Source organism: Ornithorhynchus anatinus, chromosome 14 (assembly GCF_004115215.2).
Source record: "Ornithorhynchus anatinus isolate Pmale09 chromosome 14, mOrnAna1.pri.v4, whole genome shotgun sequence".
Taxonomy (NCBI): domain Eukaryota; kingdom Metazoa; phylum Chordata; class Mammalia; order Monotremata; family Ornithorhynchidae; genus Ornithorhynchus; species Ornithorhynchus anatinus.
In genome coordinates this window covers 38075853-38220031 of record NC_041741.1, presented here as the reverse complement: position 1 = coordinate 38220031, position 144179 = coordinate 38075853, and the positions used below count along the sequence as shown (strand labels likewise).

The 144179-nt window shown below is 41.1% G+C and overlaps 3 protein-coding genes across 3 annotated transcripts in view; 1 reads left to right on the top strand and 2 right to left on the bottom strand.

Annotated features, from left to right (window-relative positions):
• Nucleotides 1-6163, bottom strand: part of SPIC (Spi-C transcription factor) — an 8589-nt gene extending 2426 nt beyond the window's left edge. The window contains exons 1-5 of the mRNA XM_001506652.3: nucleotides 6103-6163; nucleotides 4940-4966; nucleotides 4125-4218; nucleotides 2038-2150; nucleotides 962-1067 (exon numbers count right to left, since the gene is read on the bottom strand). Coding sequence (XP_001506702.2) covers nucleotides 962-1067; nucleotides 2038-2150; nucleotides 4125-4218; nucleotides 4940-4942 — 316 coding nt within the window. The 5' untranslated portion in view covers nucleotides 4943-4966; nucleotides 6103-6163. The remainder of the gene's footprint in view (nucleotides 1-961; nucleotides 1068-2037; nucleotides 2151-4124; nucleotides 4219-4939; nucleotides 4967-6102) is intronic.
• Nucleotides 6164-37650: 31487 nt separating this feature from the next.
• Nucleotides 37651-51206, top strand: ARL1 (ADP ribosylation factor like GTPase 1). Its single transcript, XM_029079428.1, has 6 exons — nucleotides 37651-37788; nucleotides 44786-44923; nucleotides 47168-47249; nucleotides 49216-49327; nucleotides 50536-50714; nucleotides 50848-51206. Exons 1-6 carry the CDS (start codon nucleotides 37785-37787, stop codon nucleotides 50876-50878), a joined length of 546 nt encoding a protein of 181 aa, XP_028935261.1. The 5' UTR covers nucleotides 37651-37784; the 3' UTR covers nucleotides 50879-51206.
• A 2057-nt stretch (nucleotides 51207-53263) lies between these two features.
• UTP20 (UTP20 small subunit processome component) lies at nucleotides 53264-128664 on the bottom strand. Its single transcript, XM_029078981.2, has 62 exons — nucleotides 128519-128664; nucleotides 125210-125290; nucleotides 123689-123755; nucleotides 123390-123522; nucleotides 122133-122321; nucleotides 121739-121820; nucleotides 120197-120334; nucleotides 117577-117732; nucleotides 117097-117243; nucleotides 116878-117012; nucleotides 115469-115546; nucleotides 114050-114228; nucleotides 111766-111921; nucleotides 111523-111611; nucleotides 110129-110234; nucleotides 108567-108717; nucleotides 108238-108300; nucleotides 107476-107634; nucleotides 104680-104756; nucleotides 103257-103336; nucleotides 101657-101894; nucleotides 99659-99853; nucleotides 96433-96523; nucleotides 95631-95716; nucleotides 94922-95047; nucleotides 93955-94121; nucleotides 92741-92949; nucleotides 88504-88647; nucleotides 86420-86499; nucleotides 85859-86085; nucleotides 84518-84662; nucleotides 82655-82742; nucleotides 81648-81791; nucleotides 81429-81479; nucleotides 81181-81333; nucleotides 79200-79355; nucleotides 78560-78700; nucleotides 77797-77934; nucleotides 76930-77069; nucleotides 76647-76729; nucleotides 74883-75196; nucleotides 73637-73776; nucleotides 73167-73323; nucleotides 71025-71123; nucleotides 70338-70505; nucleotides 69441-69607; nucleotides 68305-68446; nucleotides 67540-67656; nucleotides 66916-67086; nucleotides 66418-66549; nucleotides 65732-65842; nucleotides 65403-65482; nucleotides 63864-63933; nucleotides 63536-63718; nucleotides 63052-63183; nucleotides 60576-60708; nucleotides 59494-59681; nucleotides 57727-57798; nucleotides 55893-56189; nucleotides 55068-55194; nucleotides 53719-53864; nucleotides 53264-53632 (listed from the first exon to the last, which is right to left on the bottom strand). The coding sequence occupies exons 1-62, from the start codon at nucleotides 128561-128563 to the stop codon at nucleotides 53477-53479; spliced, it is 8415 nt and encodes a 2804-aa protein (XP_028934814.1). The 5' UTR covers nucleotides 128564-128664; the 3' UTR covers nucleotides 53264-53476.
• Nucleotides 128665-144179: the final 15515 nt, after the last annotated feature.

Sequence of the window (144179 nt, the reverse complement as noted above, 5' to 3'; positions counted from 1 at the left end):
AGTCCCATTTTTAAGAACTCTTACAGAACTGAACATAGCATGTCTAGGTTTGATTTGGGCTGTCAACTACATTCTTGCTTGAAAGGAAGGCCCTCTTGCAAAATTGGGTTGAAGTCAGTAAGGCTGTTTTGGGCAGCAAAGGAGCCAATATTTTAAACTGTCCTTTGTCTTAAAAGGTAACCAGTCTCCTTTGAATTCAGAGAATTATTCTACTGTTTAGTTCTTCAGGCAGAAGATTCTTCTGTGCTTGTTTACTGTTCCCAACAGCTATTGATGCCTGTCTACTTGTTTTGTTTTGTTGTGTCTCCCCCGTTTAGACTGTGAGCCCGTTGTTGGGCAGCGATTGTCTCTATCTGTTGCCAATTGTACATTTCAAGTGCTTAGTACAGTGCTCTGCACATAGTAAGTGATCAATAAAGACGATTGAATGAAAAAGACAAGATCGGGGCACAGAGAGTAGTTTGGCATTAGAGGAGCAAAGCCTGGGGATTGGATTCTAGTACGAAATCAGCAGAAGTAGGGTAGGAGGAGGAGAGCTGATTGAGTACCCTAAAGCCAATGGTAAGGAGTTTCTGTTTGACATGGAGATGGATGAGTAGCCACTGTAGATTTTGGGGGAGTGAGGCAATGTGGAATGAGCAGCTGTTCTAGTGAACAAATTGTCTCTGGGAAAGAATATACACTCTTGTATGATTCACCATTCAATTCAAGAATCCCCAAAGAACTTCTCAACATCATTTGTTAAATGCTATTATCCTCAAGAGAAACATACTTTGCCGATTTAGATAGAAGACCAGGATTTGGAGTTGTGTATTGGGAGAGGGAAACAATAAGAAGTTAATCCATAAACAGGAAAGAATATATGAAAATCTCTTAGAAAACATAATGAACAATCTCATCAAGGAGAGCTCTGAGAAAATCTAATGAACTATTCAGGTCATATAGTGGTACATTAACTTACCTCTTCCTCCCTTTTGCTGGGAGACAGGATGTATTACCTGGTTTTCTGAAATGTTTTGTGGACTATGATGGAAGTTTCCCTCAAAATAGAAGTCTGTAGCACTATTCTAAAGGAATTTAAGAAAAAATTGTATGTAATACGTAAATTGATCTTAACCAGTTATTTAACACAGATAATTGGGAGGGATATTTTCTTACTCAGTTTGCAGCCAGGATATGAACAAATTGGCTTCTGGCGCACAAGTTCCGCAGTTTGGTGTACCTGATTCTCCCATACCAGCCAGTTGTACCAACAGTTTCACAGTAGATAAAATACAGAGTCACTGGCTTTTTTAGTGGCAGAATTGTTTTCCAATGTGCTTGCTGATTTCTCCCCACTCCACACAACCAAACTAACCTTTTAGGGCTCAGCCCCAAGGCAGCTCAGATCAACAATACTACATAGGATTGCTCACTTCCATGCCAGTGGTGGAAGGGAAGGGACACCAGTCTCCCTTGCCCTCAGGGAGATGGATACTGGAATCTTAAAAGTATTTCTGGGAGACTTTACAACAACACTTAAGGAAAGGGAAACCCTGTTTTGTTAAACAAAACAATTCTCCCAGCAACTCTGCTCTTTTCCATCATGAAATTAACAGAAGCAGAAGCTTTAACTCCTATCAAAAACATGCACTTTCCCTAGAGATGCTAAGTAGACTGTAGTCTAGTCCAGTTTTCTAGACTGTGAACCCGTTGCTGAATTGTACTTCCGAAGCTCTTAGTACAGTGCTTTGCACATAGTAAGCGCTCAATAAATACGACTGAATAGTGTATTCAGCTCTTAGAACAGTGCTTGGCCCAAAGTAAGTGTTACTTGTCTACATTGTCTACTAACTCTGTTATATTGCACTCTCCCAATGCTTAATACAGTGCTCTGCACACAGTAAGCACTCAATATACACAATTGATTGACTGATTGATGTAAATTGCCAACATTCAACAAACTGGCAAGCTGTCACAAATACTAAAATTCGGACACCAATAGAAATCTTGCCTGGTAAATGGCTGAGGGATGAGGACAAGATAAATTCTACTTACTATTATGGTTCTCCAATTATATCCTGGTTCTTCTGCAAGTGGGGTTCCAAAGCAGTTGGGATTTGCTCTGACATGAGGATAATGGTTGATGAAAGTCAAGTAACTTTTATAATCTAATTGACAAATGAAAAAAATCATGCACAAAATGAACTTGAAAATTTTCTGTTAAATGTAAACAGAATTCTTTGAGGAAGTGTGAAGGGTGAAACAAATAGCCAAGCAAATTATTAGTACAGGACTTGCATCCACTTAATAGTGATGACAAAGGAGACAATCACCAAAAAAAAGAAATTTTTCACTGCAAGCAATGGAAGAGATTTCCAATATAACTAAAACGGCCTGTTCTGAAGTCAAAATTTTGGTAAGAAATCAGAAAATAAAAGCATAATTCTAAATATTGACATCTCAATTGAAAGTATCTCCAGAGTATAATTTAGAAATTTTCTAGTTGAAGCAAATCATAGGAAAAACTCTTAGAAGTTCATTAATAATAGAATATTAAAATGAACATGTAGAGATTATACAAATAAAATATATACAACAGAGAGAGATAATATGCACAGAAATGAATCCTTAAATGTAAAGCATATATATGCAACCAAAAATACAAACAAATATGGCCAGAATTAGAACCCAGGTACTCTGACTCCTAGGCCCATGCTCTTTCCACTAGGCCATGCTGCTCCTTTTCCAGTGGCTAAGATTTAAGCTGTCTAGATACTCTTTTCTAGATTAACTGGCAGCCTCTCTTCTGTATCTAAGAATATGGCTAAGATATGACTAAGGCAACCTGGTGTCCAGTTTCATACTAGACAGCCAGATTTTTAACTGCTCTGCCCCCTGCCTGGTATGAATAATTCCAGATGTGGATATGTTCGCGGTGTTTTATTTTAAGCATTCAGCTCAGCCTGCCTCGATTCCTGTGGCCAGGTTTCGTGGTTCAGAAATGGTGCCTATGTTATCTGGGTGGGAATCAGACCGACTCTGGCACAAGAAAGGGATCAAGGATGCTCCTGGTGAAATACTGCAGGTTTGAGAAGACTTGGGAAGACTTCCACAAAACGTTCCACGTGATTTTCTTACCAAAATCACATAGTAATATACCCCACAGTTCTCAGTCAAAAATGCCCCTTTCTTGTCCACTTAAAGGTAGCTACATTTGATCAAGGAATCAGTGTTTTGGTTTTTTTTACTACAGAGCATACACCAAAACAGTCAGCTTCCAGGTCAAAGAATTGAGGCAGTTGATCAGGAGGAATGAAAGAAGGAGGTGAATTTCATTGCTCAATTATGTTGGCCTGGAGAAATAGCTAGACTGTAAGCTCCTTGTGGGCAGGGAACATGACTACCGACTCTCTTTTTCTGTACTCTACCAAGCACTTAGTACTGTGCTCTGCATGCAGTAAGTGCTCGATAAATAGAGTTGATTGATTGAAATCTAAAATCCTGAATGATGTAGGCAGGATAAACACAGACTGTTGTTCACTAAATGCCCCAAGACCAGGAAATACCCACTGAAATTTAAATGTGGTAAACATAAGAAAAAATGTATTTATGCCATGGATGATAAGTATATGGAATTCCATTATCATAGGAAGTTGTGCAAGCAAACTTACCAGGAGGTTCAAGAAGGATTTGAAAAAATAATAGATGATAAGTCCAAGATGGGTTGTTAAAAGCAAAGTTAGGGATGTTAAGTGGCTCTTCTTAACCAGGAAGAACAAACCACTGTACTGTTCCCCTAAGCATCCTGTTGTCGCTGTTATGGACAATATACTGGGCCATAAGTAGAAGCCATAAGTCTGAGCCATGATGATATGGCTTAAGGTCTTATTTTGCTCCATATTGTTATGTAATAGTGGCAAAGATGGCTTTGCAAAAATGCTCTTGCTTCTTTTTTTTTCTAGTTTAGGTGAGTGCTCTCCTACTTTAGTTTGCTGACAGTGATTGAGCATCTACCATTCATTTTTCAGTCCTACATTAGCAGAGGTATTGGAACTCAGTTCTCCTATTTTCCCACAGAAGAGAACTGTGACCAGAACCATTTGAAATACCAAAGTGCTAAGTATAGGTTTCCTTATTTTTACCTGCAGAATACTGAAGCCCACCATCTGAATGTTGCTGCATTACCTCAAAAGCATCTTCAAAAGCCTGGCCCAGCATGTCTTGTTGAAGGCAACTCTGAAAGAACGACAGACCACTTGGATTGTTAAACCAATGATCGACACATTTTTTCCAGCTTCCAGTGTTGCATTAGAAAATTCCAAATGGATGGAACAAAGGTTTCTGGCCTTCTGGGAGTCTCCTTAGTACACTTAGAAATTATTTAGATGCTTGATGCCCTGGAAACAGCTTTTATAACCTCTTTGGGTTTTGAGACACCACAAAAATTAATGGAGATTTTGCATTTTGGGAAGTCAAAGAATGTATCTATAATGTTTTGGATGGTGTCCACCCTGATCATCTTATATCTAAGTACACTGCTTAATAGAGTGCCTGGCACGTCATAAGCACTTGACAAATACCATAATAAAATTTTTTTCTATCATTCTATGAGTTTTAGCTAAATTGAAAGACGTTTTTTGTCCCCAAATTTGCAGGAATAGGATCTTTTGTGAATCAATTAAAAATCTATATAAAGAATATGGAATATCTTTTAAACATTCTGAAATCATTTTTCAACAACTGATTACTATTTTTAAATTTTAAAGAGCAGACTTCAGTAAATGCTTTTATAGTGCTTGGGCAAGTCATTTGCTTACAGCATAGATACAAATCGAACAAGATCCATTTCTGCCTCTAAATAGTGCAGTTACTTAAGGGATTTCAAGCACTGAGGTACATTTCACTGGAGCAAAGGACAAGGAAGAGGGAAATAAAATTTTAAAAATGCATAACTTACCATTCCTTCATTAACAAAGCCGTAATCCTGAAAAAAGTTCATTTTTAATTGAATATGTAAGAAAAGTATATGTAATATTTAACTTCACGAATTAAGAGGCTTTGATTAAAAACATTTGTATTTGGCAAGCATGACATTAAAATAGTAATGCTCATAAAATAAAGATTATTTAAAAATTCAAAATGATTCCTTCCAAAGGTTTTATGAACACCTGTTATTTCAATGCTTTCTAAATTTTTTTAAAAATCAGTATAGCACTGTAGTGCTGAAATGAAACAGAAGTGCTGCAGTCATTAAATACCTGCACTACTTAATTTCTGAAAGAAACTGTGGCAATAATTCAGTATTAAAGTCATGTATATTTTCAGGTGTCACTGAAACATCAAAAGCCTCTATATTCTAACACAGCTCAACATATATAACTCTGCACTGTAACCGTCCGCCCCTTTAAGCAAATGAGATGGCTTTATAAACAATAGGTCATGGTTGATTTTACCTAAGACAGCCCATCAGTGTGACTATGCAGAAATCCCATATAAATTTTTAGTCTAGCACATAGTTTGGGCTCAATAAATCTAGTATTAGTGATAGAGAGGGATCTTGTATTGAGCTCCAGCATCCTTCTTTTTCTCTTGATAAACACAGCAAACATGTTTACATTGATTCTTGTCACATACCAAATCAAGGAGCTTATTCCTAGGTACTTTTTTAAAGTACTACAAAAGATTGTGTTTCAGCCTTCCATAATCTTCATTTTAAATACCAATAGTAAATAAATAATATACCAATTTTAGCTAAGGCACTGATAAATGCTATCAGTTAACATAATTACTTCAAAATTTTGAATGCAGATATGCCATTTAATAGTGCTGTCAAAGTATAACAGCTTCTTCATATCACTGAATTAAATATTATGTTTATTGCACTTTAAATAATGGCAGATAACTGTTTGCCCTTTGAATTAAACTTCTAAAAGTATATTTAGGTTTCTTGACTAAAAAGAGATCTAGCTTCAAAATGGATATCGAGTAGACTAGGACATCACTGATGGGTCGACTTGCTTAGCATTTTCAACCATCGGATAAATTAAATAATGGTTATTAAGATGGGGGAGAAAATAAAAATATGAATTGAACTTTGCCAAAAGTAAGCTGAGCACTTACCAAGAAGGAAGCTTCTCCCCCACACAAAGAACATAAAGGACTGAATTGTTAAAGTGCACCCTGGCAGAGCTGCATTAAATAGCTGATTTTGGGGAAGTTCACCAATTGGGGATTTTTGAAAAGATTCAATGTCTTCACAACTTGTATCTCTGATACAAATAACAGACACCCAGCTGAACTTTGCAGTAAAAACCATTCATGATTGGAGATCTCTGAACCTCACCTAGGCCCAGGAGAAGATTTAATTGCAGGTGCTCCCCATCTTTGAACAAAAATATGATGGAATTAAGTTCTTCCTCCTATATAAAGCTTTCCTGGGGGGCGGGGAGGGGGAGACCTATTTAGTCACCTCTAGGCAATCTGAAATTTGAATGTAAGCCTTTCCCCCTTTTTTGCAATCCCCATGGTTGGTTAACTGGCTCTACTATACTTCATTCAATCGAATTTATTGAGTGCTTACTACGTGCAAAGCACTGTACTAAGCAGTTGGAGGAGTGTAATACAACCACAGAGAGACATATTCCTTTCCCACAATAAGCTCACAGTCCCTTCATTTTGAAAGGGAAATGAAATCAAATGGAATTCTGGCCGACTGAGCAGAGAGGCATTTAATTTTATTTTATAAGGCTACTGAAGACATCTTAGTGGTAAACAAGAAGGTAGAGTATTGAGTGGCCCTCTCCCATGTCAGGTGATGCTAAATTCCAGTCCATTCTCCTTTTGACCAGGACTTGATCAGTGCGGGGTTTTAGTGGGGCTGCAGCCAAGGACTGAGGGGGGATGTCAGATAGCTTCCAGAGACATGAGACTTGAGAAGCCGCCACTTTGGACAGTAATTACAAGTATCCCGACCTGACCGACTTTGCCAATGCTTGGACAATTGCTAAGATGGTTCCCTAACCAGTCTTTCCAAAATGGCCATCACACACGCTTGATGTTAGGGCAGGACAGCCTACTGTCCCCAACACCTGGCCCTTTCCCTTGCTATGCATTCATGCCAGTCATCTTTAATTTCTCCACTCTGTGAAGGAGAGGGTGGCTGATGAAGGAATGGGTGCGAGAGACAATATGGACTTGAGCACATAAAGCTCAGCTCCAACCCCAGGAGCAGCCTGGGTGGGTGGAGAATGGAGCTGGAGCTAAATTTTCATTTAGTTTCTTATGCTGAGTATTAAATCTTGCTCTTTGGACACTTGTTCACCCTACCTCACTCTTCCTCCTGCCTCAAATCTGATACTAAGGTCAGAGTGGGGGTCCTCACAGCAGGGTGCACAAGCCAAATAGTGATTGGATTGGATTTGGCTGCTTTCTGAGACCTGGCCCATTCCTGACTGAAAAATGCCCCCTCCCATTTGCTGATGGGGACTGGAGTTCGGCAGAGACAAAAAGGGAGCGCGTTCTGGAGCTTTGGAGAGAGGAAAAGGGCACTGAAGCATCTCTGACTGTGGCTTCAGGTCAACAGGGAGGAGGGACATGACATGATGACTTCAAGAGCCGTGGAGAGGTGCTCCAAAACTGAGTAGCCTTGGGACCCACGGGTATCTTAATTTGGCTCTACCTGTAACTATCTATCAAAAAGGACAGAAATGAGAAAAAACCCCAATAAAAACAACAACCCACAACTTGCCCAAACCAAGATATGGCTCTAAAATATCCTAGGCAATCGTGACGATAAGCTCGCTGTGGGCAGGGAATGTGTTCATTTATTGCCATATCATACTCACCCAAGAGCTTAGTACAGTGCTGTGCACAGAGTAAACACTCAATAAAAATGATTGAATGAATGAATCTTATGAAGCTGGGGATTATTAAGTGAGAAAATGTTCTTTCCCCACAGTTCACCATGGTGCCCTGAGGCTGGGCCGTGGGATCCTCCACCTGAAACTGGGCACCGGATGATTTAGAAACTAGGACATTTGTTGCTTCAGATTTTCCAGAATAGTCTCAGTTGCATGTAAGGGCAATGAACTTCTGCAAAATAATATGAATCTGCATCAGTGCAGCCTCTTGGAGTTCTTGGAGCTTCATGTAGCAGCCTTCATGAGCTGGAGAGAAGAGTGTTTGATCTGTTGATGAATAATCCATTGAAGAAAAAACAAAGGAAATATAAGGTAACAAAGGTAACAAAGAAAATATAAGGCCAAGCTGGTTAGACCCATGACAGTGACAATCTCAAACTGATTCAAGGTTCTATGGGTAAATTCTCCAATTTCCTGGTTTTGAACAGAGTATTATTCCTTAAGTTAGGGGCCGGTCTGTACCAGCACATTTAAACTCAGCCTGGATTACTTATTTATATTAATGTTTGTCTCTCCCCGGCTAGGCTGTAAGCTCATTGTAGGTGGGAAATGTATCTGCTAACACTGTTGTTTCGGGCTCTCTGAAATGTTCAGTACAGTCCTCTGCACATAGAACTCAATAAATACCACTGATTGACTGATACGGTCCTCACCCTGTTCTGTTCTTAGCACCGTCTTTCCCACTAGACTGTAAGCTCCTTCCGGGCAGTGATGTTTCTACTGGCTCTATCGTATTGGTCCCTCCCAAGTCTTTGGTACAGTGCTCTGCACATAGTAAGCACTCAGTAAATACCATTAATCGACTGATTGTCTCCTAGTACTGCCCCCCCAGCTGGTGACGTATACTCAAAATCAAAGGGCAACATCTGCTGGGCACCAGCCTGATGAATTTTATATCAGGGTGGGGGGTGAACACCCACCACCTTGCCCAAATATCCCTTCTCCCCTCCTGCCGCTGATGAACATGAGTGGCTGCCCCCCTTTACCCTCACAAAGCCATGGCAAGTGTTGTCCTACTTTTGATGTGGCTCCAGAACCTGCCATCAACCATGAATGCTAGCCACCTTGAAGGTTCTGGGAATATCCTTAGGATTCATGCAAATACTTCCACTGTTTATTTGCCTTGCCAGGTGTGGTAATGATTTACACGTCTGTCTCCCCCACTTAAGTATAAGCTCCTTAAGGGCAGGGAACATGTCAATTTCATTCATTCATTCAATAGTATTTATTGAGCGCTTACTATGTGCAGAGCACTGTACTAAGCGCTTGGAATGAACAAGTCGGCAACAGATAGAGACAGTCCCTGCCGTTTGACGGGCTTACGGTCTAATCAGGGGAGACGGACAGACAAGAACAATGGCAATAAATAGAGTCAAGGGGAAGAACATCTCGTAAAAACAATGGCAACTAAATAGAATCAAGGTGATGTACATTTCATTCACAAAATAAATAGGGTAATAAATATATACAGTTGAGCAGACGAGTACACAGTGCTGAGGGGATGAGAAGGGAGAGGAGGAGGAGCAGAGGGAAATGGGGGGAAAAGAGGGTTAAGCTGCGGAGAGGTGAAGGGGGGGTGGTAGAGGAAGTAGAGGGAGAAGAGTGTTCTTCTGTACTTCCCAAGCACCTACTACAGTCCACTACACCAAGTGGGAGCTCAATAAATGTTATTACTAGTACTATTGGTATTTACAAAACACCTACTGAGGGGTATGCACTGTCTAAGCATTTGGGAAGTGCAAAGGAAGCAAAAGATACATTCCCTGCTCAGATGAGCTGAGATGTCTGTCAAACGATTGAGGTTCCAGACTCTTTTCACTCCACCAGTCACGGGACAGAGCACTGGGACATAGGGATCCTGTTTGAGAAGTCGGTTTCTGTAAATTGACCTACTACATTTTGTTAACATCAGCAATTCCCAGCAGATGAACAAGGAGGTGGTATGCTATTCATTCAATCATATTTATCGAGCACTTACTGTGTGCAAAGCACTGAAATAATAATAATAATAATAATTGTAGTATTTGTTAAGCCCTTACTATTTGCCAAGGGCTCTTCTAAGCGCTGGGATAGATACAAGGTAATCAGGTTGTCCCACGTGGGGCTCACAGTCTTAATCCTCATTTTACAGATGAGGTAACTGAGGCACATAGAGGTTAAATAGCTTGCCCAAGGTCCCACAGCAGACATGTGGCTGAGCAGTTTTAGAACCCGCATTCTCTGACTCCCAAGCCCATGCTTTTTCCACTAAGCCACGCTGCTTCTCTACTAAGCCACGGAGAGTACATTAAAATAATAAACGGACACATTCCCTAGGTCATTCCTGGTTAGCGCTCTGGTCTATGATCATGCCTTCATCACTGTCGCCTGTATCATTTCTAGGCCTGCCATGGAGATGCCCAGGCTCTAACACTTTCATTTCTTCTCTAGAGTCTAAACTGCTTGAGGGCCTCAGAGGACCCAGAAAGCGGAGTGGATCTTGGGAGTTTCAGCCCCAGCAGTTCAAATGTGGAAGTGGCCGCAGAAACAAGAGTGATCCCTGTAGGGACTTGACACTCTGTTCCCCAGTTCCCCACCCCCGGTTCCAATTCCTGCTTTACACTGGATGCGCTCCCATCCTACCTCAACCTCATATATCTCACTGCTGACTCCTTGCCCATACCCTGCCTCTAGCCTGGTAATCCCTCCCCTCTCCATATCCAACAGACCACTGCTCTCCCCAACTTTAAAGCCTTATTAAAACCCCATCTCCTTCACTTGATTCTATTTATCGTGATTATGTTGTCTTGTTTTTGTCCGTCTGTCTCCCCCGATTAGACTGTAAGCCCATCATTTGGCAGGAATTGTCTCTATCTGTTGCTGAATTGTACATTCCAAACGGTTAGTACAGTGCTCTGCACATAGTAAGTGCTCAATAAACACTATTGAATGAAGAGGCCTTCCCGGATTAAGCCGTCATTTCCCCTAATCCCTCCCACTCTGTGAAACCCTTGCACTGAGATTTGTACCATTTATTTGTACACTCTCAGCCCCACAGCACTCATGCACATTTCCATAATTTATTTTAATGTCTCTCTCCCCTAAGAATAATAATAATAATAATGGCACTTGTTAATCACTTAAATTGAGCCAGGCACTGTACTAAGCACTGAGGGCAGAGAACATGTCTACCAACTCTGTTATATTGTACTGTCCCAAGGAGAACAGTGCTCTCTTTCAGTAAGAGCTCAATAAATATGACTAATGGATTGATTACATTCTCAACAACAGCATCCCCAACTGCCAAACCTGTCACTCAGAAGTGGACTGTAATCCAAGTTATTATTGAATTTGAAGTACACAGTCTCTCTACTATACTGATTAAGGATTCTCTACTTCTGGACTATATCAGCTAATAGAAACCAAAAGTCAATTTAAACATTAAGCTAAATGACTTAGGCAGTATATAAAATTAGGAGAGATCTTTTCAATATGAGTTTTATGGTGCTCACGATGATGAAAAAATGTCACGTGCAGTAGTCTTTTTCTACCTAATTTCCAATTTGAGGTCCCTCAGCAGTTCTCGTCTTTTTAGTGACCATCATTGGCAAATTAAAAAAAATCTTTTTTTAACTATGTAATATTTATTTCATCTGAGTACAAGATATTTGAGTTTAGACTTAGTTATTTCAATTTTACTAAGTGAGATTTTTCTTTACTGGGGGAAAAGTCAGAAACAGCCACACAAGCTGTTCTTACAGTTGTCTTACATGCTTCATGATTCAGCAAGGGACTGGAGACCAAAGCTGATGAAGCAATTAGCTTCCTGTTTCTTTCCACATCAAGAATTCAAATAGTTTTTTGCTCTGTAAAATTTGCAAACAAAGGAAGAATCTACAGTTATGGGATCTGAGAGCAAGAATTAACAGTGGGCCATTTTTGGTTTTCTACCCAAAGGAACAAAAGCAGAATAATAATGATGGTTATAATATGCAACTACTCAACCAATTGATGGATATTCTGCCTAGAGGGATCATTATTATTATTATAATTATTATTAATATTTGTAGCCATAAGCTAAAACTAGGAAAATGGGCACTAATTCAAATGCAGTCCCCAATTTACAAGAGGAGAGAGGAAAAAGAGAGTGGGAATCGACAAGACACAATTCAGCAATAACAAAAAATAACTACTAGGAAGAGACAGTTGTCCTGTCCCCACCGCTAACAGAAAGGTCGTCCTCAGGACAAACAGCCATAACCTTCCCAGTATTCTAAGAGTAAGGGTGGTAACTTCTGATTGTCCTGCTCCTCCTCAAGGATGGTAGCCAGTAAAGATCTGTATGGATACACCCTGAGCCATATCATTCCTCCCACTAACTCTAGGATTATTTTTTTTAATAGTATTAAGGACTTATGGATGGAGGCAATGGTAAACCACTTCCGTATTTTTACAAAGAAAACTTTATGGATCCACTACCAGAACGATGGCAGATGGAGCGGGGGCGTTCTGGGAGAGATGTGTCCATGGTGTCGCTATGGGTCAGGGACGACTGGACAGGAAAAGACAAAAAGGCTTACTATGTACGGGGTACTGTACTAAGCACTGGGGTAGATAAGAGCTAATTCATTCATTCAATAGTATTTATTGAGCGCTTACTATGTGCAGAGCACTGTATTAAGCAATTGGAGTGTACAATTCAGCAACAGATAGAGACAATCAAGTGGGACACAGTCCTTGTCGCACACGGGGCTCACAGTTTTAATCCCCATTTTACAGATGAGGTTACTGAGGCAGAGAGAAATTAAGTGATTTACCCAAGGTCACCCAGATGAAAAGTGACAGAACTGGGATTAGAACCCAGGCACTTCTGACTCCCAGGCTTGTGCTCTATCAACTAGAACATGCTACTTCTCTATACATACGTATATTTATATTTATATACTTATGTCCACTCTTCTTGGTTCTCATTTATACATGACAATGAAATTTAGACTGTGAGCCCCATGTGGGACAGGCACTGTGTTTAGCCTACTTAACAAGTATCTACCTCAGCTCTCAGAAAAGTGGTTATTATGTAGTAAGCACTTAACAAACACCATAATAATAATAGCATCATTATTATTATTATGTATTTTGACTACTCTAGTTACAAATATTTTCATGTTTGTCTCCCCCATTAAACTCCTTACGGGCAGAGAATTGCCACTGATTCTGCAGTTCCCAAGTCCCTAGTACAGCGCTCCGCACTAAGTGGGTGCTCAATAAATGCTACTTCGACAACCACTACTGTACTTTGAACCCAAACCCAAATGGCTCTCCCAGACTATCCACTGGTCTATTTATCTGACCACAGCAATTAAGAAACAGTGTAGTCTAGTGGATATAACATGGGCCTGGGAGTCAAAATGACCTGGATTCTCATCCCGGCTACACCACTTGTCTGCTGTGTAATCTGGAGCAAATTATTTAACTTCTCTGTGCCTCCGTTACCTTATCTCTAAAATGGGGAAAAAGACTGTGAGGTCCATGTGGGACATGAACTACATCCAATCTGATTAGCTTGTATCTGCCTCAGCGCTTAGTACAATATCTGGTAAACAGTAAGTGCTTAACGAATACATAAAAATAAAAGAGGATTCCCGTGAGGCGATGCTAATACTCAGTCCGAAACTGAGCCTCTTGAATTTTAAAGTTTTTACCTGAGAGATATAGATCAGCACTCCATGTCCTTTCACTCAGTAAAAGAGGAATGGGGTTTGATGGCAGACATTTAGCAAGAAACTGTCGTTAGTTCCTTACTCGTATCCACAAGAGATATTAATTACATGTTAATATTAACTATAATTAATTATAATTACCCATAACTTTGCTGCAGTCACCCAAAGGTCGGGTTAGGGATAATCAAGGTTTTGGGGAGAAGCAGGGAGGTCTTCAAGTGCCTCCCATTATAACTAATTAGGCATTAGTCCATGCCTAATGACTGGGGTGCTCTGAGCCAGGTAATAGCTGTTCAGATTTTGTGTTCTAGTTAGGTGATTTATCGGCCCCTTTAATCAGGTCAATAAAGTAGTTTTGTCCTGAAGAAATCTCAAGAAATAGCCCATTTCATACTGGAGAGAGAACAGAGTAGTTCCAAATTTAATGTCTAGGCAGAGCCAGGAGTTTACTGGAAAATTAAGAGGGATCAAGGGATCCCAACCCTTGGGATAAGCAACTTAGGTAATTCCCAGGAAAGAGCCTGGGCTTGGGAGTCATAGGTCATGGGTTTGAATCCCGGCTCCGCCGCTTGTCAGCTGTGTGACTGTGGGCAAGTCACTTAACTTCTCTGTGCCTCCGTTACCTCATCTGTAAAATGGGGATTAAGACTGTAAGCCTCGTGTGGGACAACCTGATTACCCTGTATCTACCCCAGCGCTTAGAACAGTGCTCTGCACATAGTAAACGCTTAACAAATACCAATATTATTATTATTATTACACTAAGTGGGAACTATTTGGGAATAAGATATGGCTCCCATTTAAACTCTAGGCCTTGTCAGGGCCTCAGGAGATCCAGATAAACAACTCTGGAGAAGCAGTGTGGCTTAACCTGAGTACAGGCCTGGCAGTCAAGAGACTTGGGTTCTACACCTAGCTCTGCCATTTGCCTGCTGGGTGACTTTGGGTAAGTCACTTAACTTCTCTGTACCTCAGTTTCCTTAAAGGTAAAATGGAGATTCAAGATCGGTTCTCTTTACCTGCTAAACTGTAAGCCACGTGTGGAATGAAGATCTGATCTGATTAGAACTGAGTATTGTATTGTATTGACCCCAGCACTTAGCACAGTGTTGGTGCATAGTACGTATTTAACAAATGCCACAATTTTTTTATTATTATTAAGTTTACGCTACTTTGAATATCCATAGAGAAAAGGTGGAAGCATACACATCTGCCCCTTCTAAACTTGGCAGAACATCGTTACCCCTGACTCATTTTGTGTATACGGGAACAACAGCTCTGTTAGTTTTCCTTTTGAATACAAACTGTGAATTCCCAGAATGTTTCTGAGAAAAAAGTTTGAAAGAAAGAACTCTATTCAAATTTTAATGCCTCCAGTGACTAATGATCCTGCTACACTGACTCAAGATTTGAATGTCGATGTGTCCATAGGCATAATAAGCTAATGATTGCTTATTTCTTTAGTATTTTAAAACAGGCACCAGACAAAAGATCATTGTTTGACCTTATGACATGCTTGATTAGAATTTTTTTCTCCCCCTAGGATTCATTTCAAGCGTCATCTGAAGCTTGGCTCCTTATTTACTATACTGAATCAGTAAAGAACATATCACATTTAGCTTCAGTAGTGTACTTAAATATTCCAGAAGTCTATGAGGTAATTATTGCTTAACCATTAAATAAAATATGAAATTCTGGATATTTAAAATCAAACAGCAGTCTATCAAATTTTATCTGAAAAAAGATGGGGGGAAATTGGACTATTGAGCTGAAACTCACTCTTTCTTCCTTGGATTGGATTACTTTCCATGGATCATAACGTTTTCACTCTTTCAGATGATTCCCTTGTACATCCCCGGTGTTAGGAAAAGACAGTGACTACCCAAACAAAGGCTGGAACAAAGTGCAGTAAAAACAGCCTTATCTAGAGCTGATGGAAAACTCTGCTATATTTGGGAGTTCTCTGTGAAGATTTCTGTAAATAGTTTATTAAATTATAGAGTGGGTTGATAGGAATAATAAAAATATGGATTCTTTTTTTGTAATAAAGACTTTTTTAATGAAGATGCATTTTTGCAGTTTGATAGCCCAGATATGAAATGAGTAAATGTTGTGATAAAAAATGATTTTAACACTTTGGTAAATATGAGCTGTAAACAGTAAAAATGGATTATAGTAATAAAGTACCTTCAAGGCCCTATCAGTGTGACAATTTGAGGAAAAAATGGTTCAATCACTGGCAAAAGCCTGTATTATATTACACAAAAAACATTAAAAGGGATAAAAATGATAAACCATGGTGAGAATAAAATGTTAACTTAAGGACATATATATATATATATACCCAATTACATTTTTTCTAGCTTAAATGAAATGATTTTCCATGAAATGAAGCTGAATCATCACATCCAACTATACATTTTGTGCTGCTGTAGCACATATCTACATTAAGCATTTTGGGTAGAATGTTGTTAGGGAATTAGAGAATGTTTGGATATAACGTGCCAAACAAAGTATGGGAGAAAACTGCTTGGTCTCAAGTGTAATGTTGGAATGCGTGAGTCCTGGAGAGTGAATATTCCTTAACAAGGGGGTTTGCAAGATTGTAATAGTACTTCTACCACTACTACTACTAATAACTATAATTATATTTTAAAGCACTTACTTTGTGCCAAGAATTGTAGTAGATACAAAGACATCAGGTTGAACACAATCCCTATCTCACAAGGGACTTACAGTCCAAGCAGAAAGTCGAACAGGTATTAAATCCTCATTTTACAGATGAGATAACTGAGGCACAGAGAAGTTAAGTGACTTGCCCAAAGTCACACAGCAGACAAGTGGAAAAGCTGGAATTAGAACTTAGTTCCTCTGATTCCCGGGCCAGTGCTCTTCCCACGAGGCAACTCTGCTTCGTTATAGGAGAATTTTGTACGTGCATTTTATGAAAGGGCCAAGTTAGTAGAAATTGGGTAGGGTTGGCAGGCAGGTAATGTTGGAATTATATTTCATGACTCTCCCACCAAAGTTGATATTCATATTTGGCACTGAAATGGAGAAGCTCTGTGTGTGTGTGTCTTTAACAAAAAGTCAGTGTTTTTAAATACTAATAAATTATTGGCTTGCTAAGAGTGACATATGCCATGGAGGGTAGGGAAAGCAGTGTGGACAGGAATGGGGAGGGGTAGGAACTAGCCCAGAAATGGCAGTGTGAAGTGACCACCAGGTCTGCTTACCCCTAAATCTAGGCCTCCTAAATGATAGTCTAATTTTCTTTTGGAACTGTTTCTTAAACCTTCATAAAATTTTGTAAAAAATAGCCTGTTTAAGATTTGTAAATATATAGTTCCCACACTGTCAAGGAAACGTTGAGGAAGCACTTTACATTTGGAGTTCTTAACGATTGGTTTAAAAGTGATTTCATTGTATTTTCTCAGAAACACTTCAGTCAGGATTCTGTCATTTGGGGTCACATGCTTAAGCTAAGCTTGTCCCTCCAAATTTAATGAATGAACAAATCACCAAAAGTATAATTGTCTCTGGGGAGAAATAAAACAGCACACCTTTTTTTTTGGTACTAGTTCATTCATTCAACCATGTTTATTGAGCACTCAGTGTGTGCAGAGCACTGTACTAAGCACTTGTGAAAGTACAATACAATGATAAACATTCCCTGCCCACAAGAGCTTAAATGCTTATTATGTGCCAAGCACTGTACTAAGTGCTGGAGTAGATATAAGATAATCAGGGCGGAAACAGGGTGGAAATGCATGGCAAGCTAGGCGGGAGTAGAATTTAATCCCCATTTTACAGATGAGGAAACTGAGACCCAGAGAAGTTAAATTACTTGCCCAAGGTCACCCAGCAGGCAAGTGGCAAAATTAGTAGTAGAACCCCAGTCCTCTGACTCCCAGGACCGTACTCTTTCCATTAAGACATGCTGCTGCTTTGAGCATTTATTTCTGTGGTATTTGTTAAGCACTTACTATATGTCAGGCACTATACTAAACTCTGGGATATATACGAGCTAATCGGGTTGGACACAGTCCCTGTCCCATGTTGGGCTCACAGTCTTAATCCCCATTTTATGGATGCGGTAACTGAGGCAGAGAGAAGTGAAGTGACTTGCCCAAGGTCACACGGCAGACACGTGACGGAATCAGGATTAGAACCCAGTCCTTTTGACCCACAGCCCTGTGCTCTATCCTATAGACCACAGTGCAGTGCATGTAAACTATTTCCCCTTTGTCCTCGGGTCTCCAAAACCCTGGTTGGACTCAAAAGGAATCTAACCTGGTTTGTCGAAAAGAAATTTCAATATGCTCTCCCCCTTATCCTAGTCCCTCTGGATAACTCAAGAGCACAGGTCTGAGAATCAGGAGACTTGGATTCTAGCTTTGGTTCTTCCTGTAGCTGGGTAATGTGGATGAAGACTGCACATCCGCTTAGCAATGTGCTACAACCCCTTCCACCTACCTCGCTTATTACACTCTGAGCCCCGGGGAAACATAATATGAAGGGTGAGGGAGTATGAGAAACACTGCCCAGACCACTAGCCCTATTATCCATTGCTTGGCACACTTTCCTGATCCTGAATTTGCAAGGCTCATTTGCTGTCCCTGAGGGGGGACTCCCATCATTATCTAGGATGGGTTTGTGGGAATTAATATGGTGTGGGGGTGGGAGACCCAGGAGACATTGGATGTATTTACTGCAGGCAGATTCTTGGGCTCTCAGTCAAGTGACATGAGGAGCAGGAGGAGGTGGCTAGAAGGGGGGAAAAGATGGCTGTAATAAATCTGGGCTGAGTCGATGCAAACTGTGCAAGCCAAACAGAATGGCTGCTGGACTAAAGCCCTATAAATCCTTTTTTCTACATTGTTTTAACTAGTTACGGAACTGGAAAAATAGTACAGGGCTAGCAAGTTTGAACTGGGAAGTTTCCAGACAAGTTTAATTAACAGGGTTGAACCCTTGTGAAAAGCAGCATGGTGTAGTGGATAGAGCATGGGCCTGGAGGTCAGAAGGACTTGGGTTCGAATCCTGGCTCTGCCACTTCTCTGCTTTGTGATCTTGGGCTAAGTCACTTGACGTCTCTGTGCTACACTTGCTTCATCTGAAAAATGAGTATTAAAAGTGTGAGCCCCATGAGAGACTAGGACTGTGTCCAATCTGATTGACTTGTATCTACCTACCCCAGTGCTTAGAACAGTGCTTGGCACATAGTAAGTGCTTAACAAGTACCATAATGATTATTATTATCTTTGCCTGCTGGTGCTGTCAGAGATAATGTAAATCCACCCTGCCGCAGTCACCTGTTGCCCAGGAAAGCTTATATATATATATATATATTTAAATTTACCTAACCCTAACCCTACCTTCCCTTCCTCCTCCATCTTCCCCCTCCAGTCACCGTGTCCTTTAACCTTTGTCCTTGCAGTTCCTTTGCAGCCCCTCACCCCCATACCACCCACCTGCTATGCTGACTCCCCATACATCTCCCATCCCCCCATATTCCACACCTGCCCCACTCCCTTTTCTAAAACTCATCCCTTGGCTACCACTGTCCCTTCCCAGCTCCGGGGGTTCCTTCCAGCCATTGCTTCCTGGACTCCCTAAAGCATCAGTAAGAAGAAGGGGCAGGGGGTGAGGCCAGTTTGGACAGGGAGACCAGAGAGAGAAACCACCATGTCACTCCATCCCCACCCTGCAGCTTCAGGGGTCCTGGGCTGCAATGGGTCCATGCTTCAGGGAACGGAGAGGGGTGGCCACAGTGGGAGTTACAAAAGGTAGCTGAGAGGGACAACCAGGCTTTTGGGGTGTGGGCCTGGCCCAGCCTGGGATGTGCCCCATCCGGCTGGTGAGTTGGCAGGTGCAGAGGTGCACAGAGCACTGAACTTGCAAGGTAGAAAATCCCCAATTCCCAACCTGTTCCCTGGCCCAAGGCTAAGAGGAACTCCTCCCCTTTTGACTTGCTTGCCAAGAACTCCAAGGGGAGGAAGGGTGACAGACCGGCTCTATTCAGCTCTGTTCTCCCTTCTGCTTGTGGAGCTTAAGGCGTGGCCACACTGGGGCCCATCTGCTCCCCTTGCCGGCTGCTGCTGTCTCAGCACCCGGCTCCCCTGAGGGTGCTCTGAGGGTGCTCAGAGAAGATGGTTGAGGCAGGGCCAGTTTAACTCTCTTGGGGTATATGACCCCCTCAGCCCAAAGCTCTGGGCTGTAGCCCTTATAGTCCCTGTGTTTATCCACCCTAGGTCACTGGGCCCTCCATATTAGAATAAGCCGTCACATTTTCCCCTCCGACACAAGTGGGTCAGCAAGAAGAAAAAAACGGGTAGCAGTTTCCCCACATCTTGGAAAAGTTTTAATAGGTAAATAAGCATCAAACAAGGTGTGGTGGGGCCTCTGGGCAGACAGACAAGGTGGCTCCCTTGTCACTGTGCTACTGTTGTTTGTCACCTTTTCCCACTGCTGCTGCTGAGCTCTGTGTTAAGCACGTCTGTGGGTGGGGATGTATATTTGGTCTTTGTCTTTGTGGAAATGGTGCATTTTTTATATTTGTATTTAAGTGCTTACTATGTGCCAGGTACTGTGAGAAGCACTGGGACAGATACAAGCTAATTAGATTGGACATAGTGTCTTTCCCACATAGGGTTTACAGCCTTAATCCCCATTTTACAGATAATTGAGGCACACAGAAATTAGTGATTTGCCCAAGGTCACATAACAGACAAGTGGCAGAGTTGGAACTGAAACTCAGGTCTTCTGGCTCTTATGCCGATGATCTTTCCACCAGGCCCCATTGCTTCTCATATGCTTGTGTGAGCTTGTGTGTATCCGTATGACCACGTTTGGGTGAGTATATGATTTCCTGAGTTTCTCGGTGTCTCTCCTTGTTTGCCTGTGCTTGTGTCTGTGTGACTCATATCTATCTCTCCTGCTTTCACTTGTGTATGTGTGTTTTGCTACTCAGTCTTTCTATTCTTCTACCTCCTCTGAATATTTTCTGAGGCACTTTGGCAAATTGTTCACAAGATAAACAAAATCCACTGTAACTGACTGGATTTAAAGTATTCCGTCAGCTCTCTCCCTCTTACTTATCTACTTTCATTCATTCAATCTATCTATATACTTATCTATTAATCTACTCTCTCATCTCATTACATTCCATCTCACATTCTTAGGTCCTCTCAAGCGAACTTATGATTCCTAGTAGTTATATACAAATCTTATGTATTTAATTAACTGTCCCATCAGTAATTTAAGTATCTGTCTTCTCCACTAGAATGAATACTCCTTGAGCGTAGGGATCATGTCTTCCAACTCTTTGGTTCTTTTCCAAGTGCTTAATATAGTGCTCTGCACACAATAGGCATTCATATTATTGATTGATTGATTGATTGATTGATCGAGTTGGTTGGGGTCCAAGTTAAGACCTCTCAATAACTTCTTGACACAAAAGATCATTCAAAAACTATATTCTTGTCTTCTTCCTGCCTCTGTCTCATTTCCCTGCCTTTTCCACACCTATATTTCCTTGGACCTTTGGTCTTGTCCTAGAAAATTATTTAATCCTGGGCCCCAAAAGATCTGGTTGCTGTACAGTACTCTAAAGTGAAAGTGGACATGTAGATAAAGAAGTGACACAGGCATCAGAAAGTCTTCTAAATACATGTGCCACTGAAACCTCTCATCTATGCTTTTTTTTAAGGTGGACATGGTTGAGGCATTTCAAAGTGGGTTGGGGGTGGGGGTGTCTCCTGTTGGCAGGGCTAAAAAGACAGTGAAAGAGGAGAGATGGGCAGAGATATATATGAGGGGGAAAGAGAAAAAGGTGGAAAACAGAGGGAAGGGAGGAGAAAGAGTAGGGTAGGAATGAGGGACACATCAATTGGCGGTATTTACTGAGCACTTATTGCTCACTGAACTAAATGCTTGAGAAAGTACAGTACAATAGAGTTAGTAGACCCAATCCCTGCCCACAAGGAATTTAGAGTTTAGGAGGTTTACAGGTGGCAATGCAGAATCCCAAATTCATAGCCACCCTACTTCATTCCCATCAATGGTCTTAGTGGAGAAGCAGCATGGCATAGAGGATAGACCATGGGCCTGGAAGTCAGAAGGTCAAGAGTTCTAATCCCAGCTTTGCCACTTGTCTGCTCTGCGACCTCGGGCAAGTCACTTCACTTCTCTGTGCCTTGGTTACTTCATCTGTAAAATGGGGATTGAGACTGTGAGCCCCATGTGGGACAAGGACTGAGTCCAACCCGATTTGCTTGTATCCACCCCATTGCTTCATACAGTGCCTGGTGCATAGTAAATGCTTAACAAATAACATTTTTATTATCATCATCATTATATTTCTGATCCATTTTCTGCTTTGGATCACTATCACAAAGTATTTATTATAGCCTAGCTCTGATCTTGGGTTGTGAGGGGCTTTCTGCTAACTTTGCTTCCCAAGTTAGAAAAGTAGGGCTGGAAAGACACTTAACCACCTTCCTGTCTTTGGACTCCATCTCCTACACCATACCAGAAGATGGGTGTCTCTTCTAGAAACCACAACCTCTCCTGGAAACTTGATCTGGTTTTAAAAAAACTTTTTTATAGTATTTGTTAAGTGTTTACCATGGGCCAGGCACTCTGCTAAGTGATGGGGTAGATATAAGGTAATCAGGTTGGACACAGTCCCTATCCCACACAGGGCTCACAATCTTAATCCCCATTTTACAGATGAGATAACTGAGGCACAGAGAGGTTAAGTGACTTGCCCAAGGTCTCAGAGCAGAGAAGTGGCAGAGCAGGGATCAGAACCCAGTTCCTTCTGACTCCCAGGCCCACGTTCTATCCATTAGGCCATTCTGCTTTTCAATGTTTCAATGTTAGAAGAGAGATAACTTATTTTTTTTTTGATCTGTCAGTCCTTGAAAGGTTCTGCTTTCAATCGCAGCCATATTGATTGGTAATAAGGATTATTAAAAATTTTACAAAGTTTCTTGGAGGGTATGCACAGAATCAATCTGGCAAATGAAACAAGGGACTTAATAGTTCTTGCCTTGCTCTGGATGCATAACCAAGCTATCAACAGATTCAAAAGACCACAATTCGCACATGTTTAAACAGTAACTCCTCAATCCAACATTTTTAAACTTTTTAGGTAAGCATTTAAATGGCTAAAGGAGTTTGGGATTGTTGCACAAACACATTCTTATGCAAGAAGAAGCTTTTCTGGAAATAAAACTAGATCTACCTGAAGTGTGTTTGGCTACCATCTGCCATTTCCCAGGGGAAACACCTATAGTATTTGCTAATTAATTTACAGGAATTTTGAGAAGATCAGAATTGAATTGAGCTCCTTAGAAGAAATGTAGCATATTTGAAAGACTCACGATTAATGTCCACTTAATGAAAAACAAACAGCCTTATCTGCATGGAGGAAAGCCAGAAAAATACAGACAGAGGTGTTTTTCATCCCAAATGTCCTCAGCTATATTTTCACACAAATCAAAAGGTGGTTGGGGAAAGGGTACATGCTCCAACAATTTAAGCTTTACCTGGAACTCATACCAGAATTTTTGGTTTGACCTAAGCAGATGTGGATTTTCCTACCACCTGCTTGGGTGCCTTTAAATGTGTCTCCCAGTTGACTTATGACTAGAAACAACCGACAGCTGCGGCTTCCTGACAAACTACCTCCTGTGTGACTGCCCTTTACAAGACAGCTGACCCTCCCTGCCATGCTTCGGGATTTAAAGCACACCACTCATCACATACTGGACGAGTTTGGAACCAGAGAACAGTGTGTACAGAAAGCGATGACTGTCACATGCATAGACCAGACCCGACTGGTAGAGCTCACGTGTTGGGTCACCACACAGACTTCCTTTGGGAACAAAAGCAGAAAAGGGAAAGTGGACGATAACAACTGGGATGATACTTTTTGCTTAGTACCTTTTCATAAGGGAAGGCTGCAAAGATGACATAGGAAATGGAGGTCGAGCCAACAGAAAGCAGCAGAGGAAATGAGTATTTTTGTGGATCAAAAATACATTCTTAACCCTAGAAGCAAACAAGTTGTTTAATAAGACATGCAGTGACTAGCTTGATTTTAAGTGAAGATTCACAATCCCAAGACTGTAAATGTTTCTTCAGTCTGGATGAATTTTGTACAGGAGTTTGACTTGTTCCTGAGAACAAATGGACTAAATCTAAGAGAAGATCCTCAAAAGGTTACAATAGACTCAAATGTGTCAGAGAAAGAAGCTGGCTTATTATTATTTTTAATGGCATTTGTTAGGTACTTACTGTGTGCCAGGCACTGTGTTAAGTAGCTGGGGTAGATACAAGCTAATCATTCGTTCATTCAACTGTATTTATTAAGTGCTTAGTCTGTGCAGAGCACTGTACTAGGCACTTGGGAAAGTACAATATGACAATAAACAGTGACAATCCCTGCCCACTATGAGCTTAAGGACAGGGAAGTGTTTATTAGCTTTAACCTACCAGAGCCTAAACAAGACTCACTACAGTTAGGACTCTGGAGATTTCATCACTAAAACAAATCTCAGAACAATGATACAGTTCAAAGATTGAAATTTTATAAAGATAGGCAAAAGAGGAGACTTCTGCAATCTAGCAGAGCTGTAAAATGTAGGGCAAAAATGCAATGAGGCAACTCTAACTGATTCTTTAAATCAGTGATCACAGAGTGATTGGGTAAAGCCAGCTGCATGCATATTTAGGGCTCTGACCATGGCAGACATTATGCTCAAATAGAGAGGGCCTCTAGCAAGTGCTTTTGCATATATATATATAAATCATTGTCCGTTCCTTTTGTATGGAAGGAAGAGTTTTGGGCTCACCTGGTGGATTTGATCAGGACAAGTAGAGGGCACCTACCAGTGACCCTGCAAGGCCTCCTCCTGGACTGGACGTTGGTACCGGGAGACATTTTCCTTTAGCTTGTTTGGTAGGATGGCTGGAAGGAAGGAGGCCTGCTGAGAGCATCTTCTCCAGGATGAATCTGTTTCTCCTTCTTAAGTGTGGTACCCATGACACAGGTGGGTAGCTGGCTTAGAGAGGGACCCCCTCCTTAAACACCCCTTTGTCTGCTCCAGTGTAAAAAAAATTCCTTTGTAAAGTCTTTTCTTAATGAAAAGTTTCATACAACCTGTGAAATAAATATCTCTCTTTAAACACCCCTTTGGTCTGCTCCAATGTGAAATAAATACCTTTGTAAAATCATTTCTTAATGAAAGTTTCATTCCATCTGTGTAACTAAATGAAAATGTGAACATTTAAAGGAATGGAATTCCCACGGGTTGATCAATGAAAAGACAAGGACAAAGCTGAAAACTATTTAAATAAAAATGGCATGACTAGGCAAAATGTTTATTAATAAACAAGTTCTTCTTTTTCTAAAGGACTTGAAACTTGCTAACCTAATAGTAACATTTTCTCATGCCAAAGCACTATTTTCACATCCCACATTTTTTACCAGCTTGGCACTTCCTTCCTATTTCTTAAATTGTTAAACACTTTGAAAAGGGGAAAAAGTCAATAGAAAATGCTTCTGAACTATTCTTTAAAAAATGTACACACACATATACACCACACTTAAATTAATTTTTAAAGAACAATGTAGAAGTGTTCCATATGTCCTCGGGGGTTACATCTGGTATTTTTAAGATAAAATTACCTTTGTTACTGTAATAGTTATAATAATAATAAGGTGCACCAGTCTTTCTACTTATTTTTCATTTGACACCTTAATAGTATTTTACTTAACTCTTGTGTTTTCTCAGACACATCAATTCCATTCATCAGATGTGCACACTTCAAGGAGAAAAACAAATATTCTTAGAAAAGTAGAATTTTCTTCATAAAAAGAAAAAGTAGATTATGGAAAATACAAATATTTTAGAAATGCATTTTCTATATAAGTAGTGTTTTTATAAATTTTGCAGGTAAATATTTTTATTTCACCTGGAATGCCAGTTTCATTTTCTTTAAGCAATTTATTTTTGAGGGTCTTGCAATCATTAATTAGTCAGTTCCCAACATAATTAAGTTTGGTAAATCATCATTCTCCTCCTCCTGAACTAAATGAGAAGCTTCAGTAAAATAGTGCATTTTATAAAACTTGTGAAGATGTTGAACTGTAGGATCTGACCCTCAGACTGTAATAATGGATATTTTTTCCCTCAAATCCATTCTGGACAACAGACTTGAACACTCTCACTGAATTTCCTTTGTTATGATTGCAAAATGGAACAATTTTAGGTACAGGGTCTTTTCCTTCTAAAAGATGGGACTCAACAGCTTAAACTGGATGCAGAATTAACCAGAAATCTGATCAGAAGAGTACTGTTTTTTAACATCAGTCACACATTCAGTCACTCATTCATTCATTCTTCTTGCTCTCTAGGCGACAGTTTTTGGACTCAGATTCCTGTAGTCAACTGAGAGAGTTTACTCTGGTTGGTTCTATAGTCACGGAGTAAATGAGAAAGTTAACAAACATTCAGTTAAATTATAGCAAATGTGTTTGAATAATTCAAAGTCAATTTGGCTTGAACTACTGGGTTGGGCTGCATACATGCAGGCCTGGATTAACTCAGCAGTTTTAAGGTTTGTAGTGCGAGGGGCTGGTCCCCCATACCACCCACAATAAGCCTTCCAGTTGCGGAAGCTGCCATTTCCGCTGCAGCCATAAACCTGCCCCTGTCGGAAGCTACCTGCAAGAGCGATGGGATGAAGCAGGCTCTCCCACCACGGGAGAGCTCTCTTGTCTCATCCAAGGCAGCCCCGTGGCTAGGCCTGGGCCTCTTTCTCTTGGTGCCTCACCTGCCTCTGCAAGGTCTCACAGTTGCCACTGTGGGATCCAAACAGAGATGAGATGGGGGAAGAGAGGCTTGTATGGCCAGGCAGGAGGATGGAAAACCAAGACTGCAGTCTCCCTAGATCCCTGGGGGAGTCGTGCCTCTGCTAAGGCGCTCCAGAGCGGGATGGAGGGGAGATGGAGGGCCCTGGGATGGAATGTGTCTGTGTCACCGCAGCCCCAGAGTGGGGTCAGAGAGAGGAGGTGAAGGAAGGCTCCATGAAAGGTCATATCTGTTTCACTGTTGCCATCTCTGAGGGACAGAGAGGAAGCAGAGGAGAATTCTGGGGTGGGAGTCGTACCCGTGATGTCGTTGCCACTGCCCCAGAGGAAGACAGAGTGGAGGTAGAGGGGCATTCCAAGAGGGGCTCTGTGTCAGTGAAGGAGGACAGAGAGGATGCTGAGGGAGCGGTAGAAGTCAGCTTTACTGGAACATCCCACCCTCCCTCTTTCCCCATTCCACCCCCTCTTCACTAGGCTGATGACTTACAAAGTGTAATCCACTTAGAAAATGGATGAGGCCACAAGAGACTGCGGCAGTTTATCCGATTCTGGGGGAGGACTTCGCCAAATAACAGGGTCATTGTTCAAAATTATGGTGATCCTTTGGGGAATCGATCAGTCCTGGATCAACCCTGCCATGTATACAGGGATCAAGACTGTGTTGATGTTAATTGAAACATGCTTTTTCTGTCATTTTGATGTACTTACCAAACTTTTGCATGTACACTTCACTATTTTAACATCACTTTTTAATGTCTTTAGTTTTTTCATTAAAAAACAAATTTCCATATCATCAAACTTTGGGATGACTGCTAAAATGAAATGGCTAATGTCCATGTGCAGAGTTGCACAAAATGAGAATTTGTTCCCCAATTCTTTGAAACCTTTGCTTAAAAGAGTATGAGTAGCAATATTTTAGCTTTTAGCTACAGTTTAAATTTTCACAAAGTCTTGGATGGCAAATACAGAAATTAGCTAGTTACCATATTTATTGAGGGCTTACTATGTGCTGAGCATTCTGTCAAGTGCTGGAATGAATGAAACCTATGCAATTCAGACAGGGTCCCTACCCCATAAAGGAACTATACACTAAGTATGAGAGGATAATCAAAGAGAAAAGAGAGATGAACTCTAGGCAACAAATTTCAGGCCGTGGGAACATTTGAGATAATAGAATCAATAATTGAATAATAGAAGTCAATATTTATTGAATGTTTACCCTTGTGCAGTTCACTGTACTAAGCACGTAGACAGGAAGAAAAACAGATAAACGGTCTTTGGAAAAGCAGGCCTGAGGCTCCTCCCAGCTCAGGCCAAACAAAGTCTTTGGTCCAAGGAACGCAGCTTCTCTACTGTGATTTGCATATTTATTAATATTATTATCATTCTTAATGTATTTGACAAGCACTTTCTCTGTCAAACACTATTCTAAGCATTGGGGTGGATGCAAGTTATGGGGCTCATAGGAGGGACAACAGGTATTGATTCCCCATTTTACAGTTGAGGAAACTGAGGCACAGAGAAGTTAAGTGATTAGCAGCAGACAACCAGCACGTAAGTGGCAAAGTCAGGATTAGAACCCAGGTCCTCTGACTTCCAGCCCCATGTTCTTTCCACCAAGACACAGTGTTTCTCTCTCAAGGCTTTTGCTAATCCAGGACTCATGGCACTACCAAAATGGCTGAAAGCAAAGAAAGACAACTGGGACCTGGTGTTTAACAGGGCTCATTGCCTCTGGCTTCCAAATTTCCTTAGATCCTGGGGGCATGGACCGGTTCTCAGTGCCACCATTTGCAAAAATATGATAATCATTTGAGATCACAATAATGCTAAAATGACGGATAAACTCTAAGGCTCTCTTTATCACAGTAATGAGAAACATAAAGGAAAGACTATTTTTGAACAAAGACTCCCAAATAATGCTTGCACTTTTTGTAATTCTATACGCTGAACTTCCGAAAAGGGCACTCATTTTTATCTGAATGAAAATTAGTGAATGATTTGGACATTAAATGTTCCTGTGACCTGAAATTTACTACTGTGCCTTGGGAAAAGAACAGTGTGGAAAGACTCGTCTCTCTCATTCAATCAGCATATTTAGTCAGTCACCAAGTCCTGTTAATTCTACTACCTTCACAACATTTCTTTAAAATGGTATTTGCTAAATGCTTACTCTGTGCCAGGCACATTACTGAGCACTGGGGTAGATACAAGTTAATCAGGTTGGGCCCAGTCCATTCCCATATGGGGCTCACAGTCTTAATCCCCATTTTACAGATGAGGTAACTGAGGCAGAGAGGAGTTAAGTGCCTTGCCCAAGGTCACACAGCAGACAAGTGGCAGAGTTGGGATTAAAGCCCAGATACTCCGACTAACAGGCTCCATGTTCTTTCCATTGAGCTACACTACTTCTCTAATATCTGCTACTTCCACTCCATCCCAAACTGCCATCTTGATGGTCCAAGCATTTGGTATATCCCTTTTCAACTACTCCAATTGACCTCCCCTCCGACCTTTCTCCTTTCAGCCTTTTCTCTCTCCAGTCCAAGCTTCACTCTGCTGCCTGGTTCATTTTTCAAAAAATTCATTCTGCCTGTACCTTCCCACTCCTCGAAAGCTTCCAATGGTTGCACATCCCTCTGTCCAACGAGCAGAAACTCCTCCTCGTTGGTTTTAAGGCACTCAACCAGCTCTCTCCCTCCTCCCTAACCTCACTTTTCTGCCGCTACATCCCAGCCTGCATACTTCACACCTCTAATACCAACCCAATTACTGTGCCTTACAGTGCCTCGACCCCTTGCTCATACCTTTTTTATGGTATTTGCTAAGCGCTTACTATGTGTCACACACTGTTCTTAGTACTGGGGTAGGTACAAGTTAATTAGGTCAGACACAGTCCCCATCCCACATGGGGCTCACAGTTTAAGTAGCAGGGAGAACAGTAGGAAGCACTCCCTCCTGCCTGGAACTCCCTCTCCCTTCATATCTGGGAGACTATCACTTTCCCCATCTTCAAAGCCCAACTAAAATCACATCTCCTCCAGGAAGCCTTCTCTGACTAACCCCTCATCTTCCCTCCCTATTCACCCTCTCTTCTGAACTGCCTATGTACTTAACTGGCACACTCCCAAGCACTTTGATACTCACCCCACTCCCACCTTCAGCACACTTACTTAAATATCCTATACTCTGTCGCTTCCTCTATATGTAATTTATTTGTCTGTCCCCCTCCTACTAGAGTGTAAGCTCCTTTGTTGGGCTTTTGGGCAGGGATCGTCTCTACTAACTTTATTGTACTCTCCCAAGTGCTTAGAACAGTGTTTTGCATAAAGTAAGCCCTCAGTGAATACCGTTTTTTGTCATGTGCATTTCATCAGATCTGAGCAAATAGGATCCAATGATCTTTCATAAAATCCCCTGTGAAATTATAATTGTATTAAATACAACTTTTACATGAATCATACTCCTTTTTCAATATTTTCATGAATTTTATATGCTTCAGAAGTACTCAATCTGGGTAGATGCCAAATACCCAAACCTCAAGAAAAATATGTGTCTAACAGAAACATTTCAAGAGATCCATAACTTCAAAATACAAAACTTATGCTTCTCAGTGACAATTAGAGCTACACTCTCCAGTTGCAACATTCTTCTGTTTACTTAATAAAACGAAGAGCACACTTGCCAAGTTTCTATTCAAATTAATGTGAAGGTTGTATTCTGAACTGTTTCTAAATTTCTCCCCCAACTTGAAATTATGTAGTATTAAAAGAACTTCCGTATTTTACATTTGAAATCTAAAACTGCTTCTCCATATCAATCACAAAGACCTTTTGTTTGCTCCAGGTTGGGAATTCTTATTGTTTTACATAATGTTAACACATCTCTGGTATAGAGCTATGCTTGAAAGTGGATCATCTCACCTGACTATTGAGAATCACAGCGTATTACTTCGAATATCAATAATAGGATATGCCGTTTACAGGCTGTCCTTGGATTTAGTGCACCAATTGGTTCCTAAAAATTACATCTTAAATTTAAACGTCGAAAGCCAGACCTAAGTTTCTCCTGCTATAAATACCATGCCATAACCACTATTATAAAGAGGGGACTGATTCATGAACAAAGGTCAGACAATCTATTTCTACCAGAACTGTGTCTGGTCAATTAATTAATTTATATTAAGTTAGAGAAGTTGAAGAGAGGGTGGCTGACTTTCACTTCACTGGAAATAAAATGGATTTTGGGATCCTCCCAAGTCGCTCAGCCTGAAAATCAGGTAATTTCCTTCCCTACCCGACCCCCGCAGCCTTTTCTCACTCCTCCTACCTTACCCCATTTAGTTAATATTGGAAAGAGGAAAGGAGTTGAATTTAGGTCCCTTCCTAGAGCAATAGTCTAAAACAGTTCCAAGAGGGCAACACTTGAAATACTTTCAGGGCCACTATAGACAATCAGAGGTGAAATTCAACGGATTAGTTCAATGTAGGCAGCACAAAGAAGAAAAGTTCGAGCATCACTGTCAGGGAAGATCTACAATAGATCCAATTACTTCTGTGACTGGCCAGGTAACCAAGCAAGCTCCAAACCTACGGGTCTGCCGAAGGTTGCTTTTGCCACATGAGGAGATAATCAAGAAGCAAGAACCCTCACCCCTGAATCCAGAGCAGAAGGCTCCCAGCTCCAACCTCCCTAGTTCTCTGCCTCTACCAGTGTTCTACAACCCTGTGGGAGCATGAACTGGGGAATGAGGACAGGAGCCTGAAGCTAGGGATTTCCAGATTCTTCCCTCACCTCATCCCAAGCCTTAACCACCCTTGACTCATTCCTTCCCCTCCAGGGCAGGAAGCATGGATTCAGGGAAGAGAATAGGACCCTGCAAGATCTGGATTCCCAGGGTGGAGGGAGGGTTTTAGAGACCCACCGTCCAGGAGCCTCGGAGAAGTTAGGTAGTTTGGTTCATCTCCCAGTCTCCAGGGCTCTCTCAACCTTTTCCTCTCAAATGGGTCAGGGATTGAGGGAAAATACCTGACCCGTGTCTGTTATATTCTTCTGTTATACTCCCCCAAGCGCTTAGTACAGTGCCCTGCACACAGTAAGTGCTCAATAAATAGGGCTGATTGATTGATGGACCTCATACCTGCCCCAGAACCCTAGTCCCCAAGACTCCAACCACATACCTCCCTACCCCAGTTCCATTCCCTCAAATATAATGAAACCGACTGGCATTGTTATGAGAAGTATATTTGCTGGTTTGAAAGCCATTAAAAATGTTAAGGAGCCTGATAATACATAGAGAGAGAGAGAGAGAGAAACCTTAAACCAAAAGGTAGATTAGGGGATCAACTAATCCCTCTTTTAAGTGGTATGTTTAGTGTCAAAACCAGCCTGAAACAGTAAAGAGTAAGGTCTGAAATGCTTTTTGCAATCAGACTGCATGCAAATAACGACTCTCAAAACCAATACCGTACTGTGTCCTTGGACCCTAACTTTGACTTTACTTGGGTATACGTGGTAGTCCCTGAACGCGAGACACAAGAGTAACCACTGCAAAACCTAACCAAAGATTTGTTTTGATGAGCGTTAACAAAGACAACGGCACCCCCTTCTGGCTTTTCTCCAATATGGCCTCTCCCTTTGAAACCTAGTAGTAATAATAGTTTCCGTATTTGTTAAGCACTCTCTATGTGCCAAACACTGTTCTAAGCACTGAAGCAGATACAAGGTAATCAGTTTGTCCCACATGAGGCTCACAATCTTAATCTCCATTTTGCAGATGAGGTAACCACTCACCTTACCCTATTGGTTGAGTGAACCCTAGATGAGATTTAATAAGCTTCCCCATCCTGCACACAGTAAGTGTTCAATAAATAGGGCTGATTGATTGATGGACCTCATACCTGCCCCAGAACCCTAGTCCCCAAGACTCTAACCACATACCTCCCTACCCCAGTTCCATTCCCTCAAATATAATGAAACTGACTGGCATTGCTATGAGAAGTATATGAACACTACTAACAGAGGAGTGTTGCTGGGACAGCAGTAGCGCAGTAGTTTAGTAAAGAAGAACATGTATTCCCAAATGTAATATGGCTTTCTTTAAACAGTAGGGCACCCAGTGGACAGACATACTCTTTATTGTAAATCAAATAGAGAGCAGTGCAGGTAACAGTGATTACACACTCCTTGCATTACACTAAGATTTCCAGCCACTGGCATCAAGGCCTCCCACCAGCTGACTCTGTTTTCTTCTCTTGCTGCACCTTGTCTTTCATCCTATGTGCCTCTAAAACTAGCTGTCTAACTGATCCTATCCTCAACAGTTCTTATACGAAAACGAGGGCTAGTGCTCCATTTGGTGGGTTCTTAATAGTGTGACACATTTGCCATCCCGGCAAAACCAGGTGGTAGTGGTTGGCTTCCGCCAGTGGGGCTTGCTGGCCCTATCCTGTCTCCCTTTGCCTTTAAGGATCTCAGGCAGAAGGGCTGTTGTCTGGATAATTTTCTTGAAATGTCCTTCGGCTTCTGTTTTTCCACTTAAAAACCTCCAATGGCTATTCCCTCCCTCCCGTGTCAAGCAGAAACATTCCTTACGATTGTTTTTAAGATTCTCTGCCAGCTCTTCCGTTTTATATATTGGCTCTGATTAGTTCTCACCTTATACTCAGTTGCTCCTCCCAGCTCACCTTCTAATGGTAACCTCCCAGGCAATTCTCCTACCTCTGACCCCTTGCTCAGGCTTTTCCTCCACTTTGGAATTCCCTCCGACTATAGCTCTCTCCATCTTCAAAGTCCTCCTAAATTCCCATCTATTCCAGAAAGCCATCATTTCCTGATTAGTTCCAAACACTCTAATCTGCATCAACCCAGCTGCCACTCTTCACGTTTATATTTTATAATCATCCTTGTGGATAAAGCAAAGGCAGCAGAGGAGCTAGGTTCTAATTCCTGCTCCACCACTTACCTGGTTGACCTTTGGCAAGCTACTTAACTTCTCTGTGCCTGTTTCCTCAAATGCAAGGTGGAGATTTAATTTCTCTTCACCTACCTGTTTAGGCTCTGAGCCTCATGTGGGACAGGGACTGCATTTAGTCTGATTAATTTTTATCTACCACAGCACTGAGAACAGGTCTTGACACATAATAAGCATTAAACAAATATCATTAAAAATTTAAATGAACACACAATTGTGTTTATCCAACTACTAATTGATAATTCCTGTTCTTTCTACTGTTGCCACTATTTGTAAATAAGTTAGCTGGCTCCCACCTTGGATCTAAGATATTTGAAGACAGGAAATTTGGTTAGTTCAGTTTTAATGTCTGCCTTCCTGTCTAGACTGTTAGCTCCTTGTGGGCAAGGGTCATGTCATTCAACTCTGTTATACTGTACCCTCCCAAGTGTTTAGTAGAGCTCTCTGCACACAGTAAGCATTCGATAAATACCATTGATTGATTCTGTTGTACTCTCCCAGGTGCTTAGTACAGTGGTCTGCACATAGTAGATACCATTGCCTATATGAATAAAATTGATTGAATAATTTAGCAAATGCTCACTCTACAAGAGGCCTTCCCTAACTAAGCCCTCATTTCTTCCTCTGCCACTCCTTACTGTGTTGCCCTTGAACCAGGATTTGTACCCTTTGGTCAACCCTCACTCAGTCCCATAACACTTCTGAACATATCTGTAGTTTAATTATTTATATTAATGTTTGTCTCCCCCTTGTGTGCTGGAAACATGACTACCAAGTCTGTTATACTGTACTCTCCCGAGTACTTAATAATAATGTTGGTATTTGTTAAGCGCTTACTATATGCAGAGCACTGTTCTAAGCGCTGGGGTAGACACAGGCTAATCAGATTGCCCCACGTGAGGCTCACAGTCTTCATCCCCATTTTACAGATGAGGGACCTGAGGCCCAGAGAAGTGAAGTGACTTGCCCACAGTCACACAGCTGACAAGTGGCAGAGCCGGGATTCAAACCCATGACCTCTGACTCCCAAGCCCGGGCTCTTTCCACTGAGCCACAGTGCTCTGCACACAATAAAACTGGATATGATTGATTCTATCCAAATTGATCTAAATCTTCCTGACATAGACATGGTCTTAATATCCTTGGTTTTCACGGGGGCAAATGTTGACAACAATAATGATGGTATTGATTAAGCGCTTACTCTGTGCTAAGCACTGTTCAAAGAGGCAGGACCATTGTAAGGTCAACTCAGGTGGGGGGAGCAGGATGCCATTATATCATTCCAAGATAAAAACACATAGTTTACATATATTTTAGAACATAATTATAGTACATGAAGTGCTTGAAAGTTAATTTTGGTAAACGGTCAAAAAGCTGGAGCTTCTTCTTCAGCTAGAAGACAAAAACGGCAAAGTCAAACTAAGTCTTTGGATTAAAGGCATGGGGTTTGATCTTCACAATTCCTCAGAAAGCAGACGTCTCTCTTTTACTGTACTTCCTGATAGAGTGGAGCATAGCCGTATATTCATTCGTTTATTCATTCAATCGTATTTATTGAGCCCTTACTGTGTATAGAGCACTGTACTAAGCGCTTGGAAAGTACAACTCAGCAGTAAAGAGAGACAGAGATAGAGAAGCAGCATGGCTCAGTGGAAAGAACATAGGCTTAGGAGTCAGAGGTTATGGGTTTCAATCCCTACTCTGCCACCTGTCAGCTGTGTGACTTTGGGCAAGTCACTTCACTTCTCTGGGCCTCAGTTACTTCATCTGTAAAATGTGGATTAAGACTGTGAGCCTCACGTGGGACAACCTGATTACCCTGCATCTACTCCAGGGCTTAGAACAGTGCTTGGCACATGGTAAGCACTTAATAATAATAATAACAATGTTGGTATTTGTTAAGAGCTTACTATGTGCAGAGCACTGTTCTAAGCGCTGGGGTAGACACAGGGGAATCAGGTTGTCCCACGTGGGGCTCACAATCTTAATCCCCATTTTACAGATGAGGTAACTGAGGCACAGAGAAGTTAAGTGACTTGCCCACAGTCACACAGCTTACAAGTGGCTGAGCCGGGATTCGAACCCATGACCTCTGACTCCAAAGCCCGTGCTCCTTCCACTGATCCACGCTGCTTCTCTAACACCAACATTATTATTATTAATCCCTGCCCACAACGGGTTTACAGTCTAGAAGGGGAGAATATAGGGAGGCAGCGAGGCCTTAGGCAAGGCTACAGGTCTGGGATTCAGAAGGACCTGCAGTGTGGCTTAGTGGAAAGAGCCCGGGGTCAAGGGTTCTAATCCCGGGTCCGCCACTTCTCAGCTGTGTGACTTTGGGCAAGTCACTTAACTTCTCTGTGCCTCAGTTCCCTCCTCTGTAAAACTGGGATGAAGACTGTGAGCCCCACGTGGGACACCCTGATGACCTTGTAACCTCCCCAGCGCTTCGAACAATGCTTGGCACATAGTAAGCGCTTAACAAATACCAATATTATTATTGTTTCTCCGCCGATTGTCTGATGTGTGTGACCTTGGGTAAGTCACTCCCCTGGCCTTCAGTTCCCTCCTCTGTAAAAGGGGGGTCAAGACGGTGAGGACCGTGTGGGGGACAGGACTGGGACCAAATTCATTCATTCATTCAATCGTATTTATTGAGCGCTTACTATGTGCAGAGCACTGTACTGAGCGTCTGGAATGGCCAATTCAGCAACAGATAGAGATCATCCCTGCTCATTGATGGCCTCACAGTCTAATCAGGGGAGACAGACGGACAAAAACAATAGCCATAAGTAGAATCAAGGGGATGTACATCTCATTAACAAAACAAATAGGATAATCTATTTACTAAGCAAATCGATTAGCTTCTATCCAGCCCTGTGCTTAGTAGGGTGTCTGCTCTAGCGTATAGGCTTTAAAAACTACCCAAAATAAGAGAGCATCGTCCATGGGGAAGCAGCGTGGCTCAGTGGAAGGAGCCCGGGCTTGGGAGTCACAGGTCATGGGTTCAAATTTCCGCTCTGCCACTTGTCAGCTGGGGGACTGTGGGCAAGTCACTTCACTGTCTTTTCCCCCCATTTCCTTCTGCTCCTCCCCCTCTCCCTTCCCATCCCCTCAGCACTGTACTCGTCTGCTCAACTGTATATATTTTCATTACCCTATTTATTTTGTTAATGAATTGTACATCGCCTCGATGCTATTTAGTTGCCATAGTTTTTACGAGATGTTCTTCCCCTCCACTCTATTTATTGCCATTGTTCTTGCCTGTCCGTCTCCCCCGATTAGACTGTAAGCCCGTCAAACGGCAGACACTGTCTCTATCTGTTGCCGACTTGTTCATTCCAAGCGCTTAGTCCAGAGCTCTGCACATAGTAAGCGCTCAATAAATACTATTGCACTTCACTGGGCCTCAGTGACCTCCTCTGTCAAATAGGGATGAAGACTGGGAGCCAGAAGCAGCGTGGCTCAGTGGAAAGAGCACGGGCTTTGGAGTCAGGGCTCATGAGTTCGAATCCCAGCTCTGCCACTTGTCGGCTGTGTGACTGTGGGCAAGTCACTTCACTTCTCTGTGCCTCAGTTCCCTCATCTGTAAAATGGGGATGAAAACTGTGAGCCCCACGTGGGACAACCTGATTCCCCTATGTCTACCCCAGCGCTTAGAACAGTGCTCGGCACATAGTAAGCGCTTAACAAATACCAACATAAACATAAACATAACCTGAGGACCCCCGTCTCCCCCCCCAGCGCTTAGAACAGTGCTCTGCACAGAGTAAGCGCTTAACAAACAGCAACATTATTATTAACAAGGGCCAACACCGCATAACGGTGTCCACGAGCAAAGTCTTTGCTTTGGAGCAGCCACGAGGCCCCGCCCGCGGTGACCGACGCAGGTCCCGGCTGCGCGTCCGCGATCCGCAGATTCGCCATTCTCAAAATCCCGAAATACAGAGCCTCGATGACGGGGGCGAGGTGAAAGATTTCCGTGGATGCGAAGCAAGGGGGCCGCTGCCCGGGCCCTGTCTTTCTGCCGGCCGCCCCCGGGGGGGTCCCGGAGGGGCGGCCGTGTTCGGGCCCTGGTGTCGAAAGCGGCTTCGGGGTTCGGGGCCCCGCTTTACGTGGCGCCGTGTCCGCGCCCGCCGGGGCCGCCGACGTGGAAGCGGACGAGGGAGAGAGAGAGAGAGAGAGAGAGAGCGGCGGAGGAGGAGAGAGAGAGAGAGAGAGCGGCGCTTCCGGGCCCGGGCCTCAGGCCGACGACTGCCGTCGGGGCCTTGCCACCGCCCGCGGCGCACTCTTCCCCCTGAAAAGCCGCCCGTCTGGGACAGCGGCACAACATGGGTAAGCGGCCGCATCCCTCCCCACCCGCCATCGCCCAGCGGGCGGCTGAGGGGCCGGGGTCCCTGCTCACACACATCTTCACCCTCCTCCTCACCCCTACTCTCTTCCTCAACCTCTTCCTCCTCCTCACACTCTCTACCTCATCCTCCTCACACTCTCCTCCTTATCCTCTTCCTCCTCCTCACACTCTCCTCATCCCCTTCCTCCTCCTCACCCTCTTCTCCTCCTCCTCACACTCTCCTCCTCGTCCTCTTCCTCCTCCTCCTCACACTCTCCTCCTCGTCCTCTTCCTCCTCCTCCTCACACTCTCCTCCTCGTCCTCTTCCTCCTCCTCCTCACACTCTCCTCCTCGTCCTCTTCCTCCTCCTCCTCACACTCTCCTCCTCGTCCTCTTCCTCCTCCTCCTCCTCACACTCTCCTCCTCGTCCTCTTCCTCCTCCTCCTCACACTCTCCTCCTCGTTCTCTTCCTCCTCCTCCTCACACTCTCCTCCTCGTCCTCTTCCTCCTCCTCACACTCTCCTCCTCGTCCTCTTCCTCCTCCTCACACTCTCCTCCTCGTCCTCTTCCTCACACTCTCCTCCTCGTCCTCTTCCTCCTCCTCACACTCTCCTCCTCGTTCTCTTCCTCCTCCTCCTCACACTCTCCTCCTCGTCCTCTTCCTCCTCACACTCTCCTCCTCGTCCTCTTCCTCCTCCTCACACTCTCCTCCTCGTCCTCTTCCTCCTCCTCACACTCTCTTCCTCCCCCTCTTCCTCCCCCACACTCGCCTCCTCATCCTCACGCACACTCTCCTCGTTCTCATCCCCCTTCCTCACCCACACTCCCCTCCTCACCCGCTTCCTCATCCTCACTCTCACCTTCCTTCTGGTTTAGGAATCAAAGGTCATGGGTTCCAGTCCCGGCTCTGCCACCTGTCAGCTGGGTGATTTGGGGCAAGTCACTTAACTTCTCGGGGCCTCAGTTCCCTCATCTGTACAATGGGGATTAAAACTGTGAGCCCCACGAGGGACAACCTGATGACCCTGTATCTCCCCAGCGCTTAGAACAGTGCTCGGCATATAGTAAGCACTTAACAAATACCAACGTCATCATCATCCTCACCCACACTGTCCTCACCCTCTTCCTCATGCTCCTCTTCACCCTGACCCCAGCCATTCCTCTTTTTCAGGTGGTGGCCGGGCCTGCTGGCCCCCTCTCCCCATCCCCACTCATTTTGTCATCTCGCCCGCTCCCAAGCGCTTAGTACAGTGGTCAGCCCATTGTAAAGCACGCCCCTCTAGACTGTGAGCCTGTTGGGGGCAGGAACTGTCTCTTTTTATTGCCGCAGTGTTACTTTCCAGGTGTTTAGTGCAGCATTCTGCACTCGGGAAGCGCCCAGTAAATACGATGGAATGAATTAAATACCCCTGGGAGGGAGAGATCGACTCGCTCCTCCAGACCATTGGCTCCTTGTAAGTGGGGAACATGTCTGCCAAATCCTTTGAGCTGTACTCTCCCAAGCGTTTAGAACAGGGCCCAGCACACAGTAAGCGCTCACTAAATTCCACTGATTGATTCCGAAATGCCTCCTGCTCCGAGGTAGGTGCCCTACCCTCTTCCCCTCTTTTACTCTTCCCTCCGCTTGGCTCTTTGATTCCTTCCACGCTTCCCCTTTTCAGGTCTCCTAGAACTGGATTCTGGTTTTCCCTTTGCTAGGACCATGAACAGGAGACGTGTCTATCAACTGTGTGCGTTCATTCAGTCGTATTTATTGAGCGCTTTCTGTTTGCAGAGCACTGTACCAAGAGCTTGGGAGAGTACAATTCAACAATAAACAGACACATTCCCTGCCCACAGTGAGCTTACAGGCCAGAGACCACCCAATAAATACCATCAATGGATTGCAAAGAGGAAACACATCAAAAAATCCATCTGTCAGCAGTCTTTATTGAGCGCTTACTATGAGCAGAATACCACTAAACCTCCCTTTCAGTCACGTCGGCACTGAGGCTTGAGGAAGAGGTGAATGCCATTTCCCCCACCACAGTTTATGTGCCCTACCAAGGCTCAATGAGACAGTGATTTTAAAAAATCCATTTTTTTTTCCCTGTGTGGGGTGGTCAGGCCTAATCATAATTGACCAGATCAGTACTGGGTCAGGGAATTCTGTGTGACTAAAAAGCTTGTGTACAGTAGGTGATGTCATTCCCGTTATTTTGCAGTTCTGCTCACGAATGTTAATCTTGGTTCAGTAGTATCTGTGGTGCATTTGCCTCTCAGTGCTTTCAGAGTTCTTAGTTTGCAGTTACTAATTAAAGAATAATAGAGTTAAAATGGGGAAGCAGCATGGCCTAATGGAAAGACCACGGGCCTGGGAGAAGAGGACCTGGGTTTTAGTCCCCTGTTCTGTCGCTTGTCGCTTGTGACCTTGGGCAAGACAGTTAACTTCTCTGTGCTTCAGTTACCTCATCTGTAAAATGGGAGTTAAATTTTACTGGTTGGACAGTTGTATTTACTGAGCGCTTACTATTGCAGAGCACTGTACTAAGCACTCGGGACCGCCTTCTTAGACTGTGAATCCCATGTGAAAGAGGGACTGTCCAGCCAGATTCTTTTATCTACCCCAGTGTTTAATACGGTGCTTGGTACAGAGTACCATCTTTTAAAAATGAGTTATCCCTTCTTAATGGCTCAATACTGTGATGTGGCAGTGCAAGAAGGTAGCCTTCTTTTAAGCAAAATATGATACTAGACCTTCTGTGTATTTTCAAAGTTAGGTTGAACGTGGGATATAATTAGATAATTCTATTTTAAATATTTATGTCTGGCTAACATAGATAAACACAGTAAAATGACCCAAGCGTCAGGTAGCTTGAATAGATGGCACATATTCTGGGTAGAATTTGTGTCTGAGGTTTTAGCGTGGAGGGAAAGGAGAGATGTTTCAGTTAATGACTGGGTTTGGCATTTCATAAGTGGGTTAAATCAGCAGATTTGCTTGGAAAGAGAGAAGGAAAAGTACACCTTGAGGTATAGTGGGGGAGAGGTCAGTCAGGTAGGTAAGGATGGGCCAATTGGTGGAGTCTTGACACTGTTTGATGCAGCACAAGGGAGCACTAGAAGCTTTTGTTGACTTAAGTGACCTGATCAGAACATTGCTTGAGAGATGATTCTTTCTGCAGCTTTTAGTTTAGACTCGAGTGAGGAGAGGCAAGAGACATTATTAGCAAGAAGGTTGTTGCAATAATCATTCATTCAATAGTATTTATTGAGCGCTTACTATGTGCAGAGCACTGTACTAAGCGCTTGGGATGAACAAGTCGACATAGAGTTTTTGTACTGGAGTTAATCCCTGTTCTCCCTCCTACTTAGACTCTGAACCCTATGTGGGACAGATACTTGGTCTAGCCTGATTAACCTGAATCTACTCCAGTGCTTAGAACAGTGCTCGATACATAGTAAGCGCTTAACAAATGCCATAGTAATAACCATAATAATACTGTCGTGGTTATGGCAGGGGCACGGCAGGGATCTGCGAAACATTACTAAGGAAAAATCAGCAAGACGTGGTGGTGAATCGATTGTGGGTGCAGTGAGATAAGCGTTAAAAAGACATATGAAGTTTTAAGTATTGAAGATTCCAGGTCACCAAAGTATCTCAGCCCAGCCCTGTCCAGTTTTGGGACTCTAGGAAAAAGAAATGAGGTGAACCAGAGCTGGGATTGAGCAAGATGTAGCCCAACTCTAGCAACTGCTAACCCCTCCAGACATTTAATAGAGCAAACCGTCACTGTTCTCTCCCCTTCCCCTTTTTCCGTCACCTGCTGATCTTAGTAGCCCCCTCTAATATTCAAGTTTTAAGTTGTCAAAAAATCTTTCATTGGACTTTAGCTCAATAAATTTTGTTATAATTTGTGTTCAGAAATTTAATGGCTCAGATGTAAGACCAAATGGTTCCCGAGCAGATGGCTGCATTATGTAAGAATACAATTTTAAGGTGTACAGAGGGAAACTGTTAAATGCTTCCTAGTTTCGAAATACAGCAGTGCTATTCTAGGGTGGGCCAGTTGTCCATTAAATCCAGGAGTGACACCCAAAAACTCCCACCTACCAATTACATCCTGGGTGAACCCATAATCTAGACAGCTGTTGTAAAGTGAACCAACACAGGGAGACCGAAAGCCAGGGGAAAGAGGAGACCTATTAAAGGTGGGTTTTTTTTTTTCTTTTTAAGACAATATGGTTTACTGCTTGGGAGATACCTGTTATAGACCAACTAGGTTGGCATGCTACAATCATTGATGCTATTCAAACAGAACCCTTGAGAGGAACATGAGACTAAGCATTTGGGATAACTTACTTTTATTTGTTAGGCAGAAGATAAGTGTTGGTGGTCACAAGGTGGTATTTGGCTTAGTAAGAGTAGACCTCTGCTCGTGGTGGCCTTATGTTTCTTTTCTCATGTTTAGAATTGGCTACTAACTCAAAGATTGAAATGTCTCATGATAACAATCACTTCATTAGATATTGATACTCGAAAGGCGTGTCTATCTTGCTTCATTTCATCTTATGTGCTCATGTTGCTAAAGTGCTTTTGTTTCAAAAGGGATCATAGTGCTATCAGGTGATCACTTGTGCTTTTATATAGATTTGGATGCCCCTGAGACCTGTTAGCTATCCCCCAACACCTGAAAGCCACTGCTATGCAGAGGAAAGACCTTTCCAGGAGGTGTGGCTGGCATCTGTTTCTCAGTTCTTTAGTTGTGTTTAATAAGAGCCTCCTCTAGTGTGTAAACTCCTTGTGGGTCAGGATAGTTTCTGCCCACTGTATTGTAGTGCACTCTTCCCAAGTGCTTAGCAGCACACAGTAAACACAACGTGCCCTGGTGGAAAGAGCACACAGGTCTGGGAGTCAGGGGACCTGGGTTTTAATGCTGGCCCCACCAGTCGTCTGCTTTGTGACCTTGGACCAGTCGTTTCTCTTTGCCCCAGTTAGTTTATCCATAAAGTGGAGATTAAGTCCTCTTCCCTCCGACAGGCACTGTGTCCCACCTGATTACCTTGTATCCACTCCAGTCTGGCTCATAGCGAGCTCTTAACAAAGACTTTAAAAAATCATACATAGCTTTGAATACTGTTTATCTCACTCTTTGTCTGGTCAGTTCATGGACATTAAGTGCTGCTGGTTTTTGAGTGATGGTTGTTCCCTTCTTTTTAATGGTATTTATTAAACACTATATGCCAGGCACTGTACTAAGCACTGGGGAAGATACAGGCTAACTGCGTTGGACACAATCCAAGTCCCGCATGGGGCTCGCAGAATTAATCTTTGTTTTACAGATGAGGTAACTGAGGCACAGAGAAAGGAAGTGACTTACCCAAGGTCACAGCATACAAATCACAGAGTGGGGATTAGAACCCAGTCCTTGACTCTCAGGCCCATGCTGTACCCATTAGGCCAGGCTGCTTCTCATTTCTTATGATCTAATGTCTGATGATGTGATGTTTGATAGGATTCTGTCTCTCCTAGTGGATTCAGAACTATTTGCCCCTCTGACAGTATTTTTCTATCACTTCCAATTTTTTTCCTTTACACTCCTAACTCTTCCTCTAGTTCTTCATAAAGAACCATTTATTCAAGTCTCTCTTGAACCTACTGATATTTTATGCTGTAATATTTCTATTTCATAGTCTTGTGGCAGTAAATTCCATTTGCTTTTCATTCACTGCGAAAAGCAATCACTAGCATTTGAGGGCTTACTATGTGCCAACACTGTATTAGGCGTTTGGGTGGGAACCATACAGTAGAGTTGGTGTAGTCAGGGTAGGCCTTTTAGAGGAGGTGTGACTGTAGTAGGGCTTTGAAGTTATGGAGAGTAGTGGTCATCGTGGTCTGTGGGATGTGGAAGGGACAGAAGGAAGATGTGGGCAAGGAATTGGCGATGAAACAAATGAGATTAGGGTAGGGTGAGTAGGTTGGCATTAGAGGAGTGAAGTGATACGGTGAGTAAGTTGGCATTAGAGAAGCAAAGTGAGGGGGAGATCAAGAAGTATTTCCTTATATTTGCTCTGAACTTTCTACCACAAAACTTCCATGACACCGTCTTGATCTAGTGTTTGAGACTCACCCTGTCCATACCCTTAATGATTTGTGGTCCAGTCATCTCCCTGATTAGCTTATTCTTTTTCTTCAGGCTGGCGGGTACTGTCCTTTTCATCTAAATCTCTCACGGAAGCCCCTCCGTACCCTCCCATTATAGTTACCCTTTTCTGTACCTCCTCAGCTGTGCTATCCCCTCTCAAGATGGAGTGACCCGAACTGTGAAGAGTATTTTAGGAGAGGACTCACCATGATGTGATTCCACATCAAAACTGTCTCTTGTTCTTTATCTGCTTCCTAATGATACACAGAATTTTTGTTTGAAAGAAAATGAAGTGGCACGTACGTAGTGGCTAATCGATGAATGCAAAATAGTAAGAATATTAGCAGGGTCTTAGTCCGGGCTCCATTGCAACCTAGTCCTGATTAGTTAGTTAGTTGTGCCTCCAAGAAAAGCGGCAGTGAGTTAGGCCATAAAGCCACTTGGGTTTTCAGAATGTGGAACAGCAAACCACATTAATCACTCAAGAGATCTGTGCCTCTTTTGAGCACAAGGAAGATCGAGGCAGGAAGGGAGCACCAATTAAAAAAAGATGAAAAGCAAAAACATCATCAATGGTATTTGTTGGGCGCTTACTGTGTGCAGAGGACTGTACACTAAGCACTTGGGAGAGTACAACACAGATAGCACAAACTTTCCCTGCTCCCAACACGCTTACGCTCTAGAGAAGAAAACAAGAACTTCTTTATCAAACATTGGCAAAGACTGGATACTTTGGCTACTCTCTGTTGTATGAAGGTACATCAGGAAAATATAATTTGGTTGCTTAGATTAAAATATATTATTTTTTTTTAACATCATGTAAAGCTGTTCCCTAATTTAAAATGTGAATTATTTTTTCTTTCTTTTTTTTTAGGTGGGTTTTTCTCTACCATCTTTTCCAGCTTGTTTGGAACCCGGGAGATGCGAATTTTAATTCTGGGATTAGATGGGGCAGGAAAAACTACAATTTTGTACAGGTTACAGGTTGGAGAAGTTGTCACCACCATTCCCAGTAAGTGTTGGCCTGATGCAATTACAGTAAGGATTGATAAAATGTGATCATTTGGGCAGAATAATTTATTGCTTTTAAAGGGCAGGTGTGCATAAAAGAGCTAGTAATTAAAGTAAGCCAGAACTGTTAAGAGTACAATATTCAGTCAATCAGTGGTATTCATTGAGTACTTAGTGTGTCCAGAGCACTGTACTAAGTGCTTGGGAGAGAGTACAGTACAGTAGAGTTGGCAGACATGTTCCTGCCCAGAAAGACTTTACAGTCTTGAGGGGGAGACAGATAGTAACATAAGCAAATTAATTAAATTACCAATAAATGCATAAGAGCTGAGGGAGGGGTGATTATCAAGTGCTTTAAGGGTAAAAATATAAGTGCCAGGGCAACACAGAAGGCAGAGGAAGTAGGGGAAATGGATTAGTCAGGGAAGACCTCTTGATGTGAAACTGGGGAGGGAGTGATGTATGTCAGATACAAAGGGTGAGGGAGATCCAGACCAGAGGGAGGGTGTGGATAAGGGGTTGGTGATGAGATAGATAGGATCAAGATACAGTGAGTAGGTTGGTGCTAGAGGAGCAGGAGGGGAGTGAGATAAAGTAGGCAGGGGTAACCCTAACCCTAATGAATGCTTTAAAGCCGATGGTAAGGAGTTTCCGTTGGATGCGGAAGAGGATGGGCAAACACTGGAGGTTTTTGAGTGGGGATATGTGGACTGAACTTTTTTTTTTATTTTAGAAAAATGATCCAGGCAACAGAGTGAAATATGGACTGAAATGGGGATATCAATATTACAATATTTTTTAATGAGGCTTTCTTTTACTCTGTGAGCTAAATTTGTTAGTATTAATTGGATTTCTGTTCTCTAAGAAGCTTGAACATTTAAGGTCTCAGTGCTTGTAGCCAAGTAACTGACTTCCTTATTAAATGGAAGGAAATTATAGAATGAAAATTAATGCAGACATTTGGCTCCAGTACTGATTCATCCTTCAGTTAGCTATTCTCCATTTTTTGAAACTGGTAAATTCCCATTTCATAATCCGTGTTTTCAACTGGGGCACCAACTTTTCATTCTGAGTGTGGCAGTGAGGGGTTTGAGGTTTTGGGGCATTGTTGGCAGGGCTCTGAAGGTGCAGGGAAGGAAGATTTGGAAGTGTGGGGAGGTGAACACAGGGAATGGAAAAGGAAAGAGAAGGGGAGGAGGAAAAAAAGGAAAGGTACAAAAGGAGGAGAACCTCCCTTCACCACCCACCTCCCCTCTGTGGAGAAGGATTGTGTCTGTTATATTGTACTCTCCCAAGTGCTTAATACAATGTTCTGCACAAAATAAGCTAGGCACTGGGGCAAGACATGAGCACCTTCTTTCATCCCTGCCCAGGAAAGCCTGACTTCTTGCCTCGCCCTGCCCTCTAGTCTACCCCCTAAGCTCTGTTGCCATGGCAGCCATGGTGCTGCATGGCCCCAGCATTTGGGGATCCCTGTCTCTTCTTTGTTGTCCTTCTCCCCATCTGCCCTCACTCAAAGTGCAGAGACCCCACAGCAATCCCAAGGGCTCCCGCCCTAGCTGGCAAGGGGCACGAGGTGAAGCTGAAGCTGCCTTCTTGGCATCACTGAACCTTTTCCAAGTCCTTGAGCTAATTATTCTACCTTTTCTACCAGGAAATGTGGGGCAGAGCTAGTGAGGTTGCTCACAGGTGCCAAGGTCATTCCTATGTCATGGCCCCCACAGATTGGGTGGCCATTGCCCGATTCTCATTCCCCACAGTACACAAATGCAGAGTTTACATTTCTTTCTTTTCTAGACTTAGAAACCTGTCTTTCCTCCACTTGATTTCCATTCCTGTCTCCCACCCCCTAGCCAATAAATGGAACCCATTATAGTATTATTCCTGAAAGTTCCCAATCCCTGTGCAAATCTGGTCTTTGTAAACAAACACATAAAAATAAAACTAGTCCTCTTTTCTCATTGTCTCCAATCAGAATAACTTTTTAAACTAGCCCTTTAATGGACAAACTGATGTATACAGAGAGGTGAAAGAATGCTGAGGGAATTATTGGTAATGTGACTAAATATTTCATTTATAGCAAATACATTTTTTAAATGCCTTTTACCAGTGGTGTACTTCCAATTCAATGGTTGACTTTTTTTTTAAATGATCAGACCATAAATAGATGTTGTAAGGACAAATGAATAATTTTTGGTTGTTTAGTTTAAGCGTTAATCTTCTGGTGTGCTGATTTTTCTTTCAGCCATTGGTTTCAATGTCGAGACAGTAACATATAAGAACCTTAAATTTCAAGTCTGGGACTTGGGAGGACAAACAAGTATCAGGTAAAAGCCTTATCAGTCAGTATTAATGTCATATGCCTTACAACATTTGCATGCCTGACCTCTTGAGTTTTCTAATAGAAAAAAACCTCTTGACTTTTAATTGGTAAATTGTAGCATTTCAGAAGGGCCCTGAAGATGGAGAGAACCATGCTCTAGCAGATGTGTGAAGGTGTGGGTTTGGGGGGGAATTTCGGCAGGAGAAAGGGTATGAGCAGGGGGTCATAGGAGGTTAGCAGGAGAGGAACAAAGAAGGCCAGCTGGGGGGTGGTAGGAGAAGAGAGCTGTAAATGTTGTAAAATCCAATGATCAGGATACTCTTGCTGGGTGTGGAGAAATAGGTAATCATTGAAGGTTTTTGAAGAGTGGGGAGACATTATGATTATTATTGGATTTAACTGCTTACTCTGGGTCAAGCACTGTTCTAAGCCCTGGGGTAGATGTAAATCAGTCAGGTCAGACACTTCCTCTCTCAGGTGGGGCTCACAGTCTCAAGTAGGAGGGAGAACTGGCAATGAATCCTAATTCATTCGTTCAGTTGTATTATAATAATGTTGGTATTTGTTAAGCGCTTACTATGTGCCGAGCACTGTTCTAAGCGCTGGGGTAGACACAGGGGAATCAGGTTGTCCCACGTGGGGCTCACAGTCTTAATCCCCATTTTACAGATGAGGGAACTGAGGCACCGAGAAGTTAAGTGACTTCCCCAAAGTCACACAGCTGGCAAGTGGCAGAGCCGGGGTTTGAACCCATGACCTCTGACTCCAAAGCCCGTGCTCTTTCCAGTGAGCCACGCTGTATTAGAGCACTTAAGGTGTGCAAAGCTCTGTAATAATAATAATTATGGCATTTAAGTGCTTGGGAGAGTGCAATATAACAATAAACAGACACATTGCCCACAAGGAGTTTAGTCTGGAGGATGAACTTTTTTTTTTTTTTTTTTTTAACAAAAGAGGAAACTGAAGCACAGAGAAGTGACTTCTCAGGGTTACACAGCAGGCAGCTGGCAGGGCCGGAATTAGAACCCAGGTCACCTGACTCCCTCGCCTATGCTCTTTCCACTAGGCCATGCTGCTCCTCTATCATGTACAGAACGTTTTTGGGGTGTATTTTTTAAATGGTATTTAAATGCTTACTGTCCTATATCCCACACTGGACTCAGTCTTCCCATTTTACAGATGAGGTAATTGAGGCACAAAGAAGTTAAGTGAATTGTCCAAGGTCATACAGCAGATAATTGGTGGTCATGATTAGAACCCAGGTCCTTCTGACTCACAGGTCTGTGCTCTATCCACAAGGCCACGATTTTTGGAAAGTCATCTAAATAGTAAACTTAAATAGGCTAAGGCAGTTAGTAAATGTCTATCCTTTCTGTGTCTTAATTGGTCATTTACGTAGTGAAGTCCTCTTGACTTAAATCCCTCTTAATAAAGCAATGATTGAATGTTGTATTATCTTCTTACCTGGAGCTGTATGTGGATCCTTTGAAGAAATTGTTACTGGACTTGAATAAATAAATGTTGTTGCCTTTGCCAGGATGCTTCCATTATTTTGATTCCTCAGTTGTTCAAAACTTGAAACAAACAAAAAAACCATAAGACTTCCCTTTTTTACTTTACAGTCAGGCTCGTTTTAGTAGCAAATGGTATAGCAATCATGTTTATGACTTTAAGAAGGATTTGATACTATTCTAATGAGGGTTTTCTTCAAGGCCCTTTATCCCCTACTTGATTTTATTCCTGTGGAGATGTTTATGGGTTTTTTAGGGGGATAGTTTTTCATTATTTACTTCTATCTTCTTTAAAAAACACAAGTATCGGCTCTGCTCGTCCGTTTCCTTGAATGGCAGAATTAAGCACAAAGTGAGAAAGATTTTAAAGGAAAACTGGTTTGATATAAAAGTACGATTGGATGTTTTTTTAAATATTAAAGCAAGAGCTAACTTAGGGCTACTGCTTTTTTCCTCCAGGCCATACTGGCGTTGTTATTATTCAAATACAGATGCAGTCATTTATGTAGTAGACAGCTGTGACCGAGACAGGATTGGCATTTCCAAATCAGAATTAGTTGCCATGTTGGAGGTAAGAACACCAGATCAAAAATATACAGGTTTGAAACTATGGGATTGAGTGTTGCATGTATATTTTTATACTATTTAAACCAATTTAACCAAATAACTTGAATTGAAATGTTTCTTGCCGTCTTTTTAAATTTTCTGTGGAAGTTACTGTTTCAGAAATATAAAGATGCAGCTATAAAATGGCATTTTACATTTTAATTTTGGAAACATTTAAGTGAGAATCTAGCTGCTGATAAATCAAGCCAAATGAAATAATTGCTAAATTAACTTGTTTAAAGCTGAATTGATGTGAAATTCAAATCTTAAATTATTTTGATTTTATGAGTTACCTCAGTTATATAAAGAACACTTTCCAGACATCATTCACACGTGAGAGGTTTGGGGACCACTTACCTGGGAGTTGCCATAAAAAAGGGCTTTTGTTATCATTTACTATGCGCCAGGCACTGTACTAAGCATGGGGTAGATACAAGATATCAGGTTGTGCACAGTCCATGTCCCACGTGGGGGCTCCGTCTTAATCCCCATTTTACAGGTATGATAACTGGGGCACGGAGAAGTTAAGTGACTTACCTAGGGTCACACAGCAGACAAGTGGCAGAGCTGGGATCAGAACCCATGTCTTCTGATTCACAGGCCCTTGCTTTTCCACTAGGCCACACTGTTTCTAGGGATCAGAGGTGGTCTTTAAAGACTGGGAAAGAGGTACCTTCCATCACTTTCCTTTTATTCTTATCGAGTTGTAGGGATTGTAAATAAAGTATTGCTAGTGTGGTAGTTATTAACATTTATAAAGTCTTACACAAAAATTACATAAAGATAAATTAATGAGGCTCTGGTCCATAAGGTGTTCACAGTCTAGGTGAGGGAATGCAGACCCATTAGAATACAATCTACTCAGCCAAAAAAAACAACAAAAAAATCCTAATTCCAAAATATAGGAAAAGGTCAGCATTAACCATGATAGGGAGGGGGCAGGCCTTGGCCAATTCTCTTCTTGAGGACAAACCAAATTGAGTGGTTCAAAAATTTGAAACAATAAAAAATGTAAACACTTTAATCTCAGGGTAGCACCTGTCTGTCCTTTGCTTCTGTGTTTATATGGAGGGTAGGGAAGCTGTGGGGTTGACTGCAAAGGAAGAAGCGGTGAGAGAATGGGGGTAGCCTTTTAGTATTAACTTGAAATGTTTTGAAATTTTTTGGTCTTAGGAGGAGGAGCTGAGGAAAGCCATTTTAGTGGTTTTTGCTAACAAACAGGATATGGAACAGGCCATGACTCCCACAGAGATGGCAAATTCACTTGGGCTACCAGCAATGAAGGACCGGAAATGGCAAATTTTCAAAACATCAGCAACCAAAGGCACTGGGCTTGATGAAGCAATGGAATGGCAAGTACCGTTTAAGACTAGTCTCATTGAGGCTATTTATTAAAACTCATGTGCTTTGACATTAGTTTTCACACATTAAAAAAATGCCCTTAAAATTGCACTCATTTTCTAATTTTTATTCCCTCTTTTACAGGCTAGTGGAAACCTTAAAGAGCAGACAGTAATGCAACAACTCCTCCTTTGAAGCAGTCAAGTGAGATACACACTACTAGATGCTATCACACATAACTGGCGTATAATGGGACTGATCGTAAGCATATTTAGTTGGAGGATGGATACCTATTGATCCAACTGAATATCTACTCTGTATTATATAAAATATATTCCTTTCTAGCTTTCTGTGTTAAGATACAGTCTCTTCATTTTTATGGAATTCTTAATTGAGATAAGACCTTTGGGAGAATGCGCGCTTGGTGGAATAAACTTGGTTTTGAATTCAGTGGCCACAACGAGTTTCTGTAAACACTAATAAATATCTTAATGATCACTTTAGAATGGATGTATTTTTTTTTAAACAAAATATGACTCATTACACAGTAAACTATTTTCGGGAAAGGGGTTAGGGCTGTGAAGCTTACTGCTCTTAGGAAATTGGTAATAGGCCTAGATTTTTAAACTACTACTGGTAATTCCTTTAGTCACTTCACTTAAAGTCCATAACGGTAGACTGCTCTCCTCCCTCCCTTCCTCTACCCCCCCACACCTCCCTGAGAAATAAAGATCTCAGACCCCTCCAGCGTTTCCAAGTGCCACGAATCGCAGGTAAGTGAAATGGACAGTGCAAAGAGCTGTGGCAGTCTTCTTAAAAGACCGTAAATGGAGAGGCGGCCATTTGTTTTCTATTTTACCCAATAAACAGAATAAGCCTTCCCCTACTTTACCTTCTCCTGTTTGGTAGACTCTCCCGAAGTTTGAGTTGATGACTTATGACAGATCTGCTAATCTTCACTTGTAAAATAGCCCGTCATTGGGCAGGGGTCTCTATGGGTTGCCGAATTGTACATTCCAAGCGCTTAGTACAGTGCTCTGCACATAGTAAGTGCTTAATAAATACTATTGAATGAATGAAATAGGTTAACTTACAGGTGTGACTTGCTAGCTGTAAAATGCTGCCTAAACGTTAAACTTTTGTCTTAACCACTGAGTGACCCACACCCTTTGGTACTCTATCTTTCTGGGAGTGGGGCAAGGTGTGCCAGTTCTTGTTTCAAGGAATGTGTACTCCTCCATTTATTAGATGTTCTCTGCCTTCTCTATGTCTGCTAAAGACACTGATGATTACACAAATTCAACTTAGGCACCCACCACAATCAATCCTTTGACTCTTCTATTCCTTTAATTCATTTTGTGCATCTTAAAAGATGGCCTTTTCTAGATATCAGCAAAGGGACTCAGAGTAGAGACCAACATACGTACCGTATTTTCTTTTGCGCCCTACTCCTATCCACAAAGGTCAGTAGACTGCACTTGTGAATTGTCTGACCCAACAGGAGAAATAAAGGGAGCAGATCCAAGTGTGAGGCACAAGGGAGCGGGAGTAGAGGAAGTGGGCCTTCCAAGAGGCCTTCCCAGACTGAGCTTCCCTTTTTCCCTCTGCTCCCTTTCCGCCTTCTGCTCCCTCCCCCTTCCCCTCCCCTCAGCTAAGCCCCCTTTCCCTCTGGCTCCTCCCCCTTTCTTTTCCCCCTCCCCTCAGCACCTTGCTCATTTGTCTATATTTTTGTTACCCTATTTATTTTGTTAATGAGGTGTCCATCCCCTTGATTCTATTTATTGTGATTATGTTGTCTTGTTTTTGTCCGTCTGTCTCCCCCGATTAGACTGTGAGCCCGTCATTGGGCAGGGATTGTCTCTGTTGCTGAATTGTACAATCCAAGCGCTTAGTACAGCGCTCTGCACATAGTAAGCGCTTAAGTACTACTGAATGGAATACATATCGGCGACAAAGACAGAGACCTTTTCTGCTGGACACTCCCAGAGGGACGTGAGACCTATACCAGCACCACTTGGGAATAGGATTCACTGCTGTCGTGACATAGAAATTAAAGTGGAGTAAGCCCTTGCTATCCTAAACCTGCATTTTATCTCCTCTGTGGCACAGAGGTGGAGATGAAGCATGTCGCCGGGCTTATCCCACAATAAGGCAGGTCCAAGATTTCCTGCACATTTTTACTCACTTCCCCTCCTTCTTGCAAAGGGTAATGGCTGCCTCTCTATACCTGCAGCCACAGGTGTTTTATCTGCATCTACCCCCTAAAAACACACAAATACTAATAATTTAACCCAATTTGCATCGTTGCTGCAGTCCCACAGCTGGGTTCTCTACCTTAAGAGTTGAGTGGGGCAGGATTAGCCGACTCGCTCTACTGTATTTTCCAAGTGCTTAGTACAGTGCTCTGCACTCAATAGGCGCTCAGTAAATACAACTGAATTGAAATTCTGACATCTCCCCCCACTCCTCCTGTTCCCAGTGTGGCAGCTTAACTTGATATTCCCTTCCTCTTTAGTGTGCAGGCTAATTCTTCTGTAAATTAAGACAAGGCAACGATACCTTCAGTGAGCACATTTCATTAAGTCGAAAGCATTATCAGTACATTAAACTGTACCATATATAACACGTATATTAAAATTTAATTTAAATATATATGCCAGCAGTACAAAAATGGGATGCTATTGCCCTAGTTAATATCTGCTCAGAGAAAATACCCCTAGGGAAATGCTCAAGTTTCTTATAACCCGAGTTAACGAAACTAAATCATCTGCTCTTATTCCACCATGGCTAGGTCTCTGAGGCCGTGGCTTCTCTGTTTCTTGGCCTTAGGTCCTGGGCGAATGAACTCTATTTTTCTCTTTTTGGCTTCAATTTTGTTTTTGTGTTTCTTGAGTTTTTTCTTGGCAGCAAGCTCGGGATTTGTTACAAACTGGAAAGAAAAGTGAAATTTTATATTACTTTAAGAATAACAGAGCCCAACAAAGGGAACGCAATTGCAGAACAACAGGTTTTTACCTGCAGTGCTCTCTGTTGTTTTCTGAGTGCCCGTTTCTGATGAGCCTGTTTCTGCACTGAAGCAAAGGCTAGGGAGAAGCTCTCTAGGCCAACCAGCTTCTTGAGCAAGTCTATGATTTCTTGTGAGAGGTTCTTCAGGGAAGGATCTAAGCATAAAAACAATTATGTTGTAGACCAGTTCCAGGCCTCAGGGACCACATTTTTACTACATTTTGAGCTAGAAATTCCAAATATGCTAATAGGATTGGGTCATTCATTTCTTCACCCAATGAGAAGCAGCGTGGCTCAGGGGAAAGAGTACGGGGCTTGGGAGTCAGAGGTCATGGGTTCGAGTCCCAGCTCTGTGACTTGTCAGCTGTGTGGCTGTGGGCAAGTCACTTCTCTGTGCCTCCTCTGTAAAATGGGGATTAAAACTGTGAGCTCCACGTGGGACAACCTTATCACCTTGTATCCCCCAGCGCTTAGAACAGTGCTTTGCACATAGTGAGTGCTTAACAATTACCACCATTTTTAAATTTTATTTTATAATACTGGAATACCTAATATGTGGAAAGCACTATCTTTCTTTTTAATAGTATTCAGTGCAAGGTAATCAAGTTGGACGCAGTCCCTGTTCCACGTAGGTCTCACAATCTTAATCCCCATTTTACAGATGAGCTAACTGAGGCACAGAGAAGTGAAGTTACTTGTCCAAAGTCACACAGCAGACAACTGGCAGAGCCAGAAGTAGGAGTCAGGTACCTGACTCCCAAGGCCAGGCTCTACCCATCAGACAAAACTGCTCCTATACTAAACCTGTGGGAGAGTACAAAAGAGTTTGTAGACATGACCAGAATTTAGCAGGAAGTGAATAGGAAGGTGCTAATACCTGTCCACACCTTGCATATCAGCCCTCTTCACCTGCTCTTCACCCAACTTAACCCTGCTCTCAACAATGATCCAAAGCACGCACATATGCACAACCCTTTTTTCTGACATCACATTCTATCCAGACTACTGTGAATTGAACGTCGTCCCTGTCCCACATGGGACTCACAGTCTAAGTGGGAGGGAGTAAGACTTAATCATTTCACAGATGAGGAAATGAAGGCACACAAGTGTTAAATGACTTAATCAAGGCAACTAGCAGAGGTAGAATTGGAACCCAGGTCTCCTGACTCCAAACCTGTGATCTTTCCATTTGGCTTCACTGCCAGTAGTCTAGCCAGATGGCAAAATGAAAATAAGCATTTTGCAAGAATTGTTCCGTGGAAAGCATGGAACATTCATTGCAGGAAGTAGGCGGTCATAATAAAACAATGTATTTACACTCAATACCTCAAAACCAGGGGAAAAAATTATAAAATTACCTTGCTGTGAGTAGGTGCTGTTAAGTTCTCGAAACATTGGAGTTAAGATGGTTGGGAGATAAGGTTTGATCCTTTCCTCGCCAAGATCCACTGCTACGGCTCCAAGAAATTTAAGGATGCATGTTCTCTAAAAATACAGAACATTTTTTCCTTAAATGTATCTCTTTAGTAAGAATCAAAATATTGTTCAGATAAATGAAGTGGAACAAAAAACCTAGTAGAACTTGAGACCGGGGGGGGGGGGGGGGAGGGGAGGGGAATCAGAATTGAAAGACTCTCAGCTCATTTTAAGTTCCAATCTAGTAAAGATGAACAAAATGATTGAGCTTTTTTTTTCTTTTTACCTAGCTCATCTTTTCCCAAAGTATGAGCAGACTTCACTACTCACCTGGTTCACCATCAAACAGTGGATACATGCAAGACTGTCTGATGGTGAGGCGGGAGAGTGCTCTGTGGATGTAATATTTTTTTTCAGTGGCTGAAAAATCTTAATTTTCTGGATACTTAACTACTGCTGAATTAATGCAAGGAATTTCAGGAAGAAAGGAATGTTGAAAATCCAATGGAAGCTGAACCCAGGCAGAAGCTATTTTCTGATTTCTGGATCTATATATCCATAATACCATCATTATTATTATTATTATATGCAGCTCAACTGAAAATGCTCTGATTGGTTTCTCGTGGGTAGCCTGATTTAAGTTGTTTTTCCACATGGGATTAATGAAATGATCGATGCTAATTCAATTTATGACAAACATCCAAGTAACTGTCTAATTCACTTCTTTTTTTTTTTAACCTCCTCTACTCCATGTAGATTTTACTCACCTTTAAGGGGTTTTTAGGTGAATAGGCAGCTTCCCTCTTTGCTATTAGGGATAACTTTTTGATTAACCATAACAATGTGGCTGGTTTGTTCATAGGTTCCTCTATTTCTTCTTTCTCTTCTTTAGCAGAAGCCACGTTTTCATCTCCCGAGCCTTTTTGGCACTCCATTTCCTCCTTGGTTGCTTCACCATCCAAAGTTTCATATTCTTTCATTTCTTCGTTTGCATCTTTATCATCTTCTGGGTCAGGTACCAGAAGATATATGACTTTAGCCACAAACAATAAATTCTTAACCACCTTGAAAAAGGACATATGACAGCTTTTATTTTACGACAAAGCAGAGCCATAGGTCTATAAACAAGCTACAAGTTATTTTACGATCCCTTTCTCCCCTGTAAAGGGAAATGGCTTTTCTAAATCATGTGTTTAACTGCAGGGGCCAGAAGCACAAGACGGGCAATAAAAGAGTTGGTATCACGGAAGCCAAGGGTCAGTTGAGGAGTAATCCCTCTACCCTGCAAAGAGCCAACAGGTCTACCATTAACACCACTTACTCATTTCCGCTAATTGGGTACAAGGAAATGATGGACAAATAAAATCCACAGTTAGATCAAAACCTGATCTTGCCTGGATTTTAGGCAAGATAATTTTCAAACTGATTCTCTACACTGAGTTTCAAATTTTCTGGAAAATCTTCCAGTATGAATAGGAAGAGGACGAATTAGAAGTATTTTCTAGGAAAAAGCGACAATCCTGTTAAACAAATGTATCCTTTTTGTTAAAATGTTGGTTTTCAACAGACTATTTACTATAAAGGGTTCTAGTCTCAGTCAATTTTTCATTGTTGGGACTGACAATACTTGCTTTTGGATTATTCAGGCCCTTTCCTTCTCTTCCTTTCTCCCTTTGCTTCCCTGGCTTCTCACTGCTCATTGTTGAAAATGAAACTCAAACTTGTCAACTTCCTTAATAATCAGCGGCTCACGTAAAAGCTTTATAGTTGGTTTAAATAAGGACGGGGGATTATTAATTGTGGAGATTACTAATTTCAATATCCATGCCATTTTTATCACATTACTATGGTTAGGAAAGAGCTGGAATTTGCTTAAAATAAGAGGAGCTACTTACTGTAGGGAAGCAGCATGGTCTGCTTGACTTCCAGGCCTATGGAAGTCAAGAGGGCCTGAGTTCTAATCACAACTTCACTACAGAGTAAGCCCTTAACATGTACTATTGAAAAAATGATCCACAATAGGAAGAAACTTTCTCCAGCCCCATTTACTTAATGCTTGCTTATATCTTGCTATATCAAACACTTGAAAGTTCAATTATTGGGGGAAATATATGGACGTGCCACTTAACTTCATAAAATGGCCTACTCTGAAAAATACCAAGAAAATTTGATAGCAAATTGAATTTTAAAATAATGTTCCAGTGAGACTTGTTGGTGCATGATAAATTTAATAATTAGCTTGCCTCTCCTATGATGATTATTGTTCAACCACTTAACACTGATCAAATACAGTTTCAGGGTGACAGCAGTCTTTTTGAGTAAAGCATCCGCAATTTGAAATACTTTCCCCTGAATGTATAATTGTTGGAAGTATTTGCATTTCATTCTACTCTCTGGAACAATCAATCAATGGTATTTACTAAACAGCTACTGAGGGCAAAGCCCTGTGCTATGGGATCAGAAGAGTAAAAGAGAAGCAAATACCGACGTTTCCTGCCCTTGAGTTTAAAATCTGTTACAGAAGTATAAAAAATATATATATTCATGACTATGAATCGATGTTATTCTCCTATATTATAGCCGAAAGTGTTCGTTTCATACCTGTTCTCCCAGAGAATGATCCAAAAATTTGGACTTTAATTGGTGGCAAAAGGCTAAAGCAAGGTTTTTCATCTGTGAAAATAAAAAAGGCAGTTTATTTTACATATAACAATTAAAGGCTTGACTTTGGGGAGGTTCTTAGACACCCAAATAACTGAATAATCATATCCAAGTTGCTAATTTTCCTTTTCAATAATACTGCAGGCGAACACGAAGATCATTTCATTTGCACAGTAACAGCCTACTCTTCTAACCCAAAATGTCATCCTGAAATGATAAAATTCTGTATTGCTGATGTACTCAAACTCATATATTCATAACCCCAGCTTCAGAAATCTTACTCAACATCCTTATTGTAAGATGTTTCTATAACAGGAAAAATCTGAACTCTGGAGTGGATGGGGTCCGTAGGACATATGTAATATTGGGGATATGATAAAAACCAGGCTGATGGTCTAATGCTAGTCAAAACCCCTTTGACATGTTCACGGGAACAGGGGAAAGACTTTCCACTTGAGCTCAGTCTAAGTCAGGTTTAGCCCATGGATCGCAAGATCTTGAGACCTAAAGCCATAGTGGCTGGCAGGAGGGCTGGCTCTGGTTGACCCTGATCCCCTCGCAATGCCCTATTTTAGTCAGTGGCCTGCTGGGCTGCTGGACTTAACTGGACACCAGCTGGACAAACCAGCCCGGGCCTGACCACTTCCAGGAACTACCACGCCCATGTCGGAGTCTTACAAATAAATCAAATAACCATGTATTTTGACTGTAGGGCCAAAGACATAACCGTGGCCATACAACATTTCACGTTGGGGAATTCAGGTGACAGTGGCCTAGTGGAAAGCTCATGGATCTAAGACCTGAGTTCTAATCCAGAATCTACCACTTTTTTATGGTATTTGTTAAGCACTTAGTATGTGTCGTGCACTGGGATAAATAATAATAATAATGGTGGTATTTATTAAGCGCTTACTATGTGCAGAGCACTGTTCTAAGTGCTGGGGGGATACAAGGTGATCAGGTTGTCCCACATGGGGCTCACAGTTTTCATCCCCATTTTACAGATGAAGTAACTGAGGCACAGAGAAGTGACTTGCCCACAGGCACACGGCTGACAAGTGGCAGAGCCGGGAGTCGAACCCATGACCTCTGACTCCGAAGCCCAGGCTCTTTCCACTGAGCCACGCTGTTTCCCACTAATCAGGCTGGACACAGTTCATGTCCCACATGGGCTCCGTCTTAATCCCCATTTTACAGAAGAGGTAACAGACACAGAAAAGTGAAGTGACTTGGCCAAGTTCACACAGCAGGCAAGTTGGGGAGCTGGCATCAGGACCCAGGTCCTTCTGATTTCCAGGTCTGTGTTCTACCCCTTAAGGCACACTGCATCTCCTGCCTCCTCATATCGCCTGCTGTGTGATCTGGGGCAAGTCACTTCTCTGTGCCTCAGTTTCCACGTCCGTAAAGAGGTGTTAATTATATATCTGGTCTCCCTCCTACTCTGACTGTAAACCCCACGTGGGGCAGAGATTATGTGACCCATTTCTGCTGTAGCATCCCCAGCACTTAAAACAGTGCTTAGCACATTAAAAAGGGCTTAACAAAAGACGTAATTATCATTATTATTATGAGGTAATCCCTCTGCCCCGCGGAAAGCCAGTAACGGTGGTTGCCCCTGTTTTTTATTCAAACAGTACTTTATACAAGAGATGGGGCTGGGGTGAGATCATAAGGCACAAGGGGAAAGGGTCTCCTGCAACACCTTACCTTTTTGTCTAGTTCGTCTGTGAGGAACATGACTGCCGCAGGTTCTGAGACTCGCTTTTTAGTCTTTCGGACATTCCATTTGCTAACAAGTTCCTCTGGTTTGTAAGCGGCAAACAATAATCCAAAAATTTGGGCTGAAGTTAGCCACACCCAGCTATGAGGGTGGGACAAGTGGCACTGCAGGTGACCTGTGGGAACAAGAAGCTGCTGCTTTTACTGTGTAAATGGCAAAGCCGTTTACGGCCCAGGCCCTGCTCTGCTTCTCTTTCCCAATCTCCTCAGTGACAATCGTTGTTGACCAGCCCAGCTCCAATACAGAAGCCAGAGAGGGCACAGAGGGAGAGAAGCGTGAATGGGAAAAGAGCCAGATGTGTGTTGTTAAAGGATTCACCTGAATGAACTTGACTTGACTTCACGGTTTGAAGGGTGTATAAATTTTGCTCAGGGGATTTCATGGGCCTAGAATATCGGAGGCCATACGCATTACCAGTTCATTCTGGTTTTCTACACCTGTGCCTTTCTGGCTGCATAGAGTGCTCCCAACCACATCAACTCAACCTTATGGGACCCAGTTTTTACCCGATAACTTGTATTAAAGATGCCTGCCGGCGGCTCACAGAATCGGGACTTTGACAGATTTATAATGCCTGCATCATTACTTCCTCATGTGAATCTGTTCATTCAATGGTATTTATTGAGCACTTGCTCTGTGCAGAGCACAGTACTAAGCTCTTAGGAGAGTACAATATAACGGAGTTCACAGACACATTCCCTTCCCACAATGAGCTCTCAGTTGGCCCTGATTCTTTTACTAATGGGAAAGGATGGGGGATACCAAATTTCCGTTTTGAGTACAGGGAGAAGCTATGGGCATGGTTGAGGAAGTGAAGACAAACAGGATCAGGGAGAGAGACACATCTGACTGGAGGGGCAAAAAAAAGCATTTGGGGCTTGGCAAGGAGGGTACTTCCCATTTAAGGCTGGGAAGGCATGGACAGCTCTGTCATTCTCCACTCCAGAATTACTTTAGAAAAAAACTTTAGAAAAATAACTGGAATTTAAACAAGAAATTGAATACTTACACCAGATATTACCCAAAATATCCGAGTATTTGGTAAATAGAATAATATTGCAGTCTTTAATTAGTTTACTTATCAGCGTAAGAAAACTGAAAAGAAGTCTGTCTGCTGCCTTTTCTTCGGTTTCCTTGGTTAACTAAAAATGAAAAATACGACAGTACAATTTTAGTACGTAGATTTCCTACTGCAGAATATCACAGTAAAAGCTGGCTAAAATACATTCAGGAGACCAAGATTAAATTATTTTGGGTAAGGGTTATATAAATCGGGGAATTTGCTTTCCCAGGAGTGTTCAGCAGAGTGCCTCTCTCCAGCTCCTAACATTCAGATTGCTCCCTGAAATAATCAGCTACTTTCAAATCAAATGATTTTTTTCCAGTGCCTCTTCTTTCTTAGCTTTAATTGTTATAATTGGAATCTTACAGCTACTTAAACTTGCCTGGACTATCTACATCAGAGGAATTCTGAAAGACCTATTTAAATCACAGAAGGCTAATGTTTTCACAGTCACAGCCTCCACCTTTGTTTACCCTAGCAGGAGTCATGAAACTATTCCTCAGTTACAGTTTCTTCCTTTTTCAGAGAACAGCTGTTTAGCAGGATTTTTCTCTTCCGCCTTTCTTGTAAGGTAGAGGGTGAAAGGCGTGGAAGGATGTGGACAGAAATACAGATCTCTGAGAAGGAAATTTTTTATTTGTTTTTTCCAACCTCACCTCTCTCTATGAAAGATTAGATTCTTTCCTGGTTGTGAGGAGGTGTGCAATAGAAAAAACTGTAACTTTAATAGAGAATCACATATTTGAAGTGAGATTATGTTGTGGCCCATGGGGATTATAGCTAAACTGGCATCATGAACAGGGTCAATAAAACAGTGATGGCATTTCCAGGCAAGAAGAAAGGACAAGGCTTGGTTGATGTACTTCAGGACTGAGAACTTGCATGAAGAGACTGCTTACAGTAACAGTGGTTTGCAGAATGTCACTTAAAGTTTCTTATCCTTGGAGCCTGGAGTGCAACCAGTGAATGGGCAGGAGTGCAGCACATTGTAAAATGCGTGTTTTTCCTTTGTTTTGTTTTTAAAAATGTTTAGGACCCACTGACAGCCCAAGTGACAGCTGCGTACTGTCAATGCAGCGTGGTCTAGTGGAAATGTCAGGGACCTGGGAGCCAAAGGAACTGGGTTCTAATCCCGACTCTGCCTCTGGTCTGCTGTGTGACCTTGGGCAAGTTACTTCACTACTCTGTGCTTCAGTTACCTCATCTGTAAAATGGGGATTAAGACTGCGAGCCATATGTGGGATGTGGATTATAACCTACCTGATTACCATGTATCTACCCCAGCGCTTACAGTACCTGGCATATTGTAAACACTTAAGAAATACCATTAAGAACAAAGAAACAAAAAAACACCTAAGTCTGCTGATTCCCAGAGTAGTTCTCTTTCCCTGAACCAACAGCAGGGCTAAATTGTAAGTAGCATATAATGGGTTTATTCTAGAAACAAGCCTCTTTAAAATTTTATTAAAAAAATTAACTGCATAGTTTTGTGCTTTTATTATTCTAAATGTTGAATTTTGGATTTTTCTTGCTTTATATTTCCTTGCTTATTTGTCCCCTGTCTACCCGCCCCCCCCCCAACTTTTTTTAACGGTATTTGTTAAGCGCTTATTACGATTGAATGAATAATAAGTGCTGGGGTAGATACAAGCTAATCAGGTTGCATATGGCCCATGCATGTAGGTTTTATAGTATTACTCCCATTTTACAGATGAGGGTACAGAGAGGAGAAGTGACTTGGCTAAGCACACAGCAGAAAAGTAGCAGACCCAGAATTAAAACTCTAGTCCTCTGACTCTCAGACCTACCCTCTTTCCACAGGGCCAAGCTACTTTAAACTTATTCTCGCACTGTGAGACAGTGTGACAGGAACCATGTCAAATTCTCAAACTTGCATTTTTTCTCCCTCAGAACTCAAAGCAGTTCTTTGCATACTGTGGGCACAATAATTACTTCTACTTTCTTAAGATGAGCATCTACAGAAACAGATTCTTTGTGTGACACTCTCTTTCAAAGTCTATCATTAAATCACATATAAATACCAACCTTTTTCATTCTTTACGGTTTCCAACTACTCCATTATCATACACAAAATCAACTGCATTTGTATTCAAAAGTAAATTTTTGGTTAACTCTCTACATTTAACTTTTATATTTTATCAACTGTATTACTTGATATCATCAAGTTTTATATTGGGCAGTTTTTAACCTAGTTTACTTTGCATCCATTTCTAGTGTATCAGCTATAAAAACTTCCTTGCTGATTTCCTTTCAATCAATCATATTTATTGAGTGCTTAAGTACGAAGTGCTTGCCTTCCTGCCTTTGATAAATTATTTAACATTAAAGTTTATAGTTACTGAGTAATAATGTGCACCTGAAAAAAAAAACAAACTTTTCCTTCACTAGAAAAAGTACTTACATCTTCAAATTTTGAAGGATTGATTTCCTTTTCAATTATGGGAAGAATATTACGAAGTCTTCTCTCAAAAGCCACCCCTTCAGTCTCCACAAACAAACCACAGGTTTGGGCAGCTAATTGTTTGTGTAAGCTCTGAAAACACGACCCAGACAAGAGAAGTGGTTACTACATAATTCAGGAGACAGGCAATACAACAACATATTGGTCATACTTGAGAATATTAAAAGGGTCAAGCTTTCACATATTAAGAAAAATCATGTTATTACAGTGTATGAAAGGAAATTAATCAACAATAGTAACGAACTGTAAACGGCTCTGTAGTTCTTTTAAAACAGAAGGATGAGGCAAGTTGATTCCTATATAAATCAGTTGGCAGCTAGAGACCAGATAGGCAAAACCAAATGTGAATATTATAACCATGTTTCACATGCAAATTAGTCATGTGCTGAAAGTATTAACTCAGAAATATCGAAACTGACTGTACCTTTTTATTTTTAAACCAAGAGGTAACAAAATTAAACATCAGGTCCTGTTTTTCCTGTTTTATTTTACTGAGTAAAGACTTGATGGCCATGGATGCCATTTTCTTGCAATTAGAGGAGTCGTCATTCACCATCACCAAACAAAGAGGAACAAAGAACATACCACAATAGTCGTGGAGCAATCCCTAAATAGAAACACAGAAGATTATTATGCACCCTCTACCTTGTGTACAAACAAGAAGTTTCATATAAGCAACTGTACAGAATTTCAATCCTCTTTAAAATGTCACACTTGAACACCACTGCATATTGTAAATCTGAGACATATACCTGAGGAAATGTTTCAAAGAGATATGCAATCATTTCCAAAGCCGATTCTCTCCCCATTTCATAGTCATAACTAGAAAAAAGGAACCAGAAAATAGATCTGTTAGGATCTTATGAAATGAATTTCAAACTGAGAGACATATTACGGCTTAATAATGATGCAGCCATTCATTCACTCATTCAATCGTATTTGAGCATTTACTGTGTGCAAAGCATTGTACTAAGCGCTTCGGACAGTACCATACAACAACAAGCAGACACATTCCCTGCTTGTTCAACAGCACTGACTGAGAACTTACTTTTTAGAGAACTGAATTACGCAAAGTGGGTCAATCTGAACCTACCCTCAACTCCATTAGAATTAATGGAGGAGGCTGGCACAATACAAATACATTCAGAGACAGGAACAAGCAGCATGAGCATAAATAAATGCACACAAGAATAAAGAGGAACACTAACACCAGAGACACATATGTCTGTAAATTCCATGTTTATGGGGCCAAAGAATGCAGGAAGGATCTGGTGCCAAGTAGGGTTCTTTTAACAAGGCTTCTTTTAATAGAGTTTTGAAATTTGAATAAATGAAAAGGAAGAGAAGAGAGTACTTCATTCAAAGGGGGAAAGAGAGACCAAAGGCCTGGATGATGGGGTGTAGTGTATAAGCAGGCTTTTTAGGTTGCAGTGGTGCATAGAAGCAGAGAGTTGGGAGGCCAGGTTTTTAAAGCCCAGGTTCAGGAGTTTAAACTCCAATTAAAAACTGAAAACATTTATTCCAACCAAATTCTAACCAGTCTGATCAAATCTGGTGGTTTTAGATAAAATTCACAGAGTGTGCCTATAAAAGAACTCCTTCCCAGTAAAATCCATTTTGGCATTGGTTTGGAGATAAGACAGGACTGTTAATTACTGCTTTGATAATTGACAGAATTACCCTGATTGGTCGGGCCGCCCTTTAATTCCTGAACATCTGGTGTGCTATGGGGAAAATAAGGCTAATACTCATGAAAAAGTGGCAAACACAAATGCGCTGAATACAGCGAACAAGGCTTTACAATGAAGTATACAATGGACAAGGACCACCATCACGTTAAAAGGCAACCACAGATGACACAGGTGCTTGATCACGGCACAAGATGGGCAGAATGGCTGCCAAAAAAGTATTTTATGGTATCTGGACAACAACTGAAGCAAAATAGTTTGACTAATCTAGTGGCCAAAAACCTACACCACTGGCTAAGGAAACTGATGTGAACAACCTAATAAATGGCATAGTCCCTGCGATATAACTAATTTAATAATATTCCAAGCAACATAACAAGAGGCATGCAATGCATTTACTTCTTAAAGTGTTTCTCGAGACCTGACAACAAATCAATTGATAAAGTGCAACAAAAAAGCGTGATGGTCAAAGATGAGCATTAACTACTTAGTTTCTAAAAACTGATTTAAGTTTTATCTTTTTCAGAATACCACATTTAAAATAAATGAAATCTCTGGCCCTTTTCCACTCTCTCTCATCTCGGTTCATGATTACGAACTTACTTCAGCTGAGCAAGCATGAACTCCAAGTTGGGCCTCAGTTTGCTCCCAAGAGGGTAGTCGAGAACATATTTCAGGTAAACCTAAAATACATAAGTAGCTATTAGTTGGCTGTCTCCCGGCTCTGCATTCTGAAAGAACAACCTTATCAAGTCAGGCTCAATTAATTATTCTTCAGTCATCAGCAAACATTAACAATATGGTAAGACCCAATTCTCAGAATCAGGAATGGGATGTATCTGTACTTCTGCACAAGTTGGCCACAGTTTGTAGGAGAAATCAGAACAAAATAAAAGCCTAAACGGTTGTGGAACTAATCCTTGTCTACATACCTGTCGACACTGGACTCGAACTTGTTCAGTCTGTCCAGTGATTGCCAATTGGGAGACTTTCCGCATGACATCATCGATCTCAGGAACCATCAATTTTTTTGATAAAATGGCCTAAAACAGAAAACAAAATCATTTCACTTATTGGCCCTTTTTTAGATGCAGTGAGGAAAGCAACGTAAAGTCACTGATACTCCGGCAGCTGCTGCTGGTAGATCTGCAGGCCAATCAAAGGCACATATGATGAAGCAATCTAGCAGAAAGATTCTAATTACCTGTAGTCCTTCCATGCTGAATTTCTTTTTAATTTATGGTATTTGTTAAGCGCTTACTATGTGCTAGGCACTATACAAAGCGCTGGGCTAGACACAGGCCAATCAGGTTGGTCACAGTTCATGTCGCACTTGGGACTCACACTGAGGCACCGAGGATGTAAAGTGACTTGCCCAAGGTCACAAAGGAGACAAGCGGCAGAGCCAGGATTAGAACACAGGTCCCGACTTCCAGCCCTGTGCCTCCCTCCACTCAGCCACGCTGCTTCTCTTGTTGCTAAATTATAACAAGAAGTATCTAAAGCAAATCCCTCTTCTGCTATGAGGCAAATGAATCCAATTGCGTACAGGCCATGGATTTTGCAAAACTTTTTCAAATGTATAGTAAATCTGCCCTATGCAGACTTGATTTTGTACCTTTAAAAGGCCAAAGGCAGTAGCTTGTCGTGATGAATCATAAATGTCCTCTTCAGCATAGCCTAGCAATACTTGCAGCTGTTTTTCAGTAATCTGGTAACACTTGATGTTCTTCACAAGAATCGTCATGGACTGAAAATGGAAAAATCAGGTTTATTTAGGATACCAGCACACTGCACAACCCACAACCAAATTTTTGTTTAGCATTAATAAAATTGGTAACCCTACTAATATGGTAACATACCCTTAGGGTATAGTAAATATTATACTCCGATATTCCCACCTCTGCAACTCTACCGGAAAACTACTATGCAATTTTGCCCAAGAACACTACTTGCAACATGAAAAAGAATTCAGAGGTAATTTTTAAAAAGGGGATGTTTAGAGATATACTGAAAGCCTAGGTCTTAGACCACAATAGTGAACACTGGTATTTTTATTTCCCTTCCAAAACTGAATTCTGAATAGGGGAAAGAAGCAAACACCCCCAAATCTCACCTTGAAACAGTTTACAACCAGATGAAAATTCTGTCCTTTTGCAGCTCCTACTTTAGCATAATCCTTTAGCAGAAGGAAAAGGTGTTTGATGAGTTGCTCTGACTCCTTCTCTATGGAAGGCAGAGGAAATTTCAAAACCCAGATCAAGGACTGTAGAGCACCAGTAATCACCTGGAAAGAGAAATTACATCAATATGCAAAGTTCTTCTAGGTTTTTTATGTGATAGTCAAATATGCATAAAGAAAAACTACTTCAAGTTCTAATTTCTAACCACAACACTCTTTTGCAGGTATCTTCTCATGTTCTATTAAGAGAAACAAGATACCAATATGAGCCTTTTAGAAACATCCATCCCCTGTTTCAGCGCATCAGTCATCAGGAGCTCTTTAACTTGGTCAGGTATAGTTAGAAACGTACAAAAATACCAACACAGCGACAATAGCAACAAATTTCAGGAAGTGTAATTTACTTCTCGCATCTTACTTGAAAATTTCAATCCTGCCTAGATCTACTCTGGTAAATTGGGCCACAAAAAACATCCATATATTCTGCAAGGCAGAGCTATAAAACTCAAAGATGTTAAGGGGAGCAGCACTTGAATGAATAAATCAAAGCTATCTTACCTTTACATTCATAGAACTTAGACAGTGTACCAGAAGCTTCACAAAAGGATCCAACATTTCTAAAGCATGTTCATTGGAAGAATTTATCTTGGATCTCTTCAAACTCATGTATAATAGCTGAAGGATAAAAAACAGACATTAATCAGTGGTATTCACTGAGTGCTTACTGTGTGCAGAACATTGCAACTAAGACCTTTGGGAGTAACTAATTAGTAGTTACTAGTTTTCATACAGTACAACAGTGTTGGCAGACATGTTGTCAGCTCGCAAGGATCTTAGAGATTAGAGATAGAAACAGACTTTCAGATAAATTATGGATCTTTATGTTGAGTGCTATTAGGCTGCGGGGGGATGAATATCAAGGGTTTAAAGGGTACAACCTAAGTCTGCATGGGACATTTTACATTATTCAAACAAAGGAGCAATTTTAGGTGAATGTGAAATAACAATTGGTCAACAAACATGAAATGACTGGACCACTCAAGAAAATATTCCTGTAGGGCACCCTTAGGCTGTATTTTTAAGCAAATAAATTTTGAGTAGCTTCCTTAAAAAAAACAAAAACAACCTTTCTTTTCCATTAACAAAAGTAGAAACTTTGAGAATTGGATAGCTCTCATAAAGATAAAAAGATGGCCCCCCAAAAAGTCTTGCTTTGATAGTTGAGAGTACAGAATTTTAAAACAACCCTGAGCACCGGATGGTAGGCAGAAGCTGAAACAGAGACATAAGCAAGCATTTCTCCATTTTAAATATATTCCTTACCTGAAGTCCAGAATCGATAAATACATGCATGTTAGTCTTCTTGCTCACAACTGCTTTTTGTCCTCCTCGAACTGGAGTAGGGGGTAAGAGAAGGCAGCTTTTTGGAGGCAAGCGTGGATCTGGAGGAGGTGCTGCTACTTTTCTGTCGATTTAAGTGGAGAGAGGGTTATTCATTCCTTCAATTGAATTTATTTAGCGCTCACTGTCTGCAGAGCACTATACTAAGCCCTTGAGAGAGTACAACAAAATAAAGAGACACAGTCCCTGCCCACAATGAGTTTACAGTCAAGAGGACTGAAGTATCTTGGGCTTTGGCTCAACAGGGAACCCAAGTACCCACCTCATTAGAGTGGGTAATGGCTCCAAAAACTTGGTCACCCCTCCTGCTCTCTTCACTCCACACCCTGCCTCCACAGGGTGAGGGTGAGGAGCCCTCACTGGAGGGGTGGGGGTGCAACTTTCCACAATGATAAAACTGGCAGTGGTAGCTGACTCTGAGTACCTGGCATATTCCCTCCCTTTTGTTTTATCGCAGAAGCGTGCACGCAGCTTAAGTTTTGAGGTTCCCAAGGTGTGAGTGATAACTGGAAGAAAACCCAAATTCTCTAGAACTCAGCCAAGAATGCTCTCCCTTATGCTGCAATTCAGACGACGATAATTTTCGGTGCCTCAGTTGAAGTTCACTCCTTCAGTCTTTGAAATGTGAAGTGAATAACATCTTCGGGTGGCTTCCAGCCCAATTTTATGGAGCGGGTTCCATTTTCTCCAACTCAATTTCTCCATGTTTACAGAAGCAAATGAAAAGGAAGCCAGCCAAATTTGGACTGTATTTCAAATTTGTTTTTGGAAGAATATCATCTGACCATATGTTAAATCTAGTCTTCCAAATTTGATTTCAAGCATAATTAAATTAACTAATTCACAGAAGTACTATAACTTATTGTATCCATGGTATTGCTTGCTGTTTAGCAACCATGATCCAGTGTCATAAATCCACGTAATCATCTCCACTAAAATCAAAAATCAAAAACTCAAAAATCACAATTCTTTCTAACAAGCCAGGTAACAAATAGAGGAAACACTACAGCAACAGCTTTATCAAAAAATGAGCAAAGTGTTTATTTTTACCAACTTACTTTGTTTTTTCTGTCAAAAGAGGGAGATTTTCACTGACCAAACCATGGCAGAGCACCAGAATGGATTCTGCAGTCATTTCCTTGTTCACTAATAAACCTGCCATGATGCGGCGTAAAGTTTCATGCACTTTTTTAGACAGTTTAAAACTTGTGGTGTGCTCTAAGATCTATAGGTAAACATAAATGGTATAATAAAGTAACAGAGTTACAGTTTTTTTTATGTACAAGAGATTACAAAACTAAATGAGAAGACAATTTAAATACAGGTAAGGTGGACGTTGTCTTTCTTTATCTGAATATGCTTTGTTCCTTCCTTCCTCTGTCTAAATTTCTCCTTGATCCTCTGATTGCAAAAAGAGGTTGAAACATAATTAGCCCAAATGAAACTGACTTATCAAAACATCAGTTGGTCATGTTTCTTAGGTAATAACCCATTCATTCAATCGTATTTATTGAGCACTTATTGTGTGCAGTGCACTTTACTAAGTGGTTGGGGAAAGTACAATACAGCAACCAAGAGTGACAATCCCTGGTAACAAAGTGCTCACAGCCTGACACTATGTATCAATATCCAGGTCTAAACCCCATAATAATAACAGCAATAATAAAATGTGTTAAGTGTTTACTCTGTGTCAAGCACTGTTCTAAGTTCCAGAGTAGGTACAAGTGAATCAGTTTGGACATGGTTTCTGGACCTCACAGACTACGTTGGAGGGGGGACAGGTTCTGAATCTCCACTTTACAGTTGAGGAAACTGAGGCACAGAGAAATCAGATGACTTGCCCAAAGTCACATAGCAGGTAAGTGGGGGAGCCGGGATTAGAACCCAAGTCCTCTGATTCCCAGGCCAGTGCTCTTATCACTAGGCTATGCTGCTTCTCCTCATGGTATCCTTACCTCTTTCAATGGAAGTATAAGCTTTGTTACTTGATCCTTCCCTATAAATTTGGCAAGGATTTCATAAGAATCATAACTTTTGCTTTTTCGGGCTTCCATGACTTTGGATGTGATTCCCTTTACTTCCTTTTCCTCAGCAATGGCTCCAAACAATTCATGATTAAAAACCTTGTATAAAAGAGATTCAAAATAATGAAATAATGAAGATAAACAGTTAAACTCAGATGCTTCAGTATAATCACTGTGTACACTGAAAAGCGGTTCCTCCTATCTGTCACCATTTCTGAACATACGATTCCTTACCTTTACAACTTTTATTATTTATTACTTTGTGGGTAACATTATGGATTGGCGAGATTGAGAGTATAGTTACCTTCATATTATAGTTGAAAAACAAACACAGGTATCATACACTGAGAAATGGTAAGAATGCATTTAACATTCAATTTTTAGTCTAGTCCTTCTCTAATAACCCCCACCCCTAAAGTCTTAATTTTAAATTAAATGAAACCCCAAATGTACTTTGAAACCTTTTTAAGATGGAAAACACTGCAAAATCAAATTCCAAGAAACAAAACATCCATATGCCACTCGCACTTCAAAAATCGGCTTTTTAGCTTCTCCCCTTCATGACTCCGCTCTAAAGCAGAACCTCCTTACACTGAATTTTCAATTAAATCTCTTTACCTCAATCAATATGTCCAAGCAAGAATCCAAATCCCCCGCTTTCAGCTTGCTTGTGAGACTGTTCAACAGTAAGTGAGTAGTGAATGTTAGCACATGAAGCTAGAAAGAAATAAACAGTGTTAAGAAATATAAAGTCTAATGGAAAAACCTGTACAATAGAAAATAAGTGTTCTATCTGTGTTTATACAATGCTGTGCACCCCAGCACCTTGAAGCTTTGATAAAAAGGCTGTGTTCTTCCTGTTCTCAAAATGCATTACCTCTTTATAACAGGTCTGACTTTCTTTCCCACCTATTGCTTTATTCAAAAGGGGTTTTGAACTGCACCAGTCGAGACAGTATGCTAAATCAGCACTTAGTCACTAAGCAGCAATTACACTGGACTACTAACATACTGAGAATGCAAGCCCCAAGTGAGACAGGGACCGTGTCCAACCCGATTTGCTTGTATCCACCCCAGTGCTTAGTCCAGTGCTTGGCACATAGTAAGCTCTTAGATGCCATTATTATTATTATCACCCATAGAACTGGCATCTAATAAGTGGTTTCTGAAGAAAGAAACACCATAGTTCGGCATTTGAAACAAAAAAAATCACTTGCAACTTAAAACTATTTATCAATTCCAAATAAAATTACAGCCCCCTGGCTCTCAAGTAAACTCAAAACCCTGTTGGACATCTAAATGTTGATAAAGTAAATAATTTAGATAGGACTTCAAATTTTCCTCTTTGCATTGTCTTCCATTTGACCTTACAACATCTCCGTGAGGTAGAAACAGATATTGTCCCGGTTTTACAGATTCAAAACTAAAGCTCAGAGAAAGTTAGCATGGAGCAACTTATAATGGTGTCAATGAAAGAGCCAAGACAAGAATCAAGGCTTCTTGACTCCAGAACAACACTGAATCATTCACGGAGTGCTTTGGTGCTATATCTAGGTAACAAATTTATTGACTCTTGCTATAAATGAAGCCTATTCTTGAAATCATATTTTCAAATTCCCTAATGCACCCACCATACACTCCTTCAATCAGTCAATGGCATTTATTGAGCGCTTACTAGGTGCAGAGCACTGTACTAAGTGCACGGGAGAGTACAATTCAGCAGAGTTAACAGAAACATTCCCTGCCCAAACCAGCTTACAGTCTGCAGGACTCCTTGAGAGTAGGGATCATGTCTATTTACTTTATAGTATTTTCCCAAGAGCTCAGAAAAGTGCACGATAAATACTACAGATTGACTGATGTTCACTTGTGCACTTTACGGTTCTATATACCCTATTAGTGACTGGGGACTTCAGTGTGGTGGCAATATTAGTTTTATTTTGAGGGCAGGAAAGTACCAATATAGCAATGTGACTAATTACTACGATGTTATTACTCAGGATGATGTGAAGCTTGTAAATTTCAAACAAAAGGGGACGTCATCACAGCACTCTAGAACAGACAAGTCTGGCCTGTGACTCCTGGCAGTTGAAGGTGCCAGTTGAATACAAATCAGCCAGTTGCAGCAGTCAAAGAACAGAGGTTGCCCTCCCCCTTCTTAAGGACGGGAGGTTCCACTGCTGCTAGGGAGCTACTTGTTAGACTTCCCAAGGTGGCCATTCTGTGTATGCAGTCAGTCCTCCTACACTGGAAACAGCCATAATCATAGCAGCACTTCTAGATCAGGAGTTGGACTACTAGCAAGAGAGAGAGAGGGAGGAAGAGAGCACCCCTTGTTTCCCATTTTCTCTTTCCCTCTTGCTCTCCTTTTTCTCTCTCCATGAGTGTTGGTCTTTCTCTCTCTCAGCCTATGTATAGGACTGGATAAACTATCATTCCTATTTTACTAATGGGCAAACTGAAACATTAGCAGTTTCAGTTGCTAATGGGTAACTAGCTTGACTAAAAATAAGTCATTGGCCTCTCCAAGCAACTCCTAACCAGTGGGAAAAATTAAGCATTTATCAGAAATCAGACATCATTTCAGTGACATGCAGTTTACCAATGGATTGCAAATAGTTCTAAGCACAAGCCCATAAAACTTTGGAACAATCCACATGCCCTAAGGGAAAACCTATTGAGTCAGTCAGATTTCAGTCAACTGAAATCAGTTTTGGAATTTATCCTCAAATTCAGTAAAAACAAATGTATTCAAATTACCTGATATCCACGCACAAGGGTGCTCTGCATCTCTTTCAAAACATACTGCAGATAATTTACGCCCAGACTCTCTATTATTTTGGTAAGGGTACTGCGGGCAATGTCACGGATTTCCTGGGCTCTGTTCTTCAGAAGCGAACATACTTTCAGCAGAATGCTAGAATCAGAGATTGACAAATATTAGCAAAATAGATCAGTGTCAATCTAAGTATCCCCACATCCTTTAAACTAGTTTAAATCAACTTTCCCTGGAAAGAACTTCAAAAATATGAGGTTTTCAAGCCTGGATAAAGCAAGAAGGATTCAAAATCCCACAAAACAGAGCCTGTTGGTGAATAGTTACTGTATCTGTTAAGCACTTACTACATGCCAAACACGTTCTAAGCGCTGGGATAGATACCAGGATATCATTTTGGATCCAAGATTGGTAAGGTGGCATGGGAGTTTGTCTACCCTAGGGGGAATCATACCTTGGCAGATTTGCTTCCATAACATCTTGAGGGAGGGACTGCATCAACTTAATCATAGCAAATGCTAATGGCACCCGAACAACTTCCTCATCATTGACAACTTTGGATTTTATAAGCTTGTGCTCGTCATCTCTTTTCGTCTAGGAAAAGAAAGTGAGATCAAAATATGCAAAAATGAATAAATTGATGTCATCTTGCACAACTGTAAGGCAATTTTGCTATAGCACTTAAAATATCGGTACAGTAGAAGCTGGGTTAACAAACATGCTTGGAAGGACATAGCAGTCAAACCTGGACCCAGCAGGGAAAGTTGTATAATCACACATAAAGCTCAAAAAACCCTAAAACATACATTTCTTCATCTGCTGAATGGATTAGGAGATAACCTACAATGAAGCTTTGAAACTGATGGTGTTAATTAAATGAGCATAGGGTCTAAACTACAATGAAGCATTCCAACTGATGGTGCTAATTAAATGAGTTTCCAAAAACTCAGGAAAAGTGTATGCTTTGTGTTCATGTGCTTTTTGCATGGGAATGGGTTAGTACCCATGAGATTTTCTTACTGGATGTGTTAAAAATAATTCTAATTACTTCAATGATAATCTTTTTTTACAAAAAAGGAGACATTGGGTTTTGATGAACAATGTTTAAAAAAGATCAAGGAGAAATAAACTTTTAGATTCAATGTGAAATGAGGATAAACCTCTAAGATATTTCAGAGAAATGAGATTTCTCATTTTGAATGATCATATAAAAGCTCCTCAAATTAAATAATATGATCAAAATTTATACCAAATTCCACAATGCAACAACTTCTCAGTTCACTGCATTAGTGTTAAAATATGGAACTTAGAAGAAGAAAGGAGCAGCCTCCAAATTAAGTCTGTACTGTCTTGAGGTCCCTGCTAGTCAAGAAACAGGTGCTTTTCAAAAGTTGGCACGATAAAGGCAACATGTTAAATGATTTTAAATGACTTTAAATACACCTGGAATCACAGTACTTGAAAATTAGGAGGTATCTACAGTCCTGGAGAATCAAGGGCAAATAACTGAAAACATAGCTATAATTTTTCAGGATGCTTTCTTATACAGAATAGCCTGAGAACACAAAAGTAGAAAAGTAATGTGAATGGCCCAATGAGTGATGGATTATTCAACAGTGAATGCCATTAAACATGCACATTTTACAAACTCCTGAGTTCATATATGGACATGATTTCTGTTCTTCTAATGAAATAATTACCTTAGCAGCAAGGCATTTATGCAGCTTCGGTAGAATGTTTTGTGTTAGGGCTGCACGAATGTGTTTAATCAGGCCCTCTAACTCCTCCTTATTCCGGGGCAGGGAAGAAAGGGATTTTGGAAGATTCTTAGTGTCCTGAACTTGTTCAGCAGCTGTTTTTTCAGGCTTAGTTAGGACATGGTCCTCGAGCTTCTCACTATTCTCAGGCCCAATACTGGTTTTATCTTCTTTCTCGTTTTCCTTCTCGTTCTCCTCCTCATCGTGTTCCACTTCCATAACTTCAGTCTCCGGTAACTCATCCACCTCCATGGCATCTACAATCAAAACACAATCAATCACATCGGCAGGCACAGGATTTCCAAAACCTTAACCAAACTATCCAGGAAAACTAAAACCACAAGTTTTAAAGAGTCACTTCTTTTTGTTGAGATAGTGGTGCTGTGAGATTACATCAAAAACTGTGAATTTGAAATCCTGACTCTATATCCACAAAGTGCTTATCTCATTTTCTTGCTGCCCATTCTTTGTTCTCTGGCCCTTCACTCAATGTATTTAGTGAACACTAACTGCGTATACTAAGCGCTTGGTAGAGAACAAACGACAGAGTTGCTAGATATGACTTCTGTGCACAAGGAACTTACACATTAGGAACTTTCAGGACTAGGTGCTTAGAGACTCTCCTTTCCAACTGCCTGCATGCATGGCAGGGATTGTCTCTATTGCTGTACTGTATTTCACAGATTCTCAGTACAGTGCTCTGCACACAGTAAGCGCTCAATAAATGATTGAATTAATGAAAGAACTTTGGAGATTTCAATCAATCAACCATATTTACTGAGTGTTTACTGTGTGCGGAGCACGCTATTAAGCACTGGGGAAAGTACAATGTAACAGAGTTGGTCGACATGTTCCCTACCCACAATGAGCTTAAAGTCTAGATAGGGAGACAGACATAAATTTATTTACATAAGTGTTGTGGCGCTGAGGGAAGGGTGAATATATGGTTCAAATCCACCGGAAAGAGTGATGCAGAAGGGAGCGGGAGAAGAGGAAATGAGGGCCTAGTCGGGGAAGGCCTCCTAAAATGAATGTGCCTTAAATAAGGCTTTGAAGGTGGGGAGAGTGATCGTCTGTCGGATATGAAGGTCAGCGAAAATATTCAGCAAGAACACCCAAATAAAACCTGAAAACTCAATTCATTTTGAATTTGATAATTATATATTTTATATATATATATATATATATATATATATATGTAATTTGTTAAGAGCTCACTAAGCATTGGGGTAGATGTAATCTAAGCAGGTTGGATGCAGTTCATGTCCCACAAGGGTCTCACAGTCTCAATCCCCATTTTACAGATGAGGGAAATGAGGTACAGAGTGAAGTGACTTGCTCAAGGTCACAAAGCAGACAAGTTGCACAGCCAGATCTAGAACCCAGGTCCTTCTGATTTTCAGGCCCATGGTCTATCCCCTAAGCCATGCAGCTTTCCGAATGCAATCGGATGCTTAACTTGCTTTTAAAATGTCAACAAAATAGAAGATGACATTTTAAAAGCTCTGTCCCAAAATTTATGAAGCTTCATCAATTAGTCAATGGTATTTCTTGAGTGCTTATGGAGAACACTTACTAAGTGCTTGGGAAAGTACAATATAACAGAATTGGTAGAAAGGATCCTTGCCCCAGTGAGTTTAAAGTCTACAGGGAGAGGCAGACACTGAAATAGATTAGAGATAGAGATTATAGTAGAGTAACACTTACTTCCTTTATTCTGAATCTTCTCCATTTGTTTTTCAAGTGTTTCATGATCAAAGTGGAAAGCTTCCAACACTGTCACTAATACACTATCAAACAAAACATTCATTTAAATGAGATCATTTTGAAGTTTTTAATATGAGATTGGTAAAAAAGAGAGGGTAAAAATTTACAATTGACTAATTTGTATCTTGTAATTGAATGCTAAGAAAACCTGTAATAATGGACAAACAGATTAGGGCATAATTAGAAAAGGAAAAATGGATATTGAAACTGAAGCTGGCCATACCTAACACCCAGTTTTTGGTTGATCTTTCCCATTTGCAAGACATGAATGAAATACTTCAGATGGTACATATATGCTGTCCATGACATCTGTGCACAAACAGCTCCTACAACTTCTGTGGAAGCGATAATTATATTTTCATGCTACAAAATAAGGAGAAAGATAAATTTCTATAATTAAACATTTGAAGAGCTAAATAAAACAACTTTTGTCATGAAGAAGAGTTTTTCCAGTGTCTTATTACTGTATCCTTTTAGTAAAATGACAAAAATACATTAGTCACAAAAACCAAACATTTCCAATCTACTTTTCAGTTTTCCTACTCCTACACAATAGTGGAAAGTTCCATAGTTTCGCCTAACACAGGGCAAAAGAATTTGCATAATTCCCAAATAAAAGCAAACTCCTGGACACTATTCCCAAGCTACTGCTAATTTAATACTCCCTTCTTTTTAAATTTAGGGGATTGGGGCCCAAAATACCATTTCTGTTTCAATTATATAGAATGACAAAAATGATCTAGATTGAAAACATTTCCTTCCCTATTTTCCCGGCTGAACTTTCCAGCTTATTAGTATATAGATTTACCCAAGAAAACCTCACATAAGGAAAAATAGGAACTGAAATTAAATTGCTCCTCAGAGCAGTCAAATCCAATTTTGTAATATCCCACAAAGGTGGTTAACTGGCATATCCCAACAGACTCATAGAAGAAGTAGGTCTATACCATCCTTTGCATCTCTCCTTTCTTTGAAGAGCCGAGCTGCATGGAGAGTGATTCCTACCGGGAAAAAAATCTGAACACACCTGTACAAGAGCATATCAAACTCCGGAAGCAGCACTGTTCCCATTTCTTAATGAAAATCCTACCTTTTGCATTTTTTCATCAAAAATTGGGGTTACTGCATAAGGCAAGATGTAGTTCTGGAGAGATTTAGAAGATAATATGATCTTCCCTTCCATCAGACGTTTTGCCAGTTTCTTCAAGGCACGGGCTCTTCGATGGACCTATGAGTTGAGAGCTGAATTTAGATACTCTAAAAGCATCTCCCCGCAGACACTGAACCTCTTGTGGGACAGGGACTGGATCTGATCTGATTATCTTGTATCTACTCTGACCTTAGCACAGTGCTTGGTACACAGTAAGCACTTAATACCATCATCACCCATTAAATTATAGCCCATTCTGATGGCAGCATTTCTGTGCTTTTTCTTTGTGACCCTGATTTTATGGGTAGGTTTACATATGACTAATCTGGGCTGAAATTTCACTTTTCTGATCATGGAAAGTCACCCAAGTATCATTATACTGTGTTTGTTGTCTAATATACAGGGCGTTTCGAAAGATACAAAATCATCAGAAATGGCAAAATTCAATTATAATACTCCTTCCACAGAAATTGTAGAAGAGAAAATCAAAACCTCCCAAAGTAAGGCTCACTTCAAGCAGGCCTCAAAGTCTGTGAGAGATTTGGTATTTCTTATGCAGCTGGTTGTGTGGGGGCAACGTGGCTTAGTGATGGATGGGCCGTGGGTTGTTAGCCCAGATGTTTCTTGGGAAATGTCCACTAATGGTACAACAGTCGATGAACCTGACCATGGCCAAGAGTAGAATAGCTGCACTCTATTTTACCTGAATATGTTTCATGTTCTCGAAGAAGTCCATCTCTGGATCATGGCAATCAGTGAGCTGAACCAGGTCTTTAAATTCTGGGTGGTTTGAAAATGTTTGAATCAAACAGGAAAGTACTGTGGTGTAATCTTGCTGCACACTCTGCAAATATTGAATTGAGGAAAAAAAACTTTTTATTTAAAGGGAAAGACTGAAATAGTAAGTTTCCTCTTCTATACTACAGTGGCAAACAAATATTGTCCTCCCACCTTTCAAACTCTGGCCAGCCCTGACTAATAAAAGCATGAAACTGGCTCTTTGGTCACAATTGTTCTACGGCACATTTGCATTTCTTGTTGTCCTCTTGTTGACTCATTATTTTGTATTCATTATTTCAATCTTCATTTACAGTTGTCGCCAACATACCGGACCTCCTTTCACACTATGGACTCCGTGAGAGACAGGGGCTATATCTAATTTGTCTCCTCTCTCTTTTCTTAACCCTTCCCTAGTTTTTATTACAGTGCTTGTAGTTGTTTATTATATATTAAAGAATGAATGAAATTCACCAACAGGCATTTCTGTAGTACATTAATGAACTAATGTATCTTTTTCTTTGGAACGAAAGTACTTATTTTAACTATAAATATGAAATATTTACCTCAGTCTTACTCTTCAGTCCTTTTCTCAAATTCTCGAGTAGGGTACGTTGGATTATTTCTCTGAATTCTTGTTCCGTGAAGCCCAGGGCGGCAAGACGTTTGATTATACTCATCAAGCACAAGCTGGCACAATCACTCAGTGACATATCTCCTAGCTGAGAAGGAAAATAAGAAAATAAGGTAGGTGTCAGGATTAGCGGACGGGGGAAAAAACATTAACTAGGAACACTGCCAGCCGAGGTTCAGCGTTGAATAGGCAACCTGTATATTTATGTCTTTCAAGCGAATCTTGTCCAATAATATAGATTGGGGCTGAAAAATCACCAAACCCTTTCAGCATCCATGATTTCCCATGGGGTAAGTATTCATTCAATCGTATTTATTGAATGCTTACTGTATGCAGTCAACTGTACTAAGCACATGGGAGAGTACAATGTTACAATAAACAGACACACTCCCTGACCACAATGAGCTTACAGTCTACCTGACCCTCAGACCTAAATGACATTCCCAATAGGTGGGCCAGGCAGTTACATAAATCATTACATTTCTCCTACTGAATAAAATTATTCTTTTTAAGGATAAAAGTTTCGTTTCCATAATATTTGGCACCTTATTTTTCTATTTATGGTTTTCAGTAAAAATTAAGAACACAATATTTTGTACTTTCCATAATTCCCAATGACTTTGCCTTTACATATTTATCCAAAAAATACCCATAATCTTCATTTTATGCATTTTACAATTGTTGTTACTACTATTGTATTTGTTAAGTGCTTACTGTGTCAAGCACTGTTCTAAGCACTGGGATGGATACAAGTTAAATAGAACTTGGAGAAGTGTGGCTTAGTATAAGTATGAGAAGCAGCATGGCTCAGTGGAAAGAACCTGAGCATGGGAGTCAGAGGTCATGAGTTCGAATCCCAGATCTGCCACTTGTCAGTTGTGTGACTGTGGGCAAGTCACTTCACTTCTCTGTGCCTCAGTTACCTCATCTGTAAAATGGGGATTAACTGTGAGCCCCACGAGGGACAACCTGATTACCCTGGATCTACCCCAGCGCTTAGGACAGTGCTCTGCACATAGTAAGCGCTTAACAAATACCTTTTTTTTTTTTTAAATAGAGAACATGGGCCTGGCAGTGGGACGACCTGGATTCTAAACCGGCTCTGCCAATTGGTTGCTGAACAAGTCACTGAACTTCTCTGTGCTTCAGTTTCCTCAACTGTAAAATGGGGATTAAATACCTCTTCTCCCTCCCCTTTAACCTGTGAACCCCATTCCAACCTAATTAACTTGTACCTACCCCAGCACTTAAAACAGTGATTGACCCATTGTAAACCGTTAACAAATACCATAAAGAGAAAAAAAGTAGAAGGGAAACAGAAAATGAATCCCCATTGTACAGCTGAGGAAATTGAAGACACAGAGTGGTGAAGTGATTTGCCTAAGGTCCCACAGCAGGCAAGTGGCAGAGCTGGGATTAGAACCCAGGTCCTCTGACTTCCAGGTCATTGCTTTATTTACTACAGCATGCTGCACTTTAAATTATATGAAACAATGTTTTAATAACTGAAAACTAAGCCATTAGAGAACAATCATCAATACATGATGATTTTTACTTGTCTTTGTACATGTAAGTACCTGCTTTTCTATTATTTCAATCAATCACCTGGTTTTCTATTATTTCATCTTGTTATATTTGTTCCACTAACTATCCTAATCCTTCCTATGGTTACCAGTGTTTGTATATCATTTTGAAAGCCTGGCTCCCCTATTAGAATGCAAACAACTTGTAGGCAGGAACAGGAATTTCATTTCTTTACTACTTTCCCAAGGGCTTAGAACAGTGTTGCACTCAGTAAACACTAAATAGCATTACTGTGCTTTAAAAACTCTAGTGTGTACCCACAGGTGCAAACAATAAGAATTCTGCAAGAATAATTAAAGAAGATTCTGCAAATTCTAAAACAGACTTACCTGCAGAGTGTGGAAACAGTTATGCATAACTGGAATTAGATAGCCGACATCCACTTTTGCCATCTCTTTAATGTAAGACGTGATTCTCTGGAATGCTTTCAAGCGAACATCAAAGTTGACGTCATCGAGATGCCGATGATCAAAGGCATTCAGCTAAGGAGATAACATGAATGAAACAATAAGCTGTTTTTTTCCTTTTTAATGTAATTTAGTACATATAAGTTGAAGAGCAAAGAAAGTTTTCTTACCTTGACTACATCTGTGACGTAATTTAATTCACCCTCAAATTCAGAGAGAGTCTAAAAGATCAAGCAAGAAAAGATTATAAAATAGTTTGAATTTAAAAGCTTTAAATTACCTCTGGCTTGCTGCCCAAAGACAGCAATAACCGAGATGAAACAGCACAAAAAACCCATTTTACTAACCATACAAGAAAAGGCAATTTGGGGTGGGAAATAAATACGTACTTGAAAAACCGTACAAAGTGTCTCTCGAGATATTTTATTCTGAATAACTGAGAAAAGTTTTGCCAAGGGTTTGAGGAAATTCAAAGGCTCCAAACAGTGTCTCAACAAGTTTTGTATTGTTACAAGAATATCAACTTCTGTTTCCTGGGAAAAAAATGAAAAAAGAGATAGCATATATCAGTCCCTGAAATGTGGCAAATGTCAATAACCTAAATATTTTGTAGGCTTTCTGAAAAAGTGCTCTATTCCAATTCTTTGTAATATTGCCTGACCTTATAAATCCATTAATGTAGAACAAGATATGTTATTAAAATTCTTATGCACAGCTCTTCAAATTATTTAATATTTTTTAGAATACTTACAATACTTTTTAATTACCATTAACAGAATGTCTTTCTTCCCTTCTAAGTGATTTCAAAACTCTTATCTAATCCTCTGCTTAAGCAGGAACATTCAGATATGAATTATTGAGGAAAAATTTAGAAAATACTTTGGCCTCTCCTTTCCTAAACATTGTGAAAATCTTGTTTCACTAGGTAGCTGGATTATTATTATAAAATAACTCAGGAAAAAAAACAGATTCTTGATTTTATTCCAGAGCTAAAAGTAACCATACATGCAGCAAACCAGGAGTATTGAGAACAATTAAAATACATAAGCCATTAGATCAACCTCAATTAATTAAAAGTCTATTGTTCCATTATTTGCATCCTAAAGTGACATGCTTTTATTTTATACGAGGTATTTATTTCATGACTAGATCATCTCCCTTCATCTTTGCTCCGAACTCCTGGTGACAAAAGGGAACTCCCAAATTCACACCATGTAATCTCGTTTCCCTTGGTAACAATAATTCTTTTCTACCTGATCCCTCTTCTCTTCCTTGCCTGCTTCTTAAGTTTCATAATGCTACTCAGTCGAAGTTTTGGGAAAAATGACTAAATTTATATAAAAGAGTACATATTCTTTAGAGTGATTTCAAAAAATAGTCATTTTAGAATGAGTACCTCTGGAATGTTCCTCCGGTGAAGGAAAGGAAGAAGCAGCGAAATGAGTACGGAGCTCTGGCTTTTGTCTTTAATAAAGCTGCTGATCCTATGGGAGAGAAAAGTAGGATTTTTTAGGAAAATACAATCATATGAATTTAAAGCATCTATACGCAGCAAAGTGAAGTATATTGTATTCAGTGCCAGAAGTTGCTGCATTGACTGCAATAGCAGAGTATTTTTAACTAGACAAACTACACTTTGCTGAGCAATATACGTACGGAAGAAGGAAAACCTTCTATTCAGCTGTTCTCTTCAATTTAGCTCAATATTCAGCAAAAGTCTTCACTAACAGATTCTTTACCCATTAATAGATTAAAATGAACCATGGCTGCTATGAAATTCAAAATTAAGAACAACTTATTCTTTGCATTTTGATTTTTTCTGGTACTGTGTATCTGACTAAATTTCATTCTCAAATTGGATCATAACCTCTGTGCAGAAACTGAATGTACCGGTGCTCAGAAAAGATTATTTATAGTCTTTGGAACTTTTTAATTACTATTAAATATATGGGTTTTAAATCATCTTGCCAGAATTCTTAACAAAGAACATTTTGTCCTATGTTCAAAGATTGCTCCTCTAGTACCAGTTTGCTCATTGTGGCCCAAGCTCATCCATCTTGCCACCAACCCCTTTCCCATGCTCTCCCTTTGGCCTGGAACTCCCTCCCCCTCCATATACGTTACACCACCACTCTCCCCACCTTCAAGGCCTTATTAAGATCACATCTCTTCCAAAAAGGCTTCCCCGATTAAACCCTCTTTTTCTCGGCTCCCTCTCCCTTCTGCGACATCCATGCATTTAGATCTCTGACCTATGGGCATTTGGGATTTGCCCCACAACACTTACATATTATATTTATTTGTATTAATGTCTGTCTCCCTATCTAGACTGCAAATGCATAGTGGGCAAGGAGCATGTCTACCAACTCTGTTGTACCATACTCTCCCAAACGCTTAGTTTGGTGCTCTGTACACAGGAAGCACTCAATCAACGGCATTTTTTGAGTGCTTATTATAAATAAATCAATAAGTACCACTGATTGATTCAAAAATACCAGAGATTTTAATACTGAAGGATACATTTGGCATACTTAAATAAATCTAAGCCTTACTTACTCATAAAGACTCTCATAGCCTAATAATAATAATAATTGGGGTATTTGTTGAGCACTCACTATATGCCAAGCACTGTACTAAGCACTGGATAGACACAAGACAATTAAATTGGACACGGTCCAATTGGACTCACAACCCAAGTAGGAGGGAGAATAGGTATTTAGGTCTCCATTTTATAGATGAGGAAACTGAGACACAGAGAAGTCACATACAGGGCAAATGGCAGAGCCAGCATTAGAAGCCAGGTCCTCTGACTTCCAGGCCTGCTTTTTCCACGAGGCCATGCTGCTCTCTCAACTTATTCAAAAATATCATAATTTTTACCTAAACAACTGATTATCTACTTACTGAAGGTTTGGATGATTAAATTAAAAATAAAAAAGTATTCCATCAAAACCTGAGCCACTCAAAGTGAAAGAGAATAAAAGGTATTGGTATTTTCTTGAGGGCAGAGAATGTTTCTACCAACTGTTATATGGTTTCTCCCAAGCCTTTAGTATAGTGCTCAGCACACAGTCAGCGCTCAATTAATACTACTCATTGACTGAGATCTTCTGAAATAATGTTATGAAGGGAAAACACATTTTCAGATCCTTAAAATCTTTCCTCATAGTGCAAGTGGTTTTCCACTTGAAAGATGAAAAAAAAAAAATCTCCAAATTTCATCATTTTTCTTTCGCCTGAGATTCAAGGAATCACTTACTTGGAGAGAATGCTGAGCTCCTTGCTGACTTGTTCTCGACACATTTTCTTTTTCACTTTTACTGCATGTGCCATGGCTTTGCTGAGATATTGAAGGACAGCAGCAACGTGAGGGAAAACTAATTTTGTACCTATACTGAGAGGCTCTGTAATGGATAAAAATGTGATTAGCATTTTGATTTTTCATATCTCGATTCTCTGAAGCACACCAACAACCAAACATTTGGAGTTCCATCTCAACCGGATGCAAGCACGCCGAAAAGGAGGGGTCCCCACCAGTTCAATTTGGTGCCCAGGTAGCATATTGGATTCTAAAGCAGCAGAGCATGTCAGGCTAGAGTTCCTGGGACCCAAAATGGCACGGATTTCTGCCCCTCGGGGCAGAAATCTGGCTAAGCTATGTCCACATCTGATTTAAGTGGCTGCTGGGAATCTTGCCCCACGGGATTGCTGCAGAGGACAAAGCCATTAACTTTGCCGCCAGAGCTTTTTGGACATGGTGGCCAAGTGTAGCTACATCCAACCAGCCCCTTGGGGCCAGAAAGGACCCAAAGTTGAGCTAAAATACTGGTGGCAAGAGTCACCAACCCTCTCATCATCACTGGAACACCAGGCCCATGAATGAAAGAAGCAGGGACAAAGACGGGGAGAAGGATGGATATCTTTCTTTGCCTTCTCTTTCCCCTTCTTTATCTTCTTGCTCCTTCCCCTCTGTCCTCCCTCTCCTTCTTGCCTCTCTTTCTGCCTCAAAGCCCTGCCTCCAATCTGCCCTTCATTCAAATGAAAATTTGGCATCCATACCTGGGAGTTTGCTTGGGGCTACCCCTTTAGAACCTCTGGCAGCCCACAGTGGAAAAGGATAATTGGGGGATCCCAAACCACTATGAAGCATAGGCACTGTGCCCTATGAACTATTTCCAAGGGTTTGTTCTGGCAGCTTCATGCTGGTGATGGAATCTTTTCCCAGGCAGATCATCCTCCCTGCCTCAACCCTGCTGCCAGGGGCACACCCTGTACAAGGAGAGCTTTTAGTTTTCTCCTCCTCCTCCATGAAGTTTGGTCTGCTTTGCCTTGCCCTCAATCCCCCTTCCCAAGCGACCATTCAGAGACAGCCACCCACCCCCGATCATGGGCTTGCCCACTTTCTTCTCTCACCCACTCAGCTAGAGGACTAAACCTCATAATTACTACTCTGCCTTCAATAATGAGTAAGTATCACTTTAATGAGAAAATGGGTTGAATGTGGTCACCACAGGCTAGAGTCAAATTACTGCGATGGTTCCTATTTGAAGATAATTTCCACCCAAGGCTCAGGAATCAATATTGTACAGGAAATTTATACCTTCTGCAGTTTCCTCGATGTCAGCATATACACATTCTGTCACAATCAAGCTGGAGATTGTGTCTGTGGGCTCAAAATCTGGAATGTTGAGGAGATTATCAGCTATAGCCATCACGACACTGACTGTGGATTCAGACACATTTTTGGTCGAGAGAAGAGCAAAAACATTTGTCAGGACATCAAATTCTGGATGTCCGGGTTTCTGTTTGGCCAGCAAAGGGAAATACCTATGTAAAATATATTTAAATTTTTTTTTAAAAATCAGCATTTGTTACACTTTTAGGCACCTTCACATAATAGTTTTATAGAACTTAATATCCATAGTAAAAATAATGTGCAATCTGATTGAAAACTAAAAATATTTCAACAAAAGACTATTTGGAAAGTTCTTAATACACAACACATAATTCTCAAGCTTGCATAAACTTTAAAAGAGAAAAAAAAAAGACTTGGACATTCTACCATTTAACCCTAATCAATACACATCCACATATTCTTATTTATATTGAAAGGGAAGAGGTAATTCTCTTTTTTTAAAATTAGACACACACACTCTCTTACCTAGGATTTTGGCTCCAAATGTGGATTAGCTTCAGTAGCAAAGTAGGGGAATACTGGCTCTCAAAAGAAAGCCTGCATACCTAGATGGCAGAAAATCCAGAAAAAAATATAAACATGTTATGGCAAAGACAGAAATATTGCAGAGGGCAATAAATATTACATGCTTTATGGGTATTCAATTAGCACTGCTTGACAATATTAAGAGCTACTAAGTTCATTGTGGGCAGGGAACATGCCTACCAACTCCGTTGTATTGTACTCTCCCAAGTGCTTAATACAGTACTCTAATAATAATAATGTTGGTATTTGTTAAGCGCTTACTATGTGCCGAGCACATAAGTATTCAATAAATGCCACTATTACCTGGGATGCTTTAAGGCCTTGAAATGGAGAACAGAGGAGCATGACCAGAAATACTTTTTCTTAATAAGGCCCCCATTTCACAATGAACTAAAGTTAACTGAAATAATAACAATTATGATATTGGTTAAGGGTTTATTATGGGCCATATACTATAATAAGTGCTGGAGTACATTAAAGTTTACTGTACCTGTGTAGCTACCATTAATGGCATTTATTCATTCATTCATTCATTCATTCAATAGTATTTATTGAGCGCTTACTATGTGCAGAGCACTGTACTAAGCGCTTGGGATGAACAAGTCGGCAACAGATAGAGACAGTCCCTGCCGTTTGACGGGTTTACAGTCTAATCGGGGGAGACGGACAGACAAGAACAATGGCACTAAACAGCGTCAAGGAGAAGAACATCTCGTAAAAACAATGGCAACTAAATAGAATCAAGGCGATGTACAATTCATTAACAAGATAAATAGGGTAACGAAAATATATACAGTTGAGCGGACGGGTACAGTGCTGTGGGGATGGGAAGGGAGAGGTGGAGGAGCAGAGGGAAAAGGGGAAAATGAGGCTTTAGCTGCGGAGAGGTAAAGGGGGGATGGCAGAGGGAGTAGAGGGAGAAGAGGAGCTCAGTCTGGGAACGCCTCTTGGAGGAGGTGAGTTTTAAGTAAGGTTTTGAAGAGGGAAAGAGAATCAGTTTGGCGGAGGTGAGGAGGGAGGGCGTTCCAGGACCGCGGGAGGACGTGACCCAGGGGTCGACGGCGGGATAGGCGAGACCGAGGGACGGCGAGGAGGTGGGCGGCAGAGGAGCGGAGCGTGCGGGGTGGGCGGTAGAAAGAGAGAAGGGAGGAGAGGTAGGAAGGGGCAAGGTGATGGAGAGCCTTGAAGCCTAGAGTGAGGAGTTTTTGTTTGGAGTTCAGCAGGTGCTGTGCAGAGCAATCAATCAACTGTATTTACTGAGTGCTTACTATGTGCAGAGCACTGTACTAAGTGCTTGGAAGAGTACAACAGAATTAGCAGACATGTTCCCTGCACAATGTGGGCTTGCAGTCTAGAGGAGGAGACAGGCATTAATATGAATAAATAATTTATATACATGTCCATATGTGCTGTAGGGTTGAGGGTGGGGCAAAAATCAAATACCCAAAGATCTAAATCTAATTAGTTAATTGGTGGATCCATTTTAAGGAAGGTATTACAGATGGAGAGTGTAAAAGAAGAAGCAAACAATAAAAGAGAAAGCTGAAAAAATGTCACGATTAAGCTAAAACTTGGCAAGGAGCATGTCTCACGCTTCATCCCTCGAGCATTTTTTAAAAGCAGCCAAGGCACAGACTACTCTGCCTGCTACTGGGTAACCTAGCTAATGGTTTGCAACATTTGTCATGATAGATACAAAATTAAAATCATACTAACCTAGTAATACCTTGGTTTGAATGAAAAATAGCTACAAATAGCTACAAATAGTGTGACTATTAAGACTTAGTAGTGGGAAGGCATTCTAGTGAAAATGACCTGCTGTCAACAGCTACTGCAGGTCTGTATTATTAAAAAAATAGACCACCACTAGGAAAGATTACTTGGTAATCATCCCCACTGTATCGTCCCCAGACAGATGACAGCTAAAACTGTGACAACGGTCGATATCATTAAGCCAGTCGCATCGAATGAGACATAAGACATGACATTACTCATGGGAATGAACTCGAAAGGCAAAGATTTACCTGGGGCCACACTGTACCATAAAAAACCGCATCGATCTCTTCCGTGCTGAAGTTGTAGGATTCCTGATCCGAAAAGAATTCAGCTACAAGCTTGATCCCAATTCGCCTCAAATTTTTCAGTGGGTTAATAAACCTCAGCTGTATCTGTAAGCAGATCTACCATTAAAAATCCATCCAAATCCCTGTTTTTCACATAGTAATGATAACTGTGCTATTTCACATAACAGTGATTGATAATACTTGCAGTATTTATTAAGTACTCACTACGTACAGGTACTATTCTAGGCACTGGGGTAGACACAAGACAATCACGTTGGACACAGTCCCTGTCCTGCATAGTGCTCACAGTCTTAATCCCCACTTTACAGATGATTGAACTGAGGTTCAGAGAAGTTAACTGTCTTGCTCAAGGTCACACAGCAGACAAGTGGTTAAGGCAGAATTCAAACCCAGGTCTTCTGACTCCCAGGCCCATGCTCTAACCACTAGTCCATGATGTTTTTTCACATCACTGTAAAAAACATCATCATCCGTCTCACAAGCCCATAACATTTGCAATTAATTACTCTTGAGTCACCTCTCTCATTCAACCCGAATATTCAGTCTGTCACCAAATCCTATCGGTTCCTTCTCTACATCTCTAGAATCCACCCCTTCCTCTCTAACCAAACTGTCACCATGTTGATCCAAGCACCACTTTGACTACTGCATCAGCCTCCTGTCTCTGCCCACTCCAATCCATACTTCACTCTACTGCCTGGATCATTTTTCTAAAAAAAAAAAATGTTCAATTTACTTCTCCCCCCCTTTTCAAAAGCCTACAATGGTTGTTCTTCCACTTCCTCAAACACAAATTCCTTAAAATCAACTTTAAGGCACTCAACCAACTCTTCCCGCCTCCTAAGTTACTTCATTATCTCCTATGACATCCCACTCTACACATTTTACTCCTCGAATGCCAATTTAGTCACTGTACTTCCAATGTGTTTATCTCACTGCCAACCTCCTGCCCAAATCTTCCCTCTGACCTGGAACTTCCTTGCCCATCAGAAACAGACAGACCACCATTTTCCTTACCTTCAAAACTCTATGAAAATCAGATCTCCCCCAAGAGGCCTTCCCTGACTAAATCCTCCTTTCCCCATTCACCTTTCCTCGAGTCACCTATGTGCTTGGACCTTTACCCTTAAGCACATGGTATTCATGCCACCTTCAGCCCACGGCACTTATGTACATACCTTTCTACTATGCCATTTACTAATTTATTTTAATGCTGACTCCCACTCTAGACAGTAGACTCCTGGTGATCAGAGATTGTCTCTACCAACTCCGTTGTACTGACTCTCCTAAGCATTTAGTATAGTACTTTGTACATAGTAAGCACTCAATAAACTCCACTGACTGACTAATCCAGCCGATGATCTCTGACCCCCTTGGGGAGGCAGGGTTGTTCATGAGTGCCAATTGCTTCTCCTGCTCAATCAGCCCGAGTTCAATACCATGAATTCAAAGGGTAGATTTTTATTCAATTCTGCTAAATTGACTGCCAATTAAACTATGGATTACTGGAAAGGGGATTGCTGCTTAAGTGCAGCTAATTTTCCACTAAAACAGATGAGGTTGAAGTGGGTAGATCCAGAAAACAGCTGCCTTGGGTGATGGAGCTGATCCCGGCTAGGCACAGCACCAGTACAGGGATATATTTTTCTCCCCACCCCACATTTCCACTTAGCTGGTTGGGGTATCTCTGGAGCTCTGTCCAGGAATTCTACTGGGACGTGAAGGATGATGGACATACCATACCTGGAATCCCAATCAATCAATCAGTGGTAATTATTGACCACTTAGATTGTGTGCAGAGCATTGTACTAAGCGCTTGGAAACGTACAACACAATAGAGTTAACAGAAACGATCCCTGCCCAGAAAGAGTTTACAGTCTACATGGGGAGACGGACATTAAAAAAGAAAAATTACAGAAGAGAAACGGAGCATAATGCTATTTATAAGAGCTGTGGGTCTTGAGTGAGTTTCAAAGCACTTAAAGAGTCCATGTCCAAGTGCACAGTAGATGGCAAGGGAGGGCAGATAGGGTAAAATGAGTGATTTGTCAGGGAACACCTCATGGAGGAGATGTGACTTGAGGATGTGCCTTGAGCCTGTGAGAACTTCTGGTGGGACAGTAAGCAGTATTAAATACCTTTATTTAAAAAAAGTTCAATTTTAGTCATTTCTCAAGGTAAGTTTATAACCTACTCAAGGTAACAGGAATTCCCGACACATGCGGCATACCAGATGATGGCATTCAAAGACATTATGTCTGCCACCCAAGCTTTGGCCTATGAGTTTAGGGCTGTCAACTTCCAGTGCAGAGGGTAGCGACCTCAGTGTCACTCACACTGTCACCTCTGGATTTCCAGGGCTAGCCACCTCTGCCACCCAGGTGAAGGTACTGGGGAGAATACGGATCCAGGAACAGTAGTCCTAAACTTTACAGCCTAAGAGCATCAAGCCAGGGAGGGCAGGGGCAGAAATCCCAAGGGAGAAATGGGCACTTCTGGGTGGTGGCTGAAAGTGGCTACTGAAGGCTGGCATGTGCCCACCACTGTTCACCCCCCGAAGCAACAGAGGGACAAAATCCTTGACCTTGATATTTTATTTAATAATAATAATAATGTTGGTATTTGTTAAGCGCTTACTATGTGCCAAGCACTGTTCTAAGCGCTGGGATAGATACAGGATAATCAGGTTGTCCCACAAGAGGCTCACAGTCTTAATCCCCATTTTACAGATGAGGTAACTGAGGCATAGAGAAGTTAAATGACTTGCCCAAAGTCACAAAGCTGACAGGTGGTGGAGCCGGGATTAGAACCCATGACCTCTGACTCCTAAGCCCGTGCTCTTTCCACTGAGCCATGCTGCTTCTTGATTTCCCGGAACCCGAGGCATGAAAATAACGTGAAAGCCAAGGAGTCTTCAAAAATTTAAAAATATAACATGGATAACGAGACTGCAGGAAATGAAAGATGCAAAATGTTAAACTCTAACTTTGCCCAAGCACATAATTGTAAAACGTTAACTATTTAGGTAATATTATTCTGCAATAAATCACTTTAGTAGATAAAAGAATTTCTCGCAATCATTAACCAAGAAGAAAAAAACGAGGTGAACACATGTCAATGAACCTAACACCTCACTAGCTAATGAAATGCTAAATGGAAGAAATCATCCTAGTTACTGAGTGACAATATGAGCAGTAACACAGTATATTACTAACTAACTTCATGGAACTGACCTGATGGCTCAGGGAACTTTAAAGCTGCTTTGATAAAATCCCTCTTCTCATGATATTACATTTATATACATATGTAAAGGGTCATTTGTTCTCACCGTACCTCGATCTCGCCTGTCTCGCCACTGACACGTCCACTGACTAGCCCATGTCCTGCCTCTGGCCTGGAACGCCCTTCCTCCTCAAAACCGACAGACAATTACTCTCCCCCCATTCAGAGCCTTACCGAAGACATATATCCTCCAAGAGGCTTTCAAAGACAGAGCCCCACTTTTCCTCATCTCCCACTTCCTTCTGCATTGCCCTGACTTGCTCCCTTAGCTCTTCTCCTCTTCTAGCCCCCCAGCATTTATGTACATACCTATTTTTATTTATTTGTATTCATGTCCCCATTTTTACAGATGAGGTGACTGAGGCAAAGAGAAGTGTCTTGCCCAGGGTCACAGAGCAAACAAATGGCGGAGCCGGCATTTGAATCCAGGTCCTTCTGACCTCCAGGCCTATGTTCTATCCACTAGGTCGTGCTCCTTCACTGACTGATTGATAAGGCCTGTGTTTAACTGCTCACCTACTGGGTATTTGGCAATTTGTACCTGCTTGGCTTCTCCATTAGAGTTTTAATTCCCCACAGGCACGGAATGAATCTTTTGCTTTTACTGTATATTACCAAACTACAAATATCATACTCGCACACAATTGCTGATGAAGATGATGGAATTCTAACCTTTGCATGAGGCCTCAGAAAAGATGACCATGTTTCTTTCTCCTTCCCCCATTTTATGTCGTCGGTAAAACATTACCCTATTCTCTGGGGTGTTTAAAGCTATGAGAACACTGATATTATTTCTCAGTCATGACTACTTCAGCTGTGCAAAAAATTCTGTAGAGCTGCTGTTTGAAATATAGCCAAAGAGTTGGAAGTGCATATACAAAACTACATTTCTCACCTTTTCTCTGTGTTCAAGGATGTATGAGAAAGTTGCTGTCATACAGAGCAGTATCTGCAGAATCTCGGAAAGATACGGGCTGATTAAATGACCCATGTTTTTTAATACGAGGTCAAGGCTGTTTAAAACACCATGTTGACGACCCAAGGGGAGGACTTTTGACAAATCCAGTTCTTCTGCTGCTTGCAAAACTGCAGAATGACATGGTCCTAATAAAAAGGGGAGGAAAATAAGTTTCCTGAGAAAAAGAGAACGCCATTAAAGAACTCTCGTTGTAATCCAATCTTTTGAAATTGTCCACCGACTTGAAATTCAGCCTCTCTTTATTCTAATCACCACTCAACGCCTCTGTTTTCTAATTGTGTGGGCATAGTTCCCAAGTATTGTAAAGGCATAGTTCAATCTCAGTATTTTTCAAACAGCTCTAAAACCTGAGGATGTACCAGCAATGATGCCATTTAAGATGAAGCAGGTCTTCAAAAGAGTAGAGGGCTTAAGTTGTATTCCCAGCGTGACAAATATCTGCTTGAGACTCAGCTGAACCAACTTGGTTGTCCTCTCCTTATCTTTTTATTTGGAATTATCTACCAAATGACTACTTTCCTACTTCATAATGATGTTACTGCCTTAAGGAACTAGTGGAAATCTTAACCATGTCTAATCCCCACCTATCAACCAACAGTTTCCCAACTCTATTAATTGCTCTGTACAATGTAAGTGCTTCAATAATGCTATTACAATCAGTACTTCTAGTTCTTAGCAGTATCCTAGGAATGAACGTGTATATCAATGTTCTCAATTTTGATATTTTCAAGTTTTTATTGTTTCACCTTTCGCTATATCTGTTGCCAACTCTCCCCCTACCTTTATTCTTGGACTGAGCCTTTGGGGACGAGGGATTGGGTCTAATTACTACCCTTGTATTTTTCCCCAGCACTCAGTACTGTGGTTTCACTGATACAGTGTAATTGCTAAATAATATTACCACTACTATTACAAAGTTATTCACGCATACACATCTTCTATTCACTGCCAATATAACCAAGAAATTAGGCAGTTTCTCTGGAGAAACTCTGGAGAAACTGTACTGGATAAAGATGGAGAACTATTCGCTGTTATGCACACATCTCAAATATTCCCGATGCCACATAAATGAATTCAACTGGTCTTAGAACACTGTGCCTTAAAGGAGCATCCTAACAGTCGAGAGATACCTTTACTGAAGTGTTTCACTGGTTCAAACAGCAAATCCAAAAACATGTGGATCTCTTCAGGTAATGAGCCAGCCAGAAACCTCAGAACAAGAGACATACGGGTACCCGCTGCAGATTTGCCTTGTGTTTTGCTACCAGTCTTGTTCTTCATTCTCCCATAGAGAATTCTGCAAAAACAACATAAATTCTTCATTGGTCCTAAATCTATCTGGCTCACCAACCCTTTTTTAAGGTTCAACATTTTGGGGGCAGGAAGACAGATTCTAGTAGATCAGGATTACCATAAAGTTCAGCAAGGTGAGTAATAAAATGGAAAAGGAACACTTTGGTTCCAGTACAACTAAGAGGGAATGGGTTCCTCTCCATATCATTTAAGCATTTGGGGCTTACAGTTTTTCATATATAAAATGCAGGTAACTAGATTAACTTTACTAACCACAGTGGAAATAATTAACATTATTTTACTGAACCCAATTTTCCTATATTTATTCCCCACTAGTAAGACAGCACCTTGGGAAGAGCATTGTATTTTACAGACTTCTAGGAATTTTTTCCTAGAAAATGTTGTACAATGCACACATTAGAAAATGTGCACACAACAAGTATTTCTGTATTATTACCTAATCTCTATCTATTAAGTATATATATCTATATCTTCAACTATACATCTATATAGAGATATTTTCCATTCAAAAGACATATCAGAGTCTCCCAGCTGGAACAGTGGATGAGCCTCAGTCTCTCCATCACCTTCCCAGCTCCTTCCTTTCCTAAATCTTTTCTTTCATGATTCCCATCTGTCTCTCAAGAAGACATCTCCGAACTGCTTTCAAAGCCAACCCCAATACTTTTGCTTCAGATCCCATCAACCCAACATCTTCAACCACTCAATCTCTGATGCCTGAGGGTTCTTAATTATTTATTTTTAAAATCACTTTGCTAAGATAGTGAACACATCCACATGTACCTTAGAAGTACAGGAAAAAGTTCTGCTCTGTCGGTTGCTTTCACTATAGTATTCTCTTCAGAAATATTGAAATGGGAAATTTCTTCTTTAAAGCTCCTGTCTTCCAGCAACCTCTGTAAGTTGTCCCTGTAGATAATGAATATATCCCAACAGGTCAGAAAATTAAAAGAAAAATACCACATTAAACTAATGTGCATGAATCAATATGCATGAAATAGTAAAAAATAATCAATCATTCAGATATATCTCTGGTTGGAATCTTTAAGCAGATGTCAACAAAGAATGGTTTTGAAAGTAAAGAGAACTGACATTTACAAATTTTCTAAATTTTAAAGGGGGTACAAGCACACTCAGCAATTAAAAAATATGATTTGGCAAACCCTTTGTCCATATATTGCTTTTAAAATAAATTCCTCTTTCAATTATGCTGTCTGTGAGTACCTGATGGTAACTTTACAAGGAAAGAGAAATGATAAACCTTACATTCACTTTTTAAAATTAGTTCCATTTCTACTTTACTGCACTTGGGAGGACCACTCCAAGAAATGTGGATAACTTAGAATACTGTCCCACCTATACTTATTCGAAGACAAATGTACTACCTTTTGTTTGGTCTAAAGTATAAACATTCTTCTACACGAAGAAACACATAATCATGCAAGAACAAAACAGCACATTAATTATTCAAAAACAGTACAAAGGCTCTTACTTGTATGGTAATACGTGTGGGTCCTTGTAGGTCATTATACACTCTAGCGCCATTTTTTGCACTTCCTGATCTTGGTGCAACAATAACTACGGGTGAAATTTTACAAGAAAATGATCAGAAAAGGGTGAAACCATTTACTCTTGAACCACAGGACTGTGATTTACTAATGTGATAATCACCAAAAGCAGGGTTTGAAATTTTCCAGAGATTATTCTCTAAACTCAGAAGCTGTTGCCGATGTGAATGGCAGTACTGCTCTGTCATCCATATTCCCTCCCTTCACACGCAACTCTGTCTGCCACTCCTGCTTTGGAGTTTAGCTCTTTGACTGGAGAGCGACTGGAGAGTTAAAGCTATTACTCTTTCAGTATGTGAGGAGAGTAACTCATCTCTTCATACGATGGTGACTGCACAGTGCCAGGATTAGGTGGTAACGCTGGCAGCAGACTCGCGCCTGGTGCTTGTTTGTTTTACTCCAAGATTCACGAGGAGGAAGGTGTGAAATTGGAAATCGTGAACACTCTAGAAAACTAAGTAAACTGCATGACTTAGATGATATATAGAAATGAGGTAAAATCTGTAAAAAGCAAAATTTTCTACTTACTGACATGAAAGGGAAAAATGAAAATCGGGTCGCCAGCCAGATATTTTAATGCTTCCAATGAAGCCCAAGAGTCTGCTACTGAGGTTAAATAATACCTAACTCCAATCGTTTTTAGACAATGATACTGCGGGGGGTGAGGTGGGAAGCAGCTTATATGAAACTTATAATACTAAAGTGGAAAACAAAATGCTTACTTACTTGACTGTATAGCTCATTTAATTTTGGTTCCAGGTACAGAGCACGAGGATTTAAGAATTTAGAAAAAACCAGAAGGTGTGCAATCAACTGTCTATTAAAAAGAAAGAGAGAAAAGTTAGGAAACAAAGGTACTGGTTAATAGAACCACATATATCTGTGTATATATCTATGATTCTATTTATCTATTTTGATGGTATTGATGCCTATTTGTTTTGTTTTGTTGTCTGTCTCCCCCTTTTAAACTGTGAGCCGTTGTTGGGCAGGGATGGTGTCTGTTGCCAAATTGTATATTCCAAGCGCCTAGTATAGTGCTCTGCACACAGTAAGCGTTCACTATACATGAATGAATGAATAGAAACTTCTTAATACCAATCAATTAATTGATGGTGTTTACCAAGCACTTACTCCATGCAAAGCACTGGACTAAACGCTTAGGAAAGTACACTATAAAAGAGTAGGTTGAAACAATCTCTGATCACAAAGAGCTTACAGTCTAGAGGAATAGACTGACAAAAATCACAGTTGGGGGAAATGGCAGAGTATAAGGATGCCTACGTAAGTACTGTGATGGTGAAGGAGGGCTGAATATTAAGTGCTCAAGGGCTACAGATCCGAATTCACAGGTGACGCAGAAGGGAGGAGGGTAGGCGAAATAAGGGTAAAGACAAGAAAGGCCTCTTGGAAGAGATTGTTCTCCTTGTGCAGTTACGTCAGTTAGTACTCCAGACATTTCTTCTGTAAGGGTGGAATTTTATAATTGTGGTATTTCTTTATTGTTTACTATGTGCCAGGCATATGGGGCTCACAGTCTAACTGGAGGGAGAATAGGTATTAAATCCCTATTTTAAAGATGAGGAAACAGGCACAGAAAAGTTAAATAACATGCCCAAGGGCATACAGCCAGAAACTGGCAGAGCCAGGATTAAAACCTAAATCATCTGATTTCCAAGGGCATGCTCTTTCCAAGAGACCATGCTGCTTCTCCAGTAAGGATGAGGAAGTGGTGGGAAAGAGGACTATGGAGAGATGAAGGAGCAAAGCAGAAGCTTCTTGGCTTCTAATGTCAGAGCATCCTGGAGAGGAGAGATCCAGTTTCTTTTGTTCCTGAGTACCTCTATTTTTTACAGTTTTGATGGACACACACACAAATGCTAGGTTTTTTCAAGAATTAAGAAATGAAAGATCTTTACAAGCAATCTCTACTGTCTCCAAAAACTCACAGGAACAATATGGCTTATTTCCTCACAAATATTTTAATAATAATAATAATGTTGGTATTTGTTAAGTGCATACTATGTGCAGAGCACTGTTGTAAGCACTGGGGTTGATAAAGGGTAATCAGGTTGTCCCACAAGGGGCTCACAGTCTTAATCTCCATTTTACAGATCAGGTAACTGAGGCACAGAGAAGTTGAGTGACTTGCCCACAGTCCCACAGCTGACAAGTGGCAGAGCTGGAATTCAAACTCATGACATCTGACTCCCAAGCCCGTGCTCTTTCCCCTGAGCCACGCTGCTTGTCAGCATTATAAGAACTGAATAAATTTTTTCCCAAACCATCTTGCAAATAAGTACAAAAAAGCACTGGTTCTCACTCCCACTATTTTTCCTCTCAAACTTGATCTCCACAGTGCAGGTAAAATGGCATTAAATGAAGACAATCAGTATCTTCTTATGATTGCCAGCCATACCTTTTTACTACCCTTTATTAAGTAGCTATTTACAAAGTAGTTCCAATTTTTTTTCATTCCCTCAACTCAAAAAGCAAAGTTCAGCACTAAAATAAATATACTAAAAGATATGCCTGATCCGAGACACATTTGATGTATTAAAAAATTAAAACTGTGCAAACTTTTATCCTGCCTTTTAAAAAACTATCTTTAATAATCAATTAGCTTTTAAGTACTGGAAAGAGACTGTATTTAATCCTGAGGAAAAGTACATTAAAATCTTGTTTCTGAGATAAACTCATAACTGAAGAGATAAATCCAAGGCTCAATGAACTCAAGAAATAAGCATTTCAGGTCAAGGCAAAAGTGTTAATGGAAGAACTCATTAACACTATTCCTGTAAATCTTTGATCCCAGCTGTTTATCACCAAAGTAGCGACGGATAAGAACTGCTTGAGGCCAAAATAAGTTGATATTTGGCAACAGATTTTAAAGTTATTACTAATTTATGTAAATATATTCATTTACTAAGGGCCAAGGAAAATAATGGAACAACAGAATGGAAAAAACAATATGTTCAGCTAAGATCAAGAAGGCGAACTGGAGCAGAATTTACATCATTCTCATTTGCAATGGTACGATCTGTTCCTTTGCAATAAATCACATCTTGAGTTGACATGAATAAACTAGATATAAAGGTTAAAAAGGACTCAATATGCAAAATTTTTAGTTGCATTTGGTGAGCATTTTTCATTATTTTCCCCCAAAAAGTTAAGCTTTTTGATGTAAAACAAACTAATTAAAGATGAACACGGCTGATGCACATTTCACAAACCAACAGTCCACTACATTCAATTCTACAGGACAGATCACCGTTGGGGAATTATGGAATTCTTCACACTATAACATGGCTATCTGGTTAGCACATGACTTGCGAGGTAGCAGAGACACAGAAGTGAATTGACTTGTCCAAGGTCTTACACCAGACAAGTGGCACAGCCGGTATGAAAACCAAGGTCTCACCTCCATGCCTGTGCTCTACTGACCAGGTCATGCTGCTTCTTTCTTCCAAAGACTGCGAATATATCGTTTAATCTAAATTAGCCTTTCCACGACAAAATTTTTCTAGGGTGGATGAGGCCTATTATTGGTTATGGTACCTACATGGTGCACTTGGAAAAATGGAGGTAAGAGAATGGTTAAACGACTTACTCCTGGTTACACAACTAATCAGTGGTAGAGCAAGGATTTGAACCCAGTTTCTCCTTATTTCCAAGCCCAATAATCCTTGAACTCTAATGCACTGAAGTCTTTGTGGTTCTGATATAGTCACTGTTTGTCAATCTATTGTTTCACTTTACATATTTTGCGCTGTTATGATGCACCTCTCATCAGTTCTTGGCCCCCTTTACTCCTGTCAACCTTTAAGATTACTTAATTCTTTATGGTCCAGGGACCAAGGATGAATTACTCACTATCTTTGTACCTCTCCCTAGAACACATTATAGTGTTTCTACAAATGGGGTGCTCAATAAATGAAGTAAATACCTTACTTACTTTGCTGCAGCTCTTCTTGTTTTGTTTTTTGGTAACTCTACAAGTATGGGTGATTCTGCCAAGTCAGCTTCTTCTGTTAACTCTTCCTCATCTTTTGAGGGAGTCACTTCCATTCCTTCTTCTTGTAGCACATGGCTTTTTTTACGAAGGTCTTGAGTTGGAGCAACTTGAAGATCTGTTGTATAGTACTCATTTCTGTATCAGACAAAAGAAAAATTTTAAATGATGAGATCCCAACCCAATTCTGTGTTTCCAAATATGTTTTGTAGTGTAGGGTTTCATTTACTTAAGATTTTACAATGTGTTCCATAATTCTGAAATTATTTTTGGAGGATGGAGAAGAAGATATTATATTTCTGTTCACTTTAAATTGCATTTGAGGATAAGGAGATGTAGAGAGTGTTGGAGAAAGAAGGGAGAGAAGAAATGTGAATCCAGTCGAATAATTTTAGTGTTTGCTTTTGACACTATGTTCAGTAGGCATTCAATACCATTACAACTACTTATTACTAACAATAATAATAATAATAACAATACTTGCTAAGCACTCACAATGTGTCAAATACTGTGGCAAGCGCTGGGACAGATACAAGATTGATTGGACAAAGGCCCAGTTTGACACAGATGTCAGAACCCTCCTTTCTTCTTCTCCCACTCCCTTCTGCATCGCCCTAACTTGCTCCTTTTATTCATCCCCTCTCCCAGCCCCACAACACTTATGTACATATCTGTAAGGTATTTATTTATATTAATGTCTGTCTCCCCTTTCAGAATGTAAGCTCATTGTGGACAAGGAATGCATCTGCTTATTGTTATACTGTACTCTACCAACCACTTAGTACAGTGCTCTACCCACAGTAAGCACGCAATAAACACACTTGAATAAATGAAAGAATCCAGATCATCTGACTCCCAGACCTGTGCTCTTTCCATTAAGCCATTCTGCTTCTCTACTGATACTGCTTTATTTCTCTATTACTTCTACAAATGGTAATGTCCTACACATCCATATTTCTGACACTTTAATCCATAAATAAAATGAAGAAAATGATCTAAAATAGCATTTTCAGAATCCTAATTTTTAGCCAAATTCAGATTGTTGTCATACAAAAAATAAGTTAAAACTTTATGTTGATAAATGGCTGGCATTACAATTATGATTACTAGATCAGGAGCTCAAGAGCAGAGGACATGACTCCTTATACAGGTTGAAACAGTGCTCTGCCCACTGTAGGTACTCAATAAATAGTAAGTGAGTGCTCAAATAATACTCTAAGTATTGACTAGGTGAAAGATGCAGCCAAATTAAGCATTCAATCAGCTTCTTTCCTAAGGATAATTCTGCCTTATGAAAATGGAGAAATAATTTATAATAAATTCAGGTTTTAACTTATATTCTTGCTTGACTAAAGGGTCTGTAAATGACAAATAAAAATTTCATTTTGTCCCACAGGAAAGGAAAAAACCTTTCCAAAACCCATACTAAAAAAAAAAAAAAAATCAAGTAATTTTCTTATGCCAATCAGGTGAGTTTATTATCCTTCATCACCTTACTGTTATTGACATACAATAGCAATTATTATGGTATTTGTCAAGCACTTACTATGTGTCAAGCAGTGTTTTAAACATGTTTCTATTGCAGTGCTTATCGGGATGGACGCAGTCCCTGTTCCACACAGGGGAGGGAGAATAGCTATTGAACCCCCTCATTTTACAGATGTTAAAACTGAGGTTCAAAGAAGTTAAGTAATTTGACCAAAGTCACATAGCAGGCAACAGGCAGAGGATTAGAGCGCAGGCCTTCTGACTCCCACATCCATGCTCTTTCCACTATGCCACATTTCTCCTGTGTGTCTTCCCTTCTAGACTGTAAGCTCATTGTGGACAGAAAATGTGTCTTATGTTGTCATATTGTACTCTCCCAAGCGCTTAGTACAGTTCTCTGCAGATAGTAAGTGCTCAATAAATACAACTGACTGACTGCAAATGATCACTTACCTCATAAATCTCAAGAAAAGTGGGCAGAGTTCCCTTGATCTGGGCTCTACTCTTTCTGGGAATTTTGCAAGTGCCTTCCAGAGAAGAAACCGAAAATTGGTATGATCCAGCCTTTCCCTGCAGTCAGTTCTCAATTTCAGTTGGTCATGAAAAAGCGTTCCCACTTGTCCTCCTTTTTTCCAGCCTTCATCACCAGTGTATTTCTGGTTTTCTTGCAAGTTACCTTGTAGTTCTTTCTCTGTGTGAGGAAGGAATGTGTGAGAAAGGATGGTGGCAAAGAATCAGCGATGACTCGATGAATAAGAATGAGGTCAGCTCTGTCATTTGCACTTTTCCAAAACCCAAGTACATCTGCACTAGAAGCTACCATTGCCAACTCTACTTTTCATCTCGGCAGCTCCTATGCCAGGTCCCTAGCCAGTACCTCAGACCTTAACCCTCAGTAAATATCAACGGAGACAATGGTGGACATGACACTTTTCGAGTAGCTTTCTTAATGACTCCTCACAATGTACAAGGCCAGCATTACTGTCCCACTACCAGAATTAGGGAATGTGTGAGAGAGAAATGAAATTGATGTGATTTTGTTTACAGAGTAACAGGAGAATTAAAGGCTTCAAAATATGACCAGATTCTGCTTTCTCATTATTGAGTTAATAATAATAATAATAATAATGTTGGTATTTGTTAAGCGCTTACTATGTGCCGAGCACTGTTCTAAGCGCTGGGGTAGACATAGGGGAATCAGGTTGTCCCACGTGGGGCTCACAGTCTTAATCCCCATTTTACAGATGAGGGAACTGAGGCACAGAGAAGTTAAGTGACTTGCCCACAGTCACACAGCCGACAAGTGGCAGAGCTGGGATTCGAACTCATGAGCCCTGACTCCAAAGCCCATGCTCTTTCCACTGAGCCACGCTGCTTCTCCATGGAGTTAGCCTCCATCAGTTTATATTAGTCTTATTAAGGATAACTATCTAAATCAATTGCAGTGCCTGAGATACATTATCCCTAAAGTATCCCCAGAAAAGGTTCTCCTCTTAATTTAACACAAGTGCTGTTTCTTACTTGACCGTTAAAATAATATTTATAATAATTCTGAAATTTGACAGAAGCCAACTTTTATTAGGCCAAAGCGTAAGGTACTCTGTGCTTACATCACACAGATATTTGCTATAAAAGCTACATTTCCTATAAAAAGCAATCCAAACACAACAGTAGGATATCATCATGTTCTCCATAAGCAACAGAATATTTGATTCCATTCAGATAAGCCCTTTTCATCACTATACCTTTTCCTCATTTCATCCACAAAGAGTATAAAGTCATAAAATTAGACCGTAAATTTAGAGAACTAGAGAATGTAAATATATATACCCTATACTTTGGAAAAACCACCTAAAATTGAGAGAACACTGACAGAAAAGGTGTCCTTCGGATGGGCTCCTCTCCATATCATCTCATGAAGATAGTTCAATATTACTGCTTTAGAAGTAGCATAATATCACCATTCTCTTTCTCCAGGCTTAATAAATAAGTTAAATTAGCCTTAAAAGTAAACCCTTACATTAAAACATGCAAGGAAAAAAAATGTACATACCAGCATGGGCAGCAGCTTTTTCTAAATGTTCATAGAAGACTTTCCAGAATTGTTTGTTCTCCATTTCATTTGCATGAGAACTGGCAAAAGGGAAAATCAAGTTGAAAATTAAAGTTCAAATGGGCCCTGCAAGAATATTATTTTTATTGTATATTGGGGTGGCAGTGTGACAGGGCAAAGGAAAAGGGGAGTAGCTTGACTGTTCAGAGAGAAAAGGAGGAAAGACAAGTTCCTGGTAGTTCTAAAATCAGTTTTCATGATTCCCATGTTAAAATACATATATACAAATTTTTAAACAAGGGAAGTAAAATACTGCTAAATACTTTCTGGCAAAAAATACTTTCTTTATACAAATATATCTAATGCAGATTATTTTTCTAGTCTGTCTCTAATTAAAACAGCTAAAAGAAAATAAATTTCATTAACACATTAATCTCCACAGCACTCATGTATATATCTTTATATTCTACTTCTTCCCCTATCAATAATGCGATTTTATGTCTGCCTTCCCCATAAGTTCCTTGTGGGCAGGGATCAGGTCTATCAATTTTCTGAATTGTATTCTAGCACTCCTTAAACAGTGTTCTGTAGTCAACAAATACCAATGATCGACTGATTAAGACCTTGGTTAAAATCACTCAAAGTCAGATAAACTCACATTAAAGGTGACCTTGGAGAAGAAAAAGTTGCTATTCATATCAATGGATCATCCAATGGTAATTATTGAACACTTCCTGGGTGCAGAGCACTGTATTAAACACTTGTAAGAGTTGAATATAACACAGTTGGTCGATATGCTCCATGCCACAAGGAGCTTTAAGTCGGGTTGGGAGGCAGAGAGAGTGTGTGTACCCGTACTTAACTGCCCCCATGGGCAAATGGCAACTTCAAAAGCCACCTTTTCTTTACACTATGGATATGTGGCCTGGCCGGGAAGTGCATCAAGAGCAGTAGGATGTCTGGCCAGAGGCCAGAGGCAACAAGGAGAGGCCTTGGCACGGAAAGTTGGGAGGTGGCAATTAGCTCTATCTCCTGGTCTACTGAAACAAAACAGTAAGGATATCAATCTATCAATGGTATTTCCTTACAGCTTGCCATGTGCAGAGCACTGTACTAAGCTCTTGGGAGATAACAATACAAGAGAATTAGCTTTCAATCTAAAGAACATCGTGTTGGACATTGGGTGAATTTTACAACACAAGTTTACTTAACATAGGATTCTTCAAGAAAACAATCCCGTCAGAGCAGAATGGGAATACTTTATAAAATATGGGCTTGAGGCCTGAGAGCATTGTTTCTTCCACAAATACACACCCAAAAATAAATCACAATTTCCAGTGAATATTATTACTATTATATTAAGTCATTTGTATGGTAGCTCCATATCTAATTCCTCTTTTCTATCTCTTTAATGTGCACTCACCTAATGAGTTCAATAACAGGATCCCAGAGAGGACTGAAGTTAATATATAACATGCTTAGTAAATAAGAAAGTGGCACCTGCAGAAACACAATAATTTAATTTTCTGACAATCATACTGAATGAGCATTAGAAATAACTAGCAAATGCAAAACCAAAAAAGAGATTAATAAAATGTATTATAAAAGAAAATCTAAGCCAATGTTCAACTTCTTCCAAAATACAAAAAGCATGTTCATGATACAGGAGTACTTGGCTTACTACAGTAATAAGGGTGCCTTATATTCCACCCACCCAAATCTTCTTTTTTCAAAAAAAAAAAAAAATTGTACAGAAATATTAACATTAAATATCTTAAAGTCATCACTTATTCTGATGAAGTATTTATATCAAAAGGACATTTACATTTGTGGCGCTTCTGTTTTTAAAAGATTCATCTGGATATCAATCGCATTTACTGAACGTTACTGTGTGCAGAACACTGTACTAAGCGCTTGGGAGAGTACAATATAACAGAATTTGTAGATACGTTCCCTGCCCAAAATGAGCTTGCAGTCTAGAGGACGAGTTTACAATCTAGAGCATATAAATTCACCTACAGCAAAAACTCAGTTATTCTGTATGCATAGGGCTGAAACTAGTCCCTTTAGACTTTCATATTTATCGACTTGTAATCATCATTATCAGTAACATTAAGTGCCTGTGTGATCTCCTTGGGCCAGGGAAAAGTCTAGATAACTGAGTTTTCTGGAGGATCACAATCCAGACTAAAGATTTTTTAATAGAGAATGGACTTTTGAGTTAATGTACATTTCAGGGGAACCAGTTTTCCATCTCTCCACCCCACACCCAAAACACACTACAAGCATGTAAGAAAAGGGGCATCTCCCAACATTTTCTGTCCTTTCCTCCTCCTCCTCAAGTGGGAGGGTCTCCAAGAAAAGAAGTGAGGAGTGCTGAAGGGTGACAAGTTTGGTGGCACGAGTCTTCAGAGCACCAGCGGAGGAAGGGGCAGGGGTGGGAGGCAAGACAGAGAAGCAGCGTGGCCTAATGGATACAGCACGAGCGAGGGAATCAGTTCTAAACCCTGCTCCGCCACTTGTCTGCTGTGTGACCTTGGGCAAACCTGAGTTGCTTGTATCCACCCCAGTGCTAAGTAAAACGCCCGACACATAGTGAGCACTTAACAAATACCATAAAAAAAAAAAAAGTGATGACCCTCCTCCCCACACCCTTCAAGTACTGTTTTAGCTGCTTAAATGAACGATGTTAACAGGACTGGGAAAATTGTCACTCACTGTTCTTTGTAATCAACTCTTACTGTTCTATGCTTCTCCCCCTACATAGATTGTGAAGCTGTTGGGGGACAAAAGCTGTGACTAATGTAATGAACCTCTTTGTAGTTCAGCATTTAGCACATTGCAGGCACTTTAACAAATACTCTTACTAAAAGAGAAGCAGCGTAGCACAGAGGGAAGAGCACAGGCTTGTAGTCTGAGGTCGTGGATTCTAAATCCAGCTCCGCCACTTGTCTCCGCCAGAGAAGTCACTTCACTTCTCTGAGGCTCAGTTATCTCATCTGCAAAATGGGGATTAAGACTGTGAGCCCCACGTAGGACAGCCCTACTACCTTGTAAACCCCCCAGTGCTTAGAACAGTGCTTGGCACACAGTCAGCCCATAACAAATACCATTATTATTTAAGAGGAGCATCATGGCCTAGTGACAAGAGCACAGGCTAGTGAGTCAGAGGTCATGGGTTCTAATCCTGATTTTGCCACTTGACTGTTGTGTGACCTTGGGCAAATCACTTAACTTCTCTGTGCATCAGTTATCTCATCTGTAAAATGGGGATTGAGACTGTGAGCTCCACGTGGGACAATCTGATTACCTGTACTTACCCCAGGGCTTAGAACAGTGCTTGGCACATAGTAAGTGCTTAATACCATTATTATTAGTATTATTATTATTATTAATAAAGTTCATAGGTGTGACATAATACCCACACATAAGAATATTGGGATGAGTCACGTGCCTGACAAAATGAGGCACCAGATTGATTTTTACGCACTGCTGCAATAGTGCTTGAAGTAACATTACCTCAAAATTTGCAAGATAATGACCACTGTTTGGCTGTGAAAGAGAAATTTCACTAATACAAAGAAAAATCTCTGTTTTGAAGTCATTCCAATTTGAGAAGGAGTATAGCCTAGTGGAAAAAGGACAGTCCTGAGAGCCACAGGACTTGGGATCTAAATCCCAACTCTGTAATTGTCTATGTGACCTTGGGGAAGTCACATAACTTCTCTGAGCCTCAGTGACCTCATCTGTAAAATGGGGATTAAGTCCTCCTTTTTAGACTGTGAGCCTCATGTGGGACAGGGATTGTGTCCAACCTGATTATGTTGTATCTACCCCATTGCTTAGTACAGAACCAGGCACACATTAATCACTTAACAAATAACATTTAAAAAAAAAGGAAAAAAAAGCCTAACTTGGTCAACAGGCCCCTCCCTAGTCCCTCAGAACTCTCAAGCACTTCTCTGTTACTGATTTATTTATCCATCTATGGTTGTTATTTACTCTAAGGCTTTTAACTGGTGCACATCCCTCAATTTAAGTTTGCTTATCTTCCATGTACTTCTAAGAGGTGAGTGGGCTAATAAGATCTTAATTTACCTTAAGTTAAAAGTCCTCAGCTTAACAAGCTACAGTTTACTTCCAATGAGTAGTGTTATCTGCTTCAAAAATCAAACAGGCACTTGAAGTAAGCGAAGGAAATTATAGAGAAACATTTTACCTCCTGTAAAGGCTCATTGGGTATTGCAGTTTGTACCACATCATGTCTCAGTTTTCTCAAATGCAGCAGCTTTTCTCTGTAATCATTCACAGTTGCTGGGACAAGTTCAGCTTGCAGTAAAATGGCAAACACAGACTGACGCTCCTCCATACTGTCATCCTTAAAAAACAGAAGAAATACTGCTCTAATTTTTTTCATTTAAAACACAGCATTAAAATTTTCAAGCTCACAATGTATTCCATGCTCCACAGAAACCACCCTAAACTATCCAAGGTTGAATCTGACCTCATTCTCTTGTATCTTCCTGAACACTTACAACAGTGCTTGATGCATAGTAAACGCTTAACAAATCCCACAATTATCATTATTGCTATTATTGATATGAATAAACAGAAACTAAAAGCCTGGTTCACTCCAGTGGAAGTTCTGTCTGTGAAAAGGCAAATTTTTAGCTTGGGAAATGGAAGATGAAGGTTGAACTATAACCGTTTGTTACAATTTTAGACTGTTAGTTTAAGCTCTAAAAATAATTTCTTTAAAATACTAACAGCATCTAACTGGCACTAACATATTAATGTGATCAGGGCTGTGGCACAGTCATATCTTTGAGACAATGGAGGAGAAAAAATCACATTAAGACTGTGAGCCCCATGTGGGACAGGGACTATATCCAACCTAATTAGCTTGTTTCTATCCCAGCGCTTAGTACAATGTCTGGCACATAGTAAGCGCTCAACGAACACCATAAAAAAAATGCAGTACCTCTGTCAGTCCCGGGACTTGGACCTCAAAATGGTTTAGGATTCGTATTGTCAGAAGTCGAATCTAGCAAATGAGAAAGTCATAATTCTTAAATATCTTTTCAACTGTAGGAAATAATTTCAATGGCTATGACAACTGATTAATTATTAAGTCATTAATTATGTAAAATGTACAGAATTTACTATTGTGGAGCATAAATTCTTTGCACTACATTATATTCTGTTGAGCATGCTTTAAATTTGAAGTCATTTAGGAATTGCTGCACCTTCTCGTTACCGTTCCACATAAACATGTTTAATGTGTGACTGAAAAGATGGAAGTAAAGTTACCTTGGATACGCCAGTTGAGAGGTTTGCTCGTAAGTTATAAAATAATTCCATCAAAGACTCTTCAGAAAGGGGCTTCTTAGAGCCACACAAGGCTAGTCTCTGATAATACAGATCAGCCAATAGCAAGATAGATGGTTCAGAAGGGAACATCCTGCAAAGAGACACTCATTCAGAAAAAAATAAAACAGTGCCACACTTCCTTGAGTTCAATAAGTGAGAACAACAATGGAAAATATAAAATGAACTGGATTTTAATCACAAATCATAAATTAAAGATTTTTTCATAGTTTAATCCTATTTATCGCTCAGTCATATCAGAGAAGCCAAAACCAGAAACACTAAAAAAATCAGCAATTATTTCTTCAGACCCTCCCTCCCCACACAAAAAAAAGCTTTCATTGTACTAAATCCCACATTTGCAAAACAAAGGGGAAAAACAAATCCTACCATCTTTTGAGAGGACTTTAACAGTAGCAGCCAGCTTCAAAGTACAGAGAAACTTTCATAAGCTGATTGGTTGAAAAAGAAAGGCCTAAAAAGATTATGTCTTCTAAGCATAGCTTTCCCTTTCATTAGGATGAAAATGTTTGAACGTGACATCAGGACTATGACCACTTGCATTTCATGGTGAAACTATTCCGGTGAAGGACAACTGCTCCAACTTCACATTAGCAGTTTTATAGTAAATAAAGTATTTAATAAGAGAATGTGGCTCCACTTAGGGTCGTACTAAAAGGAATGATCCAAAAATGCGTCAGAGTCCTAATGTTTTCTGAAGTCCCCTTCAAATAGTCAACAGTGACTTCCAGATAGTACTGCAGATTTTTCTCCATTTTAAGTGAAGTCTCCGACCTTTCGGGAACCCGATCAGTCCCACAGCAGTGCTCTCTGGAGCTCCGTTTAAAGCTGTTCACCACAAAATATCATACTGAATAACTAGGCAGCAAATACCACTAGGTTGTGTGAAAGCTCATTGGAGGCGGGAGACGTATCTACCGACTCAGTTATATTGTACTGTCCCAAGCGCTTAGTACAGTGCTTGGCACAAGGTAAGCCATCGATAAACACCATTGATCGCTTGATTGGTACGACAGTGAATCAAGTCAGAATTTATAACAGCCAGCAAATAATTCAATCTTTGGTCATTCTTAAATTGCAACCAATCTTAAAAATAGAGATTGCTACAGCTGGGAAGAACAACATAGACTAAAACAAGAGTCCATATCAGTGACCTGACCTGAATGGCCGTGGATTCGAAAGATAATTGTTTAACTGGGTTTCTGAAGTCCTGACTGCAGATAGCATTACACTGCAAAATTAGCCTACATTTGAAGAACATCTGCCTAAAAGGACACCCCCCCTTTTTTTTTTTTTTTGCAGAACTCTGGATATCAATCAACTGATTGTATTCCTTAAACCCTCACTGTATGTAGGACACTTTGCTAAGCACTTATGTTGTGGTGAAACAGATTTTCCTGAGGGGGAAGGAGGCATCCCAACAATGAAAAGCAGACCTGCTTTTCTTCATTGCATAAATAAACCTCTGTAATATGCTTACTTACATTATCAAATTCTTGACCCATTCCACAGGCACCAAATGGAGAATTTCAGAAGACTCTTCTAAAGTTAGCAGTGTGATTACTGCCTGGCACATGACAAACAGGCTTCCTATGAACAGGAAAATAGGAGTTGCTGCTTATCAAAGAATTACCACATAACTTAGCTAATTTTTATTAATGAACACAAAATTCCCTCTGCTTGATAAGAGAAAATGGCAAGTGGAAAGATATGATGCAAACTGTGCTCTGTACATTAAAATAAATTGTTAAATGAAGAGAGGGAACCAAAAGAGAAAGCTCAGAGATATTTCATAATATATACGGTATGTCTTGTTTTTCTCTAGGAATTGAGATGACATCACTCAATCAACAGCAACTGTAGTATCCACTTTCACATAAGATAGTCTCTTAATGGTTTAGGCTAGTAATCAACTCATCTATGCCAATTAAAAGAGAAAAAACCCAACAAGTGCCCACAGAGATGCCTGCAGACCAATAGAAGGCAACCTGTTTCCTCCGAAAATGAAGCACTGTATTCTCCTTTTCTCTTTCCAGGAAAAGAATCAGACCACACCTCCGCCACTTGTCTGCTATGTGACCTTAGGCAAGTCACTTCACTTTTCTGTTCCTCAATTACCTCATCTGTAAAATGGGGATTGAGAGTGTGAGCCCCTCGTGGCACAGGGGCTCTTGTATCCACCCCAGCGCTTAGTACAGTGCCCGGCACACAGTAAGCACTTAACTACCATTATTATTAGCTCTTTAGCACTTTGATATTCATCTCTCTGCAATCCTCCAACACTTTTCATACCCACCTGTAATTGTTTAAAATTTCTGTCTCCCTCTAGAAAGATCTTTTGTCGGCAGGTATCCTGTTTACCTACTCTACTGTACTGCACTCTCCCAACTGCAGTACTCAAGTGCTCAACAAATACCATTATTATTATTACAGATCATGGGACGAAGCAATAAACAAATATTTCTCAATAAGCATTCCTATGCCTGGACCCAAGGGATTACTACATTAACATCAGATTTTCACTAAAAATCACTCTGGTTCATCATTGTACAGCATGTGAATGTCACAAAGCAATCAAAAGCCAAAGAGTTCAAAATACTAACTTTATCAAAATTGAAACTTTCTGGGAAGAAAGGGGGGTGCGATGTGTGTGTGTTTGTGTTGCACGAGCGCATGGTTGCAGCCTTTGCAGAAGGACACTTCTTGTGGATAGAGCAACATCTTTGTGCAAAAGAACACACACTTGCTTTTCATAATTCACTACCTGGATGTTATAAGAGCAGACAATGTCTTCATTATTCCCGGCTATGCTATGTGTATATATTTACTTTGGATGTTCCAGCATGAAAGTAATGAACAAAAGGTTACTGTAACTGACCTTTACCAAGGTTTCCTCTGCCAACAGCCAAGAACAGTGATTCTATGAGGCTTGTGATCAGTGGAAGAATTTTCTCTTTTTCAAGTGGTCTGCCCCAAAACATAGGAAATGTAAAGCTATTATTTTAACATCCTGTTTTAGGTGCTCGGTTATCTTCTCAATACAAGTCGGCACATCTATAAGTATTAGATGGACTCTTTTAAATTACCAATTCTTCTACTGAATTCTGCTTTCTATTCTTACCTAATATGAGGGAGAACAACAAGAGCTGCCCAATGACGTGAAAGCTCAGGAATGTTTTCATTTGGTGACAACTGAATTAAAGATAAAACATGATCCAATACTGGAGTTTGTTCTACTTCTTCATCTCTCTTTCTCTTCATTTGTCTTGTATAGGCTCTGGAAGATGAAAAGATAAAAGAAACATTTCTTGAATTTGTCTGAACAGAAGGAGACATGGTAATTGCCTCACAGACCTTAAAATCAAATTGGTTTCTTCTAACAAAAGTCTAGATGAGGCAAGGAATCGAAGGGGAGGGAAAAAGCAACTAGACAATTATTAGAAATACCTCTTCAACTGAACCATCACACAGCAAAATCTAGCTGCCCAACTATGGAGATTCATTGTGATACAAATATTAAAATTACTCTTCTATTAACTTAATGATTAAAATGAGGCTTCTTGCTATTGTTCTGGGCAGTTTAGTACCAAAATTACCAACGTTCCCACCTGCACTTACAGAATTTAACTGTCATAGGTTCACGAGTTCTGTTGTGTATTCAGGGAAATAAACTAAATCTAGTGACAAAGGGTATATATGGACACAACTACAATTCCAAACTAACTTTCTAACTGCATTCTCCTCTTCACTCTCTCAACTATACCTTCACTCTCTCGCTCCCTGTCCCCAGTGCCTAGGACTCCCCCCCACCCCGTGTATTTACAAAGATCACAGCTCCAAAACATTCAACACCGTCCTAAAATCCCAACTCTTCCCTTTAAAAAGCTTTCCCTGATTCAATCACAGTACCAAGCCATATCGACCCATCAGTCACTTCTAGCACTTTCATATTCATTTATAGTTTCCTCAGTCCTTGTGTCTATAAGCACAATCAACTATACAATCAATTCTTTGTCCTGATCACTCTGATTCCCCTTATTCTGATAAATATGTTTATGTCTGTCTTCTTCATTAGCATGGAGGTGGATGGAGAATGTGTCTCTTGTTTCTGTTATACTTTCCCAAGTACTTAATATAATGCATCCAGTGTGCCCTCACTAACATTACCGATACAAAGAATGAAAGCATGCATCATAAAAATACTTTAGCACTTCTCGGTACTATTAAAGTGAGCAATAAAATAACTTGTCACAAAAGTAAAAAAGATTCCATTTAGCTTGAAAAATAATAACCACTAGATTAGATGAATAAAGCAATATAAATCAGACACTGTCCCACTGACCTATGAGCTAGACAGTTACATTCCATACAATCTTTAAAAGGGGAAACCCTGGTGTAGTTGTGATCCTTGAAATAAAATGAGGACATATCTGTGTGACGAAAGAACTAATCCACTGGTGAAATATCATGACATAGACAACAGGGAGCAGATATTTACTCGAAGTTCATATAAGCCCCAATGGAACTCTAATGGCTAAATCACAAAACTAAATAAAAAAGTTTTAGGGAATGGGGGCAGGGGCAATTTCTAATACAATTGGGTAATGTCCACTTATATGGGGAGCTTGAACTAAGATTCCAGCAAAGAATACTATTTTACCTATATGCTTTGTCACTATGTGAGAAGGAAGCCAATATTTCTAACAAAAGTTTCAATTTTCAATTAGTGAGAGTTGACCTCCAAGCCTACATTTATCATCCTTTAAAAAAATGTTTTTTAAGTGCTTATATTATGGGCCAGACACTATACTAAGCTTTGGGGTAGATACAAGCTAATCACGTTGGACACAATCCACGTCCCACATGGGGTGACCAGCCTTCAACCCCATTTTACAAATGAGGTAACTGAGGCAAAGAGAAGTTAAGTGACTACCCCAAACACACAGCAGAAAGTGGCAGAGCTGGGATTAGAACTCAGGACCTCTGACTCCCAGGCTCATGCTCTATCTCCTGGACGTTGCTGCCTCTCACCTGTCTTTTTTCGAAGCAATGACCTCAGAATCTAGAACAAGGTTAATAATGGCACATTTAAAATCATTTTTTTCCACTTTGGAGAACTAGTTCAAAAAATTAATATAAAATCAACTCTAACTACCGTGTTTGTTTCTTTAAACTCTGGTTACTCAAGGTTATTCAGAGGATTAACCTCATTGAGGAAAATGTGACTAGTAAAAGAAAACATTGCAGAAGTTTATTTTCTTAATTCACCTTTAATGATACAATTTTCCTACGTGACTCAGATTACTTTAAAACACAATAAAGTTCTTCCTCATTTAACAAACTTTTTGTTAAATTAAGAGTCAAACAGTGTAATTTCAAAAGAGATTCAGAAAGTTATAACTTACCCAACAGATTGTTCTGTGAAAACAAGAGGATATTTTTCAAACGCCATTGAACCAACAGTGGGAGGTTCTGCTTTGTTCAAAATAAGTTTAGCCAAAATGGCTAGGGCTTCATCCTTGGCCATGACATCTTCAACCAAAAAGCAGTTCTTGATATACATAAGAAAGCTTGGGAGGAAAAGCTACCAAAAAGCCAAAAATGAAAAATTAGGCTCTATAAAACCAACTTCCACTGGCACCTTAATTTTAACATTTATGTAGGAAGTGCATCTTTTTATTTTCGCAAATCTAGCCAACATATATTAAGAGTGCATTCAGAAACAATGAAGGTGGCACTGAGATTCATGAGCCTTTCTGACCATAAAACTTTGCTGATTCATCTCCAGAGGGAGTGCCAAGTAGAAACCTTTGTCTGAGGTGCCATTCTGATTCTTGATTCTCACTGATTTCTTCCATTCTAAGAATAGAGGGGTAGCGGTGGAAAGAATGGAACTGCACCCAAACCACTTTGGCCAGATCTCTCCCAGGGGTTCGGTGCCCATGAAGAATTCCAGACTGGACTAGGGACTGGTCTGAACTAAGTGCCAGGGTACTTCCAGGACCGATCCATGTTTAGGAAGAGAAAGCAATTTACACCTGGATTGTGGATTCATGACTTCTCTGTTCCCTCCAGGGTATAGAGATTTTTCCAGAGCCCTGTACATCTCCCAGGTTAACCCAGAGCAGCTTTATTTCTGGTCATATTCAAGGGGTTTGGAGAGATCAGATCAATCTTAGGACCAAAGAGAGGGAAAACAGCAAGCCTATCTCCCTAAACCTAAGCATTTTTTAAGGGGGAAGGAAAGGAAATTTACTAAAACAGAGCCCCAGCTTTGCCTCCACCAAGGCAATTTGTTGTCACTTTAAATTTCTAATTTATGCCCCTCAAAATGCTGTTTTGTCTGCTTTACCTAGCCAGCAGAGAGAATTTACAAGTTTTGAGTTTCCTTTTTTTTTTTTTTGGAATACAACCAAAAGGCCTAAGGCCTTATTATGCAGTCCTAATTTACAGGTATAAAACAGTAATTATTTACAATTGCAGTATGCAGAGTCTAAGTATTTCGTTTGAACCCTCAAAAAAGTCTGGAGAAAATACAACTTCCTTCATATTTCTACTCAAAAAACCAAGGTATAGAGTAGAAAACTTACCTTGAACTACTAGACACAAATTCAGAAAAGGTGGATAAGTTGCATAACTTGAATAGCAAATGCTTCAGAGTAAAAAACATTTGGACATAGTCTATGAGCAGAAAAGCAAAGAGTCTAAACTAAAACTTCCAAGTGAAACAACAAGCATCTCACCTGAATCTCCTAAAATAAAACAGTAAAAGGTCTTTCATTATCTCAGATTAAAAATTCCCAAATAAATTATCCAAAATTTACCTTTTCAAACTGCTCCATAGCAAACATAACTTCAGCGAAGCCCAAAATTAAACACCTTTTAAATCCACTCTCAAAAGTCTATGGAGACAGAATTAACAAGGATACATAAAGAGATTCTCACTTCAGTGAATGCAGGGCATAGGGAATTACGAAATTTTCACCATTCAGTTGCGGGTAACTTCCCTTAATTACAATGTAATCTCAATCCCATTATAATGAAACTTAAAATCATCTTGCTTGTGATTTTTCAGTCTTCTCTACCTGATCTGGGCCCTATTTTTCTCCCTATCTCCAAGGCCAGAGACGGTTCACCATTTTTGGAGACAGACACAATGAGATCATTGTCCAACAGACCAGGGTCCATTTCCGATCTCCATGAGCAGTCTAACTCTGCCAAGTCTCTTCGAATCCCTGACTGGCTAGCAGTTCACAATGTTGTTATTATTACTATTAACAATAATAATAATAATATTGTCCTTAGCATTAGTAATAATGAGTGGTATTTGTTAAGCACTTACTATGCACCAAAGACTGGACCATACATAGCTGGAGTTGATAAAACAGGGCTACATGGAATGCAGTACCATCCACAATAATCCAAGGGACTCCTAGGAGATTATGCCCCAGTCCATCAGGGACTCTCATGGATGTTTAGGGGTGAGCTGACTTCTATAGCCCCATTTTGCCAATTCCTGTAGTCTGGAGCAGCCTTCTGAATTTAACTATAATAAGATTTTATCTGCCCTCTGGAAATGTGATAACTGGGATTCATTTGCTGCCACTCCAAAATGTGATTTGCTGTCAGAATTAGTTACCTGCAGCCATTCCCATGGATGGGTTCAGTCATAATAAAGTGTGTGGCTAAACAAGAAGTTGGGGATGACCTGAGCTAACAGTTAACAAATTGCACACCTGAGAGAAAACTGGTCCCAGTTAGCCCTGCTGCTGAAATTCCCGTCTGTGAAGATGCATCATGGAGAGAGTCATGTGGAATTCCCTCCCCCTTCACTGCTGACAGACCATCACTCTCTCCACATTTAAAACCTTACTAAAATCATATCTCCTCCAAGAAGGCTTCCCTCATTTCCCCACCTTATCTGCCTTCTCTTCTGCGTCACCTAAGCACTTAGTCAGTACCCCTCAAGCACTATGATACTCTCCTGACTCCAGCCCCATGGTAGTTAGCTACATGCCCTATACTCCGCCATTTCTGCTATCTGTAATTTATTTTCATTATCTGTGCCTGCCACTTCACTGTAAGCTCCTTGAAGGCAACCAACTCTACGGTATTGTACTCTCCCAAACACTAAGTACAGTGCTCTGCACAGAGGAAGCGCTCAATAAATACTATTGATTGATTCTAGAACTACTGTTCAAAACTATACTACTAATAGTTTGAATGAAATTACCTTTTCTACTGTTTCTTTTATCAGTGGTTCTGGCAAGGAAACATTCTCGTCCAGTATCAAAGTAGAAATAACTTCTAGGAGAGTCTTACAGCAAGATTTTGAGAGGTCATCTGTTTTCAACATTTGGGATAACATCTGTAGATACAGAGAAATAATGCTGTAACATTAGATCATTAATCCTATAATCTGCATATCACATTCGGGAAAAGTTTGACTTACCTTGCAAACATCTTCAGGTTTAGTGATCTTAGACCCGTTAGCGTGTTTCACAAGAACCAGGTATGCTTCTAATAACCTTTCAATCTGTTTTGAACTTTCACAACCTGTGGCCTTGGATGGTTTCTCTTGTAACTCCAAGAGTGACTCCTGCAAAGGAGAGTTAGTTATGAACAAACTGATGACTGCAAATCACCAAAACTAATATTTTCATGTAATGATGAAAATACATTTGAAACACTTTTTTTAAAACATAGTTGCACTATGAAAATTGCCCAGATTTTCCCCATTTTGCATTTAGAACATCAAATTTACCATCAGCCAAAATGTTCTTGTAAAAAATTCCCACTAATACTGTGAAAAAATTTTGATTAAGCAATAAGGAAAGGGTGGCTAAAACTGGATGGACCAAACCAACCATTACTTAAATCTATGTAAAAAGTTCACTGGTGTCAAAAAAATCATTAAATTCTGAAAACTTACATTTAAACATTCATATAAAATATTAAAATGCTCTTGGTGTATATAAAATGCAGCAGATTTCATCATATGTTTCAGTGCTTTGCCAACTAGAATCCAGGGTAATTTCGCTTCTTTCTCTGTAACTGGCCCTAGTTTTTGCAGAATTAACTTTATTGCCTGCAAGAAGCCAAAAGACAGATGAATTGCATCTTAATTCCCATAAAATACATACAGCACACCTTTGGACAATCACAGTCCTGTTGAGCGAACGGAATGTCTACAATACTAATACCGCAGCTCTCCATTACTACAGTTGAGAGACAGGCTGTGAGGGAATTACCTTTGGAGCACACGGTACAATTCATTCAGTCATATTTTACTGATTGCTTACTTTGTGCAGAGTGATTGGGAAAGTACAACCTAACAGAGTTGGTACACACATTCTCTGCCCATAATGAACTTACAGTCTATTTGCCACCAGATGTCTAGAGGTCCCAATCCTTAGGGGACCTCTAGGTATAACGAGGGAACCCTTTGGAAGTCTGGAATTGGGGGCATCCCTCTGAAGGTAGAGAAGCCGTGTGGCCTAGTGGATAGAGCAAGGGCCCGAGAGTCCAAAGGACCTCGGTTCTGATCCCGGGTCTGCCACTAACTGCTGTGTATTCTTGGGTAAGTCACTTAACATCTCTGTGTTTCAGTTACCTCTTCTGTAAGATGGGAATTAAGACTGTGAGCCCCATGTGGAACATAGACGGGGTCCAACCTAATTAGTTATGTCTACCCTGGCGCTTATACAGTGCCTGGCACAGAGTAAGTGCTCAACTAATACCCTAGAGGGGAAAAAAAAATGGAACAGCTATAAAAATCCCCAAACTCATTCACAGGTTTTAGAGCATGATCACTGGCTCTGTGGCTGTGTTCCACTAGTAACTGGGGTCTAAGATTCCTTCCTGCTCCTGCTTTCAAGGTCGTGATATCAGCATGCTGTGGTGCCATATCACCTGTGTGCCTGATTTGCTCGGGATGGGGTGGGGAGAGGGGGTTCCTAAACAAATTCTGTACTAAGGCGAGATGTACTTTTGCTATGGTCAGATGTAGAGAACCCTGGACCTCTATCCTTTGGTCAGAAATGGGGAGGAATGGACCAGACATCTCTGCAGCCCTGGTCTTTGAGTAGGCTTAAGATAAAAAAAAATTCCACACTCCTCAAAGACAGATGCCCGGCTTCTGTTCTTGACCTGGCGGCCCCCGCAATCCCAAATTCTAGTGAGAGGTGGGGTTTTTATTGCTGGCCCCCCACTCAGAGCCCCAGGCTGCAGAGAAACAAAGTAAATCCACTCCCTCTAGCTCATTCTTGTCATTCCTACTGCTTGTTTACCCTCGGGAGGATTCTCTAATCGCAACAGGTTATACCACCCAACTATCCCTTCAGCACTTCTGCACCACCTACACACTGAATATTCACAACCACTTGAGCACGAGTTCATATTTTACATACCTTACATACCCTATCTAAGCAATCACTAATTTATATATCCATTTTTCCTTCTTCCTTGTACCTATAAATTATATGTGCCTGCCTCTTCCCCAAGTAAACTGCAAGCATGTCGAGTAACACCACTCCACTTCCCCAAATGCTTACTCTAGTACTCTGCAAACAATAGGTGCTCCGTAGTTAAGAATAAATGAAGATAATTACAGTAACTCTCACAGAGGATGAAAAATAATGTCAGTTCAGCCCTGACACGTGTTTTCCATTTTGGATACAACTGTATGACAGAATTAGGAAACATTCTTCCAGTAATGCCCACCTCTGTGGATACAGCGTGATACCCTGCTGAACAATGGGTGAGCACCACAATGCGTATTTCTCTCAAAGTTCTTCAAGAATGCAACCGCCACAACCCTCAGAGAACCGGAGGTTACTGATAATCAGATAAGATTGGGTTTTACTGTATTCTCTTTCCCCTTATGCCTTCTCAGATACTATTTAGTCGGAAAGGGAGATTTTTTGGTTTCATTCCTCTACTGCTATTTCACAACTGCTGCCCACTGATTTCCAGCATAAGATCCCACTCGTCAAAGAACAGGGCAGAAATCTAACAGCCAGATCTGGATCTGATCTGAAATACATACCGTTATTATTATTATCTCTTATTTGTACCTGGAACCCAGCCAGATGATATGCTAAGGAAATGAGAGATGTGATTTAGCTAGCAGTAGTAGGAACAGGACCAGCAGAGAACCAAGACAGAACGGGAAGAAATTCTTCTAACGCTGGTCACACCTCTCCTCATTACAGTCCTTCAAATGACCTAAGCTACTTAGGAAAAAGGCAATGGCAGCTCTAAGCACTGGGTTAAAACTGAGAGCATGACCCCTGACTTTTTATATCCATTAATCTTATTTACTGAGGGCTTACTTTAAGCAGAGCACTGTATTAAGCACTTGGGAGAGTACAGTACAACATGTTCTCTGTCCATAAAGAGCTTACAGTCTAAAAGGACTATCACTCTTTATAACTCTCCATCCATTTATGTCCCCATTCCCCAAATTTGCAGTCTCCTTTGCTATTTACTTCCATCCAAGAACCATTTTCTTGTTGCTCCCAGCCACGACCATCCCACATTTCCTCTTTTACCTTGGCTGCACAAGAATGGAACATGTTTCTAACTCCTTTACACATTTCAAAAAGTAACTGCCCGACACCTTCCACCTTTCCTGGATGTCCTTCAAGGTCAAGAAACATTAAGTTGAAGAGAGCACTTTGATCAGAAACCTACAAAAGAGAATATGCAGAGAAAATGATATTTACAGCTTAAAAATGCTAAAAACCTACTTTGAAAATTCCTGTCCCAGCAGTATCGTCTTATTTTCTTTATGTGTCTATATAAATTTGATGAAGAGAAAACTGCGGTAGAGAAAAGAAACACTCAATTTCTTGAGCTGCCAATATTTTAAGTGGTTTATGAATGAACATTTTTTGTTTTACATAAAAATATCTGCAAAATCTCTTTTTTAAAAGAAATCTCCCAACTTAGAATCACGATTAACTTTCTCAGCTGTCTTGCAGATAATTAAAGGGAAATGTACTCATAATTAACTAGTTAACTCTTATTAACTAGTACCCCAAAGAACCCATAGCAGAAACCAAATAAAACCAATGGGTAATTGGCAATTGACTGAGCTGTACAATAGTCAGTCGCTGTTCATTCTTTCATTCATTCAATTGTTATTTATTGAGCGCTTACTATGTGCAGAGCACTGTACTAAGCACTTGGGAATACAACAATAAATAGACACATTCCCTGCCCACAACGAGCTTAAAGTCTGTTCCCAAAATGCCCTGCTGAAGGCTGGCAATGGAATTGCAGGGAAAGAAAGTAGGAACTCCATTTTTCCAGGAGGCAAAGGGGCTGACTCATGACTTCTCTGCATGAGGGGGGAGCCAAACCACTGATTTTTCTTGCCAGGGAGAGCTTGAGCACTGGAGCTATTTCGTTTCTCTCTACAGCCCGATCAGTATGGAGGCACCTTCAAACTACCTCTGCAGGGCTGCCTCCACAGGCGAAGTCCAGATCTCGTAATTAAGCTGACAGGAAGGTAGGCCAGGGAAGTATGATCTGTTTTGGAGTTTCTCTGGTATAAATCTTAGTTTGTTATTTTAAATCTTTGCCTGAATTTACTTCAATTCTATCTCCAATTAAAATATTATTTGTGGGTACATATGTGTAATCTGAGATTTATGTTTCTGCAAAATACTTGTCACAGTTCTCTTTTGGATTATGCCCAATTCCCAAATCACTTTTATTCCCTTTGATAGCTTGGTCTGGACAAAGGCTACCAAAAGCTTCTCAATCTAGGTATTTTAGCAAGGTGCCTCTTATTTAACTGTAAAATCATGCTTGGGCTTAACTCTCGCATATTCGCCCTGTAATGGCAGCCAAAAGCACTGTAAATCTCCAGTTTGGTATTTATTGGATATCTTGATGGGGTAGAAACTAGCTTTAAGTCCAGAGGACAGAGAAACAAATCTCAAATTGTTTCAGCTCACCACAGAGAATCTCAACTTCCATTATACATAAAACTTAAAAGAGAATGCCTTCACAATCTTGCCTTTTGAATTAAGATACTCAAGCAGTTCAGCCCCCCCCAAAAAAAATCACAAGTGTTCATAACTTACCTTTCTCATTAAAAAAGTGAAGCTCTCAGCTGCGAAATTTCTTATATGTGATTTGTGGTGAGCCAGGAGTGTACTGTATAAACTGCAAGTGCAATAACAAAAACATTTTAATATATCACAAAACTGTGGTTGAAATAACATGAGAAAGAAGAAAAAAACATGAAGATGAAATTATTTTGTTAACAGAAACTCGATGTGAACTTCCTAAAAGGTGTAAAAGCGAAAAATAGATCAAATAAATAAAACATTTTCAGAAATCAAATATATTCACTAAGCAACAGATCCTTATCTAGTGTAACACAAACCTCATGTCTTTTTCTTCACTGTACAGTTATGTAATAGAGTCTGGCGGGAGCAGAGGAAGAAGAGAGAACAGAAAATTTAGAAAGATTACCTGTATATATTTGGCATGTCTTTCACCATTAGCCTCCACAAGTATTTGTAAAGGTAAGAGAGAGAGGTAAAAACCCATTCTAACAGCTCTGTGTCCTGGGTGTCAAGAAGTGAAGTAATGGTCCGAAAAAAATCTTGAAAATGTGGGTAGAAGTCTGTCTGCAAATCTCGAGCCAACTGAACAACCAGGCTGCATTGAAAATAACAAATGGGAGAAAACTGTTTCTGAGATACTTCCGATGCCAAATTTACAAAGGCAGCAAAGCCATCCCCCAAATGGCAATGTAAGACGGCAAAGTAATTTGGTACAAATCTGACGACAGTTATCAAAAAACAAAGATGCTCCTCTCATGAGGGGCACTTGCCTACAGATTTCGCAACACCTCTCTTCTTAGGGCAAGGAAAGAAGACAATTACATACAGCAGAAATTTCCCTGCCATATTCCTGACAAGTTTAAGACAAGTCTTTGCATAACAGGCTCAGAACAGTGCCTTCTTCATTGTGGGAAAAATGGAAGTAAATTGTTCAATTAATAACTTTTACTAAGACTGCAAAATGTCAGTGGCTCTGCACATCAGGACAATGGAAATTTGAAAATGAATGAAATACAGATAACATGTATTTTTGCTACGTGCTTGATGTCGCAAGACAGCAAAAATCTTTTGATACAGAGTAAGACTGGGGCCATGGGGATAAGACTTTCTTCCATGAGGCCACATGACTTGGGGATGCTTTTTAAATGGGCCAAGGGGCCTGCCAAACTTGTTCTGATCTTACCACCTGCCTGCCTGGAACCCTGGGAACAGCCCTGAGGTCCCCTAAGGCACCGGTAGGATGGGAGTCATACCGAAGGTCAAATGGCATCTATTTATCCAGATTTGCAAATTTAGATGTGGGACAGTGATAGGTAGCTTTAAAAGCCCGGATTCCATCTGCACAGTACAATTCCCACTTACATAAGATTGGGGATTGTTGGAATTTCGATTCATTCAGATTTTTCCTTGTGAATACACTGGCTTAGGGCTATTACGCTAATGCTTTTCCATACTTCCTGTTCTAGTGACTAAGAGGTATCATTTGAGGGTGGTTCCTTCTTATTTCTAACTCACCAAGCCACGTAGGGGAAAAAAAGCAGTTTCCAATTACATCACGCTTTTCATAGAAACAGGCAAGGAACAGGTTTTTCTTATTATTGGCACATTTGTCTTTATAAAATTATTTATTTGAATCTTGCCCCTAAATTCGTGTGTTACTTACTCCAAGAGGGGTTCGTAAGCCAGACTTTTCTTAATTTGCAGGTGAGTCTTCAAACTCTGGACTATGGCACCCTGATGGTAGACCAACTGGTTGAATGATTGGCATTTGTTGGCAACTTCTTTGTAAAATTTCACTGAGGGGGAAAAAAACGATTTAAATTACCATAAGCCTGGGAGAGCTTCGAGATAGTGGTACACAGTAGTTTGGTTGTGATTAATGAATTTTTATTGTCAACGTTCACTGGTTCGGTGAACACAATCAATGCAACTGAACAATTGTAAATAAGTAATAGAAAATACCAAAATGTTCTGTGAGATTCAATTCTCTCCATTTCTGAAGTCCTTCATAAAAGTAGGTTTCGACCTCCTAACAAGATGAAAATATTTGGTTAATTGGGCAATCGAACATAAAGATTGAATTTAAAATATGAAGACCAAAAGGATGTATTTGTAAAGAGCAATAAAGTCAAAACCCAAAGCACAAGTAGATGGGTGAAGATTGAATCAGGGGCTCTCCAATTTTGAAATTTGCCTTAAAAAACAAAGCAATGACTAAAAAAGTCCTGTCCTGACTGTAAGCTCATTGTAGGCAGGAAACCTATCTGCTAATTCTGTTGTAGTGTATTCTCCCAAGCACTTAAGAGTTCTCTGCACATAGTAAGTCCTCAATAAATAATACTGATTGATCGATCAAAACCGAGGAAAATATACTATATTGCATTACAATTTCCCTTGCCTCCTCAGCTCCCTCCATGTTTCACCCCTCTTCCCTGACCACTGACTTTAAAACTCTCAGTTAGCTCTCTCCCTGGTACTTAAAAACTCTCTTCTCCCTTACACTCCAGCTCACAATCTTCACTCTTCTAAAGCTAAGATGCTCACTGTGCCTAATTCTCATCTCTTCCCCACCGGCCTCTCGCTCAGGACTCTCCTCTGCTTCCAACAGGCCAACCACCAGTCTTCCCAACATTAAACCCAGCAGGCCTTCTTTAATTAATTTTAATCTACCCTGTTTATATCCCCCACTGCCTGTTCAGTATTTCGGTGCCACTAAGTACTTACGTACCCCCAACCCCCCTCGGTGCTTTTGAACAATTTGACACAGCCTAATGCTTAAGCACTAACTCATTTATCTACCTCCTTCTCTTTCTTCCTCCTACTTGTAATTTATCATCCGACTCCACTACGAAATTTAAGGTAAGGCTCATACCTACCAATTCTACTGTGTTAATAATTTTGGTATTTGTTAAGTGCTTACTACATGCCAAGCACTGTTCTAAGCCCTTGGATAGAATACAAAATTTTGATCTAGATCCTGGTTTTTAACTTTCATTCCTTCTCTCCCTTCTAATTTGATCGATCTCGTTCGATCAAATTTGAGAAACATGCTAGATATTACTCAGGAAAGAGAAGCCCAAAGACAATCCATCCAAATTATAATGCAAGTATGTAATAATAGCTATGCTACCACAATCTCATAAAAGCAGACAAGAGATTTTTCTAGCGGTACGTCATAAGGTGCCTGTCAGGTCATTGGATCAAATGTTTACTCTGATGATTTTTAAAACTATCATGGATGAAACAGTGGCATGAAAATATATTCATCCAAATGGTTTTTAAAAAGAAGACAAGCACTAATTTCCAAAATTACAAGCTGAGTGAAAACCAAAAAAAAAAAAAAAGAATTTACATAAACTGGATTAAAGCAGAAGAAGATAGCAAAAAACACAGGCAGTCTAATGAAAATAAGACCATCCCTACATCTTGTAGTCAAAGTCAACAATACTTATTTCAGGGATTTAGTCTGCTTAAAACTCTTACCTCAGCATAACTCCCAGTCCTGTCAATGCGATGAATAACATCGATGTTAATATTCCCTAAGCGTTCAGAGAATGTCAGAAACTGGAAAAAAAGATCACAAGATCACAGTCAACATTTACTAAGCCCTTACTATTTATTGGCTGCTCAACACTATAGAAATGGGTTTTTTTTTCGATTTCTGGAGGAGGGGCCCAAAAAAGGTTCAGTGAGAAGACCAATGTCAAATGACTGGAGGAGGTCTTGCTGTTGACATTTCCTAAATTCTAACAAGAAGGAACAAAAGTTGGAACATTTCTCATAAGGGCCCTCATTTACAAAATTTCCTATTTGCCCCAGCTCTAAATAATCTATTTTCTGGTCCATATATTATTGTCTTCCCCTGAGATAGGGGCCGTTGGAGGTTGATAGTTTTAATGTACAATATCATTTTTTTTCACTAATTAAAATAGATTAAAATATAATTTAGCGGGAATCTTTATTTTTACTATGTAAACAAATGCAAACACACATATACACTCAAAATTCTGCAAAAACAAAATAGCAAACCAAGAAGTAACGGACTTCACAGTGACGCAGCAAGAACTGAAGACAAAAACAGCTTCCCTCCGTATTCCCAAAAGCAAGATTGCAATGCCTTTCTTGTGTTACAGCGCAAAAACGTGTCTACCAACTCTGCTATATTTAGCTCTCCCAAGCACTCAGTACAGTGCTCCGCATACAGTAAGTGCTTGATAAAATACAGTTGACTGATTGAGCAAGTAGCTCAAATATGAAATTTCAACGAGTGAACAGCCCTAGCCCAGGCGTTGGAGCTGGTGACGATAATAATAATAATAATAATGGTATTTATGTGCTTACTATGTGCCAGGCAGAGTACTAAGCGCTGGGGTGGGTAGAAGCACATGGGGCTGGACACAGTCCTTGTCCCACATGGGGCTCAGTCTCAATCCCCATTTTACAGGCGAGGTAGCTGAGGTCCAGAGAAGTGAAGTGACTTGCCCAAGGTAACACAGCAGACAAGTGGCGGACTGAGGTCCAGAGAAGTGAAGTGACTTGCCCAAGGTAACACAGCAGACAAGTGGCGGAACGGGGATTAGAACCCACGACCTTCTGACTCCCAGGCCCGGGCTCTATTCATTATGCCATTGTGCTTCTTGATAATAATAATAGTGATGGTATTTATTAAGCGCTATGTGCTAAGCACTGTTCTAAGCACTGATGTAGATACAAAGGTAATGAGGTTGTACCATGTGGGGCTCATAGTCTTCATCTCCAGTTTACAGATAAGGGAAATGAAGCACAGTGAAGTGGAATGGCTTGCCCAAGGTCACACAGCAGACAAGTGGCGGAGTTGGGATTAGAACCCACGTCCTCCGATTCCCAATCCCGGGCTCTTTCCACTAAGCCACACTGCTTCTCTAATAATAATAATAGTGGTATTTGTTAGGCGTTTATTATGTGCAAAGCACTGTTCTAAGCGCTGGGGGTGATACAAGGTGATCAGGTTGTCCCACGTGGGGTTCACAGTTTTAATCCCCATTTTACAGATGAGGAAACTGGGGCACACAGAAGTTAAGTGACTTGCCCAAAGTCACACAGCTGGCAGGCAGCAGAGCCGGGGTTAGAACCCATGACCTCTGACTCCCAAGCCCGGGTTCTTTCCACCGAGCCACGCTGCTTCTGTATATCTCCCTTTACTCTTCTTCCCTTCCAGCCCCAAATTACTTTGTGGACATCCCTAATTTTGTTTCTTTGGACCGATCTCTGTCACCCGCACTCTGGACTGTGAGCTCCTCAGAGGCCGGAAATGTCACCGCTTGTTGCACTGCACTTTCCCAGGCGTTTAGTACACAGCTCTGCACACAGTAAGCGCTCAAGAAATACTACTGAATGCACGGTGGGACGGTTTGGGGCAGCCCCAGCTCTGTCTAGGCCTCGTGCCTACGGTCTGAGGTGGGGAGGCTTCCCTTTCCCTCCCGTCCCGGTTTGAAAATTATTTACTTATTTATTTACATTAATATCTGTCTCCCCCTCTAGACTAGACAAGCAGCGTGGCTTAGTGGAAAGCTACCGGGCTTGGGAGTCAGAGGTCATGGGTTCTAATCCCCACTCCACCACTGATCAGCTGTGAGACTCTGGACAAGTCACTTGACTTCTCTGTGTTTCGGTTTCCTCATCTGTAAAATGGGGATAAAGATTGTGCACCCCCCGTGGGACAACCCGATGACCCTGTACCTACCCCAGCGCTTACAACAGTGCTCAGCACATAATAAGCGCTTAACAAATGCCACCATTATTATTATTTAGGGAAGCAGCGTGGCTCAGTGGAAAGAACCTGGGCTTGGGAGTCAGAGGTCATGGGTTCTAATCCTGGCTCTGCTGCTTGTCAGCTGTGTGACTTTGGGCAAGTCACTTCACTTCTCTGTGCCTCAGTTACCTCATCTGTAAAATGGAGATGAAGAGTGTGAGCCCCACGTGGGACAACCCGATGACCCCAGCGCTTAGAACAGTGCTTGGCACATAGTAAACGCTTAACAAATGCCACCATCATCATCATTATTAGCTTGTTGTGGGCAGGGAAACGTGTCTGTTTAGTGTTCTGTTGTACTCTCCCAAGTGCTTAGTACAGTGCTCTGTACATAGTCAGTGTGGCTTGATGGAAAAAGCCAGGGCTTGGGAGTCAGAGAGCGTGGGTTCGAATGCTGCCTCTGCCACTTTCTTTGGACGAATCACTTCACTTCTCTGGGCCTCAGTTCCCTCATCTGTAAAATGGGGATGAAGACTGTGAGCCTCCCGTGGGACAACCCGATGACCCTGTATCTCCCCCAGCTCTTAGAACAGTGCTCTGCACAGAGTAAGCGATTAACAAATACCAACATTATCATTAAGTCACTTCACTTCTCTGTGCTTCAGTTACCTCATCTGGAAAATGGGGATGCAGACTGTGAGCCTCACGGGGGACCACCTGATGACCCCGTCTCTCCCCCAGCGCTTAGAACAGTGCTCTGCACCTAGTAAGCGCTTAACAAGTACCAACATTATTATTAAGTCACTTCACGTCTCTGTGCCTCAGTGACCTCATCTGTAAAATGGGGATTAACTGTGAGCCCCACGGGGGACCACCTGAGGACCCCCGTCTCTCCCCCAGCGCTTAGAACAGCGCTCTGCACAGAGTCAGCGCTTAACAAATGCCAACCTCATTATGATTATTATTAAATACGATGGGATGGGAGTCGGCCAGACACAAATACCATAATAATCAGGAGTGGACGGGATGGGAACTTCCCCGTCGAGCCGGGCCCCGCTTACCCGGTAGGTGTTCTTGGACTTGTGGGAGGTGGGTTTCGGCTTCATGGCGGCGGCGAGGGGAGGGGGCCCAAAGCCGGGGGGCGCTGAATCCCGCGGGGAAAAGCGAGCGGGGCGGCCCTCCGCGCACGTGCGCCACCCTTAGCTGGGCGCCGCCATCTTGGCCGGGGGAGGCGGAAGTGGGGGAGGACACGTGACCGGAAGTACCGCCCTGCTGCCGCCTCCCTAACGGCGGAGGGGGCGGGGGAAGGAGGGAGGGGGAAGGAGGGAGGGGGAAGGAGGGAGGGGGAAGGAGGGAGGGGGGCGGGGCGAAGGAAGGGACTGGTCGGGGAAGCAGCGTGGCTCCGTGGAAAGAGCCCGGGCTTGGGAGCCGGAGGTCACGGGTTCGACTCCCGCCTCTGCCACTTGGCAGCTGGGGCACTGTGGGCCAGTCACTTCACTGGGCCTCAGTGACCTCATCTGGAGAATGGGAATTCAAACTCTGAGCCCCACGTGGGACAGTCTGATCACCTTGGATTCCCCCCAGCGCTTAGAACAGTGCCGGGCACATAGGAAGCGCTTAACAAATACCAACATTATTATTATTCTTCAGTAGTGTTTATTGAGCGCTTACTATGTGCCGAGCACTGGACTAAGCGCTGGGAATGAACAAGTGGGCAACAGATAGAGACAGTGTCTGCCGTTTGACGGGCTTACGGTCTGATCGGGGGAGACGGACAGACGAGAACAATGGCAATAAATCGAGTCGAGGGGAAGAACATCTCGTAAAAACAATGGCAACTAAATAGAATCGAGGCGATGTACATTTCATTAACAAAACAATTACGGGAAAAAGCGTGGCTCCGTGGAAAGAGCCCGGGCTTGGGAGTCAGAGGTCACGGGTTCGACTCCCGCCTCTGCCACTTGGCAGCTGGGGGACTGTGGGCCAGTCACTTCACTTCTCTGGGCCTCAGTGACCTCATCTGGAAAAGGGGAATTAAAACTGTGAGCCCCACGTGGCACAGTCTGATCACCTTGGATCCCCCCAGCGCTTAGAACAGTGCTGGGCACATAGGAAGCGCTTAACAAATACCAACATTATTATTATTACGGGAAGCAGCGTAGCTCAGTGGAAAGAGCCCGGGCTTCAGAGTCAGAGGTCACGGGTTCGACTCCCGGCTCTGCCACTTGGCAGCTGTGGGACTGTGGGCAAGTCACTTCACTTATTTGGGGATACCGTGATTCCTTAAATTTAACTTCTCTGTTCCTCAGTTCCCTCATCTGGAAAATGGGAATTAAAACTCTGAGCCCCACGTGGGACAATCTGATCACCTTGGATCCCCCCAGCGTTTAGAACAGTGCTGGGCACATAGGAAGCGCTTAACAAATACCAACATTATATTATTATTATGGGAAGCAGCGTGGCTCAGTGGAAAGAGCCCGGGCTTCAGAGTCAGAGGTCACGGGTTCGACTCCCGGCTCTGCCACTTGGCAGCTGTGGGACTGTGGGCAAGTCACTTCACTTATTTGGGGATACCGTGATTCCTTAAACTTAACTTCTCTGTGCCTCAGTTACCTCATCTGTAAAATGGGGATTAAGACTGTGAGCCTCACGTGGGACAACCTGATGACCCTGTATCTACCCCAGGGCTTAGAACAGTGCTTTGCACATAGTAAGTGCTTAACAAATACCAACATTATTATTATTTTTAAATATTGGCATGACCCCACGTATAGACAATGCCTGTTTTGGAAACACCTCAATACCAAAATCCATGGCAAAACTACCCACTCCTACCAGGGAAACTTGGTGGTCTGGGGCACATATGAGTCCCATTAGGAAGTCTTCCAAAGGCTATACTTTCCAAATGCTTAGTACAGTGTTTTGCACACAGTGAGCACTCAATAAATATGATTGAGTGAATGAATGGCTATGCTATTATTGAGCTTCTCAAAGCTGTAAGCTCAGTTTACCTGAGGCTGCTTTCCTCTCATCTGCAGTCCCTTATCACTGTGGTTTTGAAACTCATAATCTTAGAAAATAAAGAAATTTATGAGACCTGTGAGTAGGGAAATGCACAGATGAATGTGCCCAGGGCCTGGGAATCAGAGGGTCACGAGTTCTAATCCCGGCCCCGCCGCTATATTCATTGGCTTATATTCCAATATGAATATTGATCTATATATGAATATATGAATATTGGTCTATATTCATTCCCAAGTGTTTTGCCTATTAAAAGGAAAAAAAAAACTACTCAGAACTTTTAAAGGGAAGATGGAAGGAAAATGGCAAATGGCTCTAAACACTAATATTGGAAAACTGCAAAACCTGCTGAGTGTGCAGTATAAATTGCATATATCACCATCACGCTTGAGGTTGTAAAGGCTGTCTCTGAAGCTGCTGTCAAAATTCTTCCAGTCTGCTTCAGTACTCTTCCAACTCAGATTCAGGGGAGGAGTGATCCTTCCACTGGCTCTGGAGGCTAATTGATTTTTTCTAGGGCCTCAGGTGACATTATATCATGCTGCATAAAATGATCAATCAATTGCTGGCATTTATCGAGCGATTACCGTGTGCAGTGGAGTCAGGGATCACAACGCCAAGGTTATGGACTTGTGAGACAGGTTGGATGGCAGTGCTCTCTACAATGCTGGGAAAATCGGTGGGAGGATAGGGTTTGGGTGAGAAGATAAGGCGTTCTGTTTTGAATATGTTAAGTTTGAGGTGATGGCAGGACTTCCAAGTAGAGATGTCTTGAAGGCAGGAGGAAATGTGAGACTGGAGAGAGGGAGAGACATCAGGACTGGAGTGGTAGATTTGGGAATCATCTGCATAGAGGTGGTAGTCGAAGCCATGAGTGCGAATGAGTTCTCCAAGGGAATGGGTGTAGATGAAGAATAGAAGGGGACCCAGAACCGAACCTTGAGAGACCCTCCACAGTTAGGGGGTGGGAGGCAGAGGAGGAGTTCGTGGCCAAGATAGATAAGAGGAGAACTAGGAGAGGACAATCCTCCTTGACCTCTCCGCTGCCTTTGACACTGTCGACCATCCCCTCCTCCTCCATACCTTATCTCACCTTGGCTTCACGGACTCTGTCCTCTCCGGGTTCTCCTCTTACCTCTCTGGCCGGTCATTCTCGGTCTCCTTCGCTGGAGCCTCCTCCCCCTCCCATCCTTTAACTGTTGGAGTTCCTCAAGGGTCAGTTCTTGGCCCTCTTCTGTTCTCCATTTACACTCACTCCCTCGGTGAACTCATTCGCTCTCACGGCTTCGACTACCATCTCTACGCAGATGACACGCAGATCTACATCTCCGCCCCTGTCCTCTCCCCCTCCCTTCGGGCTCGCATCTCCTCCTGCCTCCGGGACGTCTCCACCTGGATGTCGGCCCGCCACCTAAAACTCAACATGAGCGAGACTGAGCTCCTCATCTTCCCTCCCAAACCCGGTCCTCTCCCAGACTTCTCTATCACCGTGGATGGCACGACCATCCTTCCCGTCTCTCGGGCCCGCGATCTCGGTGTCATCCTTGACTCGTCTCTCTCGTTCACCCCACACATCCTATCCGTTACTGAGACCTGCCGGTTTCACCTCTACAATATCGCCAAGATCCGCCCTTTCCTCTCCACCCAAACGGCTACCTTACTGTTACGGGCTCTCGTTATAGCCCGGCTCGACTACTGTGTCAGCCTTCTCTCTGACCTCCCTTCCTCCTCTCTCGCCCCGCTCCAGTCTATTCTTCACTCCGCTGCCCGGCTCATCTTCCTGCAGAAACGATCTGGGCATGTCACTCCCCTTCTTAAACAACTCCAGTGGTTGCCTATCAACCTCCGCTCCAAACAAAAACTCCTCACTCTAGGCTTCGAGGCTCTCCGTCACCTTGCCCCTTCCTACCTCTCCTCCCTTCTCTCTTTCTACCGCCCACCCCGCACGCTCCGCTCCTCTGCCGCCCACCTCCTCACCGTCCCTCGGTCTCGCCTATCCCGCCGTCGACCCCCGGGTCACGTCCTCCCGCGGTCCTGGAATGCCCTCCCTCCTCACCTCCGCCGAACTGATTCTCTTTCCCTCTTCAAAACCCTACTTAAAACTCACCTCCTCCAAGAGGCGTTCCCAGACTGAGCTCCTCTTCTCCCTCTACTCCCTCTGCCATCCCCACTTTACCTCTCCGCAGCTTAACCCTCTTTTTCCCCTTTTCCCTCTGCTCCTCCACCTCTCCCTTCCCATCCCCACAGCACTGTACTCGTCCACTCAACTGTATATATTTTCGTTACCCTATTTATTTTGTTAATGAATTGTACATCGCCTCGATTCTATTTAGTTGCCATTGTTTTTACGAGATGTTCTTCCCCTCGACTCTATTTATTGCCATTGTTCTCGTCTGTCCGTCAACCCCGATTAGACTGTAAGCCCGTCAAACGGCAGGGACCGTCTCTATCTGTTGCCAACTTGTTCATCCCAAGCGTTTAGTACAGTGCTCTGCACATAGTAAGCGCTCAATAAATACTATTGAATGAATGAATGAACTGAGGTTGGGTAATGTTTCCAGGAGAAGGGGGTGGACCACAGTGTTGAAGGCTACAGGGAATATGTCTGTTATATTGTTGTGCTGTACTCTTCCAAGTGCTTATTAGAGTGCTCCGCACACAGTAAATGCTCAGAAAATTCAACAGAATGATTGCAGAACACTATACTGTTTGGGAGAGTATAATACAACAGAGGTGGTAGACACGTTCCCTCCCACAAGGAGTTTCCTGGCTTTGCCCTTAACCTGCCCCCTCCCCGATGTCATTATTGTGAAGAAGCAGCATGGCTCAGTGGAAAGAGCCCGGGCTTGGGAGTCAGAGGTCATGGGTTCGAATCCCACCCCTGCCACTTGTCAGCTGTGTGACTATGGTCAAGTCACTTAACTTATCTGTGCCTCAGTTCCCTCATCTGTAAAATGGGGATTAAGACTGTGAGCCTCACGTGGGACAACCTGATTACCCTGTATCTACCCCAGTGCTTAGAACAGTGCTCTGCACATAGTAAGCGCTTAACAAATACCAACATTATTATTATTATTATCTGTGGGGGGGTCCTGGCCACCCGGTGAGACAGGGACTGTGTTTGGCCTGATTAACTTGTACCTACCCCAGCTGCTTAGAGCAACGATTGACATACAGCAAGCCCTTAACAAATACCATAAAAAATAAAGAAAGGCTACTGGCTGGAAGGATAGCAAAAAGTCCATTGTCCAAGTGTGAAGTGCTTCAGTGTGAACTAGTTTTGACTGTGGTGACCAAAGAATAGCTAACAGAAGCGTGACCCAGAACTGTCAAACAGTATCCTGGCCTCCTAAAGCTGGAAAGAACTTCAACCAAGAGATCATCTGCTCCAACACTTTGCTACAGGCAGGTCTCCAACTCAGTAACACCACAAGGGATGACTTTTGATCCTATTCCAAAAGATTTCTAGAGATAGCATATATAGCTTGTTTCAGTTTCTCGGAAAGTACCACCTCAGCTTTTTTCAAAAAGCACGTGGCCTAACGGATAGAGCATGGACCTGGAAGTCAGAAGTCCTGGGTTCTAATTCTGGCTCTGCCCCTTGTCTGCTGCCTAACCTTGGGCAAGTCACTTAACTTCTCTGTGCCCCAGTTACCTCATCTGTAAAATAGGGATTAAGACTGTGAGCTCTATATGGGACCCAGACTGTGTCCAATGTGATTAACCTCAGCACACACAGTAAGTGCTTAACATACGCCTCCATTACTACTACTACTAAAATGGGCATTCAGTGTTTTCCCTCTTAGTTAGACTCCGAGATCCAGGTGGGACAGACATTCTGACCTAATTATCTTGCAGCTAACCCAGTGCTAAGTACAGTGCTTAGCACATAGTATGTGCTTAACAAATTCCACAATTATTGTTATTATTATCATTAAAGGCCAGACGAAGGAGACGTTTTAGGAAACGAGTAGATAAATTCTGGTTGAAATCTTATGCCACCAGAGTCATGAAGGCTGTGGCTGTTTTGTGGATGTTAGCAGCACTCCTTTCATTAGTGAAAGATGTTACTTTGAATATCAGATAATTAAAACTGGAACAATAACTACAGAAGGAGAGGTAGAATACTAATGAGGAGGAGAGGTGAGAGAGAAAAACAAAGCTTAAAATGAAGAAACCAAGAACAGTGATCGCTGGAGGGGAGGAGGGCCATTTATCTTTCTAGTGATCAATGGTCAGATGTTTCTCATATATTAACCAGGAGCTAACAAGCTGGTTGAATTATAAATCAGTTTGTGTAGGATTTAATCCTTAAATAAACACCATCTCCTGAAATTAACAGGAGAAAGCTCAGAGTTCAAATGTGCGACCATGTGTCATTTTCAGTTAAGGTGATGTGAAATGGCTCCGCTCTCCTTTCAGAGGAATTCCGGGTGACGCTGATTGACAGCTTCCAATGCCTTCTGTGTCAAACACTGTTGGGCTGCCTCCAGGTTCTCCACAAGTGAGGATGGGACTGACCCTAAGGATGTCGTGTGCATAAGCTTCATTTCTGCTCTTCCAGTTGGGGTGAGAGGAGTGTCGGATTCTCTCGTCTGATCCTAACCCTGTCCCCTTCATGATGGCATCACACAAGAGTCTCCCCAGTCCCTAAAGCCCCACCCCTAGAAATTCCACCCCTGGGTCTGATTTAACAGGAATTTGCTTGACCTGCTGAAAGAAGATAATTCAATTGCATTATCAGGGCTCTTCATCTAAATTTACTTTCATCATTTCCTGTTCCTGCCAGTCTGTTCCCTCCCTTCTAATCTGCTAATTTTAAACACTATGTCTCACACCCATTTCTTTCCACATCATCTCTGACTTCAATACCACCACCCCTGCAGAGAACAACTAACCTCTTCATTTACCAGGGAGCATCACTCCCACGCTACGAGGGTAAAGCCCCATTTGGAGGTCACTTCCTCGAGAGAATCTGATCCACCTAAGTGTGGGAAAAGTTTGGAAATCAACCTAAGTCGATCTTTCTGATCCTTATTGGATACAGGTGTATATATTCTTTCATTTTTTTGTATATACTTAGAGGCTTTAGCAGTGTTTTTTGGCTGAAGTAGATTAGCTCTTTATGTTCTGCCTTTCCATACCAGAGAGCACAGTATACAACACAAAGTCAATTCTGTGAACACTGGATGTCCCATTTCTCTGGTTATCCAAACTGAGATATTTGGGTAAAAAGGCAAGGCTAACTGAATAGAATTGGTAGGCTCTATTTTTTTCATTAGCCAAAGTTCTGATTATATAATAATAACTGTAGTATTTGTTCAGTGTTTACTGAAGAAGCGTGGCTCAGTGGAAAGAGCCTGGGCTTGGGAGTCAGAGGTCATGGGTTCGAATTCTGGCTCTGCCACTTGGCAGCTATGTGACTGTGGGCAAGTCACTTCACTTCTCTGGGCCTCAGTTACCTCATCTGTAAAATGGGGATTAATTGTGAACCTCATGTGGGTCAACCTGATTACTCTGAATCTACCCCAGTGCTTAGAACAGTGCTCTGCACATAGTAAGTGCTTAACAAATATCAACATTATTATTATTATTATTATTAAGTACAAGATAACTATGTTGGACATAGTCCCTGTCCCACATGGGTCTCACAGTCTAAGGAGGAAGGAGAACAGGTATTGAATCACCATTTTGCAAATTTTGCAATTTTGCAATCTTCATTTTGTAAATAAGGGCACTGAGGCACAGAGAAGTTAAGTGATTCACCCAGGATCACACAGTAGGTAAGTGGAGAAGCCTGGATTAGAACCCAGGCCCTCTGGCTCCCAGGCCCCAGCTCTTTCCTCTAGACCATGCTGCTTTCTTTATATGAAGTAGTCTTCGATTAGTATGGGTGATCAAGTTTCTATTGTAAAACTTCAGGCTCTGTTACTGATAATATGCGGCCCTGAAGTAATCCAACACACATTCTTTGTCAGCATTTAGGAAGGATGACTGAAAGGGTTTAGAAAGCCAAATGCTTCAGTAGTCAAATGTGCTATCTGTGATTGCTCTAAGAATCGTAAGCATAGAGGTGGTTGGATATCATAACTGCTCTGTGGGCTTTAGCCCCTCTATGTGGATGATAATTCAGTGACAGCCTTGATCTTTATAAGACGTCTGGACGTCTTCATTTGTGCACAGAGGTTCTCAGGTGACGAATGGGGTCCCCCATCTGGACGATGACCAAGTCTCAGCTCTAAAATAACAGGGATGAGAATCTGAACGAGGAATTGATCATAGTGCCGAGAGTAGACACGTGTTCTCAGGAACAAGCCAATATAAAACTTTGTCCTGCCATTCTGTAGTGCTTAAATGATTTTACAGAGCAGTTTATGATCGTCTGTATGCCATCTTGTTGGTTAGTTTTCAGAAAACAATCAGCAGTATAGAATAGCTCCTCTGTGTCTGATTCCAGGATTTTTGATGATGCTGTCACCTTTGGAATCAGAAGAGTTTACTGGGAGAGTGGAGATGTAGTCAAATGTCAACTTCCAGTTCTTTGTTTTATCCTCAAACATGATCAATTGGTCAATCAGTGGTATATAATAATAATAATTATTATTATGGTATTTGTTAAGCGCTTAACTATGTTCCAGGACTGTACTAAGCACTGGGGTGGTTACAAGTAGATCAGGTTGGACACAGTCCCTCTCCCACGTGGGGCTCACAGTTTCAATTCCCATTTTACAGATGAGGGAACTGAGGCACAGAGAAGTCAAGTGGTGTGCCCAAGGTCACCCAGCAGACAAGTGGCGGAGCGGGGATTAGAACCCACGTCCTCTGACTCCCCAGCCCGTGCTCTTTCCACTATGCCACGCTGCTTCTCCTTACTGTGTGCAGAGCACTGTGGCATTTGTTAAGCCCTTACAGTGTGCCAGGCACTAGATGCTGGGGTAAATGCAAGATAATTGGGTCAAACACAGTCCCTGTCCCACATGGGGATCCCAGTGTTAATCCCCATTTTACAGATGAGGAAACTGAGGCACAGAAAAGTGAAGTGTCTTGCCCAGTGTCACTCAGCAGACAAGTGGTGGAACCTGGATTAAAACGATGCTCGCGTCTTGGGAACATTCGGTACGATAGAGTAACACAAGGGACTTAGCATGATTGACGAGACTCAGTCAAATTAGACTTGTAGTATAGAACCTCCCATTAGGGTCACACCTGAAGAGTGTCCAGTAGTCTACCAGTCTCGGCTATGGGAGGGAAAGTCAAGCAGAGGCATCCTCATTCTATTCTTAGCTTGGGCAGTGGGTAGCGGGTGGAAGGCAATCTGTTTCAAGTCAAAACTCACCTGGGCAGGGCAGCAGCGATGAGATAGAGAGACGAGGGCGGAGACTCAAATTTACTGCATGGAAGGAGGCATTGGTAAACCCCTTTCATATTTTTACCAAGACAACATTCTGGATACACTAACAGAACAATTGCAGGTGGAGATGGGGCATTCTGGGTAAGATACGTCCTTGGAGTCACTATGGGTCAGAGATGACCCCGCGGCATGACAAGACACGTATAGAACCTGGTTTAACTGCATTGGTAAGGAGAAAAGGTCAGACAAGTCACTTTCAATAAAGACACACACAGTAATGTGATGAAAGAGTAGCATTAGAATATTGATAAACTTCTCCAGGCAGTATAGAATATATGCGGTTGGGGCCAAAGTCCACATCTGCTGGCGGTAAAATCTACAATATAATGTGAAGTTTTAATATTACTCTCTACAATTCTCCTGCATCTAAAATGCAAAAAAGATCATAGTCCCTGTGCCACATTGCTATCTAAAGGACATTTGGATTTTGGGAAACATTGCCAATTGCATTTTTCAAAAGACTCATGACCACGAATGGAGATTTGAAATCAGAGCCATTCTCGTCCGACCAGTTGTTGCACTAACAATCGATAACATTCACATCATTGCCTGGCAAATAGCTCCTTGATAGTCCTTTTCATTATTCCCGATAGAGTGGCGGATGCAATTTCTTGTACAGTAGGCTGCAGTGATATCACAGTATTCCTTATAGGTGCCTGATCTCCAGGAACTTCTCATTCAACATCCTCAAATTGAACCGTCAGCTCGCTGTGGCAGGGAATGTGTCTGTTTATTGTTACAGCGTATTCTCCCAAGTGCTTACTACAGGGCTTTACATACAGTAAGTGTTCAATAATTATGATTGAAGAAAATAAAGAAAATGTCAGAGGTTAGAATCTGCTTGTATTTGGAATACCTTTCTCTTAATAAGTGGACGACTGTGTTTGTGATTATAACCTGATGTTTGTACACTTGCTGAGAAAGTTTAGACTGCAGGTGGAGGATATTACCGGTCAGGGAAGACTTTCTTATTTACTCAGTAGTACTTTCTGAGAACTTGTAATGTGTGCCAAGTTTTGCTTGTGCTAGGCACTTGTGGGAATAAAATTAGAGTTAAAAACATAGTCCCTGATCTCGAGTGCTCACTTAATTTCCTCTCTTTTCTATCTCTTTCTCATTCATCGTCTCTGTCTTTCCTCTTCTTTTTCCCTCTCCTTCCATTTTCCTTTCTCCTTTTTACTTCCTCCTTTCTCCCTCTCTCTCTTCCCTTTTGTCTTTCTCTCTTCTTTTCCCCCCTTTCCTTTTTTTCTTTCCTGTAATTTTCCTCTCTCCTCCCTTGATTCTCTTTTTCTCCCACTCCCTCACAGCCCTGTGTTCTACTCTCCCTGATCAATCATTGCTCAGTTGTCAATTCATTCCAGCACATTCCAGTGAAAACTTGGCATTTCTGGAGAGGCACACGCAATGCAGTGATTCTTTTTGAGTTTTCTATTTTCTGATAGGGTCACATATAATGATAGAGTCTTGTGTAAGGATTCAGTCAATCAATCAATTGATCAATTGCATTTATTGATCATTTAGGCACTTGGGATTGGGAGAGTGCAATATAACAGTGTTGGAAGACACATTCCCTACCCACAGAGAGCTTATAGTCTAGAAAGGGAGACAGACATTAAAATAAATTATGGCTATGTATTTAAGTGCTCTGGGGCTCAGGGTGGGGGGAATAAAGGGTACAAATCCAAGTGCCAAGGTGATAAAGATGAGACAAAATAATAAAAACAAATTAAAAACTCCTTCTCAGCTCTAGGTCAGTAATCTGATGGCCTTGTGCGCGGATTGGTACCAACATCTGAGGGAATGAAAACTGATCAAAAACATCATTTCCTGGCCCTTGCACTATACCTCGCAGAAACTTAAGAGAAATTTATTTTAATTTCTGTTTCCCCCCTCTTTGTGGACAGGGAACATGTCAACCAACTCTGTTATAATGTCCTCTCTCAAACGGCTAGCACAGTGCTCTGCATACAGTCATGGCTCAATAAATATGAATGATTGATTGATTAATAGCTAAAAGAGAGAGAGGGATCAGAGCTCCAAAAACCTTTCTTGCTAAAAGTCTTGCTGAACCGATTCATTTTAAGACACTTTAAGCTTGAATTTAACTAAATTCTTTGGCGTTGAAGGAGTGATGTAGAAGGCAGGAGAAGGTTATGCCAAGAAGCCACTAGTCATATATTTACAAGCACTCATCAGCTATTAGCTTGGTCAGTTCAACATCAACACTGCTGTACTGAGTGAGAAAAGTTTTGCAGTAATCTTGAAGAAGGAATTGCTGTCTGAATATCCTACTGGATTGGCAAACCTACAATCACATATGCCTTTCTGGGTGGCTTCACTATTCGTTGATCTTTAAGCAAGTTGTGGAAGGGCACCAACTTTTGCTTTACAATGCACCATCTCTTCTTTCCACACAGAACGAAAGTGATCATCATCAATCATCGATTGAGCACTCATCAATTAGCAAATTCAATAAACAATCCTATTTCATTCTGAATATCATTTAGTAAATACCTCAGGACCTAAAATGGTCTTTTTGAGTGGCCATGTTGTAAAGAAGAGCTTCCTCCCCTCAACTCGATCCACATTTTCTATCTACTCTCTTCACCACTCTCACTTGCCAGTCCTTCCAAGCCAACGTCCAGCTGTTCCTTTTGACTCTCCGACTCCATCCCTCGCTCGCTATTCCCCTGGCTTGGAACTCTTTCACCACATCCAACAGAGCAAAGCTCTCCCCACATTCAAAGCCCTCCTGGAATCCCACGTCTTCCAACAAACCTTTCCTGATTAATTTTCAAGCACTCCAAACCATATAGTAATAATAATAATAATTGTGGTATTTGTTAAGTGCTTAGTATGTGCTTGGCATTGTACTAAGCTTTGGGGAGGATACGAGAAAATCGGATTGGACACATCTCTGCCCCACATCGGGCTCACAGTCTTAATCCCCATTTTACAGACGAGGTAACTGAGGCATAGAGAAGTGAAGTGACTTGCTCAAGGTCCCACAGCAGACAAGCGGCAGCATGGGGATTAGAACTCATGCCCTTCTTACTCCCAGTCCTGTGCTTTACCCACCAGATCATGCTGCTTCTCATACAAAACCATTAGCCAAGGCTAGCACTTTTGAATTTATTTGTACTCATTCCCAGCACTCTTGGATAGATGTCTATTCAATTATTCATTCAATTATTTATTCTCATTACTGTTTGTTAATACTTTTATGTCTCTCTATATTGTTACAGTGTAAGCTCCTAGTGGGTAGGAAATGTGTCCCTAATTGTTTTGTGCTTTTGAAACCCTTAGTATGGTGAATTGCATGCCGCAGACGCGTAATAAATGCTTTTTTAATACCAACGCTCCTGAATGAATGCAATTTAAGGTAATGGACAGATTTTATGTTTTAACATCCATTACTCCAACTAAAGTTTTAATCTCTGCCTAACAAAAACATCAAGGTTGTTTTGAAACCATTATGTTCGAAAGAGATCTGCTTGACTGTATGACAAAAATTCATGGCACCAAAAAAGAACGTCTGCAAGAAAAATCAAGCCAGTGGTGTCAAACAATATTTGAAAAATGAACCACGAGTGGTAGGCTCACAAAGTAGTGAACTTTCTATTTAGTAGAAATACACAAAGTGCTTTTCTAATGGTTTAAAATCAATTTGAAGACCTAGAGTCATCAGTACAGTGCTGACAAAAAACAAAGAACAGATAAACTCCATTAAAGGATGTGATATCCAGAGACACTGTTCCAAGTATTTGAACAACTTGATAAATATCCTTAAATATCTGCAAGGAGAAATTCCAAAAAATGTAGCTAACTTTTTCAGACAGCCTCAAAGCCTTGTCAAATGGTACCTGGTATTTATGATATATTAAAAACAGCTTGGCCTAGTGGATAGAGCACGGGCATGGGAGTCCGAAAGACCTGAATTCTAAAGCCAGTGCCATCACTTGTCTACTGTCTGACCTTGGGCAAGGCATTTAACATCTCTGTGCCTCAGTTACCTTGGCTGTAAAATGGGAATTAAAAATGTTAGCTTCATGTCCAACCTGAGTAACTTATGTCTACCCCAGTGCTTAGTACAGTGCCTAGTACATAGTAAGCACTTGACAGATATCATAAAAATAGGTAGAAGCAATAGTGTATATTAAGCACTTACTCTCTGCAAAGCACTGTACTAAGCTAAAAATCCTCAAACATGGTGGTCTATGAATCTGCTACAGTGTTCATTCATTCATTCAATCATATTTATTCAGCACTTACTGTGTGCAGAGCACTGTACTAAGCACTTGGGAGAGTATATTACAAAATAAACAGTCACATTCTCTGCCCACCACGAGCTCACAGTCTAGAGGATTATGTGGAAGAAAGAATCAGTGCCACAGAGTATTCTGTTTGAATGAACACCACTTATCTCAGGTCTAGTCACTGCTGGAAAAGTATTGGCAAAGATATAAGCAAAAGATTTAGTGAGATCGCTAAAAAGATCCTGCCAGAAAATCAACAGAACTGTCAATCTAATTGTGGATTTGTTAATATGTTCTTCAGAGCCAGAGACCCCAATAAAAATGGCAGGAGTAGAACTGTAACCTTCAATTCAGTCTGCTGAACTGATGAAGGTTTTCCTGAAATGATTATTAGATAACACTAGCAGTCCAGATTCATTTTCCATTATCATCTAGCTGTATCATGACAACATATTAGCCATTACTGTTGACTTGGGAAAAAATCAGAACAATTTTCCTTTGGCAGTGATTCCAAACAAGGCTGCATACTTACTGTGTTCATCAACAAATACTTTGCAGCAATACTGAGAAATGCAGAAACAATACAAGGATGTTCAAATTTAATATCACATGGATGTGACATCTTCAGTTTGGAGCAAATATATCTATATATCTATCTATACCTATATATATATATAGATATATATAAATATATCTGTGTGTGTGTGCATGTTGCATATATACTTGCTACAAACTGAAGAATACTATATAAGCATATACAAACACAGAAAGGCCCTTAGCTTGGAGTCTCATCAAGATGGAGACCTTCAGGACCCACGAAACCTCCATAAACCTGGATCAGCCTCACCGTCTTCCAGCTGACCAATATAGCCTGGAAGGCCCATCTACTTCAGGAGTCTTTAGAACAGTTTTCTATAAACTCAAGTGAGCCCAACTCTATCTTTACCAACTCTCCTAAGTAGTGCATAATACAGGGTTCTGCACACAGTAAACACCACTGATGGGTTGAAGGTTGTGGCTGTTTACATTCTGTTGCCTGAGGACTGTTACCTGGAATGGTGAGGAGTCTGAGTTGTTTTTTCTGGACAAGGAGAATTTAAGAGAATTTTGAGTATGCGTTTTCAAGAAATTAAAGGGTTGCTGACAGAACAGGAGGAATTGGGTTTAAACTAAAGCAAGACTGATTTTTGATTAATAATAACTATGGTAATTTGTTAAGTCCTTCCTCTGTGTCAAGCACTGTACTAAGCACTGGGATAGGTATATTATCATCAGGTCAAACACAGTCCCTGTCCAAATGTGGAGTTCACCATCTAAGTACTATGGAGAACAAGTATTTAATCCCATTTTACAGGTGAGGAAACTGAGGCAAATGGCAGAACTGGGATTAGAACACCGATCCTTAGTCTCTCAGGCCTGTGCTCTTTCCACTAGACCACCTTGCTTCTATGGTTAGCTGAGAAGAAGAACGTTTAAAAATAAATAGACTGCCAATAGGTGAGCTGGAGATTGGAAATAAAGAGTGGACTCCATCTGTTTTGGATGGTTCAGTAAGTTATTCACCTACCTGAAAGCAGGGGCCTGGACCAAATGACCTTTCAAAGTCGCTTCTAGGTCTATCATTGCAGGAAGGCAAAACCTGTTTAACATTAAAAAAAAGGGGGAAGGTGAGGTTAAATCCCAGACCTCCTCAGGGCATGAAGCATGTGTGTGCATATGAGTTGGCAAACACAAACACAAACACACACTTTCTCCCCCTCCCCTGACTCACAGTTCCGGCCCCACAAAGCTGACTGAGGGGTTACTCTCAGAGCAATGGCAGGGGAAAACTGCCTGGAACCTGGCTTCCACACAAACGAGGGCTGAAGGCAGCAGTTATCAAACACCGACATTTGAAGGAAGAAAAAAGAATCTGTGAAAGAACCAAGTAGTTCCTCTTCTCTAAAAAGATGTTAAAAAACATAAAGGAAGAGCCCTTGCAGACAAGAGAGAGTTCCTTAGTTTTATTTCTTGTACCCGCGAGGCGTAAGCAGT

Coding starts and splice junctions, on each gene's coding strand:
- UTP20 (XM_029078981.2), bottom strand. CDS start 128,563: ATGAAGCCGAAACCCACCTCCCACAAGTCCAAGAACACCTACCGG. Junction 75,197..76,646: donor GAAGATTCAGAATAAAGGAA/GTAAGTGTTACT, acceptor TTTTGATTGTAG/ATGCCATGGAGGTGGATGAG. Junction 63,719..63,863: donor TCTTTGAAACATTTCCTCAG/GTATATGTCTCA, acceptor GTTTCTATTTAG/GGATTGCTCCACGACTATTG.
- ARL1 (XM_029079428.1), top strand. Junction 44,924..47,167: donor AGTTGTCACCACCATTCCCA/GTAAGTGTTGGC, acceptor TTTTTCTTTCAG/CCATTGGTTTCAATGTCGAG. Junction 47,250..49,215: donor GGAGGACAAACAAGTATCAG/GTAAAAGCCTTA, acceptor TTTTTCCTCCAG/GCCATACTGGCGTTGTTATT.